The 144,179-nt window shown below is 35.3% G+C and overlaps 1 protein-coding gene across 3 annotated transcripts; it reads right to left on the reverse strand.

Moving 5' to 3' along the window:
- Window positions 1-10,826: 10,826 nt before the first annotated feature.
- On the reverse strand, window positions 10,827-99,220 carry LOC149572779 (protein DETOXIFICATION 16-like). 3 transcript variants are annotated; one of them, XM_089813852.1, is made up of 9 exons: window positions 98,748-99,219; window positions 19,160-19,704; window positions 18,823-18,909; window positions 18,655-18,711; window positions 18,273-18,511; window positions 18,028-18,146; window positions 12,360-12,446; window positions 11,253-11,324; window positions 10,827-11,058 (listed from the first exon to the last, which is right to left on the reverse strand). In XM_089813852.1, exons 1-9 carry the CDS (start codon window positions 99,048-99,050, stop codon window positions 11,035-11,037), a joined length of 1,533 nt encoding a protein of 510 aa, XP_089669978.1. In that variant the 5' UTR covers window positions 99,051-99,219; the 3' UTR covers window positions 10,827-11,034. The 3 variants fall into 3 exon arrangements, with proteins under 3 accessions (XP_089669978.1, XP_089669979.1, XP_089669977.1); XM_089813853.1 differs by lacking the exon at window positions 10,827-11,058 and having other exon boundaries at window positions 11,247-11,324; XM_089813851.1 differs by lacking the exons at window positions 10,827-11,058; window positions 11,253-11,324 and adding an exon at window positions 11,607-11,720 and having other exon boundaries at window positions 98,748-99,220.
- Window positions 99,221-144,179: the final 44,959 nt, after the last annotated feature.

The following is a 144,179-nucleotide window of genomic DNA, read 5'->3' on the forward strand; positions in this document are numbered from 1 at the left end:
ATCAAAAGCATCAAAGTGGTTGAAGGCCTTGAAATTCCATTATAACAAGAAACACATCCAATCTTGAATAAGGGCTGATTGTTTGATATCCTCTAACAAAAATTGGATAGAACAACATTTATAGGAAATTATCATCAAATTAGACTCAGATTTTCACATTGGTCCCCACTCTTATGGTAGATCTCAAATGTATGTCTTATTGTAAGAGGAAGATCAAGGATCATTCCTCAAAATTTGTAGGTACAACAATTGTGAAGGATACACTAGCAAAATTGCACCCTTATTGACAAAGAGATTGGCTCAATTGCTTCCTTGGTACAAGACTTAAAGTTTTCTTTTGTGCCAAACAGATAAGCCTTACTCAGCACTCAACACAAACACTCAGCATTCATTACATATCATTTGAGATCAAATGGGTGCGTGGGATTATATGCACAGTAAACAATAAAGGAGGGAATTGAACCCTCCCTGACGCTCACACTTGTTATTGTATCGGGCATATTAATGAAGAAGCATATTAGTTACTGTTGGTGATTATGACAGTTTGACTAGTTATTGTCAATTTTTTCAGGCATTCTATAAAACAGTTCACATGCCTTCTGTATGAAATGACATTTTGCATGCATCCTGTAGTGTCTCATCTGGCTGATGATGGATTACAGAGAGTGATCTGAAACGATGACGCTAAAAAACATCACAATCAAATCCAAAATGAACTTGCATTACAAATGGATTGTGGAAATTTGATATTGTTGATTTTGCATGCATGTCTACCAGGACAATCACAACTTAAACATAAATATGTTTAAGTTGTGATTGTCCTGGTAGACATGCATGCAAAATCAACAATATCAAATTTCCACAATCCATTTGTAATGCAAGTTCATTTTGGATTTGATTGTGATGTTTTTTAGCGTCATCGTTTCAGATCACTCTCCATAATCCATCATCATCCAGATGAGACACTGCAGGATGCATGCAAAATGTCATATCATAGGCAAAGCATGTGAACTATTTTATAGAATGCCTGAAAAAAAATTTACACCCAGGCATTGGTAGAAATTTCTACCTTCATTGGTCAAAATTTCTACCTTCAGCGATCAAAATTGTTGACCTTCATTGGTCAAAAGTTCTACCTTCTTGGTCAATATTTCCTACCTTCAATGGTCAAACTTTTCGACCATCATTGGTCAAAATTTCTACCTTTCTTGGTGAACATCTCCACCTTTGTTGGTAAAACTTTTCGACCTTTGTTGGTCAAAATTTCTACCTATATTGGTCAAAATTTCTACCTTCATTGGTCAAAATTTTCAGCTTTCATGGCCAATACTTTCTACCATCATTAGTTGAAATTTCTACTTTTATTGGTCGAAATGGAAATCTTCAATGGTTGAAATTTTGACCAATTCTAGGCAAAACTTGCACTGTGGCTATTGATGTTTTTTGATCAATATATTGGTTGAAATTTTGACCAACCAGAATGTTGGTCAAACTTTCAACTGGAAAAATTCCAACCAATGCATTGGTCGATGTTGGTCGAAGTTTTGTCGAAATGTGGGTCGAAATTTCAACCAATAATGGTCGAAAAATGGCCTCAGATGTAGTAGTGATCGGGTTGTGATCTTTGACACAAATACAAAAATTATGACATATTTTTACTTTTCATGTATTATTACATCAAAATAAGTGACATATGATTACATGTTATAATGAATTCGATAAAAATATTACATTTTATATATAAAATAATGAGCATTCATGTGTTTGATTAATTGCAAGAAAGTAAGGTGAAATATAAGTTTGTATACACACATTGAACAAGTTGGATGCAAATCCAAGTTTAATGTTTATCAAACTGAACTATATATTATGTCATATCAATCATATAGTTACAAAAATATATTATGTCTCATTAGTATAATACAAAAGTCAAATACCTAACAAATGTCAAATGTGTACAATAGAAACCTTGAATATGCACACAAATTTGGATATATACAATACAAAAGTTGAATACCTGAGAAATGTCGAATGTGTACAATAGAAATGTCAAATGTGCACAATACAAATCTTGAATATATACAATACAAAAATTGAATATATGTCAATGTCATGTGATGACCACAACCACATATGTATATCACTATCAATATCTATGAATGCATAGGATCATCAAAATTGAGCCTCTTTGATACAATTTGTAGCTCACCAGGTGTCTATAGAAGAAAATTTAAAATTCACTATCAAATATCTTATCTATAAGTAATATGAAAATAACTAGAAATTGGGTTCTAAATTGGAGATAGTTGAGTTGTTCATTACCTCATCCCTTTGTCCCACAAATTGACTAAATGATAATGGTAATGGTCTCCTTCTTCAATGGGTGGGAGTCCTAAGAAAATGATGAGGTAGAGTGATAATGGGAGACACAACTACCGATGAATCAATGCTCATAGGAGGCACAACCTGTATGTTAAGTAATAAAATGTTAGCATTATAGAGTGACATTAGGGATTCCAAATAGAGTTTAAAAATGTACTATAACCTGAGCTAGATCTTCCATGCTAGCAAGAGGTACAACCACTGATGAAGCAGTGTTGGTATGAGGCACAAGCTATATGGTAAGAAATAAAATGTTAGCATTATAGAGTGACATAGGGATTCCAAATAGAGTTAAAAAATAAAATAAAAATACTATAGCTTGAGCTGGATACCCCATGCTAGCAAGAGGTACAACCACTAATGAAGCAATGCTAGTATGAGGCACAACTTGTATGGTTAGCAATAAAATGTTAGAATTATAGAGTGGCATTAGGGATTCCAAATAGAGTAAAAAATTAAAAACATATTGTAGTTTGAGATGGATATCTCATGCTAGTAGGAGGCACAACCACTAATGAAGCAGTGTTGGTATGAGGCACGACATATATGGTAAATGATAAAATGTTAGCATTATAGAGTAGCATTAGGGATTCCAAATCGAGTAAAAAAATAGAAAAACATACTATAGCCTGAGCTAGATATCTCATGCTAGTAGGAGGCACAGCCATTGATGAATCAATGATGGTATGAGGCACAACCTATATGGTAAGCGATAAAATATTAGAATAGTAGAGTAGGTGTTAGGGATTTTTGTCACACACACAAGCAATCCACATTGAGATTACAAGAGGGTTTCAACTAAGACTCTACATACATACCTATGGCCTATATTGTGTTTGACTCCATCTTTGACACTCAGGACTCCTAACAACATGAAATGGGAAAGAATTTGCACAAAGTCTCAAAGAGTGTTGTAATAGGTAAAAGATAAATAACACATGTTAATAAGACAAACTATTGATAATTACTATAAAAAAAAACAAAAAAAACATGTACTCATTTGTAAATACAACTGTTTAATATGTATATAGAACAAATGCGTACTATAACCTAAAATTTATGACAAGGAAAATATGAAATTTTATCTCTTCAATTGTCTCAACATCGAAAGTCTTAGGTGCATTCATCAACTCTACAAAATTAAATTGTTTCTACATATATACAATAAACAAGTCAACATGTATTCATCAATATTGATTACATATATATACATTTATTCATAATAATTTTCAAAATATAAATTTGACTTGCATTTAATACCTTTTTTTGTTTTGCTGTTCTTGTTGATTTCCTTCCCTTTCGTCCAGACCTCGAGCTATGTGAGTATCCTAAAGAAGAAACAAATATAACATAAGAGGAATCAATAAGACACAGCATGAGTTCAACTCAAATCGTAAACTTGATAGGTATGCAAGCTATGATACTGCATAGCTCCCAAGGCCAAAGTTAATGACGGAAAGTGTGGCATCATCAATTTGAGAAATTTCAACCCTTGACAAGCCCTATAAAATATTAAAGAGTATTATTATAAATATGAGATAATGTTGTAAATGGAAAGAAGGCACAATAACAACAAGAAGATCATAGGAAGGAAAGAAGACACAAGAAGGACTTGAAGGACAATATTGGAAAGATATTGTTGTACCTTTAAGAATACCGATTAAGAAATGATATTTCAAAGAAAATGTATTATTGTACTTTTAAGAATATTTAATTTTTTTTACCTCAAGTGTTCTTTCTCCTAGCCTCACACCTCTAGTATAACGAGTACTGTGTGGTGTTCTCATACCGCTTGTTGCACCCTACATTGCATATTGTTTGAACTTATCAATCTAAAATGCTCTATAAATTATTTTTAAAAATTTACTTTTACAATATTTAGGTGATTAAATAATATCATGTCAAAACTAATGAGGTTCATTAGATGGGGTTTGGGTAGATGTGGATGGGAATTGGATGGATTTGATGAATGGGAGAGTTTCAACATTAGTAGGAGGTGGAAGAGGATCTATAAGTAGGTTGTTAGTGTCATACCAATTAAGAAATAATAGTTTAAAGCTAATGTATTATTGTACTTTTAAGAATATTTTAAAAACTTCACCTTGGGTGTTCTCACACCTCTAGCAGAATGAGTACTCTGTTGTGTTCTCAAATTGCTTGTTGCACCCTACATTGCATATTGTTCACATATCAATCTAGAGTGATCTATAAAATAATAATTTTTTTACTTTTACAATATTTAGGTGATTAAATAATATCATGTCAAAACTCAAACAAACAAACCTGTGTATCCTATCCACCAAAGACCATTGCCATCAAATAATTTGTGAGTGTGAAATCCCCACCTCTGTATGAATTAAAAGTATGCCCACAATGTACACATGGATGAGATGAAACTCTATCCTCAGACGCCTCTATATCATCCCATCACACATGTGCTAACAGCTAAAAAAAATTGTTGATTGGGCCCTGAAGATTGTAATCATCCATGTGATGATGATGTAGGTGGCTCAAGTGAGGATGACACTAGTGGTGCAAGTGACACAAGTGAAGATGACACTAGTGGTGCAGGTGACACAAGCAAAGATGACACTGCTGGTGTAGGTGATGCTAATGGAGTTGTCATAGGATGTGATAACCAAGGTGCCATAGGTGATAATGATAGAGCTATTGCATTCTGTGATGACCCTAGTGCCATAGGTGACAATGATGGAGCTGTCACATGTTGTGATGACCCTAAAGGTGCATCTAATGATGGTTGGGGTATTAGAGGTGAAGGAAAACCACCTAACTATAAGCCATGTTGAATGATAACATCTGTCAATGATTCAACCGCATGAAGAGTCTATAAATCAATAGACTCCTTTACAATTGATGGGAGCACAACATGAGGCATGGTTTTTCGTGTTGTACATCTCCTCTCATTTTGTGGTACCACCCTATGAGCCCTAGGTCTATCTTGCATAGAGCCTCTCATCTACCCTAGAATTGATGGATGTCAAAGTTATTTGGCTTCTCGATAAGGATGCACACACAATATAACTTAATCAAAAAAGTATAGAGGCACCTCATAATTAATACATAGTGGTAGGTAAAATACCATATAGCACCTATCCAGAAAACATGTACACATCCTAGCATGACTACACCAATGAATAGGAAAAGTTTTAGTTGTGTATAATAGGGAGTTGTTGTATGTAGGATCGATAAAAAGAGAATATATAGTACCTTGCTCTCTATCTTTATCTTTCACTTGTTGATATGATAACCCATTAGCATAAAATACATGACACCTATCCCTCCATGTACCCCATTTTGTAACCTCCCTAGACACATCATTTGTATTTTGGGTCATTTGTTCAAGCGTATTCGCTAGGGTTGAGTGGTGAGAAAGTGAAGATGACCGCAGCCTATTGACCATTTGGGTAATGTTAGCATTATTTTGTGAGAGACATTTTATGAGGTCCTCTTGTGTAGTACTTAAATGATGTAATTTTATGTGCAGAGGGTATATAGGAAGTGGTGGTTGTTGAACGAAAACATTGAGTGGAGGGTTTTGTGGTTATACAAGTGGAGGGTTTTGTGATTGTACGGGTGGAGTATTTTGTGGTTGTGTCATGATGAGTGGAGGGTTTGATTGTGTAGGAAGTGGTCTTTTTTCTCTCCCTTACTTTCTTGGATTCTTTGATGCATCTATATTTAAAAAATTAAAAATTTAATTAGAAAACATATAAATTATAAAACCACATTACAATATTTGATAAAACAATACATAAATGAAAAATACAATAAAGACTTACCTCGTTTGTGGGGTGCCATGGATGGAGATGCAATCAAAATTCATTTTTTATGCTAAATCAAATTGAGTTTTGGTGCTCTCCTCCATAATTGACGTTGTTGTTGCCATTTGAGGGTATAAAAATGACCTTAAATGCGAGCAACCATCAAATTATATAATTTACAAAACCCAGTCAGGTTTTAAAAAGTATAATGGCTAGGTTTGGATACCAAGCCTGGCCAACATTTCACTTTTAAATAACCCTATCGGGTTATTCAAAAAAAAAAAAAAATCTTTTTTTTTGGGGGGGGGGGGGGGGGGGGGTGGGGGGGGTGTCCACTTTTTTCTACACCAACTTGGCGCACACACCCAATCATCTCTTATTCACTTGTGGTCTGGCCAGGACCACTACAAGCCAAAATTGCCCTAGAGTTTAACCAAGTCTCTAGGTGGTTTTGCACCACCAACCACAAATATAATGACAATGATTGAGTGGCCACCAATGAGTTCATCTCCAATAAATGAATTCTGCACGTTAGGACTATGTGACATGCAATTTCCTACATTATTTCCTACTAGTGAATGTGATTAGATAGAACCTCAAATAAAACAAGTACATCTTCAGGAATATTTTAACCATCTAGCATGCTATAGAGACCACTAATTTGGCAAGCATCCAAGGGTCCAACATTACTTGACAAAAATGGGAATGTGACATCATGCAAAAGCATTAATAATAGTATTTCTAAAAAGAGGCTTCCATGAAATGCCTATTGATGAGTAGGTTTTTACATACTATTCATATGACTTTATAGTTATGTCTTAGACCTTATTGGTCACTGTGGTTATGTCCTTTATGCTAAAGATTGACATTATTTTAATATGTTTTAACTTTTAAGGAGATTTTCATATTACAATACCATATACACTATCATATGTATGGTTGTTTGCTTCCTAATTGGATTTTGTAACATATGATGGAGTACATTGTTGTAGTTCCTATGACCATAAGTTGTGTAACTTCCTGTAGTCTATGACTGGTCAAGTGTTGAAATGGTCTTCAAAACTCAAAACATCATTGTTGAACTGTCTATTGAAGAAATTTAAAGACTTATTCTAATTCAATTTGTAGAAAAGTAATAATTTGTTACTTCTAAATGACAAGTGTAGAATCAGTTATATCTATTCACAACTAATCTAAGAGTCATGATTATAGTAGGACATTTTTTTGTATGCAAGTTATCTTTTTTGATAATAAATCTTCTCCAAGATTGAGGGATTGTTCACACATGTATGGTTGAATCTTTTAACCTTGAGAGCTCTATATATATTGCAGCCTTTGTATGAATGTGATAATGTTGTTTTTGTATAATATTATTACTATAGTCAATTTTGAGCAACTGTATTATATGAAGATGCTTGAATCATGAATAAAATAAGTGTTAACTGACTAATTTTCTTCTATTGAGTGTAATCAAAGCTATCTTGAGGGGGCCCACTTGAGGAGATCTCTACCCTATTTCCATTATGCATTATAGTTTAATAGTTTGATAATGTCTTTTGATAGAATCTATTGAAGGTCGGTGTTTAAGTTATATGACTGTGTTCCTATAGCTTAGACTAGTACTGGTGGATTAGTTATTCTAGGTGTTTGATTCATTCTCAGTAAAATGCATGTAGTGTTTCAATTCTATTTGTTATTAGGATAGTGAATAGTTACTACATAATTTCATGTTGCATGAAGCAATGGTTTTAGAGGTTACTCAAGTATAGAATTTACTTGGAGATGATAGGCTAAAAGTTATTTAGTCATGAATAGTTAATAGAAATCTACACTAATAACTATAGAGCTTTTGTAGCATATGCAAAATATGTCACAATCTAATCTAGAAGACAAATTGATGCACTTTGGAACAAGTTTAAGGGGTACAAAATCATACTAGACAAAATGTCATGTTGGACTAACAAACATGCTACAACAAATTGGGATACCAATGATAGTTTTTGCACTAAGTGTAGCCAATTTGTATTGGTCAGATTTACACAAGGTAATGCCAAGATAATCACTAATAACTGCTAGAGAAGATTAAGCTTGGGGAAATCAAAACATCATTGACTACACTCTTGTAATTGCTCAATATATGCACTTAAAATGTATTACTTTATGAAAAGATGTCATTGAAAAAGCAATGCATTACTGAGAAACTAGGACAAATGTAATAACACTGTCATGATATTGGTGTGTTCCAAATCCATCCCCTCTCATACTTATATGAGATTCAAATCTGCATTTTGGTCATCCCCTTTTTGGAAAATTTAGAAATGTCCCCGAAACAACCATTTTCTATTGGCAAGAAACTTGGGGATGACCAACAGTACTGGGGACGGTTTTGTTGTCCCCTATCTATCCCCAAAACCACTAGCCATCCCCTTTTTCTAGCTAATCTGGTAAAGGCAAAACACCCCCAAAAAAATTTTTTTTTTCTAATTTTTGTTGTTTGAATGGCCCTTAGTCGTCATAAAGACAATAAAAATATGCAACCCATATTTGGTCCATTAAAACACTAACTCTTCTACTCATTTTTAGATTTGACATACTTGCTAAGAGGAAGAAAAAATATAAGAGCAATAGTAGCAGTGAGGAAAGATTGTGTTTAGTGAGGAAATATCAATTGCCCCAGGTTTAGTATTTACTAACTATTTTAGTTAGACTTCTCTTTATTTCATTATGATTTCAACATGATACTTGAAGCCTTTAGGCATTTTGATTTTTGCTCTATATGTATGTGATATTGTTATAATGGAAGTAGCTAGTATTTGCCATTTGATTATATTCCATGTATTGATCTTCTAAAATGTCTATGGTGAATGGTTTATCAATGTTATGATACACATATTTGAATTATGTCTCTCTCTATATAAAAATCCCCTATGTTTTTAGTTGTTGTCCCCTAAATTTTGGCTTCGACTCATACCCATAACGGAAACTCCGTGGACCATAGATAATAATATATTAACAAAAATTATACATACATACATACCATGAATACGTATATATAGGAAATGATGATTTACCAATAACAATAATGTATCTCAGATTGAATCAATCTGATTGAAGCTACAAATCTTAACATGCATGTCATAGATTGTTGGTCCAAATTTAAATGGTAACAGTCATGGCTAGATAGATTGGTAGACATGGATAAGAGTGATTAGTCATCGAGAAGAAATAAAAATGACAGAAAAATATTTCAACTTAGTTGTTCATGCATGGATTCATGAGGGGAGGTGAACATCAAAGAAACATATAGGTATGCCCATAATCCTTCAAAAAGTACTTACAATATTTTCCTAAAAATATTCTTTGAACAATAACAAATAATCCACATAACTCTATTGCAATCAATGCATCATTTTGAATTGCATCCTTGCTTGAAAAAATTAAGATAAATTGTGTAGACTAATTTGAACCATGACTATAGGGAGATATCAAACACAATAGAAAGACACACAATGTGCAAAGGAGCATGCCTCTGCATAAAAAGAGGGAAAATTGACTTGCAGGTATGTACACCAACTGCATTTTTTATTATTGATATAAATATTGTCCTTGTACTCATTTGCACAAAATGGTTTTATCTTTCTCATCTAACCGATGGGTATATTGATTCTTGGTCAATCAATGCAGAAGGGTCCAAATTGTATGAAAATTTACAAATAGGATATTGCAACTTTGGAGGGCAAACATAGATTGGCAATTTGTTCCAATGGCCAGCTCATCCAAATGGCTAGAAAGAAGAGATTTAGATAAACAAACAAATTGGTCCAATGAACTCCAGGGCAATGAACATGCAAATGAGGCTATAAATTTTATGAGGCTATAAATGTACCTGTAAGCTCTGCTAATCTGAACATGCAAATCTCATGTGATAGGTGCTATAAATCAAGCCCTTCAAAATGCTTCATTTCCAAATCAATCTCCACTACCGCTTGCACCAACAGAAGTTCGCATTTAATTTTAAAAATAAAATTTTTTTAATTATAAAATTAAAAAATATCTTACATATAATAATATATTTATATTTAACAATTTCTAATTAAAATATAAATTAATAATACTTACAATCATAATAAACTTAATTTTTTTTTGTTAAGAATTTAAACAAAAACAGGTAGCAACAATTATCAAACATGTTTTATCCGACGCAACCGTCTTTAAATCAATTATCTTTGGGGAAAAATATCATACTTGCACACTTATTAGAGGATAGCTGGGCAAGTGCAACAAACATCAAAGATGGCATATATCCATATGAATTCATAAATCATGGCTTGGAAATAAAGATGTAGCATTCAATAGTAATCTAGAATGCTGCATCGAATATAAGAAACACATGTATAAATAATTCATCACATTTTGCTAAAGTAAAACTAATCAAATAGTCCAAAAATATACAACCATGACAAATACATCTCTAATATTGAATGCATAGTCAACCATCCAGATTCTAATACAAAAGTTCATAAGACCACATTAACATAAATACAAAACATTATCACTAAAACGAGTAACAGAACAATAACACTAAACAAAAACTCCTGAGACATTACGATAGATTCTTAAGAAAACTAATGATGCACAACACATTACAGAAGAATTACATGGTTCTTGTGAACAGTGATTTGAATTTGATATTATTTAAGAAGCAAACTGAGATAGTTTTTCTTAATACACAGCAAAAGTACTTGCTATTCACGTGGAAATACCCCAAAAAAGTACTTGCCATTCATGTGCAAGTGATCAATCTCCAGAAATGATACCACTTTTTCCAGCTCTATTCGTTCAAGAGCTTGAAGATTATTTGCAGAACTTATCATGGTTTATAATTTTTATGATCCTGTTTGATGAGAGATATCCATGACAATAAGTTAAGGGTATTCTGTAACAGTGCAGCAATTGTTTTTTCTAGTAATACATCAGAACAGAAAAACATTTTGCTTTAGATGCTTTTTGCCATGTCTTTTATTTCACAGAATTTAATTAAGAATTTCCCCAAAATCAGCCTTCTCTTGAACAATAAAAAGTTCATACCTTTATTATATCATCAGGAACTGTGGGTAATGATGATGCATATACTATACTCTGTCTCTTTGCGTTTCGTGCCTATCCATAATACAGCCAATGTTCATGTGAGTAAAAAATATAGTTAGTTTAGTTTTACATCCATGGATGATATTCTAAGCAATCAGTCATATTCAATGCCAAATCAATACACTGTATAGAGAAGATGGTATATTTAATAATAGAGAAAACTTCGTTGGTCTAGATGCTCTGTGCATGTGGAAATGAACTTTCCATTAGCGCATAGTTTGTAGAGTAGTTGGCAAGTCTAAAATTTTCAACTTGGCAAACACTCGGTAAAAACTTGGCAATTCAGAAAGTACTAAAATTTAAAATCTCTTAAAAATATATATATTTCTTGTAGAATTCACTTACAAAACGTATTAAATTAGAAATTGACATCTCAATAGAAAAAATGCATCTTATCCAGTGTTTTCCCTGTATCGACATTTTTTAACATCTATAAATATGTGAGAGTTAAACTTGAGAGTACTTTCCCAATAAAGAAAAATTTAGAGTAGGGCAACTCTGAGAGTACTCGCAGAGTTTGCAAATTATGGCGCATGTAATGTGCATCAGATCAAAATGGTTAAATCATGTAGATAAACTTCAACCCCAAATGAAATTTGAGATTATTCTGATATAAATAAGATTCATCACAATTTGCCATGTGCCTTTGATATTCATTCTTGTGTGTTGCTGATAATAGTCAGCTAAGTTCAAAGCAAGCATCTATGTTCATGGCAAATTTTCCAAATCAATACACTACAAAGAGGAAGATGCATGTAATGTGCACGTGGACAAACTTAATGTAATGGGCATCAAATCAAAATGGTTAAATCATGTAGACAAACTTCACCTTCACACGAAATTTGAAATCAGTGACAGGCTGCTATTTTGTCATCGATATTCCTTTGCTTCACTTATAATTTCCATTTAGATAATACTATCTGAGTCCTATGCATCATAATTAAGTACAGAGAAATGGAAGCGATTCATGTCTTCTTTTCTCATAAAAACAAAAAATGCTGCAGTTATAAGTCATCTCTTTAGAATAGTAAGATTGGAGCTACTTACTTCTTGTTCCCAATCTATAAATGTTGTAACTAGGAATAGTAAAATTGATTGTACAGAAAGGCCACAGATAATTCCAAGCCAGAGTCCCTGGAACATACATGAAAATTTGGCGTAAGGAACAAATTAAAATGTAAAAATGTGCTATTCTCTTCCTTTATTTGTAAACACCATCATTTTCCCTGCAGCCCATAGGGAGTTGTGTGCTTTCTCTATTAGGAAAGTTCTGAACAAGTTTCTTTTAAGTTCATTTCCAGCAATTGCTTTATGTTTTTATATGTTAAAATATAGCCAAAACAAGCTTGTGATAGGAAATAACAGTTAGGATTCAGTCGAATAGTCTACAACTGTGTAGCAAAGAAAATCTGGACAATGAGATATAGTTACTAATATGAAGTTAGCTTTATGCCTACACTCAGTTAACTCCTAGAAATGTATGATTAAAAGTTTCTAGTTTCTGGCATCCTATGCTGAATTAACAATTTCGAAATGAACAGATTATCTACCGCACCTTTACATATGGCTGCTTCATAGCACGCCTTATGACGGGAAAATAACTTACATTCCCAGACTGCTGTGTAACGTCCCACCAAGGGATCCAAAAGAATTAACCTAGAGTTTCACTAAGTTTGCTAAACATTTTTTATTTATTTTAAAGTAAGAATGTATATCATACACATCAAACACATAGTAGCGGAAGCAATAACATGTAATCATCAACAAACATACATCACAAGTTACATTCCTTAAGGATCCCAAGACGTTGAGTCACATTTAAATTTAATTAATTCTAAGTCTAACAACTACCACATTCACATGAAAGAATAATAAGAAAGTCCAATGTCCATAATATACATTTGTTCCGAATGCCTCTTGGCAATTTAATTTGAAATGCTCAATCATCCACTGTACATGTCACAGAGTATGAAAGGCTTAAAATAATATACATATGTAAAGATAAAGATACATCATTCTCAAATCCATGATACAAAGTACAGTAAAATAAATGAAACTAATAACATACCTGATACATCCATACATCCATAATGATAAAACATCTATCATAAAATCTAACCATCCATCATAATAATCCAAGAACATAGTGAAGGTAAATGCCAACCAAGAAAGCTCCAGCCACGGTGACCACCGATGGATCTCAATGGTAAGAGTAAAAAGCACTACCACCCGACCGCGTGGAACCTAAATGGTCCACTCCCACCACGCTGAGGAGATAGTCTCAAGTCCCAAACAAAGTATCAAACACAAAACACAAGTACTCTCTAAGTCTGGGAAATCCTAAAAGTATACTAACTCAAAGGTTCCAACATAGATAGTCATCTAGACCCAGAGACACCACAAAGACACGTAGGAAACCTAATATGCAAGCGGAAAAGTGTCATCACAAAAGTCACGTAGAAGTTACCCAAGCAATCCCTTAGGAATCCCGGGTCCCTAGTGATTCCTGCGGCCACTAGTATCCTCTCGTACTGACGAGGCATACTGCGGAATGCAAGGTCGTAACCAAGCGTTCTCTCTACCCCATCCTAGCCTATACTAGCACTCAAGGCATGGGAGAGAACATACAATTATCTTATTAGGTTTATTTAAGTCAGTATTTAGGTGAGATGTTTTCACTTGTTAAAACAACTTACAATGGGTTACTCCAGGCAGCCTCTTAGGGCCCCGATCCCCATTGCAAGCCACTTTCCGACACTACACATAGATAACCTACCCTAGGCTCATGAAATCAAAATCAAAGAATCATGATAAAATCACCTCAGTCCTATACAAGCAACTGAAAAACATCATAAAAAATAAGCCACAAAAATTACATCAGTTCTTCATGAGCAACAGGTAAGCATCAAAGAATAATCATATGATCACAATAGTTCTCTATCAGCAACTGAAGGCATCAATGATAAATCACAATACTGATCAAAGACTCCAAAATGGTCAAGTCAACACATGACATCATCAAGAACATAACAAACACTTCAGTCCTCTCAACCGACAGAAAGTAATCCAAGTATAACTGATCGATGACTCAAAAATGGTTATCAAATATAACTGATCGATGACTCAAAAATGGTTATCAAATATAACTGATCGAGACTCGAAAATGGTTAAGTCAGGTATCTCATAAATATACACCTCAACTTCACACAAGAAGACTGAAAGCAATAACAACTAATAAATACAATCATGTCATAGAGCACTCTGTCACACTACCATGGTCGGGTTAAGAAAGATCGAGACCAAATCATCATAACATCACATTCACAACCTCGAGCCTCTGGTAACAACCTAAACTGGTCAATACTAGAACAAACCCCAAAACTTCAAAACATAGACAATATAACAAAACAATATAGTTCATATTCTCACTGCTAGATTGATTTGAACATATGTAATCAGGTTAAGTGTAATATTTTTTTTTCTAGTTTAATGTATGTTTTCACGAAAATAAGTTCACAGTTTGACCTACATGTTAACCCATTTATCTCATAATTAACATATAAATATAACCCATATAGATATTCGAATAAAATTATACAATTACTTTACTTTTGATTCTAAGTCAATTAATCAATATAATTAGAAGGAAATTATTTATTTAATTATTGAAATAATGACCTATTATTTTAAATAAGAAATTTCAATTTAACTAAAAATCAATCCTATATAATCTACAGTTCTATTAACAATTTAATTAAACTAATTTTAATTAATTTAATCAATAATTACTGTGCTAATTACTTATTTTAATATCTCCATTAATTACTAATTTATTAATATTTATCCAAAAATTATTAATAAATTAATACTTACAAAAAACTATATTAAATGCATTAATATTTAATTATTAAATATTAATAAAGATTATTATTAAAACATTATTAAATAAAAACATATTAAAATTTATTAATAAAAATTTTAAATAGTAATAAAATTTTTATATAATTAACATTAATTTAATTGAAAATCAAATATAAAAAAATCGCATATTTTTTTATAAGCCCGCCGGCTTAATCATAAGGCCGCTTGCGGCCGCCGGTAGTACTCTGTACTGCCGCTGCTGCAGTACTCTGCGGGCAGGGACGACAGAGCTGCCGGAAAGGTAGGGGGGGGGGTGTGGGTATTCCCACCCCCTCCCATAATATTAAATTTGTGTTTTTTTCTTTTTTTTAAATTTATTTAAAACTTTTTAAATCATTCACCTCCAAGTAAAAAGCATATTATTATTATTATAATTAATTAATTAATTTTTATTTTTATTTATTTATTTATTTATTTTTTTAAACATAAACAATTGCAATCTAATAGAGAAAATAATTCCAATCCTACGAATTTTTCTTTTTAATCTCAAAACTCTCCCCAAATCAATTCTCTCTTTTCTCTATTTTAATACAATCCTAAATCCCGATTTAATTTTGTTGAAGGATATTCCTAAACAATTTTTTTTTCAATCTAGATTTACAAATGAAAACGAATAGCAAAAGATCCAGAACGAAGAAATGATACACTCAAGAAGACAAGATTCTTACAATCACGAAGTAGACAGAACATATTAAATTTCTTAAATCATTTAGGGGTCAAAACACCAGACCCTACTTGAACCCGATGCTAATACGCAATCCCCAAAATCTGTAAGAGAACTCGCTCCTCTTCAATAACTTTCTTCTGAAAATCTTTCCTAGAATTCTTCTTCTGAAATTTGCCTCCAAAAACTCTCTCCAAAATTCCTGTCTCCAAAATTCACGGTCCCCCTTTGTGTCCAATATTTGTCGTCTTTTTTTAAAATGAACCCCCAAGTTGTGATAAAGAGTTTTCTCCTCAAATTGGGGCACTAATTGTGCGTTCTCCGGAGAAGACTCTTTGCTCAACTGAGTTAACTCAAAATTAACTCTTATTAATCTTTGTTTTATCTTTTTAATGCATATTAAATGAATCATTAAATAACTTTATTTAATTTTTCCACTTGACTTTTATTTTTAATCTTTATTACTTTTAAACCTATGCGCACTTTATGAAATTAAAATAACATTATAATTTCCTCTTATTTTATCTTTTTAATTAATTTCTTTATTTTCAACACATGCTCGCATCACTTTTAATAATTAATATATTTTCACTTTTTACTTTATTTTAGAAACTTTAATTAATAAAATATTTAATTAACTTAAATAACAATAATATTTAGCATTTATTTAAAAATGAACTCTAAATATATTATTATTAAATTAAATAAATATTATAATGTTCTAAATTATCCTTAAACTTTTATCTCCAAATTTAATTCCTTTTTATTTAATTAATTTTTCAATTGATTAAATATAATCAAATATTAAAATATCATAATAACCTTCTATTAAATTAAAACATTAATTAATCTTTTTAATTAATTTCTTTTATATTTAAACTCATGCTTAGATCATGCGATCTAGAAACTTTTAATAATTTAATATCTTTTCCACTTTTAATTTATTTAAGAAACTTTAATTGATAAAATATTTATTAATTCAATTAATAATAATATTTAGCATTTATTTAAAAATGAACTCTAAATATATATTATTATTAAATTAAATAAATATTATCACATTCTAAAATTATACTTAAAATTTTTATCTCCAAATTTAATTCTTTTTATTTAATTAATTTCTCAATTAATTAAATATAATTAAATATTAAAATATCATAATAATTTTCTATTAAATTAAATCATTAATTAATCTTTTTAATTAAACTTAATTAATAGAAAATACATCAAGGACTCATAAAGCAACATACGAAAATCCATCCTAGAAAAATACATACTAAATCAAACAAAAGGGTTATAATTACGAAATAACATCATTTGATGCATTCGGAGGGTACTTAACTCAGATACTTGCCCTAATTATCAATTAGGACAATTGGCTAAAGGGTTTAGGAATTGGACTTAAGAGTTTATCTCCCCTCTCTTACCATTGAGATAATGCGATAGGGTACGCTCATCCTGGCAATTCAGGAAAGTCGATACCCGGTACCTACAACCTGCATAAAATCCACGCATGTACAGACACAATATTCTAAGCTAAACAGACAATGGCAGGAAGTGGTGCATCGTGTAGATCCCGACTAGCAGGTGACTACGACTCCCTTCCTTAACCACATCAGAAACACCATACATAAAGAAGACAAACACGCACACCATACACATGCAGTATGGGGTAAGTATCCATAAGAAATCACATGTGATAATAAACCATCTAACTAATCATCATCGATAATTGAAAACATTAAATAATCATCATACATGCATGAAATATAGAGTACCAAGTAATCTCATCATATAATAAATTGAGTGTAAAACAACATCTGATAATCTGAAAGTAATGCTACTAAACATCAAGTATAAAACTGACCTAAAAGAGTTTGGCAATTAAAACAAAATGTGAACTAGGGGTAGGCACTACATGCTGATGGAAATGGTCTAGCCAGTTGAACATTACAGTAATAATTTCAATAACAGTTCTATTTTCAGGATTATCATTTATCTGTCAAAATTCTTACTCTAATAGGTAAGATAAACTTTATTGTTTTTCTGAAGTTTTATCTATTTCTAAACCATTGAAAACATAAATGTCACTGTTTTGTATATCAAATCATTGAGGAAAGGTTAACTGACCCTGCCACCAATATGGAGTACAAAGGCCAAGAAGAAAGCTATAGGAATGCCAACCATGTAGTATGCCCCAAGATTAACATAAGCACCCACTTTTTGCCACCCAATTCCTCTAGCAATGCCTGAAATCAGAAATATTATTTTCAATCAACCATTTCATCTACAGAAAGAAGAAAGTGTTATGATATAATGATTTCAAGATGACTATGTTTGTAGTTCCAAATCTGACTATAAAGGGTACATTGAACCTGAAAGAATGCATTGGATTCCATCCAAAAATGACGAGGCTGCTAACAATGGGATCATTCTTGCGATATAATCAACAACCTCCTTTTCACTGCTGTAAGCATAGCCCCAAACATACCGTATAGAGAATAGAAGACATACAATCATGATTGCCTCTGTGATTGCTATAAAGAACACTACGTAGACTGCTAAGCGGGCAGCATGCGAGCATCCAGCTCCCAGTTCATTTGAAACTCGTGTACTGCAATGCAAACATTGTGAATTTTTTCGATTGAAAATAGTTTTGATTATATCTTTGATAAGGTTAAACGATTCACAGTTGACTAGGTTAAGTGACCAACAGGAATGGTAGAAATTTACTAGTTATCTGTAAAATGCACTTACCTTACAGCAGCACTAAAACCAAAGGGAATCATAAATGCTAGAGTAGAAGTGTTAAGGCTGCAATACATCAAAACTAGCTCAGATAAAAATGAAGCGGATTGTAATAAATACCCTAATTAAGATTCATTTATCATACATAAGTAGAATTCTCACATTATACATACATACCAGATTGAAAGAACTGATGTCTCAAGTTTTGGATTGGGCAACCGACCAGACAAGAGAATAAGTATTTCAAAGGACCAACATTGCAAGCTGTTGATAGCCAACAAACTAACAAAGTAAGTTTAAAAAACCATTCTAATTACGTCTAGCATACAAAATAAGTTTTAAAAAATATTCTAATTTTATGGATCCGGTCTATTTGACAAAATGTTCATCATATGCTATGAAATTTGAATATTGGGAAGGGATAAGAGGAAGTATATTAACCACATAAATGCTTTGAAATAGTGTGTAGATAACCTGGACCATATTTTGTAGCTAACAGATTAAAGTAGTATACCAGATCATGCTTGCAGATGGAATAGCAAGCTTGAGAAAATGTTTAATATCATGCAAAGCCTCCCATGTAAAGGATGTCCAGGTCCTCTTGCATGCAGGTGAAATCTTAATATATAGTAGAAGAAGTGCCACGTTGATCCAGAAGGAAATGCTGTTTGCCAAGGCAGCCCCTTTGTTTCCTAATCCACTCTTAAATACCAGAACCCAGCACATGGGAGCATGCAAACACAAAGTGATTGCAGAGCATAGCATCATGGGAAAGACGATGCTTTGTGCCAGGAGAAATTTGACAAGGGGTTGAAGAGCTGCATAGCCAAACAGACTGGGAATCATCCATCTGGCATATATCCCTGCTTCAGAGGATATCAAAGGGTCCTGCCCAAATGCAATTAGAATGTTGCCCATGTATGCCCACAACACAGCAAGTGGTAGGCACACACAAAAAAGAGCAAAAAACGCTCTCTGGACATGAATCCCGAGCTGATGGTACTGCTTTGCCCCATACGCCTGTCCACATAGGGTCTCCAATGTACTTCCCATACCCATCTGTACAGACACAAGAGAAAACGGTTTGTATTCCATGCAACATTGCATTCATTGCTTTTAAATAAACTTAGGTCTTTACTTCTTTGAATATAGTTACTGTAGACTCAGTGTGGCCTGTATGCAGACAGAAGATTAGGTTTCCGCAAAATGCTTTTGAAAAATCCATCAAATAAAGAAAGGTTGACTTGTTCAGTTCAAAGGATAATAAATGAAAACTTTTGTTCCAATATCAAATGATAATCTAAGAGATCAAGTTCGGATTTTGTTTCTTAAAACTTTAAAGAGCTCAGGTTCAAAGGTCCCATACAGGATCAAAATTAGTAACGATAGTTGTATCTGCTGTGCAACTCTGGTTGAAAAGAAGGTTAATTTAATAAATTATTTAATAGATATTATTGATTTCTCAAAACATGCAGCAAAAGATACTGAAAAAAGAAATAGGCTTTATATTTATCCCTCAGGTGCAATCTACACAAGAACACCAAATGACCCACTATATGATTTGATTCTGTGCTTGGACTCTTATAAGAGAAATTAAGCACATACTCAAAAGAGTATTACGGAGGTCAAGTGCAATAATTAATAAGTAGTAATTTGGGCTTTTTCACCCATCTAACTGGAATTCAAATGGCTCACTTGCAATCATAGACTCAAACCCAATCATCACTATTTCCAAGCAGGTCGGTCAATCATTTACCCAAATTCACTTGCAATACCCTTTCAATAACTTTGTTAAAGTATTGCACCCAATGAACAGCTTATTATCAAAGCAACCCGCTTCAGTAGATCATCAATATGAAATATTTGTTCAGTTGGAGGATCTTCAAAAAAAATTAAAAAGGTTGCAGGGGATGGCTTATCTGTATAACAGACTAGTTTGATGTCTTATGATTCTACGCTTTGCAAGGTCAATTTGCTTGTTCAAGATCTGTGGAATAATGCACATGACGACTGAGTGCAACCAGATATGTAAGGACATCAGTCATTCTGGAACAGCTTAAACAGCTTAAACATCGCATACTAAAGCTTAATTTCTAAGCTAAAAGTGTTAAATAGTCAAAGTTAACTTATTTTTCTAAGCTTAATTTCTTCCTTAATGTGTGATATTTAAGAGTGACTGTCATCTAAAAGAGAAAGAATCCAGACATTAAGATAATGTTATCTAAAGCTTTTACCTTTCTTGAAATTTAAGAAGGATATTAGTATCAGAAAAGTATTCAAACTATAAACTCTTACAAAAATGCAAACCAAAGTAAAGCAAGTTTTTTAAATTTGCAAGGAAGTACTACGATCAACCAACTTAATATAAATATTGAATTGCCTCTGTAGAAAAGAGGTGGAAGACGGAGAATTAAAAACAGTTTTCTACATCGTTACTACTGCGGTGGTAACCGCAGACATTGTATGTTTCGGCGTCACGGAGTCCTAACTCATAAACAGCAGTTGGGACTCCGTGACCTTTAAAAAAAAAAAAAAACCCCCTTAGTACGAAGCAGTCACATTAATGATAAACTCCATAGATTAACAACAAATATGCCACTATGTTTTAATCTTCATCAGTCAATGTGACCATAGAATATATAATATGTTTTTGGTATGGTCATCGTCACACTATCATAATTATTGTTTAAATTAATGAATATAATAAGTTTTAATTAGAATAAGTTTGAAGTCACAACTTTATGAATTACATTATAACCAAGTTGAGTAGATTAATTGTATATTTGGTGAACATTGTATTGTTAATGCAAAGAAAATAATTCTTGCCATTAAAACTAGCAATCGCACTTTGAGGTGCAATGGGTACACCCAAGAGATAATTAGAGTACAAATATTTATTTTTTAATTTTTTAGTGGATAATGTTTATGCAAGATAGGTGTGAAAAAGAAGAGGTGACAAGTACACAAATAACTTAGAAAAATCTCTCAATTAGACAGGCAACCCATTATCTAAAATCTTAACCTTAAACTTTATCAAAAATCAAAAATCAAAATTTGTAATTATAATTTTAATCCTAATAAGATTGTAATGTAAATTGTAACCACAACCCTAACCCTAATCATAGCATAAACTTAAACCATTATACTAACCCTAATTGTAATAATAAAATGAACCATATTTGTAAATCTAACCTTAATCTAATCCTTAAACACTAACTTTAGTAAAAACTTCATTCCTAATTTTAATATTAACCACCATGTATCCTTAAATCCAATTCAAATATTAAACACTAATCTTAAATAAGATCATAACCCCATACTCTAACCCTAATAACTCTAGCTATTGGATAAACCTAAATTCTTATTCTAACCATTATCAAAACCCTAATCCTAACCAAAATTATAGCATAACATTAATTTTAAATCTAACCATGATGTTAATTCTATTAATAATAATAACCACCCTAACCATCATTCTAATTATAATCATAGTTTAAACCATAAAACATAATCCTACGCATGGCTGTAATCAAAACCTTGATAATAACCATGATATTAAACATCTTAAAACCCTAATCATTATGTATTATTCGTTATTTAATAGATAAATTAAAATTTGAAATAATAAACTTATGAATAAATAAAAATTTAAAGTATTTTATTAATTTGTTAAAACTAAAATATTAATAGTATCATGTAAATTAAAATATAAATTTAAAATATAATTATGTTATGATAATTAAAATTTTAATAAATTTAAAAGTAATTTTCATACACTTTAATTATTATTTACATTTTGATACAAATATATGATTAAAGTACATTAAAAAAATATTAAGCTATTTAATAAATAATAATTTAACAAACAACCATAATAGCAATAGATTAATATTTATTATTAACTAACAATTTAATATAATATAGATATATAACAAACAATAAATAATAAATTTGATTAATTTTCATAAGCTTGAATTATTATTTACATTTTTATAAAAATATAGAATTAAACTAAATTTATAAAAAAAAAAATAAACAATTTCACTATTTAATTAAAAATAATAATTTGAGAAAGATTAACATTTATTATTAACTAATAATTTAATATAATATAGGTATATAAGAAACAATAACTCTACACTCATCAAATTATTACATTAAGAAAGTACAAATTTATTGGCCATTTACTCCACTACTAAAACCGTCATTGCAAATAATGCAATACACATTAAATTTTGATAGTTGGTAGATATTTTTTTGGAACCTACGTGGATTGCCTCAACAAAGCCTCGAATACATTTTGGACCTTTGATTTAAAAATGAAGTTTTGCAACTTCAGAAAAGGAACGCTTTTGGTGTAATTATATAATTATATAATTATATAATTCATATGAACTATTACACAATTAAAATTTCATGTAACTATTATATAATTAAAGTTATTAAATTTATATAATTCATATGAACTATTACACAAAAATAAATTAATGACATCTTTTTTTAGTCTTGTTACAATTTTTAAACAAAATAAGCTAAACATATGAGAGATTTCTAAAAGTCACATAAATAATAAACAAAGCAAATCACTATTAAATAGACTAAATCATGTACCATGAATTAATATATTAAAGCTTAGTACAAATTATCAAGATCAATAATATTACAAAATCAAATCACCCTCCAAAGGATGTCTATCCCTAGTTAGTCTTTAGAGAACCTCCTCCTTGATTATATTACCCTTGTTTCTCATAATGCCCATGTGGAAACATAACACACAAAAGTAATGAAATAATTTGGTAAAACTATCTAAACAAAATGGTCTAATCATTGAAGGGTAAATAGTTTCACATTGATTTATTTTCTTACAAAGTGGTATGATCACTAGGCAATGCTTACCCTTCATGACATTAGGAAATCCCAACTTATATAGCAATGAGAGTCTCATTATTAGGTATGGTGAAATCCAAGAAGATTTTGAGTGTGATGTCTTCTCTTGAAAAGAGAATTTAATAAATAATATTAACGTATTAAAATAATATAAATAAAATCTAATTTAAAAAATAAAAAATTGAAATAAATTAAATTAAAATATAAAAGAAGTACAAATAAAATATAAATTAAAATATAAAATAGTTAATTAAAAATATAAATTAAGTTTAATGAATGGTAAAAAAACATGAAATGAAAAAGATGTGAGTCCCTTAAGCATCACATATAAAATGGATGATGCAATTGTATTTGGAAGGGGGGAGCAAAAGAAGAAAAACATATATCAAAAGAGAGTAGGATATAAAGAAACATTTATTAACTATTGACAAAAGAATGTCTCTTTCCAATAAGATACAATCATTAAATACCAAGAATACTTAATGAGGATTGAAAATATTTCCAAAAGCATGAAATAAGGGAGGAATATGTATCTGGATACTTTTCATGAAAGAAAGGAATATTCATTCGGATACTCTACATGAAAGAATGAAACAAGAGAACACATGCACACACTCGCACAAGCATTCTATCTCTAAATATACATTATTATATATACAGAGGTGGTTAGTTATATATATTAAGAGGTATATATATTTAGTAATTATACACACACACACACACATATTTTCATATATACATCTTTATAATACATGAAAGGCTATTAGAATGACCAAACCTTAAATTTTTCAATAATACTAATCAAAAGATATATTGGTTTGTATGGGGAGGGCAAGTAATTTCCTTCTGCTAGGTGACTTCTAAGGATGACATTGACAAGAGTTCACAAAACCCTTTGTGGCAAATGGTAGTGTTGCCAAAAGTTCATGAAACCCTTGGGCATAATTATGGATAAGGTATCAAAGCTCCATGACACTAATTTCTCATCCTCCATTAGGATTAGGTAATAACATATGATTGGGTTTAAACATAGTAATTATGGTTTGTATTATTAACAAATAAACTCTCTTAAATTATTAAGCCTTTTTTTTTTTTTTTTGCATTACAACGCATTTGGTGCATGTTAAAAGATTGTCCTAGTATGAGACATTACATTTAGACACATACTAGAGATGAGAGATACATACTAGAAGAGGGTAAACATGGTAGTAGAATATAACATTATTTAACCTTATATATGAATCAATGAAGAAAAAAATATAAAATAATGGAAATTCTTTAGAAGTTTAGCCTTATTATTTATGTGGAGAATTTAGATGACATTGGTAGAACTTTATTGGAGGAATTTGTAAAAATTGGAACTCTAAGGTAGTTATTCTATGGGGCATTGAAGCTTCTTAAAAGAGGATAAATTAATTAAGGAGATAAAATTGGTTATGTTAGCCTCTTTTTAACATGGTCATGGGCCAAGGTTGTAGTATAAATAATGTGTTACATCACAATGTAGAGTAGATTCAATATAGTTTACACCTACCACTCGCTCTTTTGAGTAATTTTGGGCATCAAACAAAGTTAGTTTTATTTTTCTCTCTCGTCTTTGGAATGCTCAACTCTTGAAATGAAGAGAATTGAAGGAATTACTTTTTACATTCATCCATTATACTTTTTCTTTTTCATCATGTTATGTTATTAATACCCAAACCCTTTGAAGTGACTCACTTTAATTGGGTCCCCCTCCCCTCACCCCTACCCTCGAGCCCCTAAAAGGTAAATATTTTAATCCTTTCCCCATCTATTGACTATATATTCATTCCTTTACAAGCCTATCTAATTGTTATAACTTTACATGTTATACTAATAATCATTAGGATGATGGGGTTGATATTATGGTTACAAACCCATATTAAGCTAAAAAGGTAACCCCCAAGCTGAGGCTAGTAGTGGTGAGTTTTCAAAATAGGCATAAGCTAAAGCAACAACACATCTATGAATAAAATTATCAAAAGGACCTGGTAGAAAACCAATGAAATTAGGAGAAACACTTCCTCAAATCCAAAAATACAATCATCGATGGCAAATTTAATAAAAACTAAAACATGTTTCATGAATCATCAAAATCGTGCAGCCATAGAAAGTGCGTGCACATGAGACAAAACACTATGCATGAACAATAGTGATCCTCTCTCCAACTCATCACAACACCAGAATTTGTTAAGATAAGACAAACACTAGAACTAAAAGATTGCACAATTATCATAACACGATAAAATCATTGGCTCCATTACTATTAATGAATGTAAATTCATAAAAAATAACACTCTCTGACAAGATTTACTACAGTTAGAATGCGAGCACCAATAACATTTATTATTGAATCAAAATACCAACCTAGAATACATATTACATCCAAGTATTTATAAGAAACCCTCTCCTTGTTTTGTGTTAGGAGTGAGAGCTCTTCTAATGCAAACAATATGCTGAAAACTAATAAAATAAAGCTAGTTATACATAAATTGGCTCTCTAAAATGGTGCCAAGTAGGTCTCCAATCTTGTTTATATCAATAATGGGTGCATGAGCCTTTACCTGACTTAAAACAATAAAAGAAGAAGATAAGAAGAGAGAAGCCATGCGATGATTTGGGAGTCACTAGAGCTTCAAAATATGTAAGCTTGGCCTTCTCTAGGCATTTCTAGGAGTTAAGTTGCTGTCAAAATGCATTTTCAGTGCAATGAAATGCTCAAAGATAACAATCGATAGTTAATTATTGGCGCTACCACAACTTATCAAAATTGTTGATGCACCTTATGAAAAGTGCACCCATGTGCTTTGCGCACCTTAAGAAAAGTGCACCTATGTGCTTTGTTCACCTTGTGTTCAAAGCGCACCTATAGATGGCAGGACCAATATTTATAAAAATTTAAGTGTCAAATTTTTAATTTCCAGCAACTAGGTTTTGTGACCTTGCACCAAAATAATGGCTCAGTGTGCCACTTTGAACTTTTGAATTGTGTTGGTGATTTTGAGGGTATCTGGCAAGTCCAAAGATTCATACTTTTTTCTCATTTCTCAATGAGACTTACTAGCCTCTTGCTTGATCTTTACAAAATCTTCCAATTCAGAGTCTACCTCTATGAGTGCCACCTTTGTTTTGAAAATATGACTAACATCATCTTCTGAGGATGAAATCTCTAATAAAGCTCTTAACTATTACACCAGTACTTCACTCGAACATAATCAATTCTTGGAGCCATCTTCAAAAATCTCCAGACTGGTCGAACTATAATTCTTATCAACTTCTAGAATTTGATCTAGGCCTCTATTCTTTACATTTTGAATATCCTCGTACAACCTGATCATCACCCTATTTCTTGTTGATATCTTCTCAATCCAATCATCTACTTTATCTAACTCTTCTACAAAATAAATCTCTAGTAGCATCAAGTATCTCTGGCCCTTTTTTTTTGCAATGCCTCCAAGTCCCTGGTCCATGTGGCTACTTTGTCCATTAACCCAAAATCTTGGTCTACTATGGTAACTAGTCTATCCACATTATTCTTTATACCTAGCAGTGCATCCATGTTGGACTAAATAATCTATACTCATGTGTCCTCAAAACTATGCCACCACCTTTGGCATGCATCCAAAAATGAGTCACGTTGTCTTGTGGTTAGATATCATTTTTTGAGTGCAGCTGCTAAAGTGACCTTAGGATGGTCAAGGTCTAATGGATCAACTGCCTCCTTTACATATTCCCATAGCAGATCATTTTTCTTTCTTAATTCCAAAATCTTGGCCTCATCTTCATCAAGGTATCAAAACATGTGTTTAAGGCATGTTTTATGGTCAAAACTTTGGTCATGTTCTAGGTGGCCTTTCCTAATACTACTTCCTGCATCTAGTAGTCCTTAGGGGAAATTTATTCAATATGCACTTGGGGAGGAGGAATAGCTATATGTGCTATCAAGTCACTACTTTGATTCTTCATAACTAGGGCTAGCTACTTCAGATCACCCTAAATAGGTGTCAGTCTCTTTACTACCTTTGTTAATGCCTCCAACACCTCAGCCACTGTATATGCTACATACCTTCTTTGGCAAGTCAATACCTCTCTCTTCAACCATGTTGGAGTAGTTCCCATGGGAGACATGTAATGGCTTGAAGACAAGGTCATTTCACAAACTTGCCTCTTACCCCTGTCACTCCTTTCTAGGGTCATTTTTGTTCTAAATGGCTCGACTGATGGAGTGGTTGTTATTGTCCTTAGAGGAGAAGTTTCTGACCCTTCCACGAGTGGTGCTCTCTCTCTCTCTCTCTCTCTCTCTCTCTCTCTCTCTCTCTCTCCCCTAGCTAGTGTTCAATACTGTCGCTACCAAGCTATGAATTTAGGGTTTTCTATCTCTTTACACTTCATTCTTTGAAGTCATTTTCTACTACTTTCTTTGCTTCTTTACTCTTTGACATAATGTGTTCCCAGATCGATCACACATTAGTCAAAGAGGGGAAAATGTAATCACCCAAAAATGGTCATCTAGACTATGAGCCCCTTTCTAGACATTTTGTATAGTTTATCCATTTCTTATCTTTGATCAAATGATCAAAAATCTATTTATTCAATTATAACCTATGGTTTGACCACTATATCCTAAGTTCCTATTTAATTAAAAAAAATTGCTCCCTTTTAATTAAAAACAAAGCCCCACTTCCCACTTATCTAAAGTGTGCACAAAAAAGCATCATTCCTATTTTATACATAGAATAAAAGACATTTTTGTCTACATGTGAACGCACAACTTTCTATGTGAGAGGAATCTTCTATTTTAAAAATAACTTTAATTATCCTCCACACGTTTCTTTCTCTATCAAAAATTCAACTATTGATTGTGATTGGTGGAGATGCTTGTGCACATGGATCACTCAAGATGCATTCTTCTCCCTTGATTATATCTCTTTTCCCTCTTAATCTCAATCATCTATTTTTCTTTAAAAGAAGAGATCTCTCCTCATTCTCTCAATCTTAGACTCTCATGCTAACGTTATGGTGTAGGTTTTCTTGGTGACTTTGTAGCTTTGAAGACTTGGAGCATTCTTGCATTTTGGTATTTTAGCTTAGTTCTCATTCTACTTGCATTATGACATCTTTATCTTAGTTTCTTTATACTATAGCTTAGTTCTCTCTTGTTAGCTTTCATCTTACTTAGTTTAGTTCTTGCATCCTTCATCTTGCATTAAATTTCATTATGACTCTTGGATGCTAGCATTTTTTCTCCCATCTTTGAATCTCTCATTCTATGGTGCACCTTGTAAGGGTTGCATAACTTTGGTTCATTTGAGAGTGACCATACTATTATTTTACACATTTGCACATCATATATAGAGAGCTATAAATCACCTCTTGAAATGCTATCTTTCATGGGTATTCTCAAGAATAATGGTTTATAGAAGAGTGACACATTTGTGTACACACACCCATAACTCTTCTCAAGAGCACTATACTGTAGCCTATATCATCTATCACATACCTTTGGGTCATGTCGACCTTTCCATCTCTTTTATTAGTAAGGGGTTGGGAAATAAGGTACTTTTCTTGCACTATTCCTTTTTCTTCTTCTTCATGCTCCTCATACTACTTGTCTTCTGTGTCATATGTTATCTTCTATAATTGGTCTTCAAGTGGTAGGTATAAAATCTTCTCTATATTACTGGGGCATATATCTAGAACCATCTCCCCTTTGATGGTTCTTACAACCTTCTCCTCTGGCACATAATGATGGTCCCATGCAATGATCAATTCTGAAGATTGGATGCATACAGGATGGGAAGCCGCATTTAATAACATGATTCAGATTAACAATAAGATCATCATCGACCTCTCCCTCAATTCGCTGCACAAAACTTGGAATGTGTTTCAATCAATGTGGCCCACCTCCATATCATGGACTTCTAAGTGCTTGTCAAAAAAGAATGGGAACACATGAGGTCAAAGAATGCAGTTGAAGTGTGAGATTGATTTGGGATCATAAAACAACCTAGACGTGTGATCGATAGATGGGAACACATCAGGACAAAGATAAGCTGATTGAAAAAGACAAGGTCGATATCCTTGCAAATAGGTAATTGACTTGTCTAAGATAAGAATCTCAAGCAAGGTTGTCTCAAGTGGAGCAATTGATAAGATTGATAAAGATGAATCAAGGATTGAAGTTTGATAGGTACTACCCCCTCATGATCGAAATTGAAATGAGATAGAGGAGAAAAAATAAATTGATATTAATCAAATTGAACTAAAGATAAGGTTCTTGATGTAAGATGAAAGATATAAGGACCACAAAACTAAGTTAGATCAAGCATGAAAGATTATGCCCCAAGGTTGAATTAGAAGAAAAGAAGTTGGGTGAAAGCGAATGGAAGATAAAAGTTTGGAAGAAGTGGAAAGAAATGGAGAGAAGAAAGAGAATTTTCCTTAAGAAAGAGATGCCCCAAAGTGAATCAACTATTTAAGATAGAAAATTTTGACTGAAATCATGAAAGAAGATAAGGAAATGAAGATAAAACCATGACCACAGTTGATTAAAAGTCCACAAGAAAGATGAAGGAAAAAAAACCCTCTCAAACTCATAATGTAGCCTAAAAATGCAAATTAACATGAAGTCTAACAATGCAAGCTACATGAAAATGAAAAGGTGTACTTGCAATAGAGCAACTGTAACATAGGATTTTAGAGAATGTTAAGGAACTTTTTTTCATCATTGGGCCATTATTAATGGACATTGAAAAATCACACAATCATCACTAGTTACAAGCACAACTATGAAGATATGAATGTGATTTATATTTGATTGGAATGTGGAAAGATTATAACATAAGAATCCAAGAAATAAAGATCAAGATGACTTTAATATTAGCTTACCCAATTTAATGTAGAAAAACCATGCTCACATCAAAGCATAGATGTCGAGATGACCATAAAAAGGACTGTGCAAAAACAGTCAAGGATGATGCCTCAAATCTCCTAAGTGTTTCAAGGGGGACGACAAGAGACACTCTAGAGTTTCAAGACCACACACACAAGCAGAAAGAAGATAAAACATGCCCCAAGTCCCAAGTCCTCTAGCTATGCATATCAGAGAGACTTATTTGACAAGGACACTCAACAAAAATCAATAACAGTTAGCACACAAAGAAAATATCATGACATAGCTCAAGCATTAAGTGTTGTGTTGAAAACTTTAAATGTGTTAACTAATATTGAGTTTTAAGGATAAGGATCGAATGCTTGTTGTTGAAATCTAATTGAAAAGATCATATGATGGAAAAGATTGTTATGAGGGAGATTGTTATATGTTTCAATCATTTTTTTGTCACTTATGTCAAACCTAATAAACTCATTGTTTGTTGGTAAGACAATTGCTTATAGATTCAACTACTATCACTTAGTTGATTGATGAAGAGGATTTGATCAATAGATGTAACAACAACACCAAGAGGAAAGGTTGAGTTATGCTTATGAAATGAATTACAAGGATCAGTTAAGACAGTGGTAACATGATGTATTAATTATCTACTTAAGATTACAAATGTTGGCTACACTTAGAAAGAAAAGAAGAACATGTGATACAAAATTTGTCGACTGAGCTTGACCAAGTGGATAGAAAGAGCAGAGAAAAGTTAGTGCAAGCCAACCAAAAATTAGTTAGAGTCGAATAAATGTAAATTCTAATGGATGCCAAGCAAGTTAGTTAGTGCCAAGTAAAATTTAGTACGTGCCAAGCACTAGTAAACTTTAGTTAATGTCAAGTGATTTTGTGGTCGATGTCGAGTAACCCAATGTGTGCCGAGTTGCTGCATTATTTAAAAGATCATGAATTTGATGAATCTGAGCTAAAAAGTTTGTTTTCTTGAATTTTGTGAATGAGGTGGAAGATAAGGATGATGAGCTAATGGCACAAAATTCTAGCTAAATTATTTTGAGGTGAATTCAAAGTGGATTCTAGAGGAAGTTTCTAGAATAGACAAGATATGGGATAGATACATTGTATCCTACCTAACCCATCTTAACCCTAATTTGGAGGATGGAGAATGAGCCACAAAATATCTTAATTTCCTTTATAAGGAATGTCTAGTCATGAAGCAAAGGTTTTCATGGGCAAGAACCTAAGGGAGAAGAAGAGATAAGGGGTTTTGCTTCATCAGGTGACCTAGGAGAAGAGTTTGTGATGGCATGTTAAGAAAGAAGGCTTAAGGAGATGAATGCTTGAAGGGTGAACAAGCTATCAGAGCTGCAAAGAGTTTAAGCCAAGTAGAATGGAGGACTGACACTGAGATCTGAAATTTGCAAGTATAGTTGTAATTTTGTATCAGATCAAGCCTTACTATTACTCTATAGCAATTGTAATCAGTTTAGGTAAATCCTTTGGATTAAGGTTGACTTAACGGTCATTTGTAAATCCTTTAATAGTATGGTGTTCCAAGTGAATGTCCTAAAGTCCTTTAACTAGGCTCATTTCTAACAGGGTGATTGAAATCCTTTAATAGGGTCGCACCTAATAGTGTGTATTGTAACCTTTAACAAGGTTGGCCTTTCATAGGGCATCACTTCAGAAGAGTGAAAAAGTGGTAACATGTTATTGGTGGTTTTTCCCAAATTGAGTTTCCACATAAATCAATGTGTTATGTGTGTTATTGAATATGTTATGTTTCATGCTTTACATTTCTACAAATTGATTTAACAATAAGCTACATGTTTTAAGTTATTGCATAATCTTATGGATGTATGCATAATGGTAAATGCTTTATGGGTTCACTAATCTATGAAAAGTTTTATTTATACATCTAGACCTTAGATAATCGATTCAACCCCCCTCTTAGTTATTCTAAAGAATTCCAACAATTGGTATCAAAGCCATCTACTTCAGAGGACTAGTTTGAAGGTACTAGGAGCACAAAGATCAAGATGTCAAAAAGAGATGTACCCAAGCTTAATAGAGGTAATGTTTCTATATGGTAAAGTTTGATGAAGCTACACCTTGGAGGTATTGGAGATCATGTGCAAACTACCATTGATGTGGAACATGTTTATCTAGCAGGTGCCCTAACTGTTGATGATTTGAAGAAAAAGAAAGAATAGAACCAAACGATATTTGAGATTGCCTTTGCCCTAAGCTATGCCGAATTTGATGATATCAAAGGCTGTGACTCTACAAGGAAAATATGGGATGCCCTAACCACTATCTATGGAGGAGACAAGAATGTTCAAAGAGCCAAATTTGAAAATCTCAAAGGTAGGTTTGGTGACATGAGAATGGAAGAAGGTGAGAATATTGCTCAATATGTTGCTAGGATAAAAGAAGTTGTGAGTGGAATAAGAGGTTCTATTGGTAAAATAGATGATGATACTATGTTAAGTAAAGTCTTGAGGACATTACTACCTATCTATGCTATTAGAGTTTCTACAATTCAAGAACTAAGATGTATGTCTGGAAATGATTTAACCCTTGAAGGTCTGCTAGGTAGACTCACTACTTTTGAGCTATCTAACTTTGATAATTACAAACTTGAAGCCCTTAAATTTTCTTTCAAAGCTAAACTATTGTTGAAGGATTCTGAAGAGCCCTACAAGCAAAAGAAGAGGAGAAAGGAAAAATGTGTATCTATTGATAGTGAAACTGATGAGGAAGATGTTGATCATCTTAAAGCATTTTTGGCAAGAAGATTTCACAGAGGAAAAGGAAAGTTCAAAGGTAAGTTACCCGTCATTTTTTTTAATTGTAATGAGGTTGGACATATTGTTGTTAGATGTCAACAGAAGAAGAACTATAAAGGTGGTGACAAATACAAGAGTAGAAGAGAAGATAACAACAAGGACTATAGAGACAAAGGAAAGAAGTTGTACTACATTTCTAAAGAGGATACTATGGATGATTCTAGATGATGATGATGATGAAGTGGTGTATGTTGCAATAAGGACGAATCTAGTGAAGATGATGCAACTACACTTGTGACATATAAATAAAAATGACAGATGGATCATTAACAGTGGATGCTCACATCACATGACTAGAGACAAAATTAAGTTCATTACCTTAAATTGCTATGAAGTAGTGTAAGATTTGGCAATGATGCACTATTGTTTAATAAAAGGAAAAGGTTCCATCAAACTCACAGACAAGATTTCATGTGACAATGCTTACTATGTTGAAGGACTAAATTATAATCTCTTGAGTCTGTCACAATTGAACAATTTGGGATGTAAGGTTGAATTTGTGAATAAGATTGTTAAGATATATGATACTAATGGAAAGTTGATTGGAAAGTGTGATCAAACTAGAGAAAATCTATTCTATCTTGATATAGATGATGTTACTTGTCAAATTATTAAATCTGATGATGTATGGCTATGGTACAAGAGGTTATGTCATGTTAACTTTGATAACTTGGTTAGTATCAGTAACATGAAGAAAGTAAGAGGTTTGCCTAAATTGAAGAAACTTGACAATACAATGTACAAACAATGTCAGCTAGGCAAAATGACAAAGTCAAGTTTTAATAGTAAAATTTATACCTCTAAAGAAATACTTGAGATTGTTCATATTGACTTGTGTGGACCAATAGATGTGCAAAGCTACAAAGGAGATAAGTACATTATGTTGTTTATTGATGATTATTCTAGAATAATGATAGTTATGTTTCTGAAATAGAAATCTAATGCTTTTCAAATGTTCAAGTGGTACTTAGCAAGAGTTGAGAAAAAAACATGTAAGATTCTGAAATGCTTGAGATCAGATAGAGGAGGAGAATTCACATCACATGAGTTTGAGATGTTCTGTAATGACAGAGGAATTAAAAGATAGACATCTACATGTAGAACCCCTCCACAAAATTAAATTTCTAAAGGAGGAACATGTCTGTAATGGACTGTGCTAGAACACTCACGATGGAGAAGAATGTTGCTTTGGAATACTAGAGAGAAGTTGTAAGTACAACTATCTATACCTTGAACCAAGTGCAAATCAAGAAAGGTACTCAAACAACACCTTTTGAACTATGGTATGGATACTCACCACATGTGAAATATTTTAAGGTATTTGGAAGTAAATATTACATTCTTAAAGATTTTAGGAATGGTAAACTTGATACAAAAAGTGAAGAAGGTATATTCCTTGGTTACTCTACAAGAAGTAAAACTTATAAGTGTTTGAATACTAACACTAACAAAATTGTGGAAAGTGCAAATGTGAACTTTGATGAACATAAAAGAGTACATGAAGTTGAACCTATGAAAGAACCAGCAGTATTTGTATATTTTTATGAAGGTATGCCTACTAAAGAAGATGCTACAAATCAAATTGGAAATCAAGAACAAGTTTCAATGACTACTGAATCACATCTTGTGAATGTCGATTTACATTCAGGAACCGAGTTACACTCAAATGCCGAGTTATAGAATGAAGAGAATGCACATCCTGATTCTAAAGTTGGTGGAAATGAAAGAAATACTAAGATACCTAATAGAGATGTGCATAGTGATTCTGAAGCTGAGAGATAGAATGAAGAAACAAGGGTTGAGCCAAGATTGTCTAAATATGTCAAGAGACATCATCCTATAGATCAAGTCATTGGAGACAAAGATGCTAGGCCAATGACAAGAAATAGATTAAGAAGTAATACATGTTTACTAAGCATAAAGGAGCCCAAAATAGTTAAAGATGCATTAGAAAATGATGATTGGTACAAGGCCATAGAAGAAGAGATTGAAAAAATTTGGAAGAACAAAACATGGAGTCTAGTTCCTAGAGCAAAAGACAAAAATGTGATTGGTACTAAATGGGTATTTAGAAACAAGCTAGATGAGAATGGTGAAGTGATGAGAAACAAAGCAAGATTAGTTTGCAAGGGATATGCACAAGAAAAAGGAATTAACTATGGTAAAACATTTTCCCTTGTTGTAAGAATGGAAGAGTAAGAACTCTACTTGCTTACTCTACATACAAAGGTTTTAAGGTCTATCAAATGGATGTTAAGTCTACATTTTTGAATGGCATATTGAAGGAAGAAGTTTACATAGAATAGTCAGAAGGATTTGTTGATGTTAATAATAAGAACATGGTATGTAGATGTCACAAAACTTTATTTGGTTTAAAGCAAGCACCAAGAGCATGGTATGAGAGACTTCATAGCTATCTTGTGAATACTGGATTTGAAAGGACTGATGATAACATCAATCTGTACATGAAGATAGATAAAGGAAAAAGTATTTTTATATCTGAAATTTTTGTTGATGATATCATATTTGGAGGTCAAGATGCTTTATGTAAAGATTTTGCAAATTAGATGAAGCAAGAATTTGAAATGTCTATGTTTGGAGAGATCAAATTTTTTGTGGGTTTGCAAGTATATCATATGAAATATGGTATATACATCACTTAGTCAAAATATGTGAAGGAGATACTGAAAACTTTTGGATTGGAGGATTCCAAACCAATAAGCACACCTATGGTGACAACACACAAATTGTCAAAGAATGATGATTCAGTTGAGGTGAATCAAACATTATATAGGTCTATGATTGGAAAATTGTAAAATGTTACACATAGAAGACTTGAAATTGCATTATTTGTATGGATAGTTGCAAGATTCTTTGCTAATCCCAGGGAGAATCATTTAATGGTTGTGAAAAGAATAATGAGATATTTGAAAGGAACACAGGAGTTTGGTCTATACTACAAGAAAAAAGAAAAAATTGAATTGAGAGCCTACACTGATGCTGATTGGGCTAGAAACATTGATAATAGAAAGAGCATCAGTGGAAGAGCATTTTTCTTAAGCAAGAGACTAGTTTCATGGACTAGTAAGAAAAAAAACTGCACATCAAAATCCACTGCTGAAGCTAAATATGTTGTTGCCGCTATAAATTGTACAAACATTATATGGATCAAACAACTACTTAAAGGAATGAAGGAGGAGATCACGGAGCTAGTTATACTTTATTGTGATAATGAAAATGCTATAAACATATTAGAGAACCTAGTTATGCATGCCAAAACTAAGCACATTGCAATCAAATATCATTATGGAAGAGAATTGGTTGAAGATAAAGAGGTGAAGATGGAATATGTTAATACAAATGAGAAAATTGTTGATATCTTCACAAAAACATCACCTAAGGATGATCATGAGTATCTAAGAGGTAAACTAGGGGTGATACCCCTATCTAAGGCTTTCTAAGTAACAAAGGGAATGCCCTACATCAAATCAGCTAATTGACATATGTTACACATTGATGCAGAGGATCTTACTTTAGCATATGCCTAAAGTAAACAGAGAGCTGAAATTTCCACAAAAATCACTAGTAAGGTGATAAAGGGAGCCATTGGAGAAATTGGAGACATTGGACAGATCTATATCTGCATGATAAGATGTAAAGATGATATATATCTTTGGCATTATCGTCAAATAGGGAGATAGTACATAAACTAATCAAATGCAAGAGGAACAAGAGGCAAATATCTAGAAGTTGTTGATAGACAAAGAAGTTATTGCTATGTTGATCAACAAGGGAGATAGAAAGAATAGTACAAGAAAGAGGGAGAAATCTTGATCTACCTAGTAAGAGGGAGATGCAAGTGATGAAACTTAGAGGGAGTTATAACTAAGAGTGTTTGTAACCTAATCAGAAGATAGAAGTTGTTGATAGAGGGAGTAATGTTGATACAAAAATTATTTTTGGTATTGTCTTACTATTTTAACCCAGTCAAAAGATTGAACAAGATGTTCACTAGTTGATTTGTTTTTGGGTTGATCAGTTTGGTTTGCCATCAATGCCAAAGAGGGAGATTGCTGAAATCTTATTGAAAAGATCATATGATGGAAAAGATTGTTATGAGGGAGATTATTATATGTTTCAATCAGTGTTTTGTCACTAATGTCAAACCTGATAAACTCATTGTTTGCTAGTAAGGCAATTGCTTATAGATTCAAGTACTATCACTTGATTGATGAAGAGGATTTGATCAATAGATGTAACAACAACACCTAGAGGAAAGGTTGAGTTATGCTTATGAAATGAAGTACAAGGATTAGTTAAGATAGTGGTAACATGATGTATTTATTATCTACTTGAGGTTACAAATTTTGGCTACACTTAGAAAGAAAAGAAGAACATGTGATACAAAATCTATCTGCTAAGCTTGACCGAGTGGATGCGAGTCGAGAAAAGTTAGTGCAAGTCAAGCAAAAAATCAGTTAGTGTCGAGTAAAGTTTAGTAGGTGCCGAGTAGTAGTAAACTTTAGTTGATGCTGAGTGATTTTTTAGTGGATGCCGAGTAACGCAATGTGTGTCGAGCATCAGAAATGAGATAGTGTCAATCTACTGCATTATTTAAAAGATCATGAATTCAACAAATCTGAGCTAACAAGTTTGTTTTCTAGAATATTGTGAACTAGGTGGAAGATAAGGATGATGAGCTGGTGGTACAAAATTCTAGCTAAACCATTTTGAGGTGAATTCAAAGTGGATTCTAGAGGAAGTTTCTAGAATAGACAAGATATGGGATAGATACATTGTTTCCTACCTAACCCATCTTAACCTTAATTTGGATGATGGAGAATGAGCCACAAAATATCTTAATTTCCTTTATAAGGAATATCTGGTCATGAAGCAAAGGTTGTCATGGGCAAGAACCTAAGGGAGAAGAAGAGATAAGGGGATTTGCTTCATCAAGTGACCTAGGAGAAGAGTCTGCAATGGCATGTTAAGCAAGAAGGCTTAAGGAGGTGAATTCTTGAAGGGTGAACAAGCTATCAGAGTTGTAGAGATTTTAAGCCAAGCATAATGGAGGACTGACACTAAGATCTAAAATTTGCAAGTATAGTTATAAGTTTGTATCAAATCAAGACTTACTATTCCTCTCTAGCAATTTTAATCAGTTTAGGTAAATCCTTTGGATAAAGGTTGACTTAACAATCATTTGTAAATCCTTTAACAGGGTGGCATTCCAAGTGAATGGCCTAAAGTCCTCTAACCAGGCTCACTTCTAACAAGGTGATTGGAATCCTTTAACAAGGTTGCACTTAACAATGTGTATTGTAACCTTTAATAGGGTTGGCCTTTCATAGGGCATCACTTTAGAAGAGTGAAAAAGTGGTAGCATATTATTGGTGGTTTTTCCCAATTTGGGTTTTCACGTAAATCATTGTGTTATGTTTGTTGCTAAATTTGTTATGTTTCATGCTTTACATTTCTACGAATTGATTTGATAGTAAGCTGCAAGTTTTAAGTTATTGCATAATCTTATGAATGTATGCATGATGGTAAATGCTTTATGGGTTCACTAAGCTATGAAAAAGTTTTATTTGTACATCTAGACCTTGGATAACTAATTCACCTCCCCTCTAACTTATTCTAAAGAATTCTAACACTTGCAAGTAGGTAAGATCACATGACAAAACTGGGTAAACCAACCTGATAAGTGTTCAAAAATACTTGATGTCAAGGGTTGTGTTGAAAAATACAATTGGGGTGGTGTTAAAAAAAACAACATTTGTGATCCAAGAGACCAAAGCTAATACAGTTATGCCGCCTAGACAAAGACAAAGACCAATTCCAAACCAAGGCAACAAGGACAAGACATGATGGAGAAAGGCTAAGTGTCGAAGGCACATGCTAAGATACAAGAGTGCAAAGGCCTCAAGTAGCGTCTGTTTCTAGGTTTCCACCACTTGGATTTTATTGCAATGTTTTAAAATTCTTTTTTATTTTTAATTTTTTAATAAATTTTTGGAATATATAATTTTTTTGGAAATAGATCAAAGAGCCTATGCTATGTTTTCACTAAGATAATTTTTCATGACATTTTCTTATTTTTAGAATTTTTGACAATATATCATTTTTTTTGGATTTTTTCAAGATCAATAAGTATGTACAAAGGATGCCCCCAAATAGAATGGGCATCATGGATAGAACTTCTTCAAGTGCAAGACATTGATAGGATCATAGAGGTACTCTCCTACTGTTGTAGACAATAAATAAGTACCTGACCCAAAAGTTGTTGTAATTATGTAATGTCCAAGCCAATTAGGTTCAAATTTTCTCTTTTAATCTCTGTGTTGTTGATTCTTAGGATTTTCACATAGAACAAGATATCCCACTTCGAATTGTCTAGTAAAAACCCTTTTGTTGAAGGCTTTGGACATGTGCTTTTGATAAACCCTCATATGGTCAAATGATGCTTGACAGTTTCTCATCTAGAAGTTCTGGAAGTCTCATGGCGTGATAGTCTCCATTTGTAACTAGACCTTTGAGGGAAACTCTAAGTGAAGGAATCTCAACCTCTAAAGGTAACACTACTTTAGCGCCATATGTAAGGGCAAAAGGAGTAGCCCTAGTAGGAGTACACATACTCGTTCTATAGGCCCACAAAGCTAGATTTATTTATAAGTGCCAATCTCTACCACTCTTACAAAATGTTCTATGTAGGATTTTAAGAAAGGTTTTGTTTGATGCCTCTTCTTGACCATCTCCTTGCAGGAAGTAAATGGAGGACCAATGTTATTTAATCTTGAATTTCTTGCAGATTTGTTTAAGTTCTTTATTTTTGAACTATCCTCTATTGTCAGTGATAATCTTAGAAGGCACTCCATATCAACATATGATATGGTTTAGAATGAATAGAGAGATTGTCTTGCCCAAGGCAACGGAAAGTGGACAACTTCTACACATTTAGTGAAGTAATCAGCAGCAATGATAATAAACTTGTGTCCACTTGATGAGTTGGGATGATTCTACCCAACACGATCAAAGGCCTAGCGCTGAAATGGCCAATGAGACATAGAAGGAATGAGCTCCTTTCCTAGAGCAAGTATTAGGTTACCATGTTTTTGACACTTTTTACATGACTTTGCAAAATCTACTGCATCAATTTGCATCGTAGGCCAATAGTACCCCACCCTAAGAAAAATTTGAGCCATGGAAAGACCATTGGAATGTCCTCCATAGATGCCCTTGTGGATGTCAACTAAAGCTTGGTTGGATTCTTCTTTTTCTAAGCATCTAAGAAGTGTTCCATCTATGATAAGGAAATGGTGAGAGCCATTTTGGGTAAGGTTTTTGCATTTAGATCGTTTAAAGGTTTAAGGTATAATGTCATCACAAAGGTATGAGTAAATGGCACCATAATGGGATGACACAAAACCAACAAGGGTACAAATGACGTGACTTTATTGGGAGTCTTAGATAGGGTGATGTAGCTCTTCCACCAGGAATTCAAATCTAGATTCATGCTGCTCTAAATGAAGGAGTGAAGTGTAGTCATAGCATCAATTTCTTTGTTTTACGCTCTAGGGATTTGTTGAATCATGACAAATGTGAAGTATCATTTGAAGGACTGACCATTTTCTTGTAATGGTACCATTTTCTCATTTTTTGTTCGATATTTATCATTAGCTTGGTTGATTATCAGCTGTGAATCCCCATAGATGTGCAACTCTTTGATTCTCCATTCTATGGCCATCTTAAGTCCATTTGTTAAAGCTTCATACTCAGCATTATTGTTTATACATGGGAACATGTTGCCCCACTTTTCATCCTTTAATCAATTTGTAAAGTGGAAATTTGTGCTTTAGTGAGGTCCTAGGTATAGTCTAAGTCTAAGTCTAGGTTCCCTTAGGTGGAGGGAGTCTTCATCAGATTTTTCATCTTCCCCTTCTCCACATTTCATAGCCAGATGGTTTTTCCCTTTGTGTTAAGGAATGTTGTGGGTAGCTTAGTACCTAATTTGATGGAGATTCATGAAACATGCACAAATCATTTATAGGAGTTATATTTTCTCGTGGCCTATTGCTTTCTCCATGAAAACAAAAGCTTGTAAAAAATTGGACTTTGCCTTCTCCTCGGTAGGTTTTCAACCCATGAAGGCAATTTACCGCAAAGGTCACCAATGATGCATATGAGTGACAATAATAAGATAATGAGGTACCTTATGGTAAATTCCTATTTATTTTATGATTATCTACCTTAGGAAGTGTTAAAGATTCATCATAGCTCTGAGAATCATTGTGAGTAGAAAACTCAAAATTGACTTCTCCTCGACAAGCTTTCAACCCATGAAGTTTGTTTTCTGCAAAAGGCAATTCTAAAGGAAAGGAAACGAGAGGTGGGTCCCTAATGAAGCTTCACACTCCCTATGGACATCTTTGAACCCAAAGGATGAAATAAGTCAAAAGGTAAAATTAAAAGAAAGCCTAGGCGAAGAAATGTAAATTGTCTTCTCCTCAGTGAGTTTTCAACCCATGAGGACAATTTCTTGGATTTTAAAGAAAATCAAGTTTGTAAGTGGATTGGACCCACAAACTGTATGCAAAACATCTTAAGATGATAATGGAAATAATCTAACCATTGCGGGAAAGATCTATTAAGAAGAATTCAATTTGATGGATATTTTCTTAAGGAGTACTCTATTCATAACTTCTTGAAACTTAATGGGAAATGAGAAAGTAAGCATGAGAGGATAGACAATTACCATTGGAACAATAGAATAGTGAAAAGACATCAAGATATCTGTTAAAACCTTGCATTTACTATTTCAACAGATGTCTCCTTCAATTCATTCGTGTGGCGCAAATTTTGAAGATCAATAGATGAATTGAAGTTTCCTATATAGACGGAAACATGAATAGTTACAAAAACTACCACTCTTTCTTGACTGTTATTCTGTTAAATTCGTGCATTTGCTATTCCTTCTATTTCCTACATTCAAAATTCATCTCCAAATAGAATGGCAACTAGATTTGTGGGTTTTGACAGGTTGAATGGAATCAAGTCTGCACTGTAAAATATCACAGACACCTCTCTCTATTTCTATGATATGCAAGACTTTCAGAAGAGAGTGAAATCGGAGCCAATTCATCCCATAACTAAGAAGCTCCGAGGATGTGGGCTAGTTGAGGTAGTCAGTTTCCTAGTGGCAGTCCAACCTCCGAAATTGATCTACAAATGCATAAATCATTACAACCCGGACACCAGATAGATTGTGTTACCATATGATACAATGTTGATCTCCATTGATTGAAAAACTATGGTGAACTTCCTTCGAGTTCTAGAATGGCAGGAATTTTTGGATTTGATAGTGGGAGGAGCAATTTCTGAGTTCTCTGCTACGAAGATGATTTAGAGAAAAGAAATCATGCAATCATGGTTTCAAAAACCACAGAGTGCCAAGAGTAAGGTCCCTAAAACTCTTTTTGGTACTAATCTCAAGCCTGAGGTTGTCGACATCTTGGTCCTCTTACATAGATTGAAAGGTGAGGTAGAAGCTTTAAACTTTATTAAGCAATACTTCTTTTTGGTACAAGTTATCTGCTATGACACCCAATATATTGGATGGGCTCATGAGGTAAGAAAGATTATGTCCAATGCTCTTTGTGCTACAAAATTATACAACACTTTCTATATGTCCTCCTTTCTCATTTACATGTTAGCTTCTCTACAATTGTGGCCAGGCCTCCCAAGGGTAGAAAATTTCCCTGATGATGTAAAGTCTTATGAGTTCTACCCATGTTTACAACTAGAAAATAGTTATGCAAAATATATAAGAGTTAATGATGTGTTCACAATGAGAATTTTTTATGGAGCTCCAAGGATGCCTAGAGAGGAGATTTAGTCCAGAAGCAATGGTGCTATTAGTTAGTTTGGAAGCTATTTCATCCAGTTCTCATCTTTTTCATATTTACGTCTTACAACTTTCAATGGATTCCCCTTGAAGCTGCCAAGATATCCAAGTGACATGATTGTGCTGATCAACATCATGATACAAGTAGTCCAAGTGAATGTGTTGAGCAGGAGTTTGAAGAAGAAGGGATATGAACTCCCTATGAGAGTGGGAGCTTTTAGTTGTGAGTCCCGTTTGGATGCAAAGAACATGTTAAAGGTGTTTGAGATGAAATACAAATTGGAAATGTATGAGATCTTAAGGTCTATGTTTGACCCGAATGGGTATGCAAGGGAAGTGTTACAGATTGGGAGCATAATCAAGCACATCACCATGGTTGAAGACTATTAGGCAGATTACAAAGATGAATTTGAGGGTCAAGGTTGTGCTTTTGCTAGATTTGTAGTGGGTCAAGTGAAACTATATCAAATTAACATTCATGTTGAAGGAGTAGAGGATGATGTGCAAATTATGTATAGTAATACATATCTAACAAAGTTAAGAAGCACTCCTATTAGTTGTCAGCCTTATGAGGATGCTAGATAAGATCTAGATACCATGATGGCCAAAATCATCAAAAGGACTGGGAAGTGGGTTGAATGGACCACAACAACAACAAGTCGAAGTAAGAGCACACCTGCTCGAGCTTCTCTAGCAGCTACCCCTGCTTCCTCCTCTCAAGGTGGAACCTTAGGTGTAACCTTGGCCATAACTCAAGGACCAACTCAACCATCAGATGGAGGTGATCAAACTCCAGACAAAAACATCCACATGGCTAAGAATTGCCAAGATGGCTCTCTCTCGATGATTGGAACCCAACAAGAAGCTAAGAAGAAGAAGGTGGATGAACCAAAGGATAGTGTTGTTACTCTAGTTCCCTCACCTCACAATAGCTAAGTTCCATCTATAAGTGCTACACTTCTCCTGCTAAGTAGCCCTCACGTGCAGGTAGTGGACTTAGGAGATGGAGGAAGTAGTGATAGTGAGTCCACTGAGTTAGATGAGGCAACTAAAAAGACTGCAGAGGCAGAGAAAGGCCAAAATTCCTCCAAACTTGTTCTACAAACTTCAAAGAATCTCTTCTCTTTGATGACAAGAGTAGCTACTCTAGTCAAAAAGAAGGTGTTCAACATAGATTCACTCAAGATGGCTTCCAAGGTGATAGGCACGGATTCCTAGTTGGAGGATACCCTAGAGAAGAAAAGAAAGAGAAAGGATGAAAGGGCTCCCAATAAGGATACCTTATCTCTTGTGGTTCACTTTGGATCTACATTGAGTAAGCTCAAGAAGCAGAAGACCTTGTCTATTCTTGGACAAGACCTAGAAACAAGGCACCTAACAATGGAGATTGTGAAGCCCACCAAAGATAGAAGAATCAATGATATGTCTACTGATGATTTTACTTTGCATTCAATAGATATTGGGGAAGCCAAACATGATACCAAGGTTGGCTTGTGAGAGTCAACAAATGAGGTAATTGAAGGACAGTTGGAGAACCTTGAATTGTCAAAGGTTAGGATGAAGGTAGAGATACAAGAATTAAATAGGTTTATAGGACAATTGGTCACTCTATTGGCGAGCATCTCCCAGATGCCTATGACTAGTAATCCTATTGCTACAGATGTTCAAGTGCTTATCTCCTAGCTTCAAGAAGATAAGCATTTTGGTCAAATTGGTAAAGAATGGAGTGACAAGTTTAAGTTAGGCGGGCTCTCCATTATAGAGCAAATTGGAAATGTTATCTTAAGATTGGAAACAGAGAAAGATAAAATTTCATCTAATAGAAATACCCTGGCCGTGGAGAGAACTAAGAGTGATGATTGCATCCCTCTATTCAAGATTATCATCCACATGAAGGAAAAAGAAGTTGTTGAACCTAAGATTTTGCCCAAAGGAGATAAGCCTTTGTTTGAGTGGATACAAGGCATGTAGTTCAAGTTAGAAATGATCTTGGAGGTAGAGAAAGGTCTAAAGGAGACTAAGGATAAGGTAAAGAAAGATCAAGACAGAGATTACGAACTCCTAAAAGAACTCCATATAGATTTGCAAACTAGTGGGCAAGGAAAAGGAATAAATGGAATCTCTGTAATGCAAAAAAATTTCTCCAATTTTATAGATAGCCTGAAAAGCATATCTTCACGACACTAGAATAGAGTTTTTGAGCTCCACAAACTTGCCAAATGCATACATGTGGCCATGGAGGAATTGCAAGAGAGATTGAATGTCATCAAAGATTTGGCTAGAGAACATTCTAGATGGCTCTTGAGATATACTAATGCGCATATACAAAGACACGAAGAATTAATTCCAATCATTGTCACCGCTAAAGCCTATAAGGAAAAGGCAGAAAAAGGAAAGAAGGAAAAGTGATTCATTTTCTGCCTCTTTCCTATTTTGATATAATCATTGTAATACAAAAAATTGGTTTCTTGGCATTTTTCATTCTTTTGAGGAGATGAATCGATTAAACTTCTATTGTAATGGTCATCTTAGAATCCTATATGTATTGAAACAAAAGGTTAATAAAAGGTCGACTAATTTTTGGTGTGAAGTACTTGATGTTGCAGAGTCAATTGAATGGTATTTTGTATTAATTATTTTTTATTCCATTCTATTAGTAGTTAGTTGTTAGCTTTCCCTTTAATCTGGATTAAAATAATGAATGAATAGAGCTTCATTCCCCTATTTTGACATAGTGAGCTGAATGAGATAAGTATTGTCATCTTAGGTTCAAAGAGATCCTTTAGGTTTTTTTTAAATTTTTAATCTTAGTTTCTCTGTATTTTATGTTTCTAATTAGTTCAATTTAGCACTAGTTGGCATACACCATTGAATAATTAAATTTTATGAGTTAAGATGTGTGAGTCCATAAAATTAATTAAATTTCTAAATCATTTCTTGCCTGAGTTGAATCTTGTTTAGGTTTGGCTTAGTTTACCTCTCATATTCTCTTGTTAAGAACATACCCTGTTTAGATTTAGGAGTAAACAAAATTCATTGTAAATCTACAATAGGGGGTTGCACCTAATAATTTAGAGGGACGTTAGTCTTTTTAGAAGCAACTTTCCAACTATTGTAATCAGTTATTGTTCATAAATTAGGGCACCTAAGAGTTAAAAAACATAAAGAATAATCTGCTTTCCAATAGATTTTTGGTGACTTCGCGGGGGAAATGAATAGTCACTTGACTAATAAGCTTATATCATGAGGAAAAATGGTACTACCTCATGGAAACATTTTTCGAGTGCTTGAACCTGATCTTGGTTTTCAAGATGACCAAGAAGATTTAATCTCATCACTTAATACATTCATTTGGAGACATAGGAGGAACACAGAGAATTACAAAAATGCTAGCCAAATATTGGAAGAAGAAGAATCTAGGGCTAAAGCCTTAGAAAGGGCTATCCAAAGAAGAGAAATTTGGAGAGCAGAAAGATAGTTAGAATGTGAAGCTCAGAGGCAAAATTAATCTAGCACCCTAGAACAAGCAAGGTTCCTCAAAAGTACCAAAGAGAAAGGTGGGCAAGGCCCTATTTTTGAAAAGCTTAGAGAACTTGATTTCCCTATCCTAGATACTCTAAGATGAAAAGGTGAAAAGAAAAGTTAGAGTAGACCACCTTCACCTATTAGAAATCAAAGTTCTTCACATACTACTTGTCAGGTATTGGCCTTACACGGAGTAACTGCTCCTACAATTGTCAATTTCCTACCATACCTTACTAGAAAAATCATGGCTACTCCATGGACCGTAGTGACAGGACCATTAGCACTGACAGCTTATCACCCACTCCCATCCAGTTCAAGAAAGAATTTTCCTAAGTTTTTAAGGGATGGGAAAGTGACTACTGATGAACATATTAAGGCCTTTTTCACAGCTACTCATATCCTAGGGATATCCCATGAAGATTTAGTTGTGAGATTATTTATAGAAACTCTTATAGAGAATGCAACAAATTGGTTTTATCACTTAGATGATGTTGAAATCACAAATTGGGATACGATGAGGATGACCTTTGAAACAAGAATTAAAATGACAAAGGATGAGAAAGTCTTGTAAACACAATTGACATCTATTCAAAAACAACCTGCAATGAGTATGAGAGATTTTGTTGCAAATTTCAATAAGATTACTAGTAGGATTCCTACTATCGATAGACCTACTGCAGGTAATCTGAAAACATTTTTCATAAGTGCTATGCCACTTGATATCAATTTTGATTTGAGGAGAGCACATCCCATAGGTTTCACAAATACACAAAATAAGGTAGCTGAATTTGAAGACAATTTGATTTCTACAAGAAAATGGAAATGAGAACTTCAAACTAAAGGAAGTTCTAGTAATACCACATCATCTGATGAAATGATTTAAAAATTGTCAAATGAATTAGTGGCAGTAAAAAGGCAATTACTTGGATTTAATCAGTCTTACCAATGAAACTATCAACATCCACCAGGAAGGAATAATAATGGGAAATTTTCACAAGGTTTGCATCCAAGGTTGGTAATTGAGGTTGCACCAAAGAAAGGAAACATGTGTGTGTTCCATTTGACAATAGATCATAATAGTGAGAGCTATCTAAAAACTACTTGTATGATGCAGTTGTTATCCACCAATGAGTTGAATATTGCAACTCCTTGTTCTGAGTCAGATTTGTACTCAAATGGTGACTCTAGAAATTTATTTTTGGAGTATGAGTCAGATTTTGAACCTAAGGGTGAATTCTATGCAACTATAATGGAACTTCATACACAATATTAACCTAGGGTCAAAAGCTTAAGAATCAATCTACCCATCATGCTTCAGGAAGCAATCCCACCTCTTCAACAAATAACACTCACATCGATCAAGGAACATCGACATCTCAATTAGTTAAGGATAAGAGCCCTTTTTATTTTATTCAGTTCTGTAAAGAGTAAAAAATCCAAATTTCCCCTATAAACTATTTGAAATCCCACCCTTCTAAGCTGAAAAGATTAGTAGATCATTGTAAAGGAGGTATTCTAGATTTAAATCATATTGTCACCACAGAAGAAGAGGATAAACCTTTGATATCTAATCCATTTAATCAAGAGGAATCCACTACATTGGCAACATTCCCCAAGCAAAAACCTGATCCTTTCTACATCTCACTATATATTAACAGATGTAAGTTGAGTAATTGCATAATAGATTCAGGCGCATTTGACAATATGATGCCTTTTTTGTGGCTAAAGCCTTGGGCCTCACCCTTACTAAGGTTCATGGAAGATGTTATTCAATGGATGCTAAGAAAATCCCATTACTTAGACAAATCAAAGACACTTAGGTAGCCCTAGCTTCTCATCTAGAAAAGAAATTATTATTGACTATTCTAGTAACAGATATTCCGGCAAGCTATGGCCTACTCTTAAGAAATTTTTTTTGCAAAGATCTAAGTGGTGAGATAAAGTTAGATTGGTCTCAAGCAGTCATACCTATAGGGAGTAAGAAAGTCAAGTTGGAACCTGAGGAAAAGGAAAAATTTACTTTCTTAAAGTTAGATGACCCTAAGGCTCAAATTCTCTATCAAGAACTAGGGTTTGGAAATTACATGCTATTTATTGAAGACACTCTAAATGAGAAAGAAACCAAAGACTCAAAAATGAAAGCCCTAAGTGAAGAGAAAGAGTCATCATCCATATCGACATTGGAATTTGATGGAAGTTGTTCCTCGTCAGGGTCCAACCCAAGTGTGGTGTTAATGCCTTCTGAAGGAGAAGTCAAACCCATGGCTTTCAAATTGGAGTTTGGAAATACAAATAAGATTGTGGAGTATGAAGCCCTACTACTAGGGATAATGGTAGTGAAGGAAAAAGGAATAAAGATCCTAAAGGCCCAAGGTGATGCAGAACTCATTGTAAGATAAATTAAGGGGCAATACTCTGTGAAGAACCACAAGTTGAAGAATTATAGAAATAGATTTTGGGATGAAATAGAGGGCCTCGATGCTTTTTCTATTGAATCAGTACCAAGAGAAATAAATACCAAGGTAGATTCATTGGCCGTTTTTGCTTCCCTATTGTTACCTCATCTGGAATTCAAGGACAAGAAGTATCAGATTGAAATAGTATATCGAGCCTCTGTTCCTAACAATGCAGAGTCCTGGAAAGTCTTTGAAGATGACAAGAGTTTGCAGTTGTTCTTAGTAAATGACAAAGCTACCTATAAACACCAACCTAAAGAAGACAATCATGGAGACTCTGATCATGAGCAAAAAGAAGATCAAACTAGTGAAGTCTAATTACGAGGTAATATCATTCCCCCATACTTTGTATCTTTGGAAAAATTGTTTAATAGACATGATGCCTACATAAAGAAAAAGAGGATAGAAAAGGGGCCTACTACTAGTGAGTATGAAGGGGTGAATATTGGAGATGTTCATAATCCTAAAATGATCAATATTGGAAAGTGTTGTTCACCTGAGGAGAAAGAAGCTGCCAGACAACTTTTCATAGAATATCAAGATGTATTCGCCTAGAGTAATGAAGATTTGAAAAGCTATAGAGGTGGGAAGATAAAGCATCAAATTCCTCTGAAACCTAATGCAATTCCTTTTCAGGAAAAATAGAGGAATTACAATCCTAAAGTAGCAGATGTTATATATTGGGAAGTAAACAAGATGTTGAAGGCAAGGGTCATCTATCCCATCCACCACTCCACCTGGGTAGCCAATATAGTACCAATAAGAAAGAAGAACGGAGAAATAAGAATTTGTGTTGATTTCCAAAATTTGAACCAGGCATCCTTGAAAGAAAATTTAACCCTTCCCAACGTGGATTACCTACTTCAAATAGTAGCTAGCGCTGAAATGATGTCCATGCTTCATGGGTTCTCAGGATACAATCAAGTAGAAGTGGAAGAAAAGGATCAACATAAGACAACTTTCACCATTCCCTAGGGTACATTCACATATCATAGATTGCCCTTTAAGCTCATCAATGTTGGTGCTATGTTTCAAAGGTGTATGAGCAAAACATTTGCTGATCTAAAGGACTGAATCATCATTATATACCTAGATGATCTTGCCATGTTTTCAAAGAAAATAAAAAACTACATAGAAGACTTGAAGAAGGTATTGCAAAGGTGCAGAGAACACGAAATCTCACTGAATTCCAAAAAGTATATTTTCTGTGTGATAGAGGGAAAGGTTCTTGGTCATCTAGTTTCGAAAGAGGGCATTAGAATTGATCCCAAATGAGTTGAAGCCATTAGGAGGTTGAGCCTACCATCAAACAAAATAGGAGTTAAATCATTCTTTAGGAAAGTGAATTTCCTTAGAAGGTTTGTACCAGATTTTGCAGAAACCACTAACTGTATTGTAGACATGATGAAGGGAAATTCAAAATTTAAATGGAATGAAGCAAGGAAGCAAGCCTTCCAGAATATAAAGACTACTATTTCTAATGCTCCAATACTATGTCACCCAAATTATAAATTGGATTTCATCATTTATTGTTATGCCTCAGAATACTCCTTATCAGCTATCCTCATGCAAGACAAAAAAGAAGGGATACAAGCCCCTATAGCCTTTATGAGCATACCTCTAAAAAACCATGAGTTGAAATACTCACAAATTGAAAAGCATGCCTTTGTAGTAGTTAAGGCCCTACACTCGCATTATTTGGTCTATGTACTAGACGTAGTAGTAAAAAGTGTGTTGATGCAACAAAAGGTAGCCTACAAAGCAAGAGGAAGATGGATAGAAAAAACACAAGAATATGACATTGAAATCAAACCTACTAAGCTAGTGCGAGGTAACACCTTATGTAGAGCAATTGTAGAAAATAGGATTGTTGAAGAAATAGAGGAATTAGGAGAGAAGCAGTTAGTGTTGGCAATAGGTATGCAAGATCCTTGGTTTGAGAACATTACTTACCTACTGACATACAGAGAATGTCTTGAAGGCAGGATGGCGAAACAAAGAAGAGATCTCGAGATGAAAGCTGCAAGATATGTGATCTGGGATGACAAATTGTTTAAGAAAGCCATAGATGGTACATTTCTCAGATGTGTAGACAAACAACAATAGGAAAAGTTGTTGACAACTTTTCATGATGAAGCATGCAGTGGACATTCCTCATCTTTGATCACGGCTTTCAAAATATTAAGACAATATTATTATTGGCTCAAGATGTTTAAGGATGCCTACTCCTGGGTGTCAAAGTGTGAAAAATGTAAGATGTTCATCAGGAGACCTCAGCTAGCCACTCTGCCTCTCTAACTTGTCATCATTGATGGCCCTTTCCAACAATGGGGCCTCAACTTAATTGGTCCAATCAACCCAACATCTAGTGCTGGTCACCAGTATGTTATAACAGCGACCGATTATTTTACCAAGTGGGTGGAGGCCAAAGCAACTAAGAAAACTACTTTTGAAGTAGTGTGTGAATTCATTAAAGAAAACATATTGGTTAGATTTGGTGTCCCCATCAAACTAGTGATGGATAATGCAACATATTTCTCTTCAGTTGAGATCACCAACTTTTGTTTCAAGCATGGTATCATAGTCAACCATTCATCTAATGATTTCTTGCAAGGATATTGTCAAGAAGAGTCCAATAACAAAAATTTGATGAATATTGTCAAGAAATTAGTGTTGAATAATTGGAAAACCTGGTACAAGAAAATTCATGAAGCACTGTGGGTAGATAGGGTGACACCTAAGAGAGCGATTAGTATCTCTCCTTTCAAATTGGTTTACGAGACTGAAGCTAGGCTTCCATTGCCTTTGGAATTTGCTATGAGCAAAATGACGACAGTAATTGAAGATGATATCTATAGAGATGGCTTAGAAAAGAGAATTTTGTACTTGCACAAGCTCGAAGAGGAAAGAGAAGAAATCATGGATCATATCACACAACACCAGATGCATGTGAAGAGCCTATTTGATAAGAGGGCAAGGCTGCAAAAGTTCATGGAAGGAGATAGTGTGCTACTGTGGGATAAGTGAAGAGCATCAAAGGGTATGCATAAGAAATTTGATACCTTGTGGAAGGGTCCATTCACTATTCATCAAGTGTTTGAGAATAATTCATTTAAATTGGCATACCCAGATGGCAAGGTACTACCCTTGACATACAATGGTCAAGATCTAAAGCTTTATTAAATTTCAAATTGAAAACAAGTAACCACTATATTGTACTATATTTACGTTTAGTTCCTGTTTGTGTTTTCCTAGTTAGGTTTCCCTTGCTTTATTCTTTTCCTTGTTTTTCCTTGCTTTAGTTTTGTTGTGTAGGCACCTTTTTAATTTTGTGAAATAAGAGATTTTGGATTCCTTGCTTGGGTATAGCTTACCCAAGTCCCCAGTTAGAGCCAACTATTGCCCCACTTTTCAACCTTTAATCAATTTGTAAAGTGGAAATTTGTGCATTAGCATGGTCCTAGGTATAGTCTAAGTCTAAGTATAGGTTCCCTTAGGTGGAGGGAGTCTTCATCGGATTTTTCATCTTCCCCTTCTCCATATTTCATAGCTGGATGGATTTTCCCTTTGTGTTGAGGAATGTTGTAGGTAGCTTAGTACCTAATCCAATGGAGATTCATGAAACACACACAAATCATTTACAAGAGTTATATTTCCTCATGGTCTATCATTTTCTCCATGAAAATAGAAGCTTGTGGAAATCTAGACTTTTCCTTCTCCTCAGTGGGTTTTCAACCCACGAAGGTGATTTCCTGCAAAGGTCACCAAATGATGCATACGAGTCACAATAAGAAGATAATTAGGTACCTTATGGTAAATTGCTATTTCTTTTATGATTATCTAGCTCAAGAAGTATTAAAGATTCATCATACCTCTCAGATTCATCCTAGGTGGAAAACTCAAAATTAACTTCTCCTCGGCGATTTTTCAACCCATGAAGTCTATTTTCCACAAAAGGCAATTCTAAAGGAAAGGAAACGAGAGGTGGGTCCCTAATGAAGCTTCACACTCCTTATGGACATATCTGAACCCAAAGGAAGAAATAAGTCAAAAGGTAAAGTTAAAAGAAATCCTAGGTTGAGAAATGGAAATTAACTTCTCCTCGATAGGTTTTTAACCCATGAGGACAATTTCCCGAATTTTAAAGAAAATCAAGTTTGTAAGTGGATTGGACCCACAAATTGTATGCAAAACATCTTAAGATGATAATGGAAATAATCTAACCATTGCGGGAAAGATCTATTAAGTAGAATTTGATTTGGCAAATATTTTCTTATGGAGTACTCTATTCATAACTTCCTGAAACTTAATGGGAAATGGGAAAGTAAGCATGAGAGGATAGAAAGTTACCATTGCACCAACAGAATAGTGAAAAGACACCAAGATATCCATAAAAACCTTTCATTTACTATTTCAATAGATCTCTCCTTCAATTCATTCATGTGGCACAAATTCTGAAGATCAACAGATAAATTGAAGTTTCTTGTATAGATGGAAACATGAACAGTTACAAAAACTACCGCTCTTTCTTGAACTATTATTCTATTAAATTGTACAACTTTTTCAAATGCTAGTATCTGTGCATTTGATATTCCTTTTGTTTCCTACATTCAAAATTCATCTCCAAATAGAATGGCAACTAGATTTGTGAGTTTTGATAGGCTCAATGGAATCAAGTCTACACTATAGAATTTCACAAACACCTCTCTCTGTTTCTATGATATGCAAGACTTTCAGAAAAGAATGAAATCAGAGCCAATTCATCCCATAACTAAGAAGCTCAAAGGATGTGGGCTAGTTGAGGTAGTCAGTTTCCTAGTGGCAGTCCAAGCTTCGAAATTGATCTACAAATGCATAAATCATTACAACCCGAACACCAGAAAGATTGACCAAATGATACAATGTTGATCTCCATTGATTGGCAAACTGTAGTGAATTGCCTTCAAGTTCCAAAATGGGAGGAATTTTTGGATTTGATAGTGGGAGGAGCAATTTTTGAGTTCTCCACTAACAAGATGATTTGGAGAAAAGAAATCATGTAATCATGGTTTCAAAAACCACGAAGTGCCAAGAGTAAGGTCCCTAAAACTCTTTTTGGTACTAATATCAAGCCTAAGGTTGTCAACATCTTGGTCCTCTTACATAGATTGAAAAGTTGGGTAGAAGCTTTAAACTTTGTTGAGCAATACTTCTTTTTGAAACAAGTTTTCTGCTCTGACACCCAATATATTGATTGGGCTCATGAGGTAAGCAAGATTTTGTCCAATGCTCTTTATGCCGCAAAATTCTACAACACTTTCTATATGTCCTCCTTTCTCATTTACATGTTAGCTTCTCTACAATTGTTGCTAGGCCTTCCAAAGGTAGAAAATTTCCCTGATGATGTAAAGTCTTATGAGTTCTACCCATGTTTGTAATTGGAAAATAGTTATGTAGAATAAATAAGAGTTAATGATGTGTTGACAATGAGAATTTGCAGGGATCTCCAAGGATGCTTGGAGAGGAGATTTAGTCCAGAAGAAATGGTGGCTATTAGTCAATTTGGAAGCTAATTCATCTAGTTCTCATCTTTTTCATATTTGTGTCTTGCAACTTTCAATGGATTCCCCTTGAAACTATTGAGATATCCAAGCGACATGATTGTGTTGATCGAGATTATGAGGCAAGTAGTCTAAGTGAACCTGCTAAGTGGGAGTTTGAAGAAAAAGGGATATGAGTTCCCTATGAGGGTGGGAGCTTTCATTTGTGAGTCCCATTCGGATGCAAAGAATATGTTGAAGGTGTTTGAGATGAAATACAAATTGGATATGTATGAGGTGTTAAGGCATATGTTTGACCCAAATGGGTATGCAAGGGAAGTGTTGAAGATTAGGAGTGTAATCAAGAAGATCACCATGGTTGAAGACTACTGGGCAGATTGCAAAGATGAATTTGAGATCGTGCTTTTTCCAGATTCACAGTAGGTCAAGTGAAACTCTATCAAATTAACATTGATGTTGAAGGAGTAGAGGATGATGAGGCTTGAAGGAGTCTGGAGGTTGATCACCTCCATCTGATAACCTTGGCCATAACTCAAGGACTAGCTCAACCATCAGATGGAGGTGATCAACCTCTAGACAAAAACATCCCCATGGCTAAGACTTGCAAAGATGGATCTCTCTCGGTGATTGGAACCTAGCAATAAGTTGAGAAGAAGAAGGTGGATGAACCAAAGGATAGTGTTGTTACTCCAATTTCCTCACCTCACAATAGCCTAGTTCCATCTGCACGTGCTACACTTCTCCTACTGAGTAGCCCTCATGTGCAGGTAGTGGACCTAGGAGATGGAGGAAGTAGTGACAGTGAGTCCACTAAGTCAGATGAGGCAACTAAAAAGATTACAGAGGTGGAGAAAGGCCAAGATTCCTCCAAGCTTGTTCTACAAACTTCAAAGAATCCCTTCTCTTTGATGGCAAGAGCAGCTACTTCGGTAAAAAAGAAGATGTTCAACGTAGATTCACTCAAGATGGCTTCCAAGGTAATAGGCACTAATTCCTTGTTGGAGGACACATTGGAGAAGAAAAGAAAGAGAAAGGATGAAGGGGCTCCTTATAAGGATACCTTATCTCTTGTAGTTCACTCTAGATCTACATTGAGTAAGGTCAAGAAGCAAAAGACCTTGTCAATTCTTGGACAAGACCTAGAAACAGGGCACCTAACAATGGAGATTGTGAAGCCCACCAAAGATGGAAGAATCAGAGACATGTTTGCTGATGATTTTACTTTGCATTCAGTAGATCTTTGGGAAGCTGGACATGATACCAAGGTTGGCTTGTCAAAGTCAACAAACAAGGTAATTGAAGGACAACTTGAGAACCTTAAATTGTCAAAGGTTAGGATGAAGGTGGAGATACAAGAATTGAACGGGTTTATCAGACAATTGGTCACCCTGTTGGTGAGCATCTCTAGGATGCCCATGACTAGTAATCCTACTACTATAGATGTTTGAGCGCTTATCTCCCAACTTCAAGAAGATAAGCATTTTGGTCAGATTGGTAAGGAATGGAGTGACAAGCTTAAGTCAGAAGGGCTCTCCATTATAGAGAAAATTGGAAATGTTATCTTAAGATTGGAAACAAAGAAAGATAATATTTCATCTAATAGAAATATCCTAGCCACAAAGAGAACTAAGAGTGATGATTGCATCTCTCTATTAAAGATGATCATCCACGTGAAGGCAAAAGAATCTATTGAAGCTAAGATTTTTCCCAATTGTTCAAGTGGCTACAAAGCATGTAGTTCAAGTCAAAAATGATCTTGGAGCTAGAGAAAGGTCTAAAGGAGACTAAGGATAATCTAAAGAAAGATCAAGACAAAGATTATGAACTCCTAAAAGGATTGCATACAGATTCATAGACTAGTGGGCAAGGAAAAGGAGTAATTGGAATCAATGTCATGTAGACAAATTTCTCCAATTTTATAGATAACCTGACAAGCATATCTTTAGGGCACCAAAATAGAGTTTTCGAGCTCTAGAAACTTGATGGATGTGTACATGTGGCCATGGAGGAATTACAAGAGAGATTGAATATCGTCAAAGATTTGTCTAGAGAACATTCTAGATGGCTCTTGAGATATACTAATGTGCATGTACGAAGGCATGAAGAATTAATTCCAATCACTATCACCACTAAAGCCTATAGGGAAAAGGCAAAAAAAGGAAAGAAGGCAAAGTGATTCATTTTCCACCTCTTTCCTATTTTGATATTTAATCATTGTAATACAACAAACTAGTTTCTTGCCATTTTTCATTCTTTTGATGAGTTGAATAGATTAAACTTCTATTGTAATAGTCATCTCAAAATCTTATATGTATTGAAATGAAAGATTAATAAAAGGTCGCTAAGTTTTGGTGTGAAGTACTTGATGTTGCAGAGTCACATGAATGGTATTTTGTGTCAATTATTTTCTATTCCATTCTGTTAGTAGTTAGTTGTTAGCTTTCTCTTTAATCTAGATTAAAACAAGGAATGAATAGAGCTTCATTCTCCTATTTTGAGACAACAAGCTGAATGTGATAAGTATTGTGATCTTAGGTTCAAAGAGATTCTTTAGGTTTTATTTTTTCTTCCTACAAGTTAATCTTAGTTTCTTTGCATTTTATGTTTCTTATTAGTTTAGTTTAGCACCAGTTGGCATACACCATTGAATAATTAAGTTTTATGAGTTCATAAGATGTGTGAGTCCATAAACTTAATTAACTTTCTAAATTATTTCTGGCTTGAGTTGAATGTTGTATAGGTTTGGCTTAGTTTACCTCTCCTGTTCTTCGGTTAAGAACATACCATGTTTAGATTTAGGAATAAACAAAATTCATTGCAAATCTACAATAGGGAGTTGTACCTAATAATTTAGAGGAAAGTTAGTCTTTTTAGAAGAAACTTTCCAACTATTGTAATCAATTATTGTTCACAAATTAGGGCACTAAGAGTTAAAAATCATAAAGAACAATCTGTTTACCAGTAGAACAATAACTTGTAAGACTTAGGAATTGTGTACCCAAGAGGAGAAACAAAGAACACACTAGCTTCTGAACCATTCTACATAAAGGATCCATCAAAGAACATCTTCCACATTCTTTCAGCCATATACATGAGGTGATTATCTAGGAAGTCAACTTGAATAGGTGCATTAGCTTGTATTAGAAAATCAATCAATTGATCTACAATGGCTTGTCCTTTGATTTCTTTACGCTCAATTTACCAAGCTTGCATCGAAGTCTTCTACTTCTCTATTTAGAGGAACATGAGCACTCACTAAAATTGAGTTAATAGATAAAGTGTTATCCCTAGGTATAAAAATCTCTATTCCATCGTAAGGGAACTTAACACATTGATGATAGTTGATGAAATTGCTTGAATATTGTGAATCCATGGTCTACTGAGTAAGATATTGTACACAAGGGAACCAACATCAACCAACTTGAAATAAAATATCTTTTTCAACAAGACCTATCCTACTTGGAAGGATAGCCAACCCTTTGGAACTTCTTTCTGCCTCATCATGGGCTTTGATAGTGAACTTTTTTCTGGTATCTATGACTTTTTAAGAATAAATCAACTCCTTAAATGTCTTAAGGAAAAAATATTAAGCCTAGTACCCCCATCTATCAACATGCCCCTAACATAGGTTTTGTGGATCATTACTTCAATATGTAGAGCGAGATTGTGTGGGTGGCTCAAAGCTTTATCATTGTCCTCCAAAAAGGTAAGGTAATGAGGGCTAGCAATATGATTAACCATGTTTTGGAATTGATCAATGTCTAAGCTGTTGGGGACATTCACTACGTGAAAAGCACCATCCACAACTTGCTTGTGTCTCAAGGACAAATCTAAGAGCTCAAAGATCAAAATTTGAGTTGGGATTCTTTGCAATTGATCGACAAGATTATAGCTCAAGTTAGGATTGATTGTTGGTTTTGAGGTGACATTCTTGGATGCCACTTTCTTTGGTTTACTTGGTTGACCCAAACTAGGTCCTCTAATGACAATGGGACCTTGAATTCGTGTGACAACATTGAGAGTTTGAGATGACATTCTAGAGTTAGTACCCCTTAGCACCACAATGGGTTCTTCATCAAAGATAGGAGAAGATTCTATGTCTAAATCATAACCATAGGGATCTGTACCCCTCAACATGTTGATGTTTTCTTCTATGATTTCAAGCATGTTGATAGTATTCTTTGCATCTGTGTAAGTGTAATTGACCTCAAGGTTGCCATTCTTAGGTTTAGAGGTTTCCCCATTCTCTTTCTCATACTTGGGAAAAGGTTCTTTGAATGCCTTATGATCTTTGTTGGTGTTCAATCCATCTACCTTAAGTTTTCTCAATGAGATCTTGGATGATATGTTTGAGTTTCCAACAATTTTCAATATCATTTCTAATGCCATTGTGAAACTTATAAAAGGATTTCTCATCCCACCAATGTGGCTTAACATCAGGTATATAATGCTTTGTGGGATCTTGAGGATGTGTAAGGTTTTTAGCAATGAGTGTTTACAAGACATCCCCATATGAATCACCAAGTTTTTAAAATTGGCATCTCTCTTTCTTAGGCCTATCTTGGTATATTGGCTTTTTCTCTTGTTGATTAGGTGCATTGAGTTTCATGGCTTGAATAACACTAGACAAGTGGAGAACAACTTGATCGTTGGGTTTGGAGGAGTCCACAACTCCATCATTGACCACTTGTTTTTTCTTATTCTAATGTGAGTTCTTTCCTTTATCCTTGTTAGGATTGTTGTTATTTTGACCACTGTTGTTGTTGTTTCCATGTTTGGTCAAAATTCCTTGTTCTTTCAAAAATTCCTCAATCCTGCATGCAATTTCAACCATGGTGTCAAAGGAATCAAAAACCATCTTCCTAGCTTCATACTACATTTTGTGAACCAAGTTGCTAACAAGGATGTCAATCTTCTCATTTTTAGGGATGGTCCTAAATTATCAAGATCATTGTCATCTCCACCTTTGCAAGAAAGTGACAAATGATTCCCCTTGATTTTACTTTAACTTGTGAAATTCCAACATGGTGATAGATCTCAAAAGGTTGTATGCAAAGTGTTGGACAAATCTATGGATGAGCTCTTTGAAAATCTTAACGGAGGGAGTTATGTTGGTGAACCATTCCATTGCTTGACCTTTAAGACTCCTTGGGAAAAATCTCATGAGGTATGAATCATCTTGATGGAACTCAAAACTCATGATATAGAATTGATGCACGTGATCATGTGGATCTCCATTCCCATCATACTTGTCATATTGGGGGATCTCAACCTTTCTAGGGAAGTCTTTCATGTTAACACTTTTGTCAAAAGGATTAGGACAAATTGAATCAAGTGAGAATAAACTCTTGGGTGCCAACATCTTTTCCATCTTTTCCATCATACAATAGAGAATAGCTCATCCACAAGGATTAACTATCTTCTTCCCATAATGCATCCAAGAGAGGAAAAGAATTTTGTTGCATTGTGCAATACATTAGTTTCCTCTTTCTTATACACCAATAGAAAATAAGAAGAGGATTAAGATTATCTCATACCACACTAAAGATTCATTATTAACTTCACATAATAAAGTATACCACTTAACAAATAGGAAGAGGATTGACTGTATCACATACCATCCACAAGTAGTGAATCAACCAATCTAATGGATTTCAACTTTAATCACCTGTAAGTCACTAATAACAAATGTATCCACCTAGGTAGTAGTAGCTTATGATAGATACTATAGAGAGAGGACAACATGAGCTTCTTGCACTATAAAATGAGAGTTACACAAAACTACATCAGCAATGAGAGCTCAGAATCATTAGAGATTAGCAACACAAAAAAGATGGAAGAAATGCAATTATTAATGGGGAACATTAGGATAAAAGAAAATAGTCTAAGGGACTAATAGATGTTACCAAGTCGTAGGCACCAATAGTGAACTGTCATCCTTTAAATGAGAAAATAAAATTATATAAAAAATAAATCAAGAAACAATTAAGAGAAGAGAAAGATAAACAAGATAAGGCCACAAATTTCATAATTAAAGGATTGAAGGATTTGGGGGACAAATAAAATATTGATAATGTTAGAATTCTTTAGAATAACTGAGAGGGGTGGGTGAATCAGTTATCCAAGGTCCAATAATGTCCAATACAACTTTTTCTTCTAATCCTTAATGGCACATAACTGAAATTATCATGCATGCAATTAAACATTAAATAACCATGAAAGATAACATGCATCACACCATAACACTAAGGATTTTGATGAACTAGAAACCCTCCAGGAATAAGAAGGTAAAACTAGGGTGGGGATGACACCCACAAAATAACTATGCAATTGATTTCAACCACTTCTGATGGTCTACCCTATTAAAGGACTGCCTTGTTAAAGGTTACAACACACTATTAAATGTGACCCTGTTAAAGGATTTCTACACCCTATTATGAGTGTGCCATGTTAGAGGACTTAAGAACATTCAACTTATAATGTCACCTTTTTAAAGGATTTAAATAGAGCTATTAGACTCACCCAAGTCCATGGGATTTACAATCACCTTCTCAAAAGAATCTTTTATCCCTCTCTAAGAATCTTCTATCCTCCTAAGGATCTCTTATCCTTCTCCTAAGGATATCTTTATCCCTTTCCTGAGGATCTCTTTATCCTTCTCCTAGGGATCTCTTTATCCTTTTCTTGAGGCTTATCCACCTAGCTATTAAGCGAACCTAGCAATGTAGGATTTCAATATCTAATACAATGGTAAGAGAGTATTAGAAGGGTTTTGACCTAGTTCAAATTGCAAGCCTAATTGTGTTGATTTCAGATCACTCTTCAGTTCTTTTCTTTGCTTGGCTTTTCTCCCTTGCAGTGCAGACAACTTGTTCACCCTTCAAGAACTGTCTCCTTGAGTTCTTCCATTGGTTACACCAATGCACTCTATGATCACTTGATCAACTCAGAGTCTTGATGCTCTGTACTTACACCCCTTGGCTTCTTCGCACAACCATACTTATGACCAACTCCATTTCATATATGTGCACTTGATCTCTAACCTGTAACTACTTATAAAGAAGTTATGTTCTTCATTTCTCGCTCAAATCTTGATTTGATCTTGAGAAAATGGTATTATTTTCCCTCTAAATTGCTTCTTCTAGAAACTTCATGATAAATCCATTAGAATTCGCCTTGAATTGGTTTGCATGGTTTACCTAAAATTCTGTGACATCTACTCATCATCCTTATCATCCAGCTAATCCACAAAATTTGATGTAACAAACTTATCGCTACTAATCTAGCGAATCTTTGACTTTAACAAATAATGCAGCAACTCAACATCATTGGTTTATTGATGCTTGGCACTTGACTAATTCTGTGTTACTCGACACCTGAATATCACTCGGCTCCTATATCATGCTTGGCACCCAAAGTCACTCGGCACTTGATCTTCACTCAGCACTTGAAGGCTACTCGGCACCTGAAGATCACTTGGCACTTGATCTTCACTCGACACCTGAAGGCTTCTCAGCACCTGAAGATCACTCGGCACTTGATCTTCACTCGGCACTTGAAGGCTGCTCGGCACCTGAAGATCACTTGGCACACACTAAAATTGAACTTGCTCGACGTCAACTGAGAATCTATTCGACTCTAACTAGCTTGCTCGACTCTCTCCAATGAACTTAGTTAAACCTTACATCTTTGATGTGTCTTAGTGTGTCCAACCTCTTAGAGTATGTCATCAATACACTATTTCATCAATGGTTTAGTTGATCCTTATACTTCATTACAACATCATAACTTCAACCTTTCTCTAGGTACTCTAGTTACATCTTATTGATTGCCACCTCCTTGACAATCAACCAATTGATAGTATTTGGATCACTTAAGCAATTGTCATTCCTACAAGTAGCAAGTTTGACATCAATGACAAAACAATGATTGAAAACATTCTTTACCAGTTCCATTATTCTTCATTCATGATCATTTCAATCATTTGAACCAGATAACTTAATAAGAGACTTTCTTAGGGATCAATTGAAGTGGACAATCAATATTCAACACGAAATCAAGATTGAAAGGAAGTTGAATGACAACAAATTTAGACATGTAAGAGTTGCACTAAAGTGTATGGAAGATAAGAATGCAATTTTAAAAAATGAAATGCTAAGAGGCACACAATTTTATCTTGAAGATAATCTAATATAATAATGAAGGAGTGGGAGGAAATAAAAGTGACAAGAGAAGAAGCCTCCATTTAAAGGATCCATTGGGCCATGGAGCCTCTGAAACCATGAAACTCATCAAATTCATTACCTCTACCACATTCTAAGCCATAAAACATGCCCTTCTACCTCTATAAATTTGCAAAATTGGAACCAAAACTCACTGTAACAAAACATATGCTTGACATTTCTTGGAAAATAGGAAAAAACAAAAAATCAAGTACTCTAACAATGTACAATAAACCTCATCTTTTCCTTAGAAATAGGGCTTGAGATATATTCCATTTACGAGAATAGGCAGAATTTCATCGCTAGGTTTGCTTAACTGGAAAGCATTGGCTTGTTTACAACTGAAAATCACATAGGGACCACTCCATAAGGCATCAAATTTTGAGTGCCTCCCTACTTTTTCTCTATCTGTGTCCCATTTGAGAACAAGATCACCTTCCTTGAAATTCATGATCTTAGCCTTCTTATCAAAGCTCATCTTCATCTATTGTTGATGTATTTCTAAGGTCTGTATTGCTTGATGGGTCTTCTCTTCCAACTCCATTATTTTTTCCATTCTTATAGAAATAACATCATTTTCAATTAGTTCCAACTGATGAGCTAGCCCTAAGGATCAAAACTCTAATGAAATAGGAAGTCTAGTTTTCTTGCCATATACTAACATGAATGGAGAATTTCCAATAGGCCTCTTAGGTGTTATTCTGTCAGCCCACAGGATCATCCTCAATTTTTGATGCCAACACCTTTGATTATCTTCGATAGTCCTCTTGATGATTCTAATCAAATTCTTACTGGATGACTCAGCCAAACCATTACCTTGAGGGTAGTAATTGGAAAATGTGCTTAAGTAAATGCCATAATCAATTTCCCATGCACAAAGCTAAGCTCCTACAAATGATTTTGCATTGTTTGATATTATAGTGGAAGGAGCACCAAATCTAGTAATAATTCCATTAAGGAATTCCACAATTGAAGCCTCTATAGAATCCTTCAAGGCTACTACCTCTGTCCACCTTGTAAAGTAATTTTTTGCAGCCAAAATCCACCTATGACCAGAACTAGAAAATGGATTAATAGGACTGATAAAATCTAATCCCCACTGAGAAAAAGGTTGATCGACCTAGATGAGGTGCAGTGGAAGGGCTGCAAGTCTTTGTTTACCTGAGAAGAAAGCACACTTCTCACACTTCCTTACACATTGTTGGAAGTCATCGAATAAGGATGGCTAGTAGTAACCAACTCTCATGATCTTCATTGCAATGATTCTTGCTAAAAAGTGGCCACAATCAGGACCATCGTGAAGCTCTTAATCATTCTCTCTACTTGATCTGTGCCAACACATCTTAGCAAGGATCCATTGAAGTCCTCCCTAAAAAGAACACCATTGACTATACCATAAGGAATAGACTACAATCTAAACTATCTTCTTTTAGCTTTATCCAACCCTTGAGGATATCCATTGAGATGAGATCATTTGTTTGCACAACCCCTTCCCTCTTACTAGTTTGATAATCTAGGTTTCCACATCATACTCCATCACCTTAGTGATCCAACCTGCCCTTTTCTCACTAATATCTCTGCTCAACAAGAAATATTTCACACTGGCATGGGGCACTAGCAAATGGATTTTGTTATGAGATAGAAGGTGTTTTAATTTCTTCAAAGCTCTTATGACTACAATGGCCTACTTATCCACATAGTTGTACTTACTTTCAAACTCTTTCAACCCTTCACTAAAGAAAGCAATAGGCTACTCTTCATTCTGATCATTTAATTGAGTCAAAATAGCAAAAATACTTAACTCACCTCCTAAGGTGTAAAGAAAGGGATCCTTATCAAAATTTGGGTTGATAAGAGTAGGGGTTGAAGCTATGGCTACTTTGATTTCTTTAAAACTTTCTTTCCCTTCCTTGGTCCATGAAAAAGACTGTTGGTCTAATTTTTTATGTGATAAATTTTCCCAATCTAGATATAAAAATCAGATTTGAGTCCATTGTTAGAGGCTAGGGTTTCTGGTTTTTTGGGACCTTGCAGTTTTGTTACCTTTTGAAAAATCTTTGTTAAACCCTAGGTTTTGTCCCTTTTGATTTTATCCTGGCACAAAATCTTTTGAAAAAAGTGAATATTCCATTCCTACCTAATTTTGGAGTCATGTTGAGTACCTTTTTTTTAGAATCTTTTCCACCGTCTGATCTTGGTTAGATCCACAGTTGTTGCATCGTCGCTAAAACAAAATGCAATTTTTTTTACTATAACGACATAGCAACCATCAAAAACTGAGTTATGGTATCAAAAAATGAAATTTGGTGCCAAAAATGTGCATTGATTTGACCAATTTTGGTCATGTGCTCTGTCCCAGAGTTGTTAGTCTCAGAAAGGACACCTGTGGAGCAAGTTGCAAATGTTGTCACCAGAACTCAGATTTTCTAGCGAGTCGCTATGTCGTGACAAAAAAATCTATGCGCCATGCTGGTAGTGATGTAGCGACTAACTAGAAAATGAGGAAAGTGGCAACTTTTAAAAATTGATGGTGACTGAAAAGTCCCCATGTAATATCATAAATGTGTACATTCACTCTTCTAACAAATGGTACTAATTGGTATCATTGTGATTGAAATGCCACCTTTTCTCCATCATCAGAATGCAATTCTCATCGGAGGTCACTATGTCGCAATCGGGAAATCATTATGCCTCGCTGGTAGCAACATAGCAATTGGTTGGATAATACAAAAGGTAGTGCTCTTTTGAAATGAGCGATGATTATGAAGATCCCAAAAAAGATATTTTGGAAAGTGTGCTTTTATTTCTGTGATAGTTGTATTAATTATGGTTACCATGTTTAATTTTTTTCCTAACATTAGACTTTGATGGATCACCAGAAGTCGCTATGTCATGATCAAAAAGTTAATGGCTTTTTCTAGTAATGACATAGTGACTCATCAAAATGTCATGATGAAGCAACAGTTCCAAAAGTTGGGCCCCATTGGATTTTTCGTCAGAAATGAGTCGTACAAATCCTATAACACGATGGCATACTACTGAGAACGTGGGAACCTGAAACTTTAAATCCGCCAGGGGTCACTATGTCGCGACCAAAAAAGTTTCACACTTCGTCGGTAGTGATGTAACAACGTGCATGAAAATAAGAAACATGACAAAGTCTAGAAGACATGATGTTACCACAAGGATTAAAATAGTATATATATGCTAGCATGTTAAGACAACTCAGTGTCATCAAGAATGCGGACCCACTTCCAAGTTAGAAACCATGTGAAGAATTGTGATCATTCGATCAAGATGAGATCAACAATAGTCACTACCTCGCTATGGTGAGTTGCTCGAGGGTTATGTACAACAACATAGTGAGTAAAGTAGATAAAGAGGGGGCCCATGATATTCATATTACATGATGCATCAAATGTCTTCCACTAGATCAAAAGGGAATCAAAGATCATTACTTTGTCATCATTGAAAGTTGCTCACTTTTTATGTGTAGTGACATAGCGAACAAGAAAAATGTAGGAAGGACCCACCATTATAGTAATGAAAATGCAATAAAATGTCTGCCATTAGATTAAGATCAAATAAAGGGTTGTCTCTTCCTCGCTATGGCAATATGCTCACTCTTTATGTATAATGAGGTAGTGACTCAATGACATGTGTCCTTAGAAGTCAGTGACTCCAGTTTAAAGTGCCAACAATGAGGGAAAGGTACACATGGTGAAATATCATTAGATTGACTACTGACAAGTCAAGTAGAAAGTGAGTCACTCTTGCTAGCATCCTTGGATTGTAGGACTTTTCAAAGATCAATAGTGAAAATTTAAAAAGGAAGGTGATGCCGCTCTATTTTTCCCTTACAGTTCATTAATGAGGTATGAAGGCTTCGTGTGTGAGACAAAATAGAGTATATTGCAAAAGATTGCACCATTTTTACCTTACACAAACAAGATTTTGAGCTTCCTAAGTAAAAGGAATCACTAAGAATGTTGTATTGAGCTCGAGTGAAAGGTAAAACAATTTCCCCAATATTCACAAGATAATTGCATAATTGCAGAGAAAACAAGTAGAAGTCAAGTAAATTCCTATATACAATAATCTCTACAGCTTTTTAATTTCTGTGAATTACAGTCAAGATGCCTCCAAAGAAAGTGTTTTCTGGGCAAGTGAATTATATGGATAGAAATGTTCATGATGACTTGCTAGAGTTACTCCCAGAGTCCACCACTAAGACTATGTAGGTTAAGAAATTAAATTCCTTAAACCCTAGGCTAAAAATTGCAGATGGCTTGTATGACAAGGGGAACTAGGTTAGGGATGCAACAACTTTGCAGACTAATCTTATTTTGTTTAAGAAATAGTTTTCAGAGAGGAATTTGTTTGCCCTGCATGCTAATGCCTAGAATTTTGATTTGGGAAAACTATTAGTTCCAAGTGTCTTCATGGATTATGATTTTCTTGAAGCCATTGCAAATAATTATGACCAAGTTGTTAGAGTGGTAAGAAGAAGTGATGGTGTGCCTCTGGTTTCAATTAGTCTTGAGGAGATTAGAGAGGTATTTCACCTAGAGCCATTGAAAAATTATCATGTGCCAATTAATTTGTAAGAATTAGAAAATTAATACAAGGCAAAGAAGGATGTGATTAGGGGAGGTGCACTGAGGGCACATATAGGCACAATTGGAACTTTGCCAGTAATCACTACAGCCTCTAGGGAACCATTTAAAAAGGATCTTTTCACTTTCCAGGCTGTAGAAATATATAGGACTCTATATCAAGTTTTTGGTGAGGATGAACAAAATTTCATGTCCATCAGTCTAATGTATATGATGGTTCAGATTGCTTCCTTTGGTGTAGATGTTATTTTTGATTTTGCTTCTTATTTGGCTAAAGAAATTCATACCAGCCTGGTTGGAATTGCAAAACGGAAAGTGGAGAAAACTTTTGGCCATTATTCTTTGTTGATGCATATGTTTTTGTTTAAAGGAGTGACATATTTTGGTAAAGAAATGGAGTTGAAAAGAGAGGAGAATACTGCCAGTCCAGTTGTGGAGTGCAGATATGACCTAGGATACAAAGAAGGCTAGCTTTGTTAGGTTTGATAGGTATTTCACTTCCAAGTTGAGATGCCTCATATTGAGTGATAATCCCAAAGTCCCCAAGGCACTAATGAGTCTCATTGGGCCTATGGACAATCCCAGTGGTTTGAAAGTTTCACACAATTGGGGAGATATCATCCCATACTCTATTTCTACTATTTTTAGAATTTATGGTTTTAAAGGAAGCCCTCATGTGTTTCCCTACCAAGTACCTTTAAAGGTAGGAATGGCTGCAGTTTTGTGGCAGTTAGGAGGACTAGAAGAAATGTATCTGTTGAAAAGGCAACTGGGGACAATTTTCCCTACTTTTACTGTGGCCCATCAATTTGTAATTACTAAAGGGGGTTGGCTTTTTTCCTAGTGGTAGGGAGAGTCTTCTTCACTTAGTTCTGAATCAGAAACCACAAGACTCTTAGGAGGGATATTCAGTACCCCAGTACTAGATGAAAGAACATATCAAGATAAGGATATGTCACCAACAGGGAATGTATCCCCTAGACCAAATCTATAACTAAGATGGATCATAGGTTAGGACTCAAAAATTCATTTGGAAATCCTTTTAATCCTAGGGCAGTTCTGTACATGGAACCTAATCTCATAGACCTAGATGATCATGTTGATTCAGAAGCCACTTCTGCGGACCCTAAAGAAGTGTGGTCAGAAATAGGAGTTTTGAAGAAATGGATTGCTAAGGAAGAAGCCAAGCATATTCGCCTAGGAAAGGAAAAAGAGCAAGCCACCCTAGATGCTATAGTGGAAAGAGATAATTTTCTTAGAAGGATGGCTGCCTTAAAGGAACAAAATAAGAAGTTAGAAGAAAGAATGACAACCCTTCATGCTGATGTCTTTGGAGATGTAGACAGCCTGAGAACTAAAGTTTAGGAATAAGAAAAACTCCTAAGTCAAAAGAGAGAACTTGTCATTACTCAAGTCCAAGCTTATAAGCCTATTCAAGTAGATCTTGTACAACCTACTATGAAAGCTATACATAAAGGAAAGGGCAAAGCCATAGGGATCCAAATAAATGAACCTCAAGCTCTACCAAGCAAATCCATAAAACCTTTCATATCAAAATTAGATCTAGAACTAGAGGAGGCCAGAAAGGAGAAGGAAGATCTTGCAAAAGAGCTTGAGAAGGTGGAGAATGAAGCTCAAGCCGCTGAAACTAGGAGGAAAATCTCGTTTATAAAATCTAATTCTACATTCGCTTTGTGGCCAAATTTGTCTATCCCACCTGCAACTTTTGTACCTATTAGTGGTCTAATGATTCCAACCTAGGGAATATCTCAATCTGCCCCTGCCCCATCATCCACCGTTAGCACTCAATCCCCCTTTGTCTAGCCTCAACAATACCAAAATGTTGTCCTTAACCAAGCCAATGTAGCAGGCACTTCAAATGTTCTTGGTTTTCAGAAGAAACCTATAAACATGGAAAAATATAAACAAATGTCATTTGTAGGTATCCTTGGTGCTCCACATCCCATATCTTTTGACTTAAGAGATAAAGTTGTTAAGTTCTCTGGAAACATTGCTGTTACTGGTGGAGAGCATTTGGGAATTTTCATAGATATGCTAAATGATTATGAAGTTGAGCATGAGGATGTGGTAATGAAGTTGTTTGTTTATTCACTAACTGAGGATGCAAGGGATTGGTTCAGAAGGTTACCTAATGATAGTATTACCTCATGGAGTGACTTGGAGAAATTGTTCAAAGAGCAATATGGAGATAATACCAATGCAGGGTTCATGTTAAATGAATTCAATAATATCAAGAAGAATCCTAATGAGTCCACATTTGATTTCAATGTAAGATTCCACAAAGGTATGTACAAACTATTTCAGGTTATGAGGTTGAATGAGGATGTTTGTCTCACAACATATTTTAATGTTTTTGATAGCAAAATGGCTTATTAGTTGAGGGATAAAGATCCTAAAACTTTGAGGGATGCTTATAAGGTTGCAATAAATATTGAAAATAATAGGAAGGCATCTAGAAAGCTTAGTAGGAGAGATGATCCAAAGTTGTTCAATCCCAAAAATAACAACAAAAGGCAGGTTGATAAAACTCCTGCAGGAAAGAAGCCAAAAGAACCCACAATAGGTCAGGTATTGGAATTGCTAAAGAAGATTAACCCTACTAGTTTTAATATCTAGAAGCCGAATGTTAATGAGAAAACCCCTGTAAATAATAGAAATTTCAATAGACAACCTAGAATGTAGAATTACCCTTACACCATCCAATGGAAGGATGGTAAGTCAATCCCTAACCAAACCCAAAATGTAAAAGATAAGGGTACACCAGATCCTTTGCAAACAAGTTCAATAAATATGAATAATAATGTTCCATGGTGTCTTATTTGTCAATCACCTCACTTTGTAGAATATTGTGCAGTTGCTTAGTCATTTGCTTCTGATCATAGTGTACAAACTAAGGAAGAGGAAGAAAAAAGGAGCCATGATGATGTAAGCTATAATATGGTAAGCATGTGTAGTGATTGTGTGGATTCTGATTTGGAAGAAATAGAAAGTGATCTAGAGAATAAGAAAATTGCTTATCAATTACATCATCAACAAGTTTTCTCAGACAATGAAGGCTATGGCATAGATCAAGTATGTGTTACATCTTCTGAAGTTGGTCATGTGAGTTTGAGAATGCCTTCTAAAGAGGAAATTGATAGGATCACTACAGAAAGGATCTCCCAAGTACATAGTAATTACAACTTGAGAAATAGAATAGTTAACAATGATGTTGGGAAGCCTTCTAGTATATTCATAAAAGATATTACACATAAGATGAAAGATGAGGACAAGAAGGCTAATGTAGAGATAGTCAAGATTAAAGAAATCAAAACCAAAAAGTGGGAACCCAAGAAGAAAGTTCAATTCCAAGCAAATGAGACAGCAAAAGCAATTGTGCAAGAAAAGGGATCAAGATTTGATACTGCCAAGCAAATAGTAGTCCTTGTTGCTTAGAAGGTTCCTACTCCAAGTATGACTGTGAAACCCACTATATTTGATCCTATTGACATGATATCCATGTTATCAAAAATTATTGTTAAGGTACCCTTGTCTAAACTATTTATAATTAAAGAGCATAAGAGCAAAGTCTTATCATGGTTGGGAGGGATAGGAAATAATATAAACAATGTAGAACAAAATGCCACTCAGTAGACCCCCTTAGTAATAGATGATAGTGGTATCATGTCCCAAATTCCCCAAATGTTCTTGGATGATTTATTAGTAGCATACATAGAAGATATTGACCCATTTTTTCTCAGTCTATTTATAAAAGAAAAGACCCTAAAAAATTGCATGATAGATTTAGGAGCTAATAACACCATCATGCCTTTCAAAGTAATGGAAGCCTTAGGTTTGAAAGTGGATACTAAGCAAGGTAGATGCAAAGGTATGGATGCTAGAGAAGTCTCAATCATAGGTACTATAAATGCTTTACCATTTAAGCTAGTTGCACACCCTAAGGTAGACTTGACCATGTCAGTCCTTGTAGTTGATATTTCTCCACATTATGGAATGTTTCTTTCTAGGAAATGGAGTGTTGCTATGGGAGGTAGCCTACAATGTGACTTAACCTATGCAAATTTTCACATAGGTGACAAGGATGTTAAAGTAGACAGAGAGCCAAGGGTTAGTAATATTTTGGGTGAGGAAAATGACAAAGATGCTACTTTCTTTTTAGACACTGGTGTGAATGCATTCAGAGACGAGGTAATTATCCAAGAAGTTGAGAAGTTGCCCGTTGTGATTGAACATGAAGTTGAGTGTTGTATGGACTCACCTATATTATGGACAATGTTCTTTGATGGGGCCAATTCAAAAGAAGGTGCAGGGGTAGGGGCAATTTTGTTTCTCTAGAGAAAAACACTTTCAGATATTCCTTTACCTTAAACTTTTCATGCACTAACAATATAGCTGAGTATGAAGCCTTGTTGTTATGGTTGAAGGTTGCTACCCACCATTGGATCAAAAAATTGCAGGTTATAGGTGATTCTGAATTGATTATCTCACAGATAAGGGGAACATATGCTTCTAAGTATAAGAGGCTAAAACAATATAGAAATGTTGTTTGGGTTCAAATTGAATTTTTTGATGCATTTGGTATATCATGGAGAGATAGAACTCAGAATAAGCTGGCTGACTTATTAGCAAATGTAGCAATTAAACCCCTAGAGATATCATTTGTAAGAATTTCATAGATTAAAGTTCAAAATAGGCTTCAATACCTGACAATATTGAGCATTGGTAAGTCTTTAAAGATCACAAAGACATTGTGAATTTCTTGATAAATGAAGATAAATACCATGGTCAAGAGTTGGACCATAGTGATTTGGTTCAAACCATAGATGGGAAGGAAACAATTTTTGGCCAAGAGGTTATACAATTAAAAACTAATAAAGTACCTAAAGGTTTGGTTGTTGTAGAGGACATGTTTGATAACCAAGATAGGGTAAGGCCCAGTGCTAAAGATTGTAAACGTCAAGAGCTAGAAGAGATAAATTTAGGTACTACTGAGGCCCCTAAGAAAGTTTATATTGGCCAAAATTTGTTAGCTAAAATTAGAAAGCCTTTGATTGACTTACTAAGAAAATATAGACATGTCTTTGCTTGCTCATATGATAACCTAAAAGCCTATAGAGAAGATCTCTTTCAACATGTCATACCTTTGAAAGAAAATGTAAAACCTTTTAGGTAGAAATATAGATTAGTTAATCCCACTCTAGCCCCTAAAATGCAAGAGGAATTAATGAAGTTAAGGGTTGGGGGAATAATTAAACCTATTAGACATTCCACTTGGGTCTCTAATCTAGTACCTGTCAAGAAAAAGAATGGAGATATTAGACTGTGTGTAGACTTTAGAAACTTGAACATTGCTTCCCTAAAAGATAATTATGGGTTACCAAATATGGAAGCTATGTTGTAGCAAGTAACTGGGTCTAAACTTATGTTTATGATGGATGGATTCTTAGGATATAACTAGGTCCTAGTGAAAGAAGAAGAGTAGTTTAAGACAACATTTACAACTCTTTGGGGAACATATGTATATGTGAGGATGCCTTTTGGACTGATTAATACTGGTGCACTTTTCAAAGAGCCATGGATGTGGCTTTTCATGAATATATAAATAAGTTCATGGTTATGTACCAAGATGACCTAACAGCTTATTCCAAAAAGGCTAAAGATCATTGCAAGCATTTAGAGAACATCTTTATCAAAGCTTTGGAATATGGAGTATCATTAAATTCTAAGAAGTGTACATTTGGGGTAACTGAAGGAAAATTATTAGGACATATAGTATCAAAGGATGGAGTAAAGATAGATCCTAAAAGAGTAGCAACCATTGATAAGGTCCCTAAGCCAAAGAATGTGAAAGGAATCCAAACTTTCTTTGGACAAGTTAACTTTCTAAGGAGATTTGTTACAAACTTTGTTGAGATTAGTAGACCTATTTCTAAAATGCTAAAGAAAGGGGCTACTATTAACTAGGATGGTAAACCTTCATAGGCATTTCAAGATATTAAAAATACTATAAAGAATGCTCCAGTCCTTAGGACTCCAAGTTACACAAAACCAATGCACATCTTCTTTTTTGCACCTTTCCATACTATAGCTACAATCTTGTTGTAGAAGAATGAAGAAGGATGTAAACAGCCAATTGCATTCTTTAGTAAGTCATTGCAGCCTGCTGAATTAAAATATGAGATGAATGAGAAACAAGCATATGCTTTAGTAAAGGTTGTTAAGGCTTTTAGATGCTATTTGGTAGGTACTATTGTCATTGCATTTGTGCCTAGTACTACTGTTAAAGACATATTTTCTCAACAAGAAGTGTCAAGGAGAAGATGTAGGTGGATCAATAGGATCCAAGAATTTAACATTGAAATACATATAACTAAATTGGTAAGAGGTCAAGGTTTGGCTAAACTCATGGCTCAATCTAATCTGAATGTTAATTAGATAAATATGGTAGTTGATGACCTCAGATCTAACTTATGTGACATTGATCATTGTGATTGGTATGGTAATGTTATCCATTATCTTCAACACGTGGAAGCTCCTTCCCATTTGACTGAAAATGAAAAGAGGACTACTAAATTACAAGCCATCAAGTACATAATTGTCAAGGGTAGTTTATGGTGGAGAAATTTTGAAGGAGTATTACCAAAATGTGTTGATCAAGAAAAAGCTAAAGAAGTCCTAAGTAAAATACATACTGGAGTGTGTGGGCGACATTATATGGCCAAGACTACTGCACACAAGGTAACGAGAGCTGGATTTTGGTGGCCATCCCTTTTTAAGGATGCTCAAATCATGATTAGGAAATATGATGCCTATCAAAGGTTTGCTAGAAAACTGAAGTTCTTAGATAATACTCCATTAAAGCTAGTTGAGGTTCAAGCACCATTTCGGCAATGGGGTATGGATTTCATAAGTGAGATCTCTCCTAAATTTAGCACTAGCTATTCCTAGATTTTAGTTGCTATTGATTATTTTATAAAGTGGGTAGAAGAAATCCCTATAAGAAATGCAACTAGTAAAGTTGTCAACAATTTTTTGCTCAATAACATTATTTCCAGATTTGGTTGTCCTCAGAAAATTGTAATAGATAATGCAATGTGCTTTAGGTCTGAAGAATTCATAATTTTTTTTGACAAATATGGAATTACAAGATCAACATCCCTGCCATATCATCCACAAGGAAATGGACAAGCTAAATTCACAAATAAAAGTTTGTTAAAATTCATCAAGAGGACCTTGGATGATAACAAGAAGGCATGAGATTTCAAGTTGCAACTAGCAATATGGGCTAGTAGAGTGACTGTGAAGAAGGCCATTGGAGTAGCCCCATTTGATCTAGTATATGGAATTCAGGAAAGGATGCCTCAGAATAACTTGGTAGGACTCTACAATTACATCTAGTTGTATGATGAAGATATTATAGATGACATGCAAGAGAGGCTAGATGAGCTTGTAGGATTAGTAGAAACTAGAAAAGGAGCATCTTAGGAACCAAAGGTTGCAGTTACAAGTTAAGACATTATATGATAAGAGGACAGTAAGCAAAAGGTTTGAAGATGGAGATTTAGTCCTAATGTGGAATGCTAGAATTGAGGATAAAGGAAAACATGCTAAGTTTGATCCTATTTGGCTAGGTCCCTATTTAATTGAAAATGCATGGGGAGAAGACTCTTATATCCTCAAGGATTTGTTAGAAAATATTCTTGAACTACTAGTTCATGGACACTTCTTAAAGAGATACTTTTCCTAAAGTATCTATTTTCCATGAATAGTAGGTTTAAGGTTTCTTGTTCCCCTATACATTTTGTATATTTTTTAAATCCCTATAAATATTCTTGTACAGTGGTGCTCCATGTTTCTGTTCCTGTGCTTTCTGAAGAAGTTTTCATTAGCTCTATCAAGTATGGGGTCTACTCTACCATAGATTCTAAATTCTTGCATAGACTCAGGTAGTCTATCATCCCTAGACAGAGCCATTGTTGGTTTGATTTTTTACATGATAATTTTTCCCAATCTAGATATAAAAATCAGATTTGAGTCCATTGTCAAAGGCTAGGGTTTCTAGTTTTTTGGGACCTTGCAATTTCATTACCTTTTGAAAAATCTTTGTTAAACCCTAGGTTTTGTCCATTTTGATTTTATCCTAGTGTGAAATCTCTTGAAAAAAGTGAATATTCCATTCTCACTTAATTTTGGAGTCATGTTGAGTACTTTTTGTCAAAATCTTTTCCACCATCTGATCTTGGTTAGATCCACAGTTGTTGCATTGTCACTATAACAAAATGCAAGGTTTTTTACTATAGTGACATAGCGACCATCAAAAATTGAGTTATGGTATAGAAAAATGAAATCTGGCACTGGAAATGTGTATTGATTTGAACAAGTTTTGGTCATGTGCTCTGTCCTAGAGTTGTCAGTGTAAGAAAGGATGCTCACCGAGCAAGTTACAAATGTTGTCACCAGAATTTAAATTTTCTAGTGAGTTGCTATGTCACAACCAGAAAATCTATGTGTCGTGTCGGTAGTGATGTAGTGACTGACTGGAAAATGAGGAAAGCGACAACTTTTAAAAATTGATGGTGACCGCAGATCCCCCATGTAATATCATAAATGTGCACATTCACTCTTCTAACAAAAAGTACTAATTGGTATGATTGTGATCGACATGCCACCTTTTCTCCATCACTATAATGTAGTTCTCACTGGAGGTTGCTATGTCGTGACCAGCAAATCATTGTGCCTTGCTGGTAGTGACATAGCGATTGGCTGAATAATACAAAAGGTAGTGCTCTTTTGAAATGAGTGATGATTATGAAGATCCCAAGAAAGATATTCTGGAAAGTGTGTTTTTATTTCTATGAAATTCATATCAATTATGGTTACCATGTTTAAGCTTTGTGCCAACACCAAACTTTGATGGATCAACAGAAGTCACTATGTCGCAACTAGAAAGTTAATGGCTTTCACCGGTAATGACATAGTGACTCATCGAAATGTGATGATGAGGCAATAGTTCTGAAAGGTGGGCCCCATTGAATGCTCCATCAAAAATAGTTGTGCAAATGTTGTGACATGGTGACATCCTACTAAGAATGTGGGAACCTGAAACTTTAAATCTGTTAGGGGTTGCTATGTCATGATCGAAAAAGCTTCACACTTCGTCAGTAGTGATGTAGCGACCCGCTTGAAAATAAGAAACATGGCAAAATCTAGAAGATATGATGTTACCATAAGGATTAAAATAGTATATATATGATAGTATGTCAAGACAGCTCAATGTCATCAAGAATGCGAACCCAATTCCAAGTCAGAAACCATGTGAAGAAAGTCACTACCTCGCTATGATGAGTTGCTCAAGGGTTATGTATAGTGACATAATGAGTAAAGTAGATAAAGAGGGGGCCCACCATATTCATATTACATCATGCATCAAATTTCCCCTGCTCGATCAAAAGGGAATCAACGATCATCGCTTTGTTATTATTGAAAGTTGCTCACTTTTTATGCGTAGTGACATAGTGAACAAGAAAAATGTAGGAGGGACCCACCATTATAGTAATGAAAATGCAGTAAAATATCTGCCATAAGATTAAGTTAGATCAAGGGTTGTCACTTCCTCACTATGGCAATACACTCACTCTTTATGTATAGCAAGGTAGCGACTCAATGACATATGTCCTCAGAAGTCAATAAATCCAATTTGAAGCACCAACAATGAGGGAAAGGTACACATGGTGAAATATCATTGGATTGACTGCCAACATGTCAAGTAGAATGTGAGTCACTCTTGCTTGCATCCCTAGATCATAGAATTTTTCAAAGATCAACGGTGCAAATTATAGAGCAAACAAGTAGAAATCAAGTAAATTCCTATATACAATAATCTCTGTAGCTTTTTAATGTCTGTGTATTAGAGTCAAGATGCCTCCAAAGAAAGTATTTTCTAGGCAAGTGAATTATATGGAAAGAAATGTTCATGATGACTTGCTAGAGTTACTCCCAGAGTCCACTACTGAGACTCTATAGGTTAAGAAATTAACTTGCTTAAACCCTAGGGTAAAAATTGCAGATGGCCTATATGACAAGGGGAACTGGGTTAGGGATGCAACAACTTTGCAGACTACTCTTGTTTTGTTTAAGAAATGGTTTTTAGAGAGGAATTTGTTTGCCCCACATGCTAATGTCTGGAATTTTGATTTGGGAAACTAGTAGTTCCAAGTGTCTTCAAGGATTATGATTTTCTTGAAGCCATTGCAAAGAATTATGACCAAATTGTTAGAGTGGTAAGAAGAATTGATGGTGTGCCTCTAGTTTAGATCAGTCCTGAGGAGATTAGAGGGGTATTTTTCCTAGAGCCATTGACAAATTATCATGTGCCAATTAATTTGCAAGAATTAGAAAATGAATACAAGGCAAACAAGGATGTGATAAGGGGAGGTGCACTGAGGGCACATATAGGCACAATTGGAACTTTGCTAGTAATCATTGTAGCCTCTAGGGAACCCTTTAAAAAGGATCTTTTCACTTCCTAGGTTGTAGAAATATACAGGACTCTATGTCAAGTTTTTGGTGAGGATGAACAAAATTTCATGCCCATTATTCTAATGTATATGATGGTTCAGATTGCTTCCTTTGGTGTAGATGTTATTTTTGATTTTGCTTCTTATTTGGCTGAAGAAATTCATACTAGCCTAGTTGGAATTGTAAAAGGGAAAGTGGAGAAAACTTTTGGTCATTATTCCTTGTTGATGCATATGTTTTTGTTTGAAGGAGTGACACATTTTGGTAAAGAAATGGAGTTGAATAGAGAGGAGAATGGAGAAGCACTGCCAGTCCAGTTGTGGAGTGCAGATATGACCTAGGATGTAGAGAAGGCTAGGTTTGTCAGGTTTGATAGATATTTCACTTCCAAGTTGAGATGCCTCATATTGAGTGACAATCCCAAAATCTCCAAGGCACTAATGAGTCTCATTAGGCGTATGGAGAATCCTAGTGGTTTAAAAGTTTCACACAATTGGGGAGATATCATCCCATACTCTGTTTCTACTATTTTTAGAATTTATGGTTTAAAAGGAAGCCCTCGTGTGTTTCCCTACCAAGTACCTTTAAAGGTAGGAATGGCTAAAGTTTTGTAGTAGTTAGGAGGATTAGAAGAAATGTATCTATTGAAAAGGCATTTGGGCTCAATTTTCCCTACTTGTACTGTGGCCCATCAATTTGTAATTACTAAAGGGGGTTGGCTCTTTTTACATAAAATTTTGGATCAGTACAAAATGGCTATTTCCCATCCCCATTTTTGTGATACTAAGGGGTTTTATAATCTAACCTTAAGACTTAGAATTAAACTGGGAAAGGTAAAACATGACTCATATTATCTAGAGGACATCATAAGGAATGAGTTCTCATTGCAAGAACAGGAAACCAAAAAGGAAAAATGGAGAGTTTATTCCAAAGTTTTGGAATTTATTCATTGTTTTGATAAGGACTATAGTCATCTAGATAATGCTACTACAAAGGCTGATAAAATAAATAAGCTCATGAATACTTTCCTTGAGATAATGGAAGCCATGAATGAGAAGAAACAATTCTTTATTGATTCATACCCAGATAAGGCCAGAGAGGTCATGAGAAGGTTAGCTTTCACTCCTAATGTAGGAGTTAGTCATCTGATTGTTCAAAAGAGGCCACGCTATAGCATAATTCAGAATAGAAGGGCCACTGCAGATAAGGGCAAGCAAATAATGGGATCCACCAGTGTAGTCCTAGAGGAGAGACTTGGTGAACCTTCTCCCAAGAGGCAAAAGATAATAAAGGAATAGAGTCCTCAAGTTGAGGAGTATTCACCTACTCAATCCCCTTTGCGGATTGGAGAAGAACAACTCACTGGAGAGTAGATTGAGCAGATAGGGTCACAAGGAGGTGTTTTCATTACCCAAGTAGAATTGGACAAGGGAAACCCTCAAGAGCCTCCTGTGCCAAGTTTGGATTTGATAGTTGTAGATTATAGAGGTAGGGAATTGGACTCTGTATTAGAACAGGCTAGTCATAATTTTTTGTTTGATGACAATTTTGTTAAATCTGGGGCTTTTCACCAATTTGCATGGCAGGCCAATATGGGAAGATTTGAAGAAAGGTGCAATAATTTGAGAATAGAGCGTCCAAAAATGGATGAAATTGCCCTACAAAATCAGGTGAAAGAGGAGATGATGAAAGAATTTCAGAGTATAAGCCCTGAGGAGGGAAGGCAAATGGTCAGAGCATCAAACATTTTGTTGCTACCCAATTGGGACATTGTTGATGCTCTAGTGTTTAATTATGTTTCAAATAAATTAGATTTACAAGATCAAAATAAAAAGGAATTCTTTGGTACTGCATTCAATGAAGACCAAGTTGCATTAGTAATTTGGTCATTAAGGAGAGGATCAAGAGCTAACTCATCACAGCTAGATGGATCTGGATTGATGGTAAATATTGTTGTAAAAAGAGTAGCTGATACTTCTCATGTGTAGGCTAAACACATGGGTGTAGATACATCTCAATTTTTTTTGGCCACTGCTAAAAAGGAAGAAATGGCCATGTTTGAATTGCAAAGTAAATATGAAACAATTCTAGAATCATACAATAAGGAGGTCTAGAAGAGGATTGAGTTATAAAATAAGGTAATGGGAAGGTCTACAAGATTGAGAATAACATATCCTCACCCTCCAGTGGAGCCTTTTAAGTCTACTCCACTTATAGAACTACCCAATAGACCACAAAGGACATAGTACTACACTATCGAGGATTTTGAAGAAGAAAAGAGCAAGTTGTGGGCACTACATGTAGAGCTCAATGTACAGTATGAAGATAAACTGAGAAAGGCTCTAATGTATCTAGTAGATAAAATTGAATGGCCATTATTTTATGATCAGTTGGAAAAGGTAATAAGTATATGGGAAGAATTGAAAGCCCATGATGAGGCTTTGAGGCCTATTGTTAATAAGTTGGGTAAGAGAAAGAAAGAAATTACCTTTTTATGTTATTCTATTATAAAGTTTTCCCATGACCATAATGAAAAGACGTATGATATTGTTAATGATTTGCCAGTTTTTGATAATAGAAGGGTTGCTTTGCAACTAAAGGTTGTTCCTTATTTGAGCAAGTATAAGAATCAAAGATTTGATTTGTTTCTTCGTGCCTTGGATAGAAAGAATAAATTGAAGAATAAGGATGAATGGACCAAGGAATTGGATGACCTATTCTATTTGAGAATGAATAAGATTATAAATGAAAATGGGCATGCCCGGTGGGCCACCACAATAGAGGAATTGGTGAAAGTCTAATCATTCTTTAATTCTTTAAAACAAGATTTTGTTAATATTAATGAGGAAGCAAAATATGTGCTTAGAAAGAAAAATGATATCTTGTAATTCAACTAGCTAGATGATGCACTGTTCAAGACATGGATGATAGATATTGCTTATGGTGAGTAGTTTGAAGAAATTGAAACAGATAATGATAAGATGTAGGAGGACGAGGTGCACATTATTGACACAACAACACCAAATCAAGAAAATGAAGAAGATAAAGGCCAATAATCAATTTTAGTTATAGAGCTAGAAGCCCAAGATGTGGACATGACAAAAGAAAAGTTAAGAATAGAGGTAGTTTTGGCAATTCAAGATGAAGATAGTGAAAACCCACAGGTAGAAATTGATTTGCAAGTGTTATAGCAAGACTCATCATTGGCCAATATAGTAGTTGCATATGTTGAAGACTCAGAATAAATAAAGACCAATCATGGGATTTGTAGCATGCTAAAATGTAACAGAAAAATGGGCCTACCAAAAGAATGTAGTGATGTATAAGTTTTTTGTTATGCGTACTTTTGTCTTTTTGTGACAAGCAAGATATAAATATCTTTTGTAAAAGGACACCTATCAATTCTCTATGCCTGAAGCTTACTGCATCTCACATTATATAAGTGAGATTCTAGGGCTAGAGAAGGGTCTGATTTCTAATGCATTTTTAGTTTTATACTTAGGATGTTTTTGGTCCAGTCTTTGAGCAATCTTTACGATGTATCTTCTCTACAATTTTTTTGAAAATACATTAATGTGGAGTTATCTTTGTGTTTCTTTCTGAGGTCATTCTGAGTTTTCTACAATTGTATACAATTTTCAAGTAAAATTAATACAAATTTTGAGTTGTCCCCATATCAGTTCTTATTGAATTTTGTCTCCTTTGCTGTTACCTGGTTATTGTGAGATTGTATGAGTAAAGCTTGTTCAATTGAATGCAATTCATTTAGGTTGTATGTCAATTCATTACTACTATTAATTCAATGAATTAAATAAAGGCTTTGATGAATTTGATGGGATTGCTATGGTAATAGAAAGGATGTCTATAAGTATGAGTTCCAGTAAGAATTGCTGATAATATTTGTTGTAATGCAAAAAATTAGATCTATAAATTGGTGTAGACTCTGAATCCCAATGGAATAGGCATTGATCAGATTAATTCAGTCTGTAGATAGGTATATCATGAAGAAGCATCAAATCTAAAATCACAATCAACTTTATTGTACTTTTCTTGAAGTTTTTCAAAGTTGGTCAGCACTTGTTTGCATGGAATGTTTTAGCCTTAGTTAGCCACTATTGTTGGGAATACTTGCAAATCTATAGAAGAATTTTGACCAAATCTACTATATGAGATGTATTTTATCTAAAATGTCAAAATCATGTATGTTTCTGAGGATATGAGATGAGAATTAGAATGAAACTAAAATAATTCTCATACAGTAGCATCTAGCCTGTATTATCCCCTGGGTATACCCACCCTAGTTTTGCAAAGCCTAAAGAGTAGAAATCCATCCTTGGTTTTGTTGAAGTTGGGTCCAAATGGTTTGCACATATAACTGTTAATAAGAATTGGCTAATCCTTAGGTTGTGTGAGTAATATCAATTTGGTATTGAGCATTTTGTTGTTCAATAGTTTTAAAACACCAACAAAGACCATGTTCTTTTTAAGCATAGTTGTAAGAGGTTTCACCATGGTAGCTAAATTGGGAATAAATCTTCTCACAAAATTTATTCTACCAAGAAAACTTTGTAAACCTTTCTTGTGACTGTTAGTGTAAATAATTAATTATTATTACACTTTGCTTGAGTTTACTTAAGTTAATGCATTATTTTATTAGTTCTCATGTAGACACCTAGGAGTATGTGTACTCATATGAGTTGTCTTTTTGACAACACAAGAGTTAGCAACTCATTTTAGCACATGGTGTCTACAACACATGAGTTCGCATAATCAACTAAGTTGTCATGTAGACAACACAATTGTTCACATTATAATCAAGCACATGGTGTCTAAAACATCTTTTTATGAGATACACCTTTGTAAAGCTTATCCTCTCATCATCGCACAAACTCATGTGCTTAATGGAGGATAATCCATTCTTGGTGGACATGTGCTTAGTTGCGAGGCTTATCACTTTGCTAACTCTTAGTCATTCTAGATGCCTTTATAGACATGCACTTCTAGTGTGTATGTACATGAGGAAATTATCTATCATTGAATAATTTGATATCCAAAAAATTAGTTATTCATTCTCATATTGTTATGATCATACATCATTTGGCCCATATTGTGCTAAGTCTTGTGAATCTTGATCTTGGTGTTATTTTTCCCTAAGGAAAATTCTTCATGGTATCATAGCTATACCAAATTCTTACATGGTATCAAATCCATAGGAGTTTCATTCCATAGCCATTGGAGACCATTTTTCCTTCACCTCTCAAAGGACTTGAATTCAAATCCAGAGTATTTGCAGCTATTAGGAGCATCTAGAGCCAAAGTGGACCTCGCCATTGCGTCTAGAGCATCGATTCAGTGAATTTTGACTATGTATTTGCCTACCCTAGGCTATAGTCAAATTTGAGGAAAATTCTTTTTGCAAACCAAAACCTAAAGGCTCGATTTTTGAATTTGGTATGATCTTTAGATCTATGAAATTAGTTTTTAGATTTGCATATTTTAATTTTGGTCTCTGCAATTTCTCTACAATTTTTGGATTTTTGTTTTCGAAAAATATTTGGCCATCAGGACTGTAGAGGAGAATTTTTTTGTAGGCTAAGTGGGTGGTCAAATCCTAGCACTTGTAAAATATTCCTCATACTGGCAACATTTCTAAATTCCACGACAGCACTCACAAACTGGTAGACTACACTCACAAACTGGCGTCACATCACTCGACGGTCATTCTCATCAAATATACTTGTAGCTTCTTAGCCAAATCAACTCTAAGGGATAAAATTTTTAAAACACTACAAATTTTTTAATAGTGGTGCATGTGGGACTAAAGTCCCACACACACCACCAGCCGACATCCTTCTTGCTAGTGTTAGCTTCCCCACTAGCAACAAACTCCCGCCAATCACTGCCAAAGCTTCCCGATGCTGCCCTCAAACATTAGCCACTGCTCCTACCATGTAGCATTTGCTACGACCCTCCACAAGGTGTTCAACGCATGTCCAACTGTCCACCACGTCGTATCTAGTCACCCTAGATGCGTCTACAGAGCATTGCTACTGCAGTGACAAATCAATAGTACGATCTGCCACATCAAATCCAAGTCAGCGCCAACTTAGCAAGCTATGTAATCTGACACATTAGCAAGCACAATTAGTATCCATACAGTATGAATCTAACACATCATCGTATGACACTGCCACGTCATCCGGACAAGTCTTTATTTTGCTAACATCATCTTCTCATTTTCTTAAAATTGATGGTTGTCTAACGGTCATCAGCAGGCCATATTGCACTACAACAATGACCATTTGGACGTCAAATTTAACCTTGTAGTTTCCTATGAAGACCCCTCACCATATGCAGTTTTGATTTGACAATCCAACTTTGGGGGGCCATATCTCAATCATCCAAACTCCAAATCAAGTGCAATTTTTTTTTTGACTAGAATTTCTTGAATTTTTTAGTGGTGCAATTATTTTTGGGTTTTGGTGCATGGATTTGTCAAAAAATTCAGTTTTTGGCAATTGTACCTATCCAATCTTGCATTTTGCAACTTCAAATGCTCCATACGGGCTCATCTAGACACATTTTTAGGTTCCATTTTTTTTTTTTAGAGTACTTAATTTTTTTTCTACTTTCCAAATCTACAATCAGATTATAAGCTTGTGTGGATAGAAATACCACTTTCAGAAATAGGTCATTTTTTGCATTGTATTGCTTTGATCAAAATTCAAAAAATTTGTACATCTGAGCTAAATTGTTAAGTTCTAGATTTGAACTTCAAAAGGAGGTTGTCAACAGTAAAATTAGAAGACCACTTTTGCCTAAATTGGCAAGTGGCTATTGTAATCATACTAAGTATAAAGTGCCCAATCATACATTAGGGGGACGAGGGGGAACTATCACAAATGGAGTGCTTTAATGATTGATCATCTAAGAGAGCATAAGGAATTATTTCCCTTTCTATGTTCCAAAGAACTACCCTCTTACACTAATCTAACACCTATTCACATAATTGTGTCAGCCATTTTTTTCAGTATCAATTCTAATTGCTTTGATGTTCTTAGAAAGGTCAATGAACCTTATGATCTTTGGATGGCTCTTTGGAAAGCATATGGAGATCCAATAGTTCCTCCATTCCTAGAGGACATTCTACCTCCAATCACTCCAGTTATGGTACCTACAACTCCAGTTGAGATCCTACCTCCTGATGCTCATGTTGCTTCTACTAATCCAGTTCTAGCCACAAATGCTCATATTCAATGTAGCAAGAAATACCATGTCTTCCCATTTTAGCTTCATGGGATGACTTCCAGACATTGTAGTGTTGTTTGTGGAGTCTTACATTGAAGATGTGGGAGACATTATTGATGGCATCCATCTTCTCTTTGTTGAGGAGACTTCTTCTTCACTTGTTGTGAGGGAACACTTTGACCCTCAACCACTTGATCTTTCTTTTGAGACTGACATGATTGTGGACACTTCTTTTCAATAGATGGAGATTACTATTTTACTTTAGAGGAGACATATCAGTTTTTGGAGATTGGATTCTAGTTTCCTCAGACATCATATCTTCTGAGGATTCTTCCTACTAGTTAGGGAGCATTCTCTACTACACCTATGACGCCATTTCTTCCTACAAGGAGGAACCTCATTCAATTTTCATGGTGTTGCTTCTTCAGTCATCAAGGAGCTTATTTCATGGGTGTGCATTCATCATTAGGGGGAGGCTACATTTCTTCTCTTCCCATATCTTCCTATAAGGACAATTCCTTGTCTTTGGAGGTTGATTCACTTTCATACATGGACATGTTACCTTGTTTGCCACCTTCTTTTGGGTATTCACTAGATTGGCTTGTGGCACCTACATTCCTCAAGGACTTGTCAACATATGAGCAAACTTCAAAGGATGGATTCCTCATCCATCTTCCTATCCACAATGGGAAGTATACTTGCACCTATACTTGGTGTATCTTCTTCCTCAATGGAGAAATGTTGCTTGTTGACATTGAATTCTCTTTTGTCTTCAAGCACTTATCATTAGGAAATCCTTCACTACATATGATGTATGTCATAATGGGGGGGGGGGATGTGGTCTTGATTACTTCATCCATACATGCATCTTTCTTTATTGTACTTATCTCTCTTTTTGGGGGAGGATTTTTCCCATGAGGTTTTCCTTCTTTCTCCTTTTTTAGAGAGATTGCATTTCATTGCATTTGTACATGGGTATCTAACATGGCCTAGCAGCCAAAACCCATCATGCATTTGTGAGCTTAAGTTCATTCCCCTAAGTTGCACTTAAGGGGGGGTGTTAGTGTAAATAATTAATTATTATTACACTTTACTTAAGTTTACTTAGGTTAGTGTATTATTTTATTAGTTTTCATGTAGACAATTAGGAGTATGCGTACTCATATGAGTTGTCTTGTTGACATCATAGGAGTTAGCAACTCATTTTAACACATGGTGTCTACAACATAGGAGTTTGCATAATCAACTGAGTTGTCATGTAGACAACACAATTGTTCGCACTCTAATTCAGCACATGGTGTCTACAACATCTTTTACAAGATACACCTATGTAAATCTTATCCTCTCATCATCGCACAAGCTCTTGTGCTCAATGGAAGATAATCCACTCTTGGTGGACATGTGCTTAGTTGTGAGACTTATCACTTTGCTAACTCCTAGCCATTCTAGATGGCTTTATATCATTGTATAATATGATATCCAAAGAATTAGTTATTCATTCTCATATTGTTATGATCATACATCATTTGGTCCATATTGTGCTAAGTCTTGTGCTTCTTGATCTTGGCATTATTTTTCCCTAAGTCAAATTATTCATGGTATCATCGCTATACCAAATTCTTATAGTGACTAGGAAGAGAAAGGGCAAGTATTGCCTTTTTTCTTTCTGGATCAATGGTCAGATCATCCTTAGATACAATTTTTCCTAATAATTTCTCTTGATTAGTGGCAAAGATACACTTGCTTGGATTCAAAGATACTCCATACTCTCTACATGTTATAAACACTTGTTTGAGATGACCAAAATGCTCTTCTACATCTTTTGAATATATTGTGATATCATCAAGGTAGACCAACACAAACCTTTCAATCATGTTTTTGCAGGCCATCTCCATTGCCTTTTGAAATGTGGCACCTTCAATTGTTAGTCCAAAAGGCATTTTACTATAGGCAGAGGTGCCCCATTTGGTAGTGAAAGCAGTCTTATATCTATTAGCTTCTTTGACTAACACCTAATTATAACTCAAGAATCCATCCAAGAAAGAGAATCTCTCTGAACCACTAACCTTGGACAATTTTTGTTCCATGGAAGGGAGAGGATGGTGATCTTTAAGGGAGGCTTGGTTAAGATCCCTAAAATCTACACATAGTCTAATTTCTCCATTCTTTTTCCTAATAGGGACAAGGATTGCCACCCAAGAGGAGTGATTAATAGGGAAAATGATATTGGCTTCAATTAATTTGGACAACTCATTTCTCATTAGTGGCTCAACCTTGGGATTTATTGATCTCTACTTTTGCCTAACAGGCTTGACATTATCAACTAGATCTATAGTATGTTGAAATAGACTAGGGTCAAAACCCTTTAAATCATCATATATCCAAGAAAATACATCATTAAATTCTTGACATACATGAACAAAACTTTCTTGCTCGGTTTTAGAACATACCTTCCCCATGTTTAGCATCCTTCCATCAGCAACTACAACTAGCATATGATCTCCTTTGTTTGCAGCAAGATTCATGACTCTATCCCTTGCTTGGTCATCAGGATTGAAGATACTCTCTAAGGTAATGAGACCTTTAGGCAACTTATTTGAGCTGAGGTTGATGATTTGATCGCCATATGGGCCATGCAATCTCGACTAATTTCTATCTAAGAGCTCTACTTGATTCTGCAAGAAACTCACAATTTGTGCATCAGATTCAAAGGCCTGCCAATTGATATTATTATCAGGCATAGCAGGTTTGACCACCACTTTAGTCTTTTGTCTCTTTTTATCTTTATGGCTTCTTGGGACATCATAAGATGCACCCATTGCCACAAGTATATCAACATGTCTATTGCCTTTCTTAGGGATGATCTAAATATTAAAGGCATTGAAACTTTCAAGCAAATCCCAAACTCTATGTTTATAAGACTTGAGAAAACCATTTTGATTCCTCACCTGATTGACCACTAGCTCACTATATCCATATACACTTAAGACTTGAATTCCTTTTTTTTGAGAAAGTAAGAGACCCTGAATCAATGCCTCATACTTGGCCACATTATTGGTACAACTAAATTGAAGCCTAAATGAGAAGTAATACCTTTCTAGTGTAGGAGCACACTAGCCCTTGATCCATTTTTATTTCTTGATCCATCAAATTACATACCCCATATCCCACTTGTGTCTTCTTTGTTCTTTATCAGGTTAGGAATGAGAGTATCTTTCTCTAATATACAATAAGTACCAAGGCCTATCTCAAAGGTTTCTGATATAGGATCAAACTGATATGCATTAGCTCACTCATCTAAGAGGAATTTGTTGTGTCATTTTCATCTATTTCTAGGATGGCGCAGTTCATATTGATGAGATTAGGACTGTAGGGCTCAATATGATGGAGGGCTAATGGTTCTACTTTGATTGAAGCTTTGGTTCCATATCTAATTCTAAAAAACATGTATGACCAATTAGAGGATATGTAACCACCTATTTGGGTAGTGAAATCTCTTGAAAGACAAATGGAAAAGTGTAGCTTAGCCTCAGCAATTGATATATCTTGAACTATAGTACAATGAGGGAATATATGTAAGGCCATTTCAACATTTATAAGGATTCCCATAGTCTTGAAATTACTACCATCTAACTGCAATACATCCTTAACAATGGGTTCATATTTAACTTCTAAAATATCAGCAACACATTTGGACATTACTGAACTACTAGCCCCTGAATCAATCATGCAGTTGTGGACTAGCTTATCTCCTATAATCAGAGAAACATAAAATGCAGGAGGTCTAACCTTTTTACTTTTTTCTACCTCCTTTGATGGTTGTATCAAACTCACAGCATTTTCCATGCTAGGCAGCTGATCTCTGAGTTCAATGCTTTCCAACTCCTACTGCAGTAGCCTATTTTGTGATGGTATAGTAGCAACGAAATCCCACATATAAATTTTCACATTGGTCTTCCTCATTTGATCTACCACACTAAAAGATGCATTAGATGTCTTGGTAGAAGCCCTTGATGTAGAAGATTGCAATGGAACAACTTGAGGGTCATTCACATCTCCTCTACTATCATTTTGTCTTTGTTTCCAAGGAGCATTAGCAAGTTGATTAGCAGTGTGTTGATGGGAAATTGTTTGTACATGAGTCACTACACTTGATGTTGAAGCCTGATTAGGATGAGGAGGAGTAACCTCTTCCATGGCTCTTCTCTTGCTCCTAGTATTGTAAACACATGAATCCTAGTTTACATTACAATGCTCTTCCACTAGATGGTTCATGAAAGAACAACCACCGTGCTAAAAGGTGTTAGCAGGTTGAATAACATTGTGTTGTTAGGCAACTGCTTGCTCTGATACAGTTAATGCTAAGTAAGATTCTTCCTTTTGACACATGCAATATCCATAGGAGTAGTTACAAGAAGGGAAAAAATCTTGATCTTGGGCAAGATTGTTCCAAGGGACTAAAGCCCTATTTAGGTTGGTGTTTGAAGTTTGGGGGTGGTTGATACGTCTATTTTGATTGTAGGGGACATGACTCTAGTTTGGGGGTCTACCATGAATGGAACTTTGATTCTGGAGTTGGAGAGGCCTATTATTTTGAGCTTGCTGCCTCTTCATAGTTAAGAACTCATTTCCCATCTTCGTACTACTACACTATTGTCCTCCATCTTGTTTTCTTGATCCTGCATCCTCCTATCCGCATTCTACATCAGTGTCTGCATCATGGCCTCAATCTATCAACTCCATTAGAGGATGTGGAGGCTATTGGGACCACAATAAGAGGTTGACTTGTAGAGAAAATATGAATAGGGGCTATAATAGGCTGATGATTGGGCATTTTGGGGAAGAAAGGCATTGGGGGCCTTGGAGCTAACTTCCCTCCCTATATCAAAATGTTTTCCACTCTTATGGCAACCTCATAAGCATTTGGTAGAGTGTCCCCTCCCATAGATTGTAGAGTAGTAGCAATATCACTGTTGAAGGCTCTGAGGTAATACAAGAATGCATTACTAGGGGAAGGCTTCACTGCAATAGATATTCTATCCCATGTCTTCTAAAATCTATAATTAAAATCAATCATACATTCATGGGGTGTTCTCTTGATAGTTGGTAGTTGTTCTAAAAGTGATATGTGATCACTTTTATCCTCAAAATGCTTGCATAGGGCTGCCCCTAACTGATCCCAATCAGCGATAGAGTTATGAGGCAAACCTCTTTATCATTGTAGCACTTTCCCTTTCAAGGATGAGGCTAGAAGCTTGACTGCTACATCATCCTTAGTGATGCTATGAATATTGCAGATGTTAGACACCTCTTGAATATGCTCAACCAAGGAGATGGAGGTTTCACTAGTAAACTCAGGTATACTTTTAAGATTTGATACGTGTATGTCATGCCTTTGGGCTAATAGTAGGGGGCTTCTACCATTAAAGGTGGCAAAAGCATGAGCTCTAGCCATGTAAGCAAGTGATCTATTGATATGAGCAGATGGTATTCTAGGCTGAGACCTAACAATAGGAGTGGAGATGGATCTTGCAGGGGTATGTGTTATTGTCGCACTCCTAACTAGTGATAGAGATACCCTATCCTTTCTTCTTGGATTAGAACAAGAAATCTCTTAGTATTGGAAATTACCTCTGGAAGATGCCCTTGTGTGTGTCGTGGGCATGAGTCACAACAACTTTGGCCTGAAACCAAATTGTTCTTGAAACTTGGAGTCGCCAAGTACCTTTGAATGAATGAGCCTCTTGAAGGCTTTATACTAAAGGCGGTACTATCCCCTTAGCATGAACATGGAATCCTTCCTTGATGCGATTGAACTTTAAATGTTTTAATATATGTCCCACCGGGTGTGCCAAAAGTTTTTTTCACAAAAGCTTATACCCTTGTCCAAAGTTTTTTCCTAAGGACAACCTTGTGAAACATGGAAACAACCTCCAAGCTATGGGACTTGAACGATGAGGTTAAGTCTCCAGAGAAGGTTGGCTTCTTCTACTATCATGATGCACTTAAACTACTCTTGAAGAGAAAAGGGAGAAGGAATACATAAAAGTAACTACCTAATCTATTCTAAGGAGGTGATGCACCAAAATAGGGTGTTTAGACTAATCTTTGCCCATACATGCATAGTACAATTATCATGACAATCCAAAGATATATGGATTCAAACTTGCTTTAATCTATTAGCTACATACAGATCAAACAACCAAATGAGTGAAACAAGAAAAAAAAGGCTTTACTTCTTATCATTCATAGGCCAAAAGAGATACATTAATGTAGATTATAGATATCCATAGTACATCAAAGAGAGGCAGAAAAAGCTTGCATGGTACATCGGTGGCTGAAGGAGATAAGACAAGATGTCATATAATTTAGAGGCAAAGAGAGAATTTACAGTAGCATGTCAGGGCAATACTAGAGAAACAAAGAAGATATGACCCTAAGAAAGAGTACAACATTTGCTTTTATAGTGTAAGCATAACTCAGACAACTTCCACCCTAAGTTAAAATTCAACCACTACATTCAACTTTACAGAGAATAATTACTACAAAAATTGGAAAAGATCTGATCACATCACAATCTAGATGTGAGAAGATCACTTATCCACCAAACAATCTTTGAGAGGACAAGAACGGCGACCATTAACTTTTGATTGAATAGATGGATCAATAGGTGATGATGGAGTGTTGTTTTGCATTTATCATGCCTGAGGAACGATGAAAATGGTTACATGAGATCAAAAAAATTGGATCTATCATCAAAGAGTTGCTTCCCCTATCATCAACCTGCCAAATTAGATGGAAAGCATAGGTCAACCATATTCAACTATTGCTCTATACCTTTCTTACTACTTAATTGGTTGGGAGTTCCTCTTTGTCCAGTTGGGTAAAATTCTTATATGTTTTGGTCAACAATGAACTTATGATCCTACGAGTGTCAATTGTGGTTAAAACCCTTTATATTACCTTTCATTCATAACCCTGACTTCTATAATCTTACTATTGCCAATACCTTGTAGCATTGAGCTCATCCTTCATTCTCTTTACGATCCTTCAATAGCAACAAGATCCTATGATCTCATGGTAGAAGGGCAACCCTTAACACCACTGGAGTAAGGTTGAGGTACCATTATTCTTTCCTTGCGATGTCACGACATGGTTGATTTGACCCTTATGATCACAGTCCATCATGATATCAAGAGTTGTGGCAATAAACCTTGCGATCCTACGATCATGGTTTGACTATCTTTTGTCATGACCTCAGGAGGCATCCTCACTTGTGGTTGCGACCTTATGGCTCTAAGATCATATGACCAACTTTCCCCTTCGTAGCATCGACAACCTAGGAAGTCAACCCCACAATCCTACGATAGTTGACCCTCATCGTATCAGAACATATCCTTGCGGCACCTACGATCTTATGATCGCTTACTGTCATAACATTAGGCAAGACCTTTCTTTGGCTTACCATCTCCTGATTATCTGCAATGTTAGGAAAACCTGACCACTTGACCAATACGAGCCTCGTAGCATCTTATCACTGCTTGATTCGCTCGACAATCCCCCAATACATGAGCTATCACAAGATCTGAACCATATCATCTTGTCGTGACTTCATGATTTAACATATAATATAAAATTGAATCTTGTGACTGTTGGGTGAGTTTAAATATTTTGAAATCAATCCTTCGCAGGTAGGTATTTTTGGCCAATAGTAACTTCAAAGCAAGGACAAAAAATAAGTAGGCCATTCAGTTGGACAACAAGGAAGGAGGAGATTATCTATCAAAAAAATGAGGAGATTGTTAGAGTGGGGTTGTCGTTGCACTAAAAGACCAAGCTTTAAATGTTGGATACAACCAATCAACTTATAGTACACAAGAGGCGGTTAAGCCCTTGTGACGAATCTCAAGGGGAGCATTGAACAAGTTTCTAACAATCTCCTCCTTAGCATTACTAGAGGGTCTAAGGATTCAAACTTGTGACCATGCTCTGATACAACTTGTTAGAGTGGGGTTGTCGTTGCACCAAAAGAATGAACTTTCAATGCCCGATACAACCACTCAACTTATAGTACATAGGAAGCAGTTAAGCCCTTCTCAGGAATCTCGAAGGGAGGGCTAAACAAGTTTCTAACAAAGATGATAATCCAATTTGGTTAGAAAAAAATAAAAAAACATATTTTGGAAATGACTTCACAAGATAGGAAAGGGAATGTGTCTTGCTTCAAGGTTGAGCTTCTAGGTGTTTAGAGCTTGTATGATTTGGTTATATGGAATGTTATGCTAGGTTGGCCAGGTTCTAGAGGTATATCCTATAAAACATATAAGAATGGATAAAGCATCATGGACTACATTATGTATTCTCAAGATTCTACTTTTTAATTGTTAGATTTTAATATCAGGACCTCTCCTTTTGAACTAAAATTTGATCACATGACACTTCTTTTGAAATTTGGAATTTGTACTTGACTATAATTCTCAGAAAATAGAAGGTGCTTTCAATTATCATCTTTAAATAGAAAAATATGGTTCTCCACATAAGGAAGTATGGGAAAATTATGACTACATTTGCAATGACCTACTTGTTCTACTAATGTATAAAGATTTAGAAATGTGCAAAACCTAAGAAAGGAATAAACAACACTTTCCCATCTAACCCTTTATATGATGAAGAATGCTAGGCAACAATAAGAACAATAAAAAAGAATGGATCTAGAAAATCAAAGAAAAATAATATATGATAACTTCATAAAATCTAAAAAGGAAAGTTATGTCATTTCAAGGAGTGAAGATCCAATTTCCTTGGGTAATCACAATCCTAAGGGATTATGGAGAGAACTTCAACAAAGGAGAAAGTAAAAACAAAACAATAAATTATGGATAAGCAATGTCTTGATTATGTGAAACACATATATGAGTGGATGCAGACAAAAGTAATCCTCCAAGAATTAACACTACTATGGAACTCTTGGTTATACATATCTACAAGAGTGGTGATCTTAATAATTCTTCTAAATACCACATGATTATGGTCAATCCACTTCCTAGTAAATTATTTGGCGGCATGATAGAGTGCAAAAACAAAATTGGGTAGAAAAGAAAAAAAAAAAAGGAGTGAAAGAGGACATTGGATTTAGACCTAACCACTCTACCACCAATCACAACATCAGTCTTAGGTACCTTATTGAGAAAGTTTGGGATCTTCAAGGCAAAGAGGTCTTCTGTTATTTTGTAGATTTCCAAAAAGTATTTGACACAATTCCTAGGATAATCTTTGAAAAAGAATGAACTCACGATTTTGAATGAGCTTAGAGAAATGGTACATAGACTTTGTGAGCAAGTTAGAGCTAGGGTCAAGAGAAAGGAAGGTGTGCCAGAATGTTTTGGCAATGATATTGGGGTAAAATAGGGTTTTCCTCTCTCACCAACCTATTTGGCTTGTATATAGATAAACTTGAAGAATGGCTGAACAAAACTATGGGGGAGAACATCTAACTTACTAGGTGTGTGTGAAGCTACTTCTTTATGTAGATGATCTCATTTTAATTGCATAAACAACTAAGGACATGAGAGAACACTTGAGAGCATGAGAGAGTTTTTGTTAGTAAGTTAAGAAGCAGGTGAACACTAGCAAGAATAAGATCATGATTTTCTCTTTAAAGAGGAAGAAGCGACAAGTTAATTTCCTCTTTGAAAGAAATATGCTTGAGGTTTCTGGAGGAGTATAAATACTTGAGAGTTGAATTTCACAATATGTGCAATTGAGAAACTTGTAGAGATAAATAGATGCAAGGGGAATGGAGAAATTATTTCTTGCTTCAAAATGAGTGTAGACAAGCATAACTATGGGATTGGAAAACCAGGAAGACTCTTTTTGACCTATTGGTCACTTTAGTTGTGTTATATGGCTATAAGGTTTGGGAAGTAACCTTTCTAACCATAAGTAGAAACACATTGAAAGAATACAAAAACATCTTATCACTACTAGCCTTAAAATCAAATCAATAATTTTGTATGAGATTTTCTTGGCTGAAGTAGGTATGCTCTTGATAGAAGCTTCACTGGTTATCCATTTCTTAAGCTATTTAAACAAAGCTGAAAATATGGATAAACACCATCAACCCAAGTTAGTGGTCACTGAGAGATTAGTTTATGAAAGGAAGATGTGGATGAGGTAGAACAAGGCATGGTTGAATAAATGTGACATTGACATACAAAAATGTCCCAATACCAATGAAGAGATAAAAAGACTTGTGCTAGAAAAATTCAGACTACCATGTGGACAATGAAAATGGGGAGGGAAGAATACCATTAAGTGAAAGAATTCAATCCCACATTGGGTCATGAAAATAGAGACTATATATGGGTGGCACTCAAAGATGAAGCTAGATTGTTGGTGGCACAATACATAATTAGATCGATCTCATCATCTGCGGTGTGAGATAGGTAGATGGATGGTTCCCAAAGAGGTTTGAAATGAAAAAATGTGTATTTTTTGTAGTAAAGGATGTGTTGAAAGAAATAGACACTTTAGTTTTTAATGTTTTGCATACTAGGATATCTGTGAACAATACGAGAACAACTTGAATGAGGGTTGTCTTCATCAATTGTTAGATGAGTTAAGACTACACAAAACCACTAAGTTTTGATAAAACTTCGTAACAAGAGGGTTGACATAGAAAATAATATGAAACTAGTTTAGGTTTATGAAGTGCAGTCCCTTAGATTGTTTGGTCTCATACATGTCAATAAAATGATGGGTAGATGGAAAAGGCCCAACATGGAGTGGGAAGAAAGGATTTTTAGATTCTATGAAACATGTGCAATTGAGATTGAATATCACTTTGTCATAGAGTGCACAATGCATGTTGATATTCAGACTTAGTACAAAATTAGTTTGAAAGAAAACAACCTTGACAACTTATTCAACAAAGATAAGATCAACGAAACTAATAGTTTGATTGTCAAGATTCATTACAAAAATGCTAACCTGAAAAAAAGTTAAAGAGTTAGCTCAAAGTTGTAATCTAATGCGGTCTCATGGAGGGGGCTTCCTATAAACATTGAGCAGGTGCTAGTGAGACTTTTTAGGATAATTTTAAAGTGGGAGGTCCCATGAATGTTGAAGTGGAGTTTATGCTTAAAAGTTTAACCTCCACAATTTATAGAAGCCAATGGTCTCATGAATTGCATTGTTAATTTACATGACTAAACTATTTAAAAATAATATTGAGAAATTAAAAAACATATTTGATTGACAAGTTAAAATCCTTCAATTCAGTTCAACGGTTCAACGACAAAGTGTGTTAGGTAACAAATAAACAGCTGAAGATTTCCCTATGGCCGAAGAAGGTGCGCTCAATATTGCGTTGGATCTCCTTTAATGGCCGCCACAATGTTTTGCCTTTGTTTCCTGCCTATTTAACAAAGGCCCGGCCGTAGCTGGTTACCATGATTTGTTTTGGATTAGCAGAGCTCCACAATCTCCTCCTCCATCCATTTCCGTGGAAGATTTCTGTAAACTCATCCCTAACGAAGTTCCTATACCCTTTTTACTCTTATGGGAGTCCATATCCTTCGACAGGGCATACCTACTCCCTTCAATTTCAACGAATTCATTTTGTTGTAACCTGCAACTACTGTAGTCCGTGAGAGTCAATTTCTTGAGGCATTTCCAAGAATTACCATATTGCATTTGATGAGATCAGGATTCCTTTCTTTCACTTGCGGCACACAGCTCCCTCCTCATGTCTTGGCTTCTCTCCCCACCTTCCACTCACATTTCCACCTCTTTTCTTACCCTCGCACAGTTTCCCCTTTGGTTTAACCCTACCGTGCTTTAGATCTAGAGTTTCCAAATTTCACTCCAGGGCAGTTGCAGGTGAGAGACAAATCAGAAGAGGGTGAATATGGGAGGATATTGTAAGTAAAAAATATGGAGAATTCTGCAAAAGACTTGTCTTACTCCATATGGAAAGAGATTGCAACAAGATTGAACGAAATACGAAGAATTCTTCAAAGAGCAGCTTTACTCCCTATATGGAGAATTTGAATGGCTTCGATAGTAATTTAGTGGGGAAATTTGTACAAAAAATTGGAACTCTAGGGTTGTTATCCTACGCGGTGCTGAAGCATGTGCTTTTTCCCAAGGCAGCCCTTTTCTCCCTAATCCACTCTTAAATACTAGAAACCAGCACAGGGGAACATGGAAACACAAAGTAATTGCAGAGCATGACATCATGGAAAAGATAATGCTGTGAGACTGGAGAAATCTCACAAGGGGTTGAAGAGCAGCATAACAGACCGGCAACTATCCATCAATCTGGCATATTTCCCTGCTTCAATATATATAAAAGGTCCTGCCAAAATGCAATTACACTGTTGACCGTGTATGCCCACGCAACAGCAGACGGTAGGTTACTAAGCTCACACAAAAAAGGGTAAACGATCATATAATAGATATGTATATTCATAATGATAACATTTGAGTTTTCTTAATTTGTTTATCAATATTTTGGTAATATTTCAATTTCATTGAGATTGTTGACTTGGGGTCAGCACATTCTTGGAGAACTAACAGTTTGAGCTTTTGATGCAACAACAAATAATTCCAGCAAGTAGTATAGAAACCTTGGGTCATGGGTTCGAGTCTCCCTTCACTAGGTGTTTGAAGGCTCAGTCAGTGCTGAGGAGTCATATTGTAGACCGGATTAAATCTGACATTTGTATCTGACACTACCAGTTCCAAACTTTTTGTACAACAGCAAATGATTCCAACAAATTCAAATTTATATATTAAGCTTCTACAATGTCTATCATGAATGCTTTAATGATATTTGAATTTTTATTTTATTTTTAAACATTTCAATATTTTTAAAAATAAGTTTCCCTTACCGTCCCTTAAAAAATTAGCCCAAAAGTTACTCTGTAAAACATGGTAGAACATAATTAACAACATAATAATTGGGGACCACGTGTAATAAATCCTTACCCATTTTAACAATTTTTTACCCATCTAGCTGGGATTCTAAGCTGGTTGGTCACCAATTTCCCCAAAGCCACTTAACTTGAAACCCCATTTCAAAAACTTTAAAGCAAGCATTGTGCCTGATTAATCGCTAGACCAATTTGCTTCAGCGGTGCATACGAAACATTTACTCGGTTCAAGACCCCAAAAAGCATCAAATATGGGTTGCAGGGGATGGCTCATCTATAAAACAGAGCAATTTAATGTCTTAGAATTCTAACCTTTACAAAAGCCATTTGCTAGTTCAAAATCTACGGAATCATATTCAACAGGAACAAGTGCAATTAAGCATAAGGACACCAGACATCAGGAAAGCATTCAAACTATAAACTCTTACAACAAAAGCAAACCAAAGCAAAGCAAGGCGTTTTAAATCATACCAACACACTGATGCCTGAGAAATTAGCGAAGGAAGTAGCAATGGATGCACTAGAGAGAGCAAGCTCACCCAAATGCCCCACCAACATAACAGATATCACCCGCAAGGCGAACTGTAACAAGTTCACTAATATCATAGGCCCTGCTATCCAGCATTGTTTCTTTACTTCTTCCCACACTAGATCTTTACTGCACTGCCATTCATCTTCCTCATCCCCAAATACAACTCTGTCCTCTTTTGCAAGAAGTGGGTCTAACGTATCATTCTCATGTCCATCGCTATGAATTGAATCACCTCTCTCCATTGTAGGTCAAATGGAAAAATCGCATTCAATCAACTTATAAACCTGATTGTATGCTCATAAGATTATTGAATCGCCTCTGTAGAAGTGTGAGCTGAAGAAAACTAACAAAACAGAATCTTGAGATGGGAAAAGGCAGAACAAATAGCAATCTTCCACTTCATCACACAGCTTTCAAATTCTGTAAAGTTAAGGGAATAAAAATCCAAGTTTGATGGCCAGTGCCACCACACAAATTTGTCTGCTTTTGCGTCACACAGTGCAACTCCCAATTGGCCGCCATGTAAATTGTTTTGTTCGTTATGTGATGTCAAAATATGACGAGTAATTGGACCCATATGTCAGAGTGCCGACGGGTTTTAATCTTCAATTTATTCTGAGGATACGATTTTGGTCGTCATACGGAATGTGTGAATGATAATCAGTCCGAAGGAAATGACAAGCAGCAGACAGCAGATGTGACTTGCTGAAGTGATTTGTTTGGGAAGTCAAATTAGGGATAGGCCAGTTGAAGTGATCAATTTTTTGAGCTCTCTCTACTAGTGAGCTTTATGTTGTATTACTGTTCTGCAAGTTATAATGTATTCTCTGATAGTGGCATTGTTGCTGTTATGTATTGTTCGGTATTGTTCTGTAGTTTACAACAGTAATTTAAACTTTCTATTTATTTTTAAATAAAAATAATAAATTTTAAATAAAAACAATAAATTTTAAATAAAACAGGACTTGCTAGAATTTTTTTAATTTGAAAAAGGGGATAGATAATGATGGACAAAATTTTATAAATATAAATTTATGTATCTATTATTTGAAGTCTAATATTTATTGTATTAAGTCACTTTGTATTATGGATTAATATTTCACCTCTTTATGTTTCGACAAGCTTGGTTGTGCTTTCTTTGTTTGTTCTTCTACAAATATGATAGAAATATCACCATCTATATGATATTTAGATTTTATAATATATATAATGTGGATTATTTAAATAATAATAATATATACAAAATAAAATTCCCATATGATATATGTTTTCAAATGGATAGATTTATAAGAGTAAATTGAAAAGAAGAATAATTATTAAAATTTCATAAATATAGTAGACTAACAAAGAAAAAAATTAGTCATACTATAAAGAAAAATAAGCAAGGTGATATTGATAAATTTAAAGAGAAGGAAAATAATAGAGAATCTAGAGGTGAATATGTATAATATATGCAAACTTGAAATGATCAATAAAAACTTGTTATATATATAAGAACAATGAAAAATAAGTTTAAATCTTGTGATCACTAATAAAATTATAAAAGTAAGAATTGTATGCTTCCTCATTTTTCTTCAATTTTTCTTTATGATTCATATTGTGGGTAAGATGTCTAATTTTTATAAATGATAATAATAACTAAGTCGAATTGCATTATAGGTTGGCTAGTTAAAAAGCTTTAAATAGGGTTTGTGGAGTCATTTATTCACTCTCAAACACTCTAAAATCGTAAATAGAAAGACATTAGGATCTTGATAGACGTGATTGACATAGTTCTTGGGAAGAGTGAGCATCATGGTTCTACTAAGATTTCCTTTGGTGAAGGGTAGCACAAAAATAAGACCTTCGCCATGCAAAGGCTCCAGATAATACAAAACATGGAAGGGCTTCTGATCTTGCTCGAACACCATTTCATATGTAAATAAGCCTTCCTCACTAATGGCCATCAAGTGAGGGTTATAAAGATAAAAGGGGAGCAAAAGTTGCCCACCCTTATTCTTGTGACTACCAAGCTATTCAATCACTAACTTCAATTCCTCTCTCTTCAAAAAAAAAAAAAAAAAAAACTAGGAAATTTGCCATTTTCCTATCAGAAAATTTGAATTGTTTTTTTTTAAAGATAAATAGACCCCAAACCATAAGGTCTTAGATTTTTGGGTTCCTAGATTTAATGCACATGAGAAATGCAGAACATTCCTACATTATCTATTAAATAAGATGTATTGTCTTTTATAAATAGCATAATGATTTAGTAGATTAAATTATATTGATTGAATATGTAATGTGGACTAAAAGATGATCAAGATAGAAAAGTATGACAGGTACAAAATGAGTGTCTCATTTTTCATTTATATGACTTGTAATTTTGTCTTGATTGATTTTTTAAATAAAGTAAGAGATGCAAGTTTTGCAAAAGGGATTGATGAAAGCTTTGTAGAAGTGATTGGATAATCAAACCAAACAAGAATTAGACAAATCCGAGCATAAAAGCTCACTCCAAGATCCGAATTATTTAAACAATAATTGTGTACATTATTAATCTTATAAAATCTACATATATTTCCTAATGCTACAAAAAAAATTAATAATCCATCATCAAAAGTTTGAATAATACAAATTATAAAAATAAAAAAACTTTAAAAAAATATGATAGCAACATGGTCTCAACCCTTACCTTGTCTATTCACACCCTCATCTTTGGTTCTCACACTCTCATTTTATCTTGCCAATGTGAATATAGGAAACACATTAGATAATGTAATTGTTTGGTAGACCTTTTACATGCAAAGGTGTAATGGTTGAAGAGTATATGGTCTCACACTAATTTATTTCCTTATGAGGTGGCAATAACCATACAACTTGACAATGGTTTTTATTAAAGATAAAATAGGTTTTGAAGGTACCCAAAATGCTTTACAACCAGATTTTGACAACCAAATTTTGAAAGGATATAGAGCCCATAACAAAAATATAGTAAAAAGATAGGAAATTGAGATCTTCATACTACCTTGGGATTAAAAGGCTACCAAAACCCAAAAACATGGGTCAAACCAACAAACTTCCACAACCAAATATAAAATATACAAGAAAACAACCATCAAGAAACTAAAAACTAGCAACAAGACTAGAAGAAACTCCAACCCGAGCAAGTCCACCCAAGAGCAATCAAGATTTGTCTGTAGCACTACCCTTGTAGAAGCATACAGTCATGTCAAAAGAGGGCATAACCTTCCTAGTCTTCTTACCCTTGATAGTTATCTAACCCTCTTCCACATTCATCACCTCATTATGCCAAGTCATCAACCAATCAATGGAGCACCATCATCCTAAGAAACAATAAGTGTAGAGTGAACAACCCACCATCTCAAGGGAAACATCAGAAATCCTCCCTACAAGAAAAACATAACAACATAAGCCACAATAATTGATGGCCATAATACTATAACTGGAAATAGCCACTCGCACCATATTCACATCCATAGTTGGGTAGACAAAAGGGGGATCATGAATTTATATTCTAGCATAAACACCCCTACCACCATCAACCAAATCAACTTGAGAAGAAATTGCATGATACATAGAATCTTTTGCAACCACCTAGGAGAAACTCCTTTGAATTTTAGATTTATTCTCAATTGTATAATGCTGATCTGAAGCATCTTTCTACCATGAAGTTGTCATTTTCTTTTTCTCTACACCACATTGAGTAGTTGCATGACCAATTTTAAAGAATCTTCTACACCTAAAGGAAATTTCTTCATAGTCCAGAACTTGAACCCAACTACCCTCAAAGAATTGCTCAAGATCTCAACATGCAACCTTTTATAAACATCCATTTTGACTAGGGTACAAGCAAATATAAAGTGAAGAATATTAAACAAGTAAACATCCATCATCAAGAAACCCTCAAATGCATCTCTCACTTCCTCTAAAAGAGAATCAACCCATAGATGAATGGAGAGACAAGGTATTCAAACCCAAATTAGAACCTTATTAAATATTTGAGAAAATGAACTGAAATTAGAATGTCATGGTTTTACCATTAAAACAAATCTATCCTCCTTACAAAAAAATATCATGTGCAAGATAATACTTTTGTCCTAAGAATTCTTAAACTTAGCAATACAAAACCCTTTGCTAGAGGATAAAAATGAATTATACCTAAAAGGAGGGGCTCCCACTATTGAGAGATCTAAGCATACAACTTAGGGAGGTTAGGCCAACAAACCCTAAATCATTAGAGCACAACATAATTGGTTTAAATGAAAACATTATGATCTATTTCATCCTCTGTCTCTGCATTTAGCGATACTTGATACTAGAATAAACAAGCTATCAACATATCATCACTTTAATCCTTGTTATTTCCCTACCCATAGATCTTCACTTCTAAGCACACAAAAACCATGAAAGTATCACCAATCTTTTTTCCATTAATCGAATCTCTCTTGCTAGGTTGTAACAAAATAATTGTTCCATTACCACCAACAAAAACCCTAGCAATAGAGGTAAACCCAAAGGTTGTGAAAGATGAAAGGTTAGTCAACAAAATATTGATCAACTAAGAGATCTTAGAAACAAGACCTTTTGCAATAGAACTAGTATGTGGAGAAGCACCTTAACCAACCACAGATGTAGGAAGCCCATGATTGGGAATATTAGAAATCAAAGAGAAATAACCATTTAGGATAGCAACAAATGAGGATGAAATCATGTAATAGGGGATTTTCAAGGAACAACTTGTTGATCCCCTAGGACATTAGCAAATTTCTACTCCAAATATGATGAGCCTCATTATTATTATGCATGGTGAAAACCAAACATATTTTATGAGGCAAAAGTATACTAGAACTAAGGATTTTTTATTCTTTCATTTTCTTTGGGTAAAGAGTTATCAAGTATCCTACAAACTAAAGACTAGTTACAAAAGATAGAAAAATTGGAAAAAGATAAACTAGGGAGGAGATTGTAACAAGATTTTTTTAGTATAATATAAGGTCCAAGATTTGTAAGATGGGGGTGAATTCGTTATCTACCAAATCCAAACTTTTCATGAACCACTCAACAACATTCATCAACATATAACTTGTGTGACAATAACAATAAAATAAATGAAACCATCCAAACATGGAACACAAAACACTAATAGTTTTATTGTGGAAACCCTTGGTTAGAGGGAAAAACTATGGTTGGAATTTATAACCACAATTATTTGTACTCTTTTGAAGTATTCCCAATTAAAGGCTTAGCCCAGTAAGGAGCTTTACAAATGCATAGTTAGGAGTGAAACTCTGTTAGGAGTCACCTAACCTATAGCCCTATTAAGAGCTTTACCTTGTTATGAGTATCCCAATTGAGGGATTTAAAACCCAAAATGTAGAGAGCCACCTAGCTAGAAGGTTTCAACTTAAGACCTATTAGGATCTACTCAGTTAAGGGATTTTCTTGGAGAAATTGTTAGGATTCAATAAGTATAATGCTATGAGAAACACTACTTCTTTGCCAATATAGATCTAACTAAGCTCAATATATGACTGTCTTGCATATTATCCACACCCTTTTCTTGACCAGTCTTTGACATTCATGATCTATGACTTCATAATCCATCTATTTGGATATAAATACATTTCTCACTCTCTAGGGTGACCATCATCTTTAACAAAATGTATTACATTCTAATTTCACCATTTAAATTTATGTGCTTCATATTGGTAAATATTACCAAAATTTTATATATCATTTTCAAATCCATGTCGACCTTCATGTCATGCCCAAAATTCATAGGGAAAAAACACAACTACAATTTTTTATTTTATTTTTTAATTTTTTTTTTGGAAAGATAATTTATGAAAACATGTAAGGAACTACACAGTCAATTAGGCAATTGCATGGTTAGGATTTTGGAATACCTAACTATTAAGTTACAAGTCGCAACATACTTCCATCCAATAATTGAAGTGATCTCTAAACAGGTTGGTTGAATGTTCAAATTCTAGTTGGCATCATGAATTAGAAGAGAAAGTTCGATGATACAACATCCATGAGTTGGTGGAAGAAATCCTAATCCTTCAATACTAGCATCATTAGGGTTTATATGTTATCAATTGTGGCATATAGGAAAAATAATGGTCCTTTTGGGCATAGATCCCTCGAACAACAATTAGCTAGCTTGCAAATTGTGTATAATGCATTATGATCCCTGTATATGAGCAATGTTAGTATGCTAATAGAAACCAAATTTAAATAAAGCTTCTACAAACTAAACAAAATTCATAAACTTCAAGATAGACTAAGATAAGCTCTCAATTGAGAATATGAGCCATTAATGGGCTCTCTCAATGAGAAGCTCTCTTGTTGAGTAGCTTTGTCTAAATAGATAGGATGTATGCTCAAGCTTTATGCTTCAAATGGAGTTGGAATTTGGGTGTGAGTGTATGGTTTTGATGTAAAATGGCTTCTCAAAATGGCATTATGACTTTACTTCATGGATTGTGTTATTTTGCAAAGGGGAAGGATCCAATTTATAGGCAAGAGGCTTGAGGAATTGAGGGCTAAGATGCAAGGATGGGGAAAAACTCATGGAGGGCTTAGATTGCATGAGAGGAGAGCACATGGATTGTGCTTCCTTACAACCAATCAGGGAGTGACACATGTCACAGGGTGAGAGGATGGAGGAAAGGGCAAGGATGAGTCAACAAAGGAGGCTCAAGAGATAAAATCTTCATAAAGACCCTTCATAAGTGCTTTGTAAGAACATTTATGAATTTGTGGGCTTTATAAAGTTTTGTGGTTGAGGATATTTGTGAGAGATACCATGAAATTCGAATTTGAGGGTTTAGGGGGGTTTTAAGCTTGCTTAGGGTTGTAAAAATGATTAGAGGAAGGGTTAGAGATGGCTTAGGACTAGGAAAGTGGATGGCAAGTGGATTGCAATTAATGAGGGTGGGTGAAGGAGGAGATATTTGTTAACTTTGGCTTGAGTTAGCAAGTCTTAACCCATGTTTAGGGAATGTGACAAGGTTAGGAGGGGATTAGGATTAGGGTTAAAGAGATCTTCTAGAAGAGTCTAGGCTTTGGATGAGGATGAAGACTTTCTAGAAGAGTCTAGAACTTCCTAGGATAAGATTTTATGAAATAAATAAAGTTTTATTTATTTCAAGGGTTTGGGTTGAGGAGATATTTATTAAAATATTTTTAATAAACATGAGGATTAATATTTAATCTTGATTAAATATTTTGAGTTTGGATTAGGGGTAAGAAATGATGGGATTAGCCTTTAATCAAAATTAAAGAAGGATTAGAAGATTTTAGAAGAGGTTAGTGGTCTTAAGGAAATTGGCCAAGTTTTGGGCAAAAAATAATTTATTTATTTATTTTGGGTTTTTTGGTCAATTTATTAATTAAATAATTAATAAATAAGGAATTAATGTTTAAATAAGATTTAAACATTTTTGGGAGGGATTCTTTAATTAAATATTTTTAATTAAGATAAAGGGATTTAATGGCATAAAAATAAATAAATTAATTAAATAATTAATTAATTAATAAATGATGATGTCATTAGGGAATTTTTTTTAGAAAATAAAAATATTATTTTCTAAAGGATTTTGGTCAATTTATTAATTAAATAATTAATAAATAAGGAAATAATGTTTAAATAAGATTTAAACATTTTTGGGAAGAATTCCTTAATTAAATATTTTTAATTAAGATAAAGGGATTTAATGGCATAAAAATTAATTAATTAATTAATTAATTAATGATGATGTCATCAGGGATTTTTTCAAAAAATAAAAATACTTTATTTTCTAAAAGATTTTTAGGTGTCTACATTTTGCCCCTCTTTGATGTGATGCCGCAAGTGGCATGGCATCAAAGATAAGAAAATAAGATGCCCAAGGCTAGAGCAGAAGAGGAGAGAATGGACTGTGAGATGCCCCCTCAAGAAGGCAGCTGGGAGAGAAAGAGAGGCAGGATGGCTTCTTGAAAAATACAAGAATCTGGGATGAGCAAGGGGACTCAAATTGGCTTAAGAGAAGAGGTTTAGTTAGCACAAACTCTCACTACAGGAGAATGATAAAGGGAGAATCAGAGGCACAAGGGGAAGCAAGCTTAAGATCTCAGGGATTGCAGAGGATGAAGGAGCAGAGCGCTATAAAAGGAATCCAGGATGGGGAGATGGATGAGGGGATTAAAAAGTTGATGCAATAGGATTTCAAAGAGTCAGATTGGCGGAAGATGGGTTTCGGAGATCCCTAGGACTAGGATTGTGGATCTCGAAAGATGAGGCTTGGTGGATTGATTTGGATTAGTGGATCCCTAAGACTAGGATTGTGGATCCCTAAAGCTAAAGGTGAGGAGTGATTCAAAGAGATACTGATGCATAAGCTGGGGTAGGAGAGATGGATGTTGGATATGGATGGGGGATAATGGAGATGAAGGAAAACCATTGAAGCTTTTTGAGCGGGGGGATACTTCAAAGAGAAGTACCACCATGTAGTTGAGCACTAGATTTGCTATAGGACCGTTGGTTAATTGCCAAGGTTACCAAGAACATCAAGGCCTTTTCACCAACTATCCAGAGGACTGACAGACTGACTTAAAACAAACACACAAGGATTGCCCCAGCATCACACATGAATCTCAAAAGAATCAGAGTGGAACCGACATTGGGTAACCCACAAGCAGAAAAGAAAACAAGCAAAAGACATGATCAAGACCTTACGCTCTGATTGCCCCATTCACAATATACCATGATATGGAAGATCATGGCAACCTTGAGGAGGGAACAAGGAGATTTCTTGGAAAAGATATTTCAAGACCCAATAGGGAAGAGTCCAAATCAAAAGAAAGCAAAAATCCAAAAGAGAACCGTTTGCCAACGAGATGGGTAGGACGAGGTACTAACGGACCAAGATCAGACATGAGGAAAGCTATATCCTGCAAGGACCTATTCGAGAGCACCTAAGCTGCTGGATTTGGATGAGTGATGCATCTGGCAAACTGAACTAAGAAAGATAACACTTTGGTGATAGGAAATCTAGCTAAAGGATGCATTGGAATAGCTAACCAAGATGTGTGATGGGTGCAAGATGCTGATCAAGGACGAACTGACATGAACACTGGATAGATACAATGGTACTAAGCTAAAGAGGATGTACAAGCTGATGGACCAAGATATGTTACAAATGTACAAGTTTGTTCATGTTTTGGTTTTTGTGAGATGGAAATGTTTGTGAAGGATGGGATGTCTATAATAGGTGATAGGTGGATATGTAGATGGTTTGTGAAAAGCTTAAGTGAAAATGGGGTTTTGTGTGTGCACGTGATAGTATACAAGCTAGGATACAAGATTATTTATAGGTTGGAGTATGGTACAAACTTTGGACGAGATTTGGATATACAAGGTATGGTAAAAGATTTACAAAGTATAATACAAGCTTTGGTACAAGATTTTACAAGCTATACAGGAGGTATTTACAAGCTCCATTAGATTTTGGATATTTGGTTGGAACACCAAGGGAACAAGCAGGTATTTTATGGGATGGTAGGTGAATGGATGAGGGATAGGATAGTGATAGATAATGGATTAGTCTTAGTACACAAGGTGCCTGAATTACCAGGTTTTCACTGAGGTACCTATCCAAGGCGCTTGAATTGCCAAGTTTTCACCATTGGACACTTATTTCTCTTTACTATTTTTTTTTTTTTTTTTTTTGTACTTTTCAAAAGCTGGGTATACCAAGGATCTTCAAGCATAGAACTTCTTGAGATGAATGATGTTAGTAGGATCATTCAAGAGTTCTCCTTCTGGTGTAGATAGCTGATAAGCTCCGGAGCCAAAGGAAGCAGTGACAACATAAGGACCAAGCCATGTAGGTTCAAACTTGCCTTTCTTTTCTCGATCTGCTTGGACTTTCATGTTTTCTTTAAGGACCATGTCACCTGGCTGAAAGTGTCGTGGAAGCACCTTCTTGTTGAAATTCCTTTTGAGAGAAGTTTGATAGACTGTGAGATGATCATAGGCTTGTTGTCGCTTTTCGTCTAAGAGATCTAGCTGGGTGATCCGAGCTACTCTGTATTCTTCATCTGATATTTGCCCTTGCAAAGATATGCGCAAGGAGGGAAGTTCAACCTCTATAGGTAGTACCGCTTTGGCACCATAGACTAGGGAGTATGGAGTTGTGCCTGTGGATGTACAGAAGGAAGTTCGATAGGCCCATAGGGCTGGATTTATTTGTAGGTGCCAATCACGGCCGAAATCATTGACAACTTTCTTCAGAATTTTGAGGAGGGTTTTGTTAGTTGCCTCTGCCTGGCCGTTATCTTGTGGGAAATATGGGCTAGAAAAGCGGTGATGGATGCGGAGGGAAGTGCATAATTCTTCCATGTTGAGATTTTTGAAGTTACCTCCGTGGTGGGTGAAGATGGTGGATGGGATGCCGAAGCGGAAAACAATGTGGTACAAGATGAACTTGGAGACCTAAACTCCTGTAGCTGAGACTAGGGGGACTGCTTTCACCCATTTAGTGAAATAGTCTGTAGCTGTTATTATCCATTTATGTCCATCAGATGAGAGGGGTGTGATAGTTCCAACTAGATCAAGGCCCCAACAAGCGAAAGGCTAAGGTGGTGCAATAGGTTGAAGATCTTGTGCCGGAGCATGCACAAGATTTGCGTGCTGTTGACATGGGAGACACTTTTTGACAAAGTCACAGGAGTCTTCTTCGATGGTAGGCCAATAGTAGCCTTCTCTAAGGATTTGTCGTGCTAGGACAATACCACTTGTGTGGGCACCGCAAAGTCCAGAGTGTACTTCCTTTAACACCATTGCGGCCTCGTTTTGGTCTAAACATCAAGAGAGAGTATCATGATAACCCCAACGATATAGGGTATTGCCTATGATAACATAGTGGGATGATTTTCGAATGACGTTCTGGCATTGGGTACGTGTGAGGTGAGGGATATGATACCATCATTAAGGTAAGCGTGAATCTCATGGTACCAAGGGGATTGGGGACCAACCAAGATACAAACATGATTTGAATCCTCATTCACATAGGCGGGTGTGAGGAGCTGCTCCACTAAAAACTCATACTATGTAGCTGCTTGGGGAATTTCCAAGAGTGAGCCTATAGTAGCCATAACATCTGCTGCTTTGTTCTGTATTCGAGGCACTTGTGTAAACTGAAGCCTTGTAAAATGTTGGGTTAGCTGATCAACTAGCTCTTTGTAGGGTAATAGCTTTTCATCTTTGGTTTGATATTCATTTAGGGCTTGCTTGATGATGAGCTGAGAATCGCCAAAGATTTGTAGCTTAGCAATGTTCCATTCTGCAGCTATCTTTAATCCTGCTATGAGGGCCTCATATTTAGCTATATTGTTGGTGCTAGGGAATTGTAGCTTGAAGGCTTTTGGAATGTAATCTCCTTGAGGTGTGACCAACAATATTCCTGCCCCTGATCCATGAGATGTGTATAAGCCATCAAAATAAAGTTTCCACGGGTGTTGTTCTTCAATTAGATAGATATGCTCATCTGGAAATTCTGTGATCAACGGATAAGCATCTATTAGAGGTGCATCAGCTAGGTGATCTGCTATAGCTTGCCCTTTGATTGCCTTTCTATCCACATACTGGATGTCAAATTCGCTAAGGAGCATAACCCATTTGGCCAAACGGCCTGTAAGTGCTGTTCTGGAGAGCATATACTTGAGAGGGTCAATCTTGGAGACTAGTTGGATGGTATGACTTAGCATGTAATGGTGAAGCTTTTGAGTTGAGAAAAAAACTGCCAAACAAGCTTTTTCCATAGGAGTGTAATTGAGTTCATAACCAACTAGGGTTCTACTGATGTAGTAGATGGCTCTTTCTCTACTGTAGTCATCAAGCTGTGCTAGAAGTGCCCCTAGAGCAATAGGTGTTGCTGATATGTACAAAATCAAGGGACGACCAAGAACTGGTGGAACCAAGATAGGAGGATTGATGAGATACTGCTTGAGATGGTCAAAGCTGCGCTGACATAAAGGATCCCACTTGAAGTTCTCATCCTTCTTTAGTAAATGTGAAAATGGTGTGCACTTATCTGCAAGCTGGGAGATGAAGCGCCGAACAGATTGAAGCTTTCCCTGAAGAGAATGAAGTTGTTGCAGTGTCTGGGGAGGAGGCATGTCTAAGATAGCCTTGACCTTCTTGGGGTCGATCTCTATACCTCGTTTAGAAACTATAAAGCCTAGAAGCTTGCCAGATGTGACCCCAAAGACACATTTCTTGGGATTCAGCATGAGATGATATTTGGCTAACCTATCAAAGACTTTCTCCAGGTCAGCAAGATGATCCATGAAGGTATGAGATTTGACCAAGATATCATCCACATAATCCTCCAAAATGCTATGGATGAGATCATGAAAGATGGTTGTCATAGCTCTTTGATAGGTAGCCCCAGCATTCTTTAGGCCAAAAGGCATCATGTTGTAGCAAAAGGTTCCCCAAGGGGTAGTGAATTCTGTCTTATGCCGATCCTCTTCTACAATCTTGATTTGATTATACCCAGAAAATCCATCCATGAGGGACAAAATTTCATGTCCAGCTATAAGATCTACAATCATATCTATGTTGGGCAAGGGAAAATCATCTTTTGGACAAGCTTTGTTAAGATCTCTGAAATCAGTGCAGATTCTGATGTCACCAGAAGGCTTAGTGATGGGGACCATGTTGGAGATCCACTCTGAATAGTCAATAGGTTGGATAACCTTAGCAGCTAACATTCTTTCTAACTCAGCTTTGACCAGTAATGCCACCTTGGGGTGCATTTTTCTAAGCTTTTGTCTGACGGGCTTGATCTGTGGATTGACTGCAAGATGATGAACTACAAGCTTTGGATCAAGCCTTGGCATGTATTGATATGACCATGCAAATCGGCCAATGTTCTCTCTTAAGACATCAAAGAGGAGATCAGCTTGGTCTTGTGATAGGGATGCAACAATGTGAACAAGCCTAGGGATCTCTGAAGAACCGATGTTGACTTCCCTAGTATCCTCAATTAGAATAGAAGATATCTCTGGTCGATTATCGTGAGGAGGTAATGCTAAATCCTCATGTTTTGCTTGTGGCTCTGGATGTTCTTGCTGAGGGGTTCTCTTCACTGCCTTAGCTAGTCTCATATTCACCTTAGTTCCAGTTTTGGGTGTATCGAAACTAGGTTGGGGATTTTCTCCAAAATACCCCTTGGGATCTAGCTTGTAGATATAGGCAGAATCTGGCTTTGTTTTCTTGTGAGGTGTTTCAGCTCCCATGAATCTCAGAAGTGCTTCCTCTGATGTGAACTCATCAATGTGTATGACACTTGGTTGGTCCCAATCTATGAGTTGTGGATGGGCAAGTGGTAGGTCAATGAGGTGGATGGATAGTTCTTGGAGAATAGAGTCTCTGAGGGAGATTTGGTCTAAGATATCGTTGTAGGCTCTCTTTTCAACTTCCTCAGGAATGTCTTCGATTTCGACAAGGTTACGGTGAATGTTCAAAAAAGCGTGACCGTCCGTATTGGTGCCCTCAATTGTGGGTATGCCAAAGCCAAGACCTGACTTCGATTCCCACTTGTGTGCATCAATGGGGCACTGCATGCCTCTTTCTTCTGGTCCTAGACCACCACCTTGATAGTTCCATTTTTCAGTGATGAGCTTATGTTCTTGGGGATACTTCTGGCTGAAGTGATCAAGGCGTGCCTGATTCCTTTGAGGTGCATCCTTATGTAACCAATTGTTGATGTCTGGAGTGAGCTCCTCATGAAGAGGGATTTTCGAGGATACAAAGGTTGTTGGGCCAAACTGTTTGTATCAAGGAGGTGGAATCTCCTTAGCTTTGTGATATGTCGATCGTCCATGGGCATGTGGATCAAGTGGGAGTGCCCTGACAACAAATGCATCCGATAGACTATACTCTCCACAGCCCTTGTTATTGATCTTCACGGTAGACAGGGTAGAGGCAAGGATGGTTTCTGGGTCATTACAAGTGTGGGATGAGCTGGCGATGGATGTACCGATATCAATTCTAGGGCAATGGTTTGTATATGAAGCTTCAACCGCATTGCAGTAAGGAAAGGGTTTTGGATCGGCATGGATGGTTACCTCAGTGCCTTGATGCGGAAATTTGACGCACTGATGGTAAGTGGATGGAATGGCTTTCATGGCATGAATCCATGGGTGACTGAGGAGGATGTTGAATGGTAGGTTTAGATCAATAACATGGTAGAGTGTTTCTTGGATGACTGGCCCAACCTTGATTGGGAGCAAAATAGTTCCTTCTGTGGTTCTTTCCAAGTTGTCATAAGCTTTGATGGTGATAGCCTCACTGATGATATCTGCCTCAGTATACCCAGCTTGTTTTATGAATTTTAGGGTGCAAATATTCAAGGCTGATCCATTATCTATCATTACTCTTTTCATGGCAAAATTGGATACCATGATGGCTATGCGAAGTGGAAGGGTGTGATCTGGCTCGACCACGGGTATGTCGGTGGGTTTGAACGATAGGGCACATGAGGATGAAAGTGTCCAACAAGATTACGAAAATTAGTAGCATTGATATCAGAAGGGACATGAGATTCTATGAGAGCACTTTCAAGGATGTTCTTGTACACAGGACTAGTGCGAAGAAGGTCTAAAATGGAGATTTGGGTTGGCATGTTCCCAAGGTGTTCCAAGATATTGTACTGGCTTTTTGATGGAGCTGATGGTGCTGGTGAAATGGGTGGGCTTGCGATGTTAAATCGAGCTCTTCAAGTGGTGACTACACACTCATTGTTTGGTCCTTGGATATTGATAACATTGATAGAAGGCTCTTTCTCGTATATACAACCTATAAGGCTACCATAGTCTATATAGGATGAAGTGTGGTCATTTTTCTTCCCATGCTGTTGGTTTGGCTGACGGTTTTTGGTGTTGTTGTTGTTGGTTTGGATAGGTGCTTTTCCAAGATTTTGATTGTTGTGAGGAGGAAAAGCATTTTGATAGATCTGTAAGCCTGCATTGGGAGAGGTTTGGGCACCAACAGTGATTTCCTTTCGATCAATGAGGTCTTGCACATAGTCTTTCAGTTTCATGCATCTGAGGGTAGTGTGACCTTTTACCCTATGAAATTTGCAGTACTCATTGTCTTTGTACCATGCAGCTTTGGATTGGCTTGGGTCAATTTGCTGGGTAGGAGGAAATTTGATGAGGTTTTCCTTGACTAATTTCTCAAAAATGACATCCAATAGCTCACCAAGGGGTGTATAGTTTCTAGGTGTAGGTTGGAATCTAGGCTTTTGTCCTGCAACTACATTGATGACATTAGCTTGATTGCTAGACCCTTGAAAGTTGGGTCTTGGATTGTGGTTTTGATAGCTTTGGTTATTCTGTTGTTGGTAGTTGATAGCTTGTTGATTGTTTGGTTGATATGGTGGGTTGGACTGGTTGTGAGAAGGACCAACAATATTCACATGTCTGGTGTCAGTGACGCCATCTGTTGCAACGTGCTTATTTTTGTTCCAATATCTAGACGTGTCATTGGAATGTGATTGATTTTGGTTGGGCTCTTTGTAAATCTTGACCACACCATCTTTAATGAGTCCTTGCTCAAGGATCATTCCTTTCTCTTTGATATCTTTATAGGTCTGCAAACAGTTCATGGTCATGTGGTGAGCCAAGCTGGGATGGGCATTATCAATAAACATTTTCACCACATGGCGCTCTGGCAAGGTGCAAGATATGTGGGTGGTAAGGGTTTTCCATCTTTGCAGGTATTCAGCAAGGCTTTCTCCACCTTTTTTCTTAGTGTGGACAAGGTCAACTATTGATAGCTCTGTTTCAACAAGATGGGCATATTGGGCTACGAATGCCTCAGATAATTTAGCAAAGTTTTTAATTGTGCCATAGGGGATTCTATAAAACCATTCAAGAGCTGGTCTAGCCAAGCTTTTGGGAAAAAGGCGCAAGAGGAAGACATCATTGTATGCCATGTCTTGGAAGTGCATGTAAAATTCTTTGATATGTTTGACAGGGTCTCCTTTTCCTCTGAATTTGTCAAATTTGGGTACCTCAAAGTGTTTGGGAAATGGTGTCATGGTAATGGCTTTGTCAAATGGGTAAGGACACACATTCTCAAACTTGAATGTCTTTGGATCATTCCCTTCTTGGATGGCTTTCAGAGCTGTCTTCATTTGCTCCCATTCTGAATTGATAGGTGATGGCTGGGGTGCCCCCAATGTAGGAGTGCCTTGAGGTAGGTATGCGCTAGATGGGGCCACTGAATATGGATGGCTATGAGGGATTTGTTGATAGGGATTGTACATTGTTTGGGCAGCTGCATGGTGGATGACGGGTTGTTGAGGGGGATGTGGCACATATTGCTGCATGTGTTGCAAGGCTTGCTGTTGATATGGGATTTGAGGTTGGGATTGAGGAACATAAGTTGGCTGTGGGATAAATGAATGGCTTTGTGGAGGTAAGGTATAAGATGGTTGTGAAGCTTGGGGAAAGGATCGGGGGGCTTGTGGGGTTTGACCAAGGTATGTGGGTTGCGCCCCCATTTGGGATGGTACCTGCAAATAATTGGTGGTTGGCTGGATTGGTGGGTTACCTCCTAGAAGTGGCATTGAAAAGTAGTTGGTAATAGGAGGTAATGGATTAGTTGGTGGTGGAGGTGGTGGGATTTGAAAGCTAGGAAATGGAATAGATGGGGTTTGATAGCTTGGCAACTGGATTTGGAAGCTTGGTAGAGTGGTGGTGGGAACTTGGGTCACTTGAGAGCTAGGCAGAACATTGGTAGTAGCTTGTGGGGTTTGATAGCTTTGTGGAGTGAGGGTAGTAGCTTGTGGATTTGTGGCTGATGGCACTGAGCTTCCAAGACCTAATGGAAATGATGGGATTGTGCTTTGGGCTATGGTGAACAAGCTGGGGGTGATGAAAGGTTGATTACTTGGCCCCATGGGTGGCATCCCTATTGTATATTGTTGAGGCTGGCCAAAGATGCTAGCACTGATTTGGGAGATGGGTGGATTTGGAAGGCTGGGTTGGGGAGCAGCAGCAGCAATAGTGAAGGGGGTGAACGGTGAGGTGTTTTGGGTAAAGGGGGTTTGGAGCGGAGAGGTATGAACCAAGGATGGAGTGGTGGTGGCTGGGTTGGCTTGCGGCATGGAGATTTCAACTTGGGTGGATGATGGTATGTTTGGGTCTGTTGGATCATATGGATTGGCTGGAGGCTCTTCTTTTGGCATATATTGAGGATAATTTGGATCATAAGAGCCTATGGGTGGTGGCAGCTGCCCAAACAATGGGTGAGATGGATCTGATAATGGAGGGGGTCTTCCAAAGTCAAAGGTTCCTACATTGTCCCTTCAAAAATTAGCCATGATTGTCTCTTTGTTCTTGTCTATAATGGTGTTTACCAATACTGCATTTCTTGGTTGGTTCATGAAAGCTTCAATGTCAGTAGATGATGGCATAGCTTTCTCTGGGCTGAAGGATGGCTGAGTGCTCAAGGGGGGTGAGGCTAATCGATCCAAATGATAGGGCTCCATTGTTTCTTTCTTCTTGGCTAAGCGAGTGACGGGTGGCATGAAAAATGCTCCTAGGGATGAGATGCAACAAATGCTGGTGGATGCAAAAGGGGGAAGGCTTTTCTATGCAAATGATTTCCTAGGTTGAGGCAAAGCTATATGACAAAACCTAAGGAGGATTGAGTTTTGGGATTCTAACTTCAAAGATATGTTGCCAAAGCACAAAAGGTCTACTTTCCTATGTGCAAGCTTGGTGGTGATTGTGTCAACTTAAGGATAGACTGATGATCCTTTAGGAAGAACACGAGATTGACCACTTGTGGATCCCAACCTTTAGCTCAAGGTGATGAGGGATGACAAGTGACAAAGCTAGATTACCCTAGACAAAGCTCTGTCAAAGGGATAACCTTGGTGAGATTGGTGGATTTGAAAGATTTTAGGAATGGCAAACTTTTAGCAAGGTGACAACAATTTTGAAAGCTTAGATGTACAGTTTTTGGATTGCTGGCTAGATGGTTTGATTCTAAATGAGATGGATGAGCTAATAATGCTTAAGGGGATAACCTAAGATGGCTGACTTTTCTACAAAGATGACTCTAAGGTGAAGCTTATCCAAGAAGATGTGGAGAAACAAGGGTGTCTAATCATAGAAATCGTGCCTAGTTGGTAAGGCATAGGCAGGATTAACTCCTGGATGTTGGCTAAATTTGATGGTGCGCTCTAACTAGGCCTCTTGAAGTGCTTCGTCGGCAGCTTTATCCTCTACTTTGTGGAGTTTGGAAATTTGAGGACTTGGTGTTAGTTTCTTTCTCTTGGCTGAAAGTTCTTGGTATGCCTGAGATGATTTGAGTTTAACTTTGTGGAACTTCTGTTTGGGTTTGGGTTGCTCTGACATCAATTCTTAAATCTGCTTGGCTTTGAGAGACCTTGGTTGTTTTTCTTCAACTTGTTCAACTTCTAGAATAGGCAGTGACTACGCTAAGTATACCCTAAGCTAGGATTGACCAAGTTTGGAAAATATTCATTCAACAAATAAAAAAGCAAGCAATAGATAGAAACAACCAGATAGAAGTTTTGATTCCTAGAATGTGATACTTGCGCCAAGGAGTGTGTGTGTTCTACAAATCTTTTGATCAGTCACTTCAAGCACATTAACATCCTAGATGGTTGTCTACAAGGCTGACAGTTGGTTTAGTTAGGGAGTCCTTGATATACCCAAGGTACATGAGGCCCAAATCCGTAGATGAAACCAAAAAGATGTCACACAGCCGAGAGGAGTGGTAACCCACTTCTCCTCTTTCACTTCTCAAGGGTATAAAGTTCCTTGAGGCTTAGCCCGAGTGACAAAATCTTGATCCTAAGAGAGGTGTCTTTCGATTCACCTCCCGGTTTTTATACTCTGCCAGAACGTGAGAGTTGAGGTCATCCAAGGGGTGATGAAATCCCCAAGCAGGCCTCCTAAAAAGAAACAAGGTTTTGGATCCTAATCTTATACACCCAAGATGGCCTCGAAAGATGACAAGGGGAGAGAAGACTTGGATGACCTTGGACTAAACAAAACACGCTTTTTATTTTACCAACTGACTCTTATGTGTGCTAATCTAGACTTTGCAAGCACTCATGTTTAAGAGACAATGTTCAATTCCAACTTGAAGCACCAACAAAAGTAAATCAATCAAAGAATGCAAACAAGAAGAAGAGTTAGGATCAACAAAAGCAAACTTGCGCACTCGGAGGCCCTCCACGTCAAGTATCGATTAATTTCCTTTAAAGCATTCAAGAGTTGGTGTGATTTTGTTTTTAAGCCCAAAGCAAAGATGTGTGAGACTCAATTTGTCAAGCGCGCGCCCGGAGGCCCTCCACATCAATAGTTGTTCAATTTTAGTACTCAAATGAAGTGTGATCGATTTAATCTAGATTTTTGGTCATTTAAGAATTTTGATAAAGTTAAAGCAAACGTTCAAAGACCAAGTGAGTGAGTTAGATTGTGGAACATTTAACACCTTTTTCAAGTAGACCCATCCCCATGAATGGCGCTGAGATTGCAACCAATGGTTAATATTTGATGGGTGATTAGAAAAGAGGTGAGTCCAAGGAACTACTCAAATTGATTTTTGCAAATTTGTGTTTAACTTAACAAAGTTTCTTAAATGTACAAAAAATCAAACTTTGCCTAAATTGCATGTGGAAAAGAGATTTGTTTTGTTCAATTTTAGAAGCTCCAAATGAAGTGTTTGATATTGCAATGATTAATTGATCCTTAGAATTCAAGATTGGATTTGTTATTTTAATCATGCATTCAAGGAAAATTTGATTTTAATCCATGACATTCAAGAGTGTGTTTAGCAACATGCATTCAAAGACAAGTGATTAAACATTCAAATTTTTTTCCTTTGAGCATTCAAGATTGAGATTTTGTGTGTTGTTTTAAGAACTTTGAAGTGCTTTGTTTTAACCTTAGATCATTCAAGATTGTTTTTGGACTCAAAAATGAAAATGACTCTTTGGACTTTTCTTTTCATTCAAGATTTTGTGTTCTAGTTTGCATGTTTTAAGCCCAAAAATGATATTCCTAGATTGTTTTGATGCATGAAAAACCTAAGAAACATTCAAGATTTTGCAACAAGACATTTGTTTGGAACAAATAACAAAACTTTTAGGACTCTTAGTTTTCATGAGATTTTTAAAAGAACTTTAAAATGTTTTCAAATGAGGTTCATTTTATCCTTGATTGATGCTTTGAGTTTGATTTGGATTTTAGTGTGCACTTAGTGTTGATTTTGAACCTTTTGAAATGGAAACTTGAAGTTCTTTTTAAATTCCCAAAAATGAAGTGTTCCTAACTTTGCATGAATACATCTAAAACCTTGATGTTGCAAGGATGCAAATGATTAGATTGGTTTAGTTTCACTTGTTAAAAGATTTTTTTCTTTTTTGCAAATTTTTAAATTTTTAATGGATTTAAGTATGATTTGGAGGTTCATTTTAAGCACTAAAAAGAAGTGTGTATGATTTTGCTTCCTTAAAAAAAAATGGCCAAGATCTCCCACAAGAAGAAGAAGAAGAAATAGATGGAATAAGAAGAATATAGACAAGAAGAGGAAGAAGAATTCCAAGTGCTTTGTCCACCTATAAGCTTGAAAAATCTGCAAATACTATGAGATAGACTATGAGTTCTTTTGTCTTCTTCATGCTCATGTGGACCTACAAAACCAATTTATACAATCCTACCAATCACAAAAACAAGCAAAATTAGCCAAAATCAGCAAATGACATACAAAACTTGACTAAAAAAACTAATGAAGATGACCCATGCGGGGTCCCACCGGGCGTGCCAAAATGTATATGAACAATGTTAGTATGCTAATAGAAACCAAATTTAAATAAAACTTCTACAAACTAAAAAAAATTCATAAACTTCAAGATAGACTAAGATGAGCTCTCAATTGAGAATATGAGCCATTAATGGGCTCTCTCAATGAGAAACTCTCTTGTTGAGTAGCTTTGTCTAAATAGATAAGATGTATGCTCAAGCTTTATGCTTCAAAAAGTGCTTCAAATGGAGTTGGAATTTGGGTGTGAGTGTATGGTTTTGATGTAAAATGGCTTCTCAAAATGGCATTATGACTTTACTTCATGGATTGTGTTATTTTGCAAAGGGGAAGGATCCAATTTATAGGCAAGAGGCTTGAGAAATTGAGGGCTAAGATGCAAGGATGGGGAAAAACTCATGGAGGGCTTAGATTGCATGAGAGGAGAGCACATGGATTGTGCTTCCTTACAACCAATCAGGGAGTGACACATGTCACAGGGTGAGAGGATGGAGGAAAGGGTAAGGATGAGTCAACAAAGGAGGCTCAAGAGATAAAATCTTCATAAAGACCCTTCATAAGTGCTTTGTAAGAACATTTATGAATTTGTGGGCTTTATAAAGTTTTGTGGTTGAGGATATTTGTGAGAGATACCATGAAATTCGAATTTGAGGGTTTAGGGGGGTTTTAAGCTTGCTTAGGGTTGTAAAAATGATTAGAGGAAGGGTTAGAGATGGCTTAGGACTAGGCAAGTGGATGGCAAGTGGATTGCAATTAATGAGGGTGGGTGAAGGAGGAGATATTTGTTAACTTTGGCTTGAGTTAGCAAGTCTTAACCCATGTTTAGGGAATGTGACAAGGTTAGGAGGGGATTAGGATTAGGGTTAAAGAGATCTTCTAGAAGAGTCTAGGCTTTGGATGAGGATGAAGACTTTCTAGAAGAGTCTAGAACTTCCTAGGATAAGATTTTATGAAATAAATAAATTTTTATTTATTTCAAGGGTTTGGGTTGAGGAGATATTTATTAAAATATTTTTAATAAACATGAGGATTAATATTTAATCTTGATTAAATATTTTGAGTTTGGATTAGGGGTAGGAAATGATGGGATTATCCTTTAATCAAAATTAAAGAAGGATTAGAAGATTTTGGAAGAGGTTAGTGGTCTTAAGGAAATTGGCCAAGTTTTGGGCAAAAAATAAATTTTTTTATTTATTTTGGGTTTTTTGGTCAATTTATTAATTAAATAATTAATAAATAAGGAAATAATGTTTAAATAAGATTTAAACATTTTTGGGAGGGATTCCTTAATTAAATATTTTTAATTAAGATAAAGGGATTTAATGGCATAAAAATAAATAAATTAATTAAATAATAAATGATGATGTCATCGGGGACTTTTTTCAGAAAATAAAAATATTATTTTCTAAAGGATTTTTGGTCAATTTATTAATTAAATAATTAATAAATAAGGAAATAATGTTTAAATAAGATTTACACATTTTTGGGAGGGATTCCTTAATTAAATATTTTTAATTAAGATAAAGGGATTTAATGGCATAAAAATTAATTAATTAATTAATAAATGATGATGTCATCAGGGATTTTTTCAAAAAATAAAAATACTTTATTTTCTAAAGGATTTTTAGGTGTCTACAATCCCCACTTATGATATAAGCACCACTAAATATCTTTGTGCAAATCAATACCTGCTAAGTCGTAACCTCATATTTCATTGATGATTATCAGCATTGGATTTTAAAGAACTAATAATCTACTCTAATTCACTTTTATTTTTCATGCTAAAGGGCATACTATGCGGTCACAATTATTTCCTAATTCCTAAGTATTGATAGTCTCTCGTAAAAAAATTCCTACTACATACATACATACATACATACATACATACATATATATATATGTATATATGTATATATATATATATATATATTCCTTAAATATCCATATCCTTTTCAACATCCTAATCATATCTAAAAATCTAAATGAAACAACATACCTAACTAACTTTCCACTAACTAATTCTAACTATCTTCTTGTTACTATAACTAAGAGTTTTACTAACTTAATAGCATTGAACTACACTAGTTTTCCTTTAGCTTACTTTTAGATATACTAACCAACTTACAAATTTATTTATTTTTGAACAAATTTTCTACGTAACTTACTAATTGATGAATGCCTTGAATTACATATTAAGGCTATATTCATATACTCTGATATTATGAATCATTTGTTAGATGTATGTAACAAGTAGCATTAATTAAGTATATTTATATATGTACTAAATAATATATACTACCAATGTTACTTAATACATATACTAACTAACTAACTAAATATATTATTCTTTTACATACATATTGAAGAACAAAATATATTTATAACTAGTTTCCAATCTATGTAACTACACAAATTCCTAACTTCTAAAAGGCCACTATACATATAACATCCTAACTAATACTAACTACATTTCTAAACTCTTACTTTTTTCTAACACACTTGATATTTTGCACTAATCCCTAACTTACTAATTATCTTATTACTACTACCAATCCATTTCTAACTATTCCTAATCCCAACCTGATTCCATATATGAAAACCAACAATTTATAAATCTTACCACATTCCCCAATACTACTAACTAACTTCCCAATTCCCCATGTCACCCTACCCTAACCAAGGGCTTGAATTTTACCTTACACCATTCAAAAATACCAAAAGGATGAGACTTGGCTTGGCTGACCACTATATGGCCTTTGTTCGCGCTAGGTTAAAAACTATTTAGGTGAGAGGATGCTAGGGTATATTCCAATTTACTATTATATTAGACTGTAATAGGTGGATAAGTGCATTTTCAATTCTCCATACAAAATTGAGAGTGTAATGTACTCATTCAGCCTATTGTTTGTGTTATTCTTTTGGTTCCCCTTTGAATTTCTTGATTTGATATTTAGTTTTGTTTTCATGCTAATGCTAACTTAGTGAACACATCAAATTGTTAGTTCCAGTGATTCACTTGAACACATGTAATGTAGCTTGTTCATGCTATTCATTTGCAAGAATACATCCAACTCATGTGTCACATGTGAAGAAAAATCACTAATAAGTCTATTTATTCAATCATTTCCCCTACAATTAGGCTTTATACGTTATTTCTCATCAAACTCAAACATTTGGAAGTTTCCTTGCATAAACATATTTAACTTCCTTACAACATATTTTGCCTCCAAAATGGACATTATGCAATACATGCTTAATCATTGCTATGAGCACTAAATATAATGGAATGACCTTCTTAAAGTATTTCATGATGGATTGCAACTACACCTATCCATGAACATAGAAATGCAATACAATGCTATAACGAGACATTTCAAATGAGCCATTCATAGGGTATTTTTCTCTACTTGACTTCCATGCAATTCCTACATCACAACATTGATATTAAGATGGATAAATCTTCATTCAAGTGCATCACATAATGATGATATCCTTTCTCATGCTACATCCACATATTGAGAAAACCAGGTTTTTCCCATTGGTCCATTGAGCAGAAAATTTGTAACTACATAAAACTAAAACAACAAGAACCATGAAAACTATCCTCCCAACTATAGGCCTCCAAAGAGACCACCCACAAGCTAGGGGAAACAAGTCTCAAATGGGATACAACATGCAATCTTGCAAATGCATAAACATCAAAATGCAACACTTGAACAATCCCAACCCAAGGTTTTCACAATGGCTCACAAATAGAACCATGAACATAGGGTGAAGGTGGACTTTTCAAAGAGGAGAATTCCAATATCAAATAATATCTACAATAAGCAATTTCCATGCCCTTTCAAGGCTTTTACAATCATCATCCTCTTCACAATAAATTCCCAAACACACTACCATTAAGTATAGCTTTCTTGGAGCCCTTACTCCATAAACTTCCTCTCTCCACCATACTTCCCTTATTACCCCCCACTACAACATTTGGGGTCAAATTGTAATGACAATTTGTGGTGATTTTTTTTTTTTTTTTTTTGTAATTGTCCCTAACATCATTGCAATACTGACATTGGCGTCGTAATTGTGATGCCCGTGTGAGTATAAAAAAAAAAAAAAAAAAAGAAAACACGACATAAACCATTCCCCATTTGTTTTGATTGTGAGATTTGTGTGCCAAAGAGGGTGGAGAGCTCTAAACATTTTTGTTCCCTTGTGATCGATGCATTTTGTTGTCGTGCCCTTTCTTTGTGATTTCATTTTCGTGTCATGCCCTTGTGATCTCCCTCCCCTTGCTCTACAATTTTCTTCAAGGGGCTATGTAAATGTCTTTACTTTTCCTTCAAAACATAGAGAGATATTCTTTAAGGTGCTTATTACATCTTAGCACAAAAAAAAAATGATCTAGTTGCATACATATTCCTGAATCCAAATAATAAAATAGTAAAACTCTATACGTTGGCCCAACAATGGTAGCCAAGGATGTAACCATGCATGTATTGACACACTCTCCTTGCTAGGATCCCAAGTATCTAATGTTGCTATTAATTTGGGTATCATTATATGATCTAGAATGTTATGAAGTACTAAAGCCAGTTGTAATTTATCCCATGTCTCTAGGAAATGTACCATAGGTTTAGGGTCCCTTAGCTCTCAGGAATTTGTAGCATTTATTCTCACTGCTAGAAGAATAACTTTAGTGAAGAGTTGAGTGTCAACAGTTGAAGAAAGAAGTTATGCTTCTATGTAAATGCCATTATCATGAGGCTCATTACCTTGCATAAGGCTCTGTCACAATGACATTACCTCTAAACCATGCAAAGGATGTTGAAGTGGTTCCCAACCTTGAAACACTCTTATAAGAAATGAATGCTTGGGGTCATCATAGGGAGACTATTCCAATACTTGAAACACTCTTATAAGAAAATGAAAATGTAATACATGAAAAATTGCACAACTTGTAGTCCGCTCGATATTTGGACTATAAATTCTCAAAGATACTTGCAAGTTATTCCAATCTCGTAGTACCACCGCAACACTTTCCTGGATTTTATCCAGTGCCTCCCATAATATCCTCTTTGTTGTCTAGCTATTGTTTCTACCATGTAGTCTCTTTCTAAAGTAGCTCCTCCTTATCTTTGGTGCCTTAAATTTTGATTATCAAACTTCTAAATATCTGGCTCTAGCATATCTAAAATCAACTGCACATTGTGTTGTAACTCTGGCATAGGTGTTTGATCATTGATAGCTTTCATTTCAAAATTCAAGTTTTCAAGAGTGGTCAACACCCTCACTTGTGGACCTCTCATGGAAAGAAATTTCTATATTGTTTCAATACCATGTTCTTTCTTCCGAGCTAATAGTTCTTCAGGTGCATTTTCTTGTAAAACATTAATTTTGTTGAACAATTATAAACTCTTAGAAACTACATTGTTGTTTTCATGTATGTATGTATGTATGTATATATGTATGCATGTATATATATGAATGTATGTATGTAAGTGTATATGTATGTATGTATATATGTACATGTATGTATGTATGTATATGTATATATACATACATAAACACACATATTTGTAGGAGGTGTTGGAGGTGTTTGTGTACTTTTTTCTTTATAGAGGGTTTGGGGAACCTTGTACTTCCCTTATAGGTTTAAGTGGGATTAAATTAGTTTTGACTCCCACCACCCTTATATCTAAATTTGTATGGAGCCTTTATATCCAACCATTCATTATAAGTTGGGGAATGTGCTTCATGCCTGGCATGCAAGTGATGCATCTGCATATGCAAGTTTATCACCTTCAAAAATTGTATTTGATCCTACTAGCTAGGAACAATTGATTGTTTATTTTATTTAGCTAGGAACAATTGATTTTTTATTTTATTGTACCTAATCTGATGAAAATTCTATAGGAATTTGTAATCAACCCAGCTAATCAAGAACTTGTTAGTTTGTGGTGACTGATCAATGTACAATACTTTCCTGATCAGTCACCACAAACTAACAAGTTGTTGATTAGCTGGGTTGATTACAAATTCCTATAGAATTTCCATCAGATTAGGTACAATAAAATAAACAATCAATTGTTCCTAGCTAAATAAAATGAAGAATCAACTGTTCCCAACTAGTAGGATCAAATACAATTTTTGAAGGTGATAAAATTGCATATGCAGATGCATCACTTACATGTCAAGCATGAAGCACATTCCCAAACTTATAACGAATGGTTGGATATAAAGGCTCCATACTAATGTAGAGATAAGGGTGGTGGGATTCAAAACTAAGTTAATCCCACTTAAACCTATAAGGGAAGTACAAGGTTCCCCAAACCCTCTACAAAGCAAAAAGTACACAAACAACTCCAACACCTCCCCAATTATTATGATGGGTGTCTTAAGCCAAATCAAGGTGGATTCAAAAGATTTCAACCAAATTTTGGTCCACAAGTAACATCCAAAACCCAAATCCCTCAAACTATCCTAGGGGCTGAATTGATTTCCCAATAGCCTTAGAACATCACAAAAGTGAACTTTCCTCTCAAACTTTCCAAATCACTCCCTCAAAAAATGGTGGATTTAGATACCCATTAATCAATAATACAACATATTATAAGGGTTCCATGTGTTCCTTTGGACCATATCCCGTTGTTACCATTGTGTGGCTAAAAAATGCATGAAAAGAGGGCAATTTAACAAAGCAACTACATGTTTCTTGTATTCCCAAGACCCCAAACTTTGGAAAATCTCTCCTTATTTTGTAAATATTCCAAGTCCAAAAGAAATTAGTCTCAAAACTTGTGTAACCATAGAAGCCCCAAATTAGTCTCCTAAAAAGCATCAAAGGTAGGGTTTTCTAAATCTCTACCTTCCAAACACCTTCAGACTCAATTGAAGGTTGTTTCACCTTGTCTCCAACATATCAAAGCACTTCCAATAACTAAACACTGACCTCTAATGGCTAGAACTCCTTCTGTTGCTCCATAGCCATGAATTTAGTAACCTTTACTTCACAAACTCCAATGGTGATCACTAATCTTTAGAACTCCTTGTCAAGACATTTCTAGATATGATTTGTACATACTATTGCAAGATCATCCCATAAGAATCAAAATTTTACATTCATGGAATGATCAACATTTCAAGTAGAAACTCAAACTTGTTAATGAAAATAATGAAACCCTTAAAGCAATGACAACAAACTTGAAAGGAATGAACTTCACAAATCTAAGTGCATAAGGAATTGATTAAACAATATGAAAAAGGCTTATGAGATCATAATACTACAAGAAATTAATGATGCACCAAATGCTTGAAAAATGAAGTTTTTATTGGCTCTCTTTACACAATCTGTACAATTAATCAATCCCAATATTGCTCTCTCCATACAATGCCTCAAACTTGACTTAATAGCATTCCTTAGAACTATCCCAACTAATAGTTTTAATGCCTAGTTACACTTATAGCTCATTAAATATAATTTCACTTCAAAATGGAACTAACTATTGGGATTCAAATATTTGAATTTCCCAACATACAATTTATTGAATAAAACAACTAATTAACCCACTAAAGTTGCCTATTAGGTCCTCAAGACCAATTTAACCAATTCTAAACCTTTCTAAGTCTCCTAAGGACCCAATTAACTCCAATATGCCATTATGCCCATATTTCACTATCAAAGATCCTAAAGCCCTTAATTGGCCCTTTAAGATTCATTACATTTTTGTTATCTTTAAAGCCTTCTAAGGCCATGATTGGCTTCAACACATGCCAATTGATTGGTTTAAAAATTCTCCTTGCCTCTGATCCATCTTTTCTTCTTCTTTAGGGATCCTTTCATGTCTTGATGCTCCAACATTACATACATTGGCCCAACAATGGAAGCCAAGGATGTAACCATGCATCTATTGACACACTCTCTTTGTGAGGATCCCAAGTATCTACCATTTCTCTTAATTTGGGTATCACTATATGATCTAGAATGTTATGAAGTATTGAAGCCAGTAGTAACTTCTCCCATGTCTATAGAAAATGTAGCATAGGTTTATGGTCCCTTCACTCCCAGGAATTTGTAGTAGTTATTCTCACTGCTAGAAGAATAACTTCAGCAAAGAGTTAAGTATAAGGAGTTGAAGAAGCAAGTTCTGCTTCCATGTAAATGTCATAATCACAAGGCTCATTCCCTTGTAGAATCTTCCACCATAATGAAATTACCTCTAAACCATGCAAAGGACGTTGAAGGGGTTCCAAACCTTGAAACACTCTTATAAGCAGTGACAAAGCAAATACATATGCAATACATTTATTACTATTATTTATGTATATGTATGTATATACATATGTATATGCATATATATGTGCATACATACATACATACATACATACATACATACATACACATGTTGACATATCAGTCAAGTTTGTCATTAGTGACACACACTTATTCAGAATCTGTACAGCTACTATGCTCATTCAGTAGTTTACAATGCTTGCCATGTAATTTAGTAGCCATCAAGCTCTAAAGTTGCTACCGAGTCTTTTGGACCAATCCTAGTGGTTACCAAGCAAATTCAATTAGTGTGAAGATTAGTAGTTCAAACTGAGTATTTTAGTATACACCAAGTTTATCAGTGGTTATTCAGTTCGCAGTTCATGTGATGCAAAGCCTATGTTTATTGATCATTGCAATATCTACTGAGTTCACAATTGAGGTGATGAAAAGCCAATGTTAACCAAGTTACTTAATGGTAACCAAGTGATTTAGTATTTTTTGAGTTGCACAATATCTACCAAGTCACTAGTGCAAACCGAGTTCAAGACTACTTGAAAGTGATCAGTATGGATTGAGCTTCTATGTCTACCATTGACATAGGCAAAGGGTGAATAACTAGGGACAAAGGCTCACCTAGCTATCTAAACCACCTTGGAAGAGTTAACACAACATAAGCAAACACAAGGGACAACAACCAAAGGAGGTAAAGAGAGAAATACTTTTATTGATTCATTAAAACATCTTCATACATGCCCAACTATAAGGCCTTTTGGGTTACGACCAATTACAAATGCATTCACATTCAAAAATCCAAATGCAAATTTTCGCATTCAGTTCTACTCTTAGAATTCTTGCTCTCCAAAAAATTGCCTAACCCTAAGCCTAAACACTCTATATATACTTGCCAAAAAAACATACAAATTATTCTAGAACATTACATAAGAGGAGGGCTGACCCAACAACAGTCTAGACACATCCCAAGAAAAGATCTTAACATAAATGTCATGATTGAAAATAAATCCTACAAGTTGGCTCGTAGAAATCACATCCAAATACTGACACTTGGCATACACTAGGTAACTCGGCACATGAAGGAACACTCAGCATACACTGGGTAACTCAACACATGAAGGACTACTAGGCACATGAAGGAACTATTAGGCACATGAAGAACTACTAGGCACATGAAGAACTACCAGGCACATGAAGGAAATGCCAGACACATGAAGGAACTACTAGGCACATGAAGGATTTTCTAGGCACCAACTTGCAGAATGAACAAAAATGAGCATGATAACAAGGCAACCTAGGATGCTCCTGTATCAAACAATCGAGGTTGAAAGAAATGATTCTCCTAAATCATTGAGATGCCACAATCTAATCTGAATCCAACTCAAATTGAGAAATCCATGAAGCATCTTCAATAGGTCTATTCTTCCACTTCACCAAATATTCATAGTAATTTTTTCCTCTTGTGCTCTTGCCAAATCTTTGATCCAATATCTATTCAACTTGTTCAATCTAGTTCTTAGGATAATCATCTGATACAACAACTTCATCCTTTGACTCATGATACTTATACAAATCACCAATATTGAATATAGGAGATATATACATGTCATCAGCTAACTCAACTTCATAAGCATTATCACTATTAAACTTCTTCAAGATCTTACAAGGTCCAAATTTCTTCATCTTCAGCTTATTGTATGTTCCAACTAGGAATCTTCCTTTCTTCAAATGAACCATCACCTCATCACCAACTTGAAAATCATGGTGTCTTCTAGATTGATCAGCATTCTCCTTATACTTTTGATTACTTTGTTCCAACCTCAACTTCACTTCCTTATGCAAAGACTCCATAAAATCAACAATTTTTTCTCTTGCAATGCTTCTCTTTTCTTCACTAGCAACATCTCTCAAATTTGATATACCTGTAGGATGCATTCCAAAAAAAATCTCAAAAGATGTCTTCCCTGTACTCCTATTCACAAAATTATTATATGCAAATTTAGCTTATGCCAATACCATCTCCCAATTACTCAACTTATTCCCAACTAAACATCTTAGCACATTACAAAAACTTCTATTCACAACCTCTATCTATCCATCTATTTGTGGATGGAATGTAGAACTAAACTTTAATTTAGTACCCATCTTCTTCCACAAAGTCTTCCAAAAATAACCAACAAATTTACTATCTCTGTTATAAATAATACTTCTTGGTAATCCATACAATCTCACAATCTCTTTAAAGAAAAGTTCAACAACATGCTCAACATCTGATGTCTCCTTACATGGTATGAAATGAACCATCTTAGAAAATTTTTCCACTACAACAAATATGGAATCATACCCTTTCACTATCTTAGGTAATCCAAGAGCAAAATCCATATTGATGTCACTCCAAGGTTTCTCAAGAACAGTAATAGGTGTATACAAACCAGTATTTTGACTCACTCCTTACTTGAAAAACTCCAAAACTCTTTACAAATTTTTGAACATCCTTATACATTTGTGGCCAATAATACTTCTATTTCAGCAAACTCATTGTCTTATCAATTCCAAAATGTCTAGCCAATCCACCACTATGCTTTTCCTTAATCAAATTCAACCTCATAGAACTTCTAGGAATACACAACTGAATGCCTTTGAACAACATACATTTTTGAATGAACTATTCATCATACTTACTTATGTGATCTTGTGCTTTTCCCTCTCTCCATGCCTTAGAAAAATCAAGATCAACATCATACAACTCTTTCATTTCATCAAAATCAAGAACTTCAACCTTCATTTCTATCAACAAGGAATGTCTCCTACTCAATGCATCAACAACTCTATTAGTAACTCCACTCTTATGCTTAATGACAAATGTAAAACTCTATAAATACTCAGCCCACTTCATATGTCTTTGATTCAATTTATGTTGACTTCCCAAGTATTGTAAAGCTTTATGATTAGTATACAACAAAAACTCCTTAGGAATCAAATAATTTCTCCACTTCTTCAATGCTTGAACAATGGCATAAAATTTTTGATCATACATAGAATACTTCCTTTTAGCATCATTCAAATTTTCACTAAAGAAAGCAACATGCTTACCTTCTTGACTTAATACAGCTCCTATTGCATTACCACTTGCATCACACTCAACTTGAAATTCTTTTTTAAAATCAAGTAAAGCTAATATAGGTAATTTAGTAATCTTTTGTTTCAAAGTCTCAAAACTCTTATCATCTCCATGTGTCCACCTAAATTCCTTTTTATCTCCCCTCATTGTCTCAGTTATAACATTACAAACAACACTAAAATTCTTTATAAACTTTCTATAAAAACTAGCCAAACCATGAAATGATCTTACCTCACCCACATTCTCAGGTGTAGGCCATTCCAAAATTGATTTATCCTTCTAAGAATCCATCTTCAATCCATCAGTTAAAATCTCAAATCCCAAATACACAATCTCCTCTTGCATAAAAGAACACTTTTTCAGATTAATCATCAACTTTTTCTCTTTCAACCTGTGCAATACTTATCTAATATGCTCAAGATGTTCTTCCTTAGTCTTACTAAATATCAAAATATCATCCAAATAAAAAATCACAAACTTACCCAAAAATCTTCTTAGAACTTCATTCATCAACCTCATGAAAGTACTAGATGCATTAGTCAAACCAAAAGACATAACCAACCATTCATACAAACCATCTTTTGTTGAAAGTAGTCTTCCACTCATCACCTTCTCTAATTTGATCTAATGATAGCCACTCTTCAAATCAATCTTGGTAAAATACTTTTCTCCACTCAAACAATCCATTATGTCATCCATCCTTGGCATAGGAAACCTATATTTCACTGTTATCTTGTTAATGGCTCTGGAATCAGTACACGTTCTCCATTCTCCATTCTTTTTAGGTGCTAATATAGAAGTTTTAACACATGGACTCAAGCTTTCTCTAATCAAATATTTCTGCAACAACTCATGCACTTGTCTATTAAGTTCTTCATTCTCTGTAGGTGTCAATCTATATGGTGCTTTGTTTGGCAAACTAGCTCTAGGAATCAGATCCATACAATGACTTATACTTCTTACTAGAGGTAAACCATCAAGAATATGATCAGAAATAATGTCTTTATACTCCTTCAACAATTTTGTAATTTATACTGGTACTTGGCTATCGGTATCTATTATCACTCAGTCATTACTAGCTTCTGCTACTCAGTCATTACTACCAACACACAATCCTCTAGGAACTATGGCAAAATAGACTCGATTCTTTTTCATTTCCTTTTCAAATTGTTTCCCATTAACCATGCAAATTTTACAGTAGTACAGTTAACCTCATCTAGACTTTCAATTAAGGAAACAATGTTTGTTTCTTCCCATTTATCGAAAGATTATATTGATTCAATCTTCCATCATGTACAACATATCTATAATATTGCCAAGGTCTACCCAACAAAATATGACAACAATCCATGGTCATAATATCACAAAAAAATTCATCAAAGTAATGTCCAATTTTAAACTTCACAAGGCATTGCTCACTTACCAATATCTTATGCTCATCTTTGATCCATGAAATGTGATAAGGTTTGGGATGTTTCAGCCTCTGCAATTGCAACTTTGTAATTAGCTCTTTTGGTGCCAGATTTGTAGAACTTCCACTGTCAATGATCACTTTGTAGCATTTTCCAGCCATCTTACATCTTGTCTTGAAAAGACTTCTCCTTAGAAAAGGTTCCTCATCACTTCCCTTATTACATAAGGTTCTTCTCACCATCAGATTTTCTCTAGCCTTAGGTCCACTTGGTGAACCCTCATCATCTCCTTGAATCACAACATTTTTGTTACTTTGCCTACTTTTAGAGGATCTACATTCAAAAGATCTATGTCCCTCTTTACCACATCTGAAACAATTACCATGAAATCCACCTCTAGAATATGAATTAGTGCCTCCTTGGCAAAAATTACCACTTTTCCATTTAGTCTTGCCTTTTTCATCATTCTTCCATTTAGATTTGCCTTTATCCTGCATAGAACTGTTAGATCTGCCACTTTCTCCATAAGATCTACCTCTGCCTCTCTAGAATCTACCACCTTTACCTCTTTGTCTTTGTTCATGCTTCTTTGTCAAGATCTCCTCAACTTTCAAGGCATATTGATATGATTCTTCTAAACTTTCCAACTTCACAAAACTTATTTCATCCTGAATTCCAGATCTCAATCCATTAATGTACCTTGCAATTTTCTCAACATCATCATCCACATGTCCAAATCTGATGTCCAATTTATAGAATTCCTTGATATATTCTTTTACAATCATGTCTTTTTGTTTCAAAATTTGCATCTTTCTCAACAAGCTAATTTGGTAGTCAATAGGGAGGAATTAGTTCTTTACCTTGTTCACCATCTTTGGCCAAGTTCTGATCTTCTCCTTTCCTCTCCTTTGTCTAGCAGTTTGCAAGTGGTCCCACCATAGTGATGCATGACCTTTCAACCTAGTGATTGCAATCTTCACCTTTCTATTATTAGGAGTGTTTTCATACTCAAAGAACTTCTCCATATCAGAGACCCAATCCAACACAACATTGGCATCCAATTTTTCATCATAAGGAACAACTTCTACAAAAAGCTTTGAATTTTCCCTAGACAACACTCACAACAATATTTCTTCATCTTGATCTTCTTCATGTTTTGGATTATGGTTTGGTGCTGCTGCTTCATCATCACTTACATCATCAAGATGTGCTCCTCTCCTCTGGGTTGTCTCCACAACATCTAATCTGGCTACAATTTGTCTCAACTCATCCAATATAGCATCATCGACATTTTTTCTACCATGAACCATCTTTACAAATTAGTTCCTGCAAGATTGTAACCCTCTGCAAGTTATAGGTCAAATCTGCAGATCTGCCACCCTACAACCAAATCCAAATTAGGGTTCTACATGACCCAATCTCCACAAGGATGAACCTCAAGATCTGATACCAACTGACATAGGCAAAGGGTGAATAACTAGGGCCAAAGGCTCACCTAACTATCCAAACCACCTTGTAAGAGTTAACACAATGAAAGCAAACACAAGGACAATAAACAAAGGAGGTGAAGAGAGAAATACTTTTATTGATTCATTAAAACATCTTCATACATGCCCAGCTATAAGGCCTTCTAGGTTACGACCAATTACAAATGCATTCACATTCAAAGATCCATCTACAAATTTGCACATTCAGTTCTACTCTCCAAAAACCTTCCTAACCTTAAGCCTAAACACTTTATATATACTTGCAAAAATGGCTTACAGATTATTCTAGAACATTACATTAGAGGAGGGCCAACCCAACAATGGTCTAGACACATCCCAAGAAAAGATCTTAACATAAATTTCATGATCAAAAATAAATCCCACAAGTTAGCTCACATAAATTATGTCCAAATGCTGACACTCAACATATACTAGGTAACTTGGCACATAAAGAAATACTTGACATACATTGGGTAGCTCGGCACATGAAGAGTCACTCAGCATACATTGGGTAACTCAACACATGAAGGAATTACTATAGTAACTCGGCACATGAAGGACTACTAGGCACATGAAGGAATTGCTAGGCACATGAAGGACTACTAGGCACATGAAGGAATTGCCAGACACATGAAGGAATTGCCAAGCACATGAAGGATTGCTTGGCACATGAAGGAATATTAGGCACATGAAGGAACTGCTAGACACATAAATGACTGCTAGGCACATGAAGGAACTGCTAGACACATGAAGAACTACTAGGCACATTAGGAACTTCTAGGCACATGAAGTAACTACTAGGCACATGAAGGACTGCTAGGTACATGAAGGATTTTTTAGGCACCAACTTGTAGAATGAACAAAAATGAGTAGGATAACAAGGCAACCTAGGATGCTCCTACATCAACCAAGAGCATGGCGATGCCAAGTAGTGATAGTGGATGCTGAGTATTAGAACCTCACTAAGTTAGTCTTCAGAACCCAAGTATCTTCATATGGGCCAGCTTTGTAATATTTGTGTTAACTTGTGACATGGCCAACTTTGTGATTTTATATTTTGGATTGGTATATTTATGTAATGTATTGTATCATATCCAATGTAAGGAAGAAAGTGAATGCAAATGGGTGAGCATATGTATTATTATGTGGATATGAAAAGTTTAAGTTATGATAGAAATAGATAAAGATTTATAAAGGCCATAACAATATAAGGAGCAGAAATGACATATCTATCACAGAAAGGTGATCAAAACTCTAAGGAATCTATATCAGAAAACTTAGTTGCAAGTTAGATATCTACTGCTTCATCTTACTAGGTGAACCAATCAAACTACTTTAACAAGATAGACCTAATAATCTTTTATAAATCTCTTTACCGAGTGCATACTTCATTGTGTGTTTGTAAATCCTCTCACAAGGTGGACCTAGCAGTCCTATTTGCTCCTAATATAGAAGATCATCAAAAGTGATCAATGTAAGCCTTAACAAGACAAATTTATGTTGCAGTACTAAAGTTTGTGGGTATCATCCCTACCCCAGTTTTACTTTCTATTTAGAAGGTTTCTAAGTCACCAAATCTTTGTGTTCAAGTGTTATGGATGCTTTCATATTTTCATTTTCTCATGCATGCAATTAGATCAAATGTGATGAATTAAGTGATAATTGATTTATTGGATAAAAAATGAAAGAACAAAAAAAGAGCTGAGATCTAAACAAAAAATCAATGAAAGAATAAAAGATGAGCTGAGATCTGAAAAACAAATCAATGAAAGATTGAGAAATGACCTAAACACTGAGAAGAAAATCAATGAAAGAATGATGAAATCTCAAGCAGACATGGATCAACTGAATGAGCAAAACCTCTATATAAAATGTTGGTGTAAATAAGTGTTTACTTATTAAACTTACTTAAGTTTACTTAGGTTTATGCATTATTTAATTATTTTGCATTATTTTATTTGTGAGACACTTAGGAGTTTGTGCACTCTTGTGAGATGTCATGATGACATCATAGGGGGACCGCACCTCTTTTAAGCACATGTTGTCTACAACACAGGAATCTTCTACACACATATGACACTTTGTCATTCTTATCCATTCATCTAGAATGTTGGATAAGGTGCTTAGTTGTCTTATCTTCTGGTTGTTTCTAGAGACTTTCTAGGTGCTTCTTGAGAGGTCTTTATATAGAGACACTCCTAGTGTACTCTTAATTATGGCATATTGAATACATTATCATTTTGATCATACTCTCTCTCTCTCTTTGGTCTACTGTGTGCTTGTGTTTGAGTTCTTAGTTCTTGGGTGAATTTTTCCCTTAGGAAAATTCTTACATGGTATCAAAGAAACTTGGAGACTTTCTCATCATATAGCCATTCGAGACCACGCTTGCTTCATCACCTCAGCCCAAATCTAGAGTACTATAGAAATTAGGAGTGTCTAGAGCCAGATTTGACCTCACCATTGCATCCAAAATGTTGAACCGATGAAAATTGACTATAAACTCAGCTACCTTGGACCAAAGTCGACTGTAAGGAATTTTTTTTTTACAAATTGGACCCTGGAGGCCTCGATTTGCAGTACGGGTATGGTCATTGTTTTGCAGATTTAATTGATTTTTTAGATCTGCATTCTCTGTTATTTTTTCACTGTATTTGCAAAAATAATTCACCTGGCAGAGAAATTTTTTTCATAGAACTGGGCTGTCAGATCCCAGCTCTGTAGTTTGGAGGTTTATTATTTTGGCGCAGGAAATATTCTATTATTTTCATAGGGTTTGTAGTGGGCACAGTACAAATTTGGCCTTTATAGATTTTGGGCCGTATGACAAATTAATTTATTCTAACAGTTTCTACTGATGATAAACATTTTCGGTGCCCCCTGCTTAATAGCAACCAACGACCTGCCCAACCCTCCAAAATTTAATGGGCTTGCCTTTGACAAAGGCTCCATAGCTTTTGTTTTTTAAACACTGCACACTATCGAGACCTCATAGATGTGGGACTAAAGTCCCTTCACCGACCACTACGAAAGGTATTCTGACGCTGCTACAAAAATTTTGGTGGCCGCAGGTTGGAGATTCTAGCACCCCTTTTTTAAACCTTCGCCCATGTCTACTATCTTATGAACAACACTACTATGGTGGAATACTATGCCTGCCACATGTCAGAGACCTATATTTGACATGTCTAATCCTGCCCATTGCCATGACAGATCGACACTTGGTGCCAAGTTAGCATATCTGACTAAGACTGCCACATCACCCGTGGAACCCATTTGTAGTGCCACATCAGATTCCATATGCCACATCATCATCTATACGTTCTATACAGTATGGACACATCCAGTCAGTGGACACATCATTAGGACAGCTCAGATTTTTAACTGATGTCATAAATTTCATATGTTAAAATTGATGACCGTTTGAACGTCATTTCTAGGCATTTTACAACTTCACTGACGACCATTTGACCATCAAATTTAGACTCTCAGTTTTCCATCCAGACCCCTCTTCAGATTGCTTTTCAGTTTGGCAGCCTGACTTTGCGAGCCCATAACTTAGACATCCAAACTCCGATTTAGGTGTAATTTTTTTAAAAATTGGATAAAATTTCCTAAATTTTCTAGTGGTAGTGTTTTTTCTGGTTTTGGTGCACAGATTTTGCAAAAATTGTATTTTTTGGTGACTATACCAAAATAATCCTATGTTTTACAACTTTAGAAGCTCTATACGGGCACATCTGGTCACTTTTTCAGGTTTTATTTTTTTTTAAAGTGCATACTTTTTTGTCTACTTTCTAGATCTGAAATTAGATTCTAGGGTTGTGTGGACCAATTTCTCACTTTCAGAATTAAGCTTCTTTGGCATTGTAAAGCTCTGATTCTTTTTCAAAATTGTTGTAAAACTAAGCTACAATGCTTAAGTGATAGATTTAAGCCTCATAAGGTAGTTGTAAAAGAAAAATTAGAAAGTCCACTTTGTTCATTTTGACAAGTGGCCCATTGTAAACACATTACTTATAAAGTGCCAACAACATCTTTTTTGGGGGGGGTCTTTTGATTGAGTGAAAAGGGTCCTCCTCTAACTTCACACAACTATTCTACATGGAAAGATATTGCATGGAGTAGATAAATGGAAAAAGGATACGGTCTTTATGTAGATGGTACAATTACCAAACCTACTGATGCTAAAGAACTCATTGATTGGCAAAATCAAGACCGACAAGCTTTAGGAGTTATCAGGAGTTGTGTACATGGGGATCTTCTCTTTCAAATTAAAAATTGTTCAAACTCTAAAGAAGCTTGGGAAAAACTTGAATAGTTGTATGGTAAGGTGGATGAAGAAAAAGGATTTCAGATTGAGGATGATCTACTTCTCTTGGATCCTAAGAATTATGACACAAGTCAAGATTACATCATTAAAGTCAATGAGTATAGGGCGCTTTTGAAAGATTGTGGAAATCCCATGAAAGATGACAGGTTGATTCATCATATCTTGAAGAGGCTACCTTTTGAGTATGCCAAATTTGTTTTGAGTTTTAGTACTCACAAGTTGACCATGGGATCTGCTTACTAGAAGCCTTCCTTTGTTGAATTTGTAGACATGTAGATTGTTGAACAATCTCACTTGATGAATTTTTGACTTCTCAAGTCATCAAAGACCAAAGCCTTGGTGTCTAGTGATGATCACAAATTGAGTCAAGGGGGGAGAAGCAACAATAAGAAGAAGCAATGGAAGCAGAAAACAGAATCTGAGACACAACAATCCTCCACTCAACAAGGCGATTCTTCTTCAAACAAAAAGGGAAGTAATGAAAAGAAGGAAAAACTCTTTTGTGCATACTACAAAAAGCCAAATCATGATGAGCATCATTTCAAGACAAAAAGAATCGATGTGTTAGAAAATCTACTCAAGAAGAACAAGATTCAAGTGCCAAGTACTTCCAAGGATTCTACTCCAATCTCTTCAAAGGGTAAAGGTCAAGCACTTATGGCAAACACAAATTCTTCATTGGAATAGATACTTGACTCAGGTGCCTCTTACCCTATGGGTTCTTCAAAGGAAGACTTTTTCTCATTGAAGCAGTCAAAGGTGCCACACATCTTCGTGGGAGATGATACTAAAATGGAAGTTGAAGGGAAAGGACATGTGGAAATGGAAAATGGGGAATTCAAAGATTTTCTCTACGTTCCAAATCTAAGCTCCAATCTCCTATCTGTTTACCAAATCACTCACCTTGGAGATGGTCATAAGGTTGAGTTCCTTCCAGATTTAGTGATGGTGTGAAGTCTAAGAGATGATTCATTGGTTGCAGTTGAGAAATTCAATGATGACAAGAGGCTTTATTCCTTCTCCCACTTTGTGCCTAAGAGTCCTTCCTAAGCCTTGTTAACTCACTCTACTTCAAACATCAACTTATGACATGAGCGGTTTGGTCACCTTGAATTAACGCTCTCTTTAGCAAGTTTTCTCTAAACATATGGTCAAAGGTCTACCTAATATTAGCTTTTCTAAGGGAGAATGTTCATCTTGTTTAGTGGATATGAATCTCAAGGAGAAGTATGATAAACAGAAGTCTTCTTGAGCTCCCATTGTTCTTCAGTTAGTTCACATGGTATTAGCAGGACCCTTTCTAGTGACTTCAGTTAGCTAAGGCCACTACATACTCACATTTGTTGATGACTTTTTGAGATTCACTTGGGTCTTCTTCCTTCATCATAAGAATGAATTGGTTCATAAGCTTCAAGACTTCAAGACTCATGTTGAATACAAGTCAAGGAAAGCCATCAAGGTACTGAGGGCGGACAATGAGAATAGATATGTTGATAGAAGACTCAAGAAATTTTGTAGAATTGAGGGATTGATCTTCAAAACTCACCAGCATTTAGTCCACACAAGACCGATGTTGCAACTATGAGGATTAGGACTCTCAAGACCATGGCAAGTTGCATGATAAAGGCCAAGTCTCGCGATCTTACACTTGAAGTTGAAGCCATTAGCAGTGCTACTCACATACGTAATAGATCTCCTCATCCATCCTTAAATGGCAAGACTCCTTTTGAGGCATGGTGCAGAAAAAAACCAGTTGTGAGTCACTTTAGAGTCTTTGGTTGTCTAGCATGGGCTAACCTATCTTCTAGGAGTTGTAAGGTACTGACACCTAGGCCTTGTACTTTCATCGGTTATGAAGATAATGTGAAGGCTTACAGACTGATGGATCCAGAGACACATGAGATTTTTTTGGTGAAGGATATTCACTTTGAGGAAAGTTCACCAAGCTTATCCTCTACTCCTCTCTGCACATCATACATAGTGGAAATTGATAGTGACACTAGCGATAGTGCTTCAATAGATTCAGACACGTGGGGTTCTATTGACAGTTGCAGTGAGAGGTCACATCAGTCTAGTCACATGCTTACATTGCCATAGTGAAAGGTCCAACACAACTTGGTACATCTCATCTTCTAGCTCCAGCTTTGGTTGACTTGGGAGACAGACTTGAGGACTTACGATGAAGGTGATCCTTCTATAGTTGTTGCGAGGGCTCACTCTGATCCTCATGTCCATTCTCTACATGATCAATCTTTACAACTTGGCATGATTGTGGATCCTTATGAATAGAAATTAGTGGAGTTCTCTTTGTCAGTTGAGGAGATAGATGGTTTAGTGGAATAGGTTCAACAAACATCCTTGCCAGATCTATATTCATTCCTTTTAGGACAGTTGGAAGGGGTAAACTTCAGCATCAACACAGGGATACTTGAGCAAGTTTTAGGGCCACCATACATCTTCAGTAGTGTACCTTTACCTTTGTTTCTTCCTAAGGGGAGGAACACTATTCTATATTCTTGGACCAGCTTCTTCATTGGAGCAACTCTCACTTGTTGGCATTCTTCTTTGGGGTGGGGGAGCCTATTCTGTCTCTCTTCCTTCTCTCATTCTCTTTTTTATATACTAGATGTATTTCGTAATGGGGGGGTCTTGATTACTCCATCCATCGATGCATCCTTATTTATCTCTCTTTTTCGAGGAGGGTTTTTCCCATGAGGTTTTCCCTCTTTCCCTTCTTTATGGGAGATTTGCATTTTCATTATGTACATGGGTACCTAACATGGGCTAGTAGCCAAGACCCATTATGCATCTTAATTCTAGTTTTGTAAGCTTAAGGGCATTCCCCTAAGTTGCACTTAAGGGGGGGTGTTGATGTAAATAAGTATTTACTTATTACACTTACTTAAGTTTACTTAGGTTTATGCATTATTTAATTATTTTGCATTATTTTATTTTTGAGAAACTTAGGAGTTTGTGCACTCTTGTGAGATGTCATGATGACATCACAAGGGGACCGCACCTCTTTTAAGCACATGTTGTCTACAACATAGGAATCTTCTACACGCATATGACACTTTGTCATTCTTATCCATTCATCTAGAATGTTGGATAAGGTGCTTAGTTGTCTTATCTTCTGGTTGTTTCTAGAGACATTCTAGGTACTTCCTGCGAGGCCTTTATATATAGGCACTCCTAGTGTACTCTTAATTATGGCATATTGAATACATTGTCATTCTAATCATACTCTCTCTCTCTCTCTCTCTCTCTCTCTCTCTCTCTCTCTCTCTCTCTCTCTCTCTCTCTCTCTCTCTCTCTTTGGTCTACTGTGTGCTTGTGTTTGAGTTCTTAGTTTCTGGGTGAATTTTTCCCTTAGTCAAATTCTTACATGAAAAAAGGAAAAGTAGGAATTGGATACAAAGAAGAAGGTGAATCCTCCAAACAAGGTGCTCAAAAGAATCAAAGACCTACTTGCAATTACTGTGGTAAGATAGTGGTAAGATAGGTCATACATCAAAAAAATGTTGGAGTTATGGAAAAGAAAAATTCAATGGAAAATTCTACAATTGAAATCAACATGGTCACAGGACTAATGAATGCAAAGAGAAACCAAGATTTGAAGGCAACTGTCATAAATGTAAGAAACATGGACACAAAGCATCAGAATGTAAAACAAAGACATTGAATCTTGTAGAGCAAATTGTGAAAGCAATATTTTGTTGGGACTACAATACCTAGTGTAGATGTCAGTACTATGGAGAATTTGGACACATTGGTATGAATTATGTTAAACTTCATATGAGGAGAAGAGATACCACTAAATGATGTTTTATTTGTACAAAAAATGGTCATCTTACCAAAAATTGTATGAATACTGGTAAAATTGAAGATGAGAAAAAGGCAAAGGCTGATAACATTTGAAAGTAGATGAGACAACAATAGATTCCTAAGTCTACCGACGATACTAGTCTAAGAAATGATGGTCAAGTCACTCAAGAATTGGGTGACTCTACCATTCCTAATTAAGTTCTCAAGGAAGAACTAGAACTAGGCTATCAAGAAAGACATATGAATTGGTTCTAGTTGAAAGGTGACAAAAATCCAAATTCGTATACAGGATACAAAGGGATCATTGAGAAAGATCGATATTAGTTATTACCGAGCTACCTTCTCTACTGAGTAAGGTCGGGCCATAGACTCTACCAAACAAGGTTGAGAGTAGCAAAGGCACTTATGGTTACCGAATCGCGAAGACTTCACTGAGTGATCAATATAGAATAGTGGATGATAGTTTGTCAAGCATAATGTTAACTTATCTACCTCTGTACCAAGTATTAATGGTGAAATTTTAACAAAAGGCATGGAATCAAATTTATTTCTTACTATGAATTTTTGAGTGCTATTTCAAAGAGCTATTTTTTGTGCAATAAAAGTGACTTGAGTGAATTTCCTACAAATTTTTTTTGAAGTTCTCTAACAATAACAAGGTCATGAAAGGGTCTAACATGTTGGTTCAAGGAGTTGAATGGAAAGTGCCAAATTTCAAGCACATGCTCATAGTTGCTGAAACCCTAGACCCAAGCAAAGCTCAATCCAAAATCTCTCCCAAGGTAATTCTTGTTAACTACATTCATACTCATTTTAAATGTGCAATTCAATAAATGGGTACTCTAGACATGGATGATGCCCTAGGTTAGTTATTTGTTGATGGAACCCTGAAACCTGTGCATCAACATTTGGAAGAAAAAGGATTAACACATATTCTGCATATGCCCCAAGAGTTTCAAATTAAATGGATTAGGTATATCCTTAGCTAGGTGCATAACAGACAGTTGTGGTTAGAGTAGCCAATTCTGATAAGGAAGAAAATAATTCATCGAATCACTAGCCTTCCCTTGCTCACCAATGCCAAAACATCTAAAACCCTAGGTCGGGTAGATTTGGAGAAGAAAACCATAGCCAAGTGGGATGGTAGAGGTATGAAAATAAGTAGTATCACAAATGCAGAGTTAAATTTTGAATTCATGTTATTGCTCATAAGATATATAGTTCAATCCATCTTGATAGTGTATTATGTGAGGCCATTGATTTGGCGTATAAAGTGGTGAAGAACAACTTATCTTATGACCTTGCCAAGTTATTGTTGAGGCACTTTGATAAGAACATGGAAAGTATTAGAATTTCACAGAACAACCTGTGCAAATTTGGTTCACTGTTAACTTGCTTATTCTTTTAGGTCCAGAAGTTCTTCCCTTCTAAAGGCACTGTAGTCTAGAGAAAAGATGTTCCTATACTTTACCAAATAAATGAATATATTGCAAAAATGGGTGAGAACTATGTAAGCATCATAGACAACTACATCGATGTGTTCAAAGAGAAAATGAACAATAGGTTTAGAATTCCAAAGAAGTTAGTTGAAGACTACAATGATGATGTGTGCTTCATGGTGGATTGTGATAAGGTATATATCCAGGCAGTTAAGCCTAGAGTTGTGTGGGGGAAACCTCTTGGCTATGAGGTGAACATTGATGAGACAAAGGATATCATTGAAGCCCTTGTCAATGAACCTCTTGATCCCAAGGCCCCTTATTTTGGAACCTATGAAGAAGCTAAGGCTAGAATTGAGCTAGAAATAAAGCTCCCATAGGCGGTTAACAAAGGGAAGAGAAGGATAGCCAAACTAAAATCAAGTGCACCTCTCTTGTTAACCAAGGACAAAGGTGAGGATGAGGAATAGGTAGAGGATGAGGAAGAATCTAAGAAAGAAGAAGAAAATTTGAAGAAAAAGGGAAAGGTGATCATCACCAAGCCTACAAAATCATCTACTGTAATTTTCACAAGGAGGTCACAGAAGAAAGGAAGTGACATTGTATT

The sequence above is a fragment of the Cupressus sempervirens genome, chromosome 2, assembly GCF_028749045.1.
Source record: "Cupressus sempervirens isolate cs-2001-9-10 chromosome 2, ASM2874904v1, whole genome shotgun sequence".
NCBI lineage: Eukaryota > Viridiplantae > Streptophyta > Pinopsida > Cupressales > Cupressaceae > Cupressus > Cupressus sempervirens.

Coding starts and splice junctions, on each gene's coding strand:
- LOC149572779 (XM_089813851.1), bottom strand. CDS start 99,050: ATGGAGAGAGGTGATTCAATTCATAGCGATGGACATGAGAATGATACG. Junction 18,147..18,272: donor AATCCAATGCATTCTTTCAG/GTTCAATGTACC, acceptor TTCTGATTTCAG/GCATTGCTAGAGGAATTGGG. Junction 12,447..18,027: donor TACTCCATATTGGTGGCAGG/GTCAGTTAACCT, acceptor TGTATGTTCCAG/GGACTCTGGCTTGGAATTAT.